The sequence below is a fragment of the Malania oleifera genome, chromosome 2 (assembly GCF_029873635.1).
Source record: "Malania oleifera isolate guangnan ecotype guangnan chromosome 2, ASM2987363v1, whole genome shotgun sequence".
Taxonomy (NCBI): domain Eukaryota; kingdom Viridiplantae; phylum Streptophyta; class Magnoliopsida; order Santalales; family Ximeniaceae; genus Malania; species Malania oleifera.
In genome coordinates this window covers 109,862,172-110,006,350 of record NC_080418.1, presented here as the reverse complement: position 1 = coordinate 110,006,350, position 144,179 = coordinate 109,862,172, and the positions used below count along the sequence as shown (strand labels likewise).

Below are 144,179 nucleotides of genomic sequence, written 5' to 3'. Positions count from 1 at the left end.
GAGGCTTAAGCAGAGGAGTTCCTGAATCTGACTCAGGGACACCTGACTATGCAACAATACGTGGCCAAATTCATGGAGCTATCCCTCTAACACGTATTGAGATTCATAAGAAAAGAGGCAAGATTGGCTTAGCACACAGAAAAGATATTCATTGTGACTTTTTGGTCTGATGAGCCTATAATCAAAATGCCAAGTTTATATCATTGAATACCCTTAAGTCACTTGGCCAAGAAATTTATAGCATATGATGGCATAAAATGAGTAGAGTACATAATTGAGGGGGAGCATATATCTTTCATGTCTATATAAATTTGAATGCTCTCATATTCTTATATTGTTTATGCTTTTATGCCCATATGTGTATAGCATTGCAACACACTATCCATGATTTGATTAATGGCTAAATTTTTTTTTTAATGGATAGTTTATATCTTTTCTTAGCACGAACTACTATTGAGCTATACTGTATATCTTGAGTTTATTATACTACTAGATTGCATGATTGTATTGAATGTCTCTTGCATAGCAGATGCAATTGATGTGTATTGCATGCTGGTAGTGGTTTTAGGTTCTCGTGTACCTTGAACTGAATTATAAATTGTTGTATTGAACCTATTAGGTACAAGTTTTATGGGAAAAAGTCCGATTTACAGTCGACATGCTGCTGAAATTTCGGTAGATTTTTCCCAAAGTAAAACCTTGTATAAAGATGATTATGTTAAAATATAAGATAAAATATTTTTGAAAGGATGAGTGAAAACTAATTGAATATTAAATTTCATCCTAACATAATCATCGAATAGTTAGAGAAGCTCAGCTCCATCCTAGAGAAAGAGCATAAAGAACTCATATGCATCATGCTTTACTTTTTGAATATTAAGGCTCTTCTAAGAATCCTGAACATTATATCATGTTCTTAAAGTTGTGTATTTATATATGGATTGTTCTTGAATGTGAACACAAAATCATGCCTTAATATATCTTTTCTAATGCATGTGTAATCTATAGAGATAATTATACTAATCAAATAGTAAAATGAATATATCTTAATCTAGTATATTCATTTTAAAAGTCTTAAAACTGAAGGCTTATACTGATTGGCATGTTAAATGAATTTAATCTTTATTTAGTATAAGCAGTTCGCTATATCTAAGCATGAATTCAAATCGATAGGGGGATCATGCAAAATTAAATCCTACCCTGTTATGCTCACAATTGTTTACTTAGATCAGTTCTTGAATTCATTGTGGTTTATGTGTTGAAATGATATTTTTATTGAAAATCATAATTAGATACATATTGCTTAGCCACAATAGTTCTTGTTTGCCATATGATCTTGCATATGATTGTTAGATTTTTTAGATCTATATGGTTGTCCTATTCTGGTTGTTTTATAAAGTGTGCTTAAATGTTTAACCAGAATAATGTTGCTTGCTTGTTTTAAATTAAAGTTTCCTTTTTCAACAAGCACCTCCAGAACTTTTTGCATATATCAAAAGGGGGTATATATTTATATATATGTTTTTAAATTTGCATAAATGGTTCGATAACTACTCATGAAAATGCATGTGAACTAGTTAGACTGTTTTTATGCTCAAACCTTCTATTTGTTTTCATATGTCGTATGCTTTGAACTAAAATCTTTCACGGGTCTTGTGAAATGTTTGAACTGAAATGGTTTGTAGATAATTCTGGTCTGACTATGTTTTTCATGTCATTTAAAGCTTTCAATGACCAGTTATACTGTTTTATGTGCTCAAATTGCTATACTTTTCAAAAATAGTTGTATGTTTTTTACTTGGCCCTTTTTGTTGTTGTCAAAAGGGGGGAGAACTTAGGCAAAATTGGGTATCTTGGGAATATGGTTAAACTTTTAAAATCTTTAAATTTCCCTTATGCATAGTTTCAGGGGGTGTAACACCCCGGCCTGCCACATGGACCTGGAGTGCTAGAAAACATAATATAAAACAAGATAGTCTTTGATACCATAAATAATAGGGTCTGACCCTAAAGGGTTCACGGTTGCCCTATCTATAAATAACATACAATAAAGCAGGGAAAAAGTTTGAATCTCCGAAATACCATACCAGAGTGCTAAGCCAATACTATTACAAAAATGCTTCCAAAGTATCTATTACAACCCTAAAAAGATAATCTGATCATAGTCCAGTACATACACGAGTACTTACAAAAAAGAAATCCCAAAACACTACGCTCCAAAACCCACTAGAATGCTAAGTCTGGTTTCCTACAGGACCTAAAACAAGATTTGTATATTAGGGTGAGACACTTTTCAGTAAGGTGGATCATATTACATCAGTGTGTGACTACATGAGTTTATTCTAACAGAAAAATAGCAATGAGTTTAACTGAAATAAATTACGTAGTTAAAACATCCTTAACTTGTAATATGGAAGATATATATATATTTCCTGCAAAAGATAGTGTAGCTCATTACAAGCGAGAGTTCCCGAGGTTGAGCTAGGATACATGCCTATACACTGTAAAATCCCTCAACTCAGTATTCAAAACTGTAACTCCGCCCATTTTATTTTTAAATCATGTATATGCATATCGAACTCCTCCCTACCTAGGAACACCACATAAAGACCATTTACTTCCCCCATGGTACGGGTTGTGCGGTCCATAGACCCGATCTAACCCTAGAGGCCCACCAGTATAATAACTTCAATGTTACAAGTCTGCCTTGGTCATATCCCACCTTGAATCAAACACCAGAGCTAGTGACCAATCAACTTTTCAGATACCCACCCTTACCAATAAGGTGTGGTTGCACTATATCACCCACTAGCAATAGTAACGTGCTTCCATAGTAACCAGTTCCTCAAGTGGTTCATATATCATATATACAATTTATAATGAAAGCACAGTAATCTATTTCCATTCCCTAAAGCATTTAAGCAATTCCAGTATTTTTCACGAATTCATTCATTCATCAGCATTAACAGGCATACACAACCCTTGGTCTTAAATCGGTATCTAATTTTCCACAATTCCCTGAAAACAATTTCGAACTCTAGTTCCCATATTTCATACCAAATATTCCACAAGTTCAATGCAATCACAGTTACCATCTCATGTCACACCCATTTGATTAAATATACTATAATATAATAAATGGTTCGTAAAACTACAATCTACATAAAACAGGGTTTCAAGCATCTCCAACTTTTAATATAATAAGATTATATCAGTTTAACGAAAAATGGAGACCATACCCTAAAACCTTAATTTTCTCGAAATCATAAAATATAGTTTAACCAGTTCAGATTTCAAAAATAACTTATGTAAGACAAATCCTCTTACTTGACTTACAAGAAAGCCCCTTGAAAAGCCCAAACTCCACGCCCTACGACGTTTGCAGTTCAAAATCTTGAAACCACAATTTTCCCAAATAAATCCATACAAATTCTAGATTTGTAACCATTAATCATTTCCTAAGCCTTCCTATAGTTCACAACAACCATAAAGCCTTAAAAACCTACTTACCCTAATTTTGGAGTAATGCTCAAAATGCTCAAATCAAAGATCTGCTCAGCTAGACTTGTAGAGAATCTCCCCTAGATCCTCGTAGTAACTTTCGTTCATCGATTCTGTCAACGAGCGGCGAGAAATCATAGAGAGAGAGAGAGCATGGGCATGGGTTAGAGAGAGAGTGAGAGAAATTATGTTTCTTAATGAAGAAGCAAACAAAATTTCTATTCATAGAGCCCTTGACCTAGTCAAATTCGTCAACGAATGGTGCCCTCGTTGATGAGCTACTAAAGGTCGTTCGTCAACGAAAGAAGGACCTCGTCAACAAACCCTAAGCCTGATATTTTTCTGAACGTTCTAGATCTCTTCATCAACGATGCTCTAAATTTCGGCAACGAACCACTTTGGGACTTCGTCGACAAGAACATGGACCTCGTCGACGAAACCTGCTGAAACCCCTTTTTATTTTCCCTTTCCTTCTTTCTCATTTATTTCTTTATTTTCCGTATTTGGGTCTTTACAATCTCCCCTCCTTATAAAAATTTTTTCATTGAAATTTGTTAACTAATGCCAACCACCTCTTTATCTCACAATCCATACTGAAGAGTCAGTAGCCACCCACATAGCGGCCCCATCCCAAATTTATTACTTACCCTCACTTATGGGGGAGGAATATCGTGGTTACATACACTATCTTGGGAGATTACAATATCCATACAAAACTCTACCGAAGACCAAACATACACCAAGCTATAAACAAACCTACTCTAAACACTATACATATAAACTGACACTTACTTACTGCATTACTTATTTGTTTAGCTCTGAGCATCTTTGAAGAGATGAGGATACTTTTGACATATATCTGACTCTAGTTCCCATGAAGCTTCCTCCACTGTGTGATTACACCACAGTACCTTTACTAACGGAATTCTCTTCGTATGTAGCTTTTGCTCCCTATGATCTAGGATCTGTCCTGGTATTTCCTCATATGCCAACGTGCCTCTGACCTTCAAAGACTCGTAACTGATCACATGTGAAGGATCCAGAACATACCTCCTAAGCATGGACACGTGGAACACATCATGGATCCTGGACAATGCTGGAGGTAATGCTATTCGGTACGCCACCGAACCAAATCTTTCTAGGATTTCGAACGGTCCGACATACCTAAGGCTCAACTTGCCCTTCTTACAAAATCTTATCACTCCTTTCATCAAAGCAATCCTCAAAAATACGGTATACCTATCTCAAACTCCAGCTCCCGTCATTGAGTATCCGCATAACTCTTCTGCCGACGCTGAGCTGTCTTTATTCCCTCTCTGATAACCTGGACCTCCTCAACGGCCTGCTGAACAAACTCTAGTCCTAAAATCTGCCGCTCGCCGACCTCATCCCAATACAATGGAGATCGGCATCTCCGACCATACAGTATCTCATACGGTGCTATCCTGATTCTAGCTTAATAAATGTTGTTGTAGGTAAACTCAACTAATGATAGATATCTGATCCAACTGCCACCAAAATCTAGCACACATGCCCATAACATATCCTCTAAGATCTGGATGGTCCTCTTCGACTGACCATATGTCTATGGGTGAAACGTTGTACTGAATGTGAGTTGAGATCCTAACGCTTCCTAAAGACTCTTCCAGAATTGGGAAGTAAACCATGGATCCCTATTTGAAACAATAGACACCAGTACCTCATGCAATCTGACAATCACCTGAACATAAAGCTCTACTAGCCTATCCATGGAATAATTAACTTCAACCGGGATGAAATGGGGTGTCTTTGTCAATCTATCAACCACAACCCAAATCGCATTCTACCCGTGAAGTGCTGATGTCAATCCCGTGACAAAGTCCATAGAAATATGTTCCCACTTCCATTTAGGAATAAGAAGTGGTTGCAGAGGTCCAGCTGGCCTCTGGTGCTCGGCCTTCACCTGATGGCATGTCAGGCACTACTCTACGAAATGGACAATCTCTTTTTTCATGTTAGACCACCAGAAAGGCAGATCCCTGTATATCTTCGTATTTCCTAAATGTACTGTATAGATTGAACGATGTGCCTCCTCTAGAATGAACCGCTTGATCTCAGCGTCATTCGGTACACAAATCTTGGAGTGGAATCTCAATTCCCTATCATCTGAGATATTGAAATCTGATTTCAACCCATCTCGTACTCCCTCCATAACCTCTACTAGTTCTGCATCTTCCTTCTGAGTTGTTTTGATCCTCTCCCGCAAGGTCGGATGTACCACCAAGCTAGCAATGAAAGCCTGATGATTTCCTTCCACTAACTCCACGCCTAACCTTTCTAAGTACATACTGATATGATGCTGAACCCTAACTACAAAAACTGCTGCATGCTCTGACTTACGACTCAAAGCATCAGCTACCACATTAGCTTTTCTTGGGTGGTAACTAATGGTACAATCGTAGTCCTTTATCAACTCCAACCATCTCCTCTGCCTCATGTTCAGCTCCTTATGGGTGAAGAAGTACTTAAGAATTTTATGATCGGTAAAAATATCGCACCTTTCACTGTACACATAGTGCCTCCAGATCTTCAATGCATACACTATCGCTGCTAATTCCATATCGTGTGTCGGGTAGTTCTTCTCATAGTCCTTGAATTGACAAGAAACATAAGTAATTACCTTTCCTTGTTGGATCAGAATGCACCCGAGACCTTTCTTTGAGGCATCACTATAAATAACATCCACCATCCCCTAACGGAATGGTCAGAACTAGAGTAGTAACTAGTCGCTGCTTCAGTTCTTAGAAACTCTACTCGCACTCTTCTGTCCATTCAAACTTAACGTTCTTCCTCATGAGTCGCATTAATGGACCTGATAGTCTGGAGAACCCTTCTACGAACTGTCGGTAGTATCCTGCAAGACCTAGAAAACTCTTGACCTCCTGAACATTCTTCGGTCTCGTCTAGTCCACTACCGCTTTTGTCTTACTCAGGTCCACTAATACCCCTTCCTTGGACACTACATGCCCCAGGAATGCCACTTGCTCTAACCAGAACTCGCATTTCTTAAATTTCGCAAACATCTTCTTCTCTTTAAGCTTTTGAAGTACTAATATCAAGTGAACTACATGTTCCTCGGGACTCCTTGAACAAACCAGGATGTTGTCAATGAAAATGACCACAAATTGGTTCAGATACTCGTGGAACACCCTGTTCATCAAGTCCATAAATGTTGCAGGAGCATTAGTTAAGCCGAAAGGCATAACTAAAAATTCATAGTGGCTATACCTAGTTTGGAATGCAGTCTTCGGTACGTCTTATGTTTTCACCTTCAGCTGATGATACCCGGATCGTAGATCGATTTTAGAGAAGACTTGTATGCCCTGTAGCTGGTCAAATAGATCATGAATTCAGGGTAACGGGTATCTGTTCTTCACTGTCACCTTGTTAATTTCTTGGTAGTCTGTTCACATCCTCATCGACCCATCCTCCTTCTTCAAAAATAATACCGGTGCTCCCCAGAGTGAAACACTCGGTCGAATGTAACCCTTATCTAGTAGCTCCTGTAGCTGCTCCTTCAATTCCCTTAGTTCTGCTGGAGCCATTCGATACAGAGCTTTCGAAATCGGTGTCGTTCCTAGAGTCAACTTTATAGCGAACTCCTCCTCACGATCAGGAGGCAATCCCGGCAAGTCCTCTGGAAACACATATGGAAACTAACTTACTACGGGAATATCCTCCAATTTACTTTCCTCCCTCAGTGCCTCTTTTATGAATGCTAAACAACCTTGGAATCCTTCTAGAAGTAATCTCCTCGTCTGCATGGCCGACAAGATCCGTGGTGCAGAGCGCACACATAACCCAAAAAATATAAACTCTAGCTCCTCAGGAGGTCGTAACACTACCTCCTTCATATGGCAGTCAATACTCGTATAACTGGCCATTAATCAATCCATACCCAGAATAAGATCAAAGTCATGCATATCAAATATAACCAAACTAGCAGGTATCATTCTTCCTTGAATCTCTATCGGACAATCTCGGATTACTTTATTACACACCATCCCTGCTCTTGTCGGCATGAGCACCTCTAACTTAACATCTAACGACTATGGTTCTACCCCAGCACAACTTAATGAATTCTCAAGAAATGAAGGAATGTGTTGTACCTAAATCAAATAATACAGTAGCACTATTCAACAAAATGGAAATAGTAACTATCACCACGTCATTAGAGTTCTTAGCATCGCCAGGAGTTAAGGAATATACTCTTGCCTAAGTCATACCCCTCTAGTAGTTTCCACGTGGTGCCTAGCTACCGCCTTGATACTGCTGCTAAGGAGGTGGGATATTTGAAGGCGCGCGACACTCTCGCATCTTATGTTTGGGCTGACCACATTAGTAGCAATCACTTGGTCCGACCCTGCATTCTCCTGAATGTCACTTGCCACATCTAGGGAAAACAAAGTGTGATAAGGTACCTTGAAATGCCCTAGCCCCTGTATCCTGATGCTGACCTCTGTCGTGCCCATACTTCCTCCAAGAACCCTGCCTCGCACCTGAATACGAACTGGAAGGTGTTGGCCTCTTCTTTGGAATTTGAGCCTCGGTATCCTCCTGTAGGCTCTCCTTTTCCATGGTGGCCTTATCCACCAACGTAGCAAAGTCCTAAATCTATAGTATCGTCATCTGCTTCCAGATCTCCTTCTTCAGTCCCCTCTGAAACTTCCAAGCTTTTATTGTCTCGTCTGGTACCATAAACGGAGTAAAGCGAGATAGCTCCATGAATCTGGCGGCATATTGTTGTACTGTTAGCCTTGGTGCAATCCCACGAGGGGGGTGAATTGGAGATTTAAAAATTTATCCTTAGGTTTATCTAATCCAACAATCAGTATTACACAACCTATGGGCAGTCTAAGCAATTTCAAGCCCAAACAAATATTTAACTAATAAGCATAAACATATAAGTGCAGAAAATAAAGTGCAAAAAATGAACTGACACCAGATATGTTATTAGGGTTTAGCCAATACTGCCTACGACCCCGCCTTGGCTAACTAGCACAAGGATTCCACTACAACTCACTTAACAGGTGGAGCAGCACCGGTTACAACCAGGTCAATTAGTGGGGCTGACCTCAACCTACACCTTACCAAGATGTTGTACCTAACTTTCCTAACCGGTTCTAAGCCAATCTGGGACTATTCCACATGGCTAATCTCCCTCTTTAGGCTCACGCCTGGAATACAAAAAATGTATATAAAATTTTGCGTACATGAAAATATGCTTCTTCAACAAGTAGATATGTACCACACTATAACTCAAATAATAACGTAAGCACAAATGATAGTAAATATGCTTAGTGCTTAATGATGTTTGCTAAACAGTCAATCTAGTGTAGATAAGCAATCAAGATCTAGAGTGTATTTCTAAGAAAACTTTGAACCAAAGTATGAAATATCACAATATCATTTTAGGGTTTCAAAAGATGCTAGCAAGATGATTCAAACAACCTCAATAATATGTTCTCAATATACTAAGCACAAGAGATATTTGAATGCAAGTTTAAGAAAATATTTTGCACACAAAAATAAGGGCTAAGGTATCTTGCAATATCAATGCAAGCACCCACAAGCCACTAATTTTTCCCACACAAGATTTATTAGATAGAATCAGTGGGAGAACTTAAGCTTAACTCTCAATATCAAAATCAATCAATAAACCACACAAATGAGAGTATTAAGCAATATGGAATAAAGCACAAGTACTCTTAGCAAACTCACAACACTTGGATAATCAAAGAAGTTGAAGCTTTTGAGTGTATGGTAGTAGTATAAGCAAAAATAAGATTTAGAAATTTGAGAGAATTTGGCCTTAATGATTTTGCTAATCGTTCCTAATTTATGCAAATGAACTTGTATATATAGGCAAGGGTAATTTTATGACCGTTGGGGACTTAATGGACATTATTAAAAAGATTTTAAACAAGTTTCATATTTTAACCCGATTTAACCCATTTTATCTTAGTTAAAAATAAAAGCAACCCGAGCTTTTCGGGTGCCCGAGCATAAGTTTAGCAGACCGAATAGACACGGCAAGAAAAGGTAATTTCATGGTTCGGATGCTTGAATAATATTTCGGTTTGCCGAATGAAGTGATTCCTCAAAAAGACCGTGTTTCGGTCGCCTGGTCTAAAGTTTAGTTTTCCAAACTCAGAAGTTCAGTCGCTCGAGGGTAAAATGAATGTGATGTTCAGACACCCAAGTTGGTGGGAAAAATACTGACACAAGTTCAATCACCCATGGAAGATATATTCATTTTGGTTCGGTTTTCCGAACTCAAGTCAACTTTTTAACCTGTCCACGGTTCGGGCGCCCGAGGTGTTTTGAACACCAAGGGTTCAGTCGCCCAACCACTCACAAAATTTTCCCTTTCAGTCCAATTATACCAAGTTAATTCCCCTTATAAATTATGTGATATTGGGGACTTAGTGCACTATGTGTAGGAACCTAAAGTCCAACTAATGTTTGAGCATATCTACCTACCATGCATGATGCGGATTATTACAAGCCATATTGAGGTACAATCCATAATTAAATTACAGCATAGAATGAAGAATATAAAAATAATTACAAATACAACACAATTTTCTTCATTCTTCTGCATGATCACTATACGCAATCATAATGTAGTTTTCTGTTCAAATACATGCGTAACGTGAACCTGCATGTAAGCTTATGACAAATGTTAGTACCAAATGTATTTGTCATTATCAAAACCGGGATATGACCAACTAGGTTAACATGTACCGTCAGCTGCCCCTGAGTCAAAACCATAAATTACTCCATCCTCGCATTCTTGACCGTGGCTGGAAAGTATTGCTCAAGGAACATCTCTTTGAAATGGTCCCATGTCATCGCCACTAGCTCTAATCTTTATGCCTCAAGAAGCTTCACCGATTCCCACTATCTCTCGGCCTCCCCAGTTATTTTGAACATTGTATAGAGCACCTTCTGCTCTTCTGTGCAACATAGAACCGCTAATATCTTCTCGATCTCCCGAATATAATTCTCTGCTCAGATCGGGTCTGGACTCTCTGCGAAGGCTGGAGGCTTTAGTTGGGTAAACTGATTAATAGAACCTCTGTAACGACCTTACTATTTTACCATAAAACTTTTTTTTTCTTTTAATATAATAATCTTGTTACCTTGTTCAGCTGATAAAACATAATCAACCTGGACCCATGGATACCAAGGATATACCTCAAATACAAATTTAATACCTAAGCAGCGGAAAACATAAAATCATATACATATCAAATCATCCAACCAACACAATACTAGAGTTCTACCAAACCTGTCATATACATATATGTAACATCCCTCAATTTCTTAACATAAAATATCACATAATAAATAAAATGGTCAACCCGAACTCGTGGGTAGCGGGGACACCTGTCAAACACAGCGGAAAACGTAGCAGCAATAAACATAAAATCTCAAACATCAAATCATAAAACATAATACCAGAGCTTTCTATAACATCAAAATACTGTTATGATATACAACCTCCAAAAGTAAAAATAACACTAGGATTAAATAACAAAAACTCCCGATCCTAGTTCAATGCTTACCCTTCTAGTAAGGAAGCTCCAATCACTTAATGGCGGCTCTAGCCCGTCGGTCTCACTGGATTTCCTGAAAATCATTTAATGTTCGGGGGTGAGACACTTCTTAGTAAGGGAAAATAAATTAAATACAGCTATGTGGCAATATGAATATTTAATGCATTTATACGTATATAGTACATTTCATAATTCTATAAACATCATCATATCGTACTGGGTAAACATATATTTTCACATCTATTAATAAATCATAACATACATAAAATCATCTGTTATAACTGTAGTACTGAAAACAAACCCAGGATGAATAGTTAGCTGGTGTAATGTATTACCCCCCATGACGGGTTGCGCAGCCCGAAGGCGGGACCCAACAATGGCTGGCCGACCACTGCCAAATCAAATATGTCTGTAAGTACGATGAGCCCGCCACACCCTGGTCCGGACTGTCAGGTGGACGTCCACACTCTACTAAAAGCCACATCGACTATCCATCTTCCATCCCCTTGTGGGATGGTTAGCACTAATCTGTCGTAGATATCTGATCTACACATATAGCTATGGTACCGAGCCCCTGAACTGAACTAAACTAACATCCTGGTGGAGATAACATATAATACATGATCATATATATAACATCATTACAGCCTCGTGCTGAAAACATAAATACGTGGCCTCGCGCCAATAACATAAATATGGCCTCATGCCGATAACATAAATATGGCCTCGTGCCGATAACAGAAATACATGGCCTCGCGCCAATAACATAAATACGGCCTCATGCCAATAACATAAATATATGGCCTCGTTCCAAAATTGTTTCAGGTATATATATTCTAAAAATACTTCATTTATCACATAATCGTCAAAACCATCACAACATAACTCATATTTTCATAATACCTGAAATCATGCTTGGTTCGTAAAATCTTTCACATCATAATACATTTCATATAAAATAATATTCATGCCACACATATGCTATTAAAAGTCATACTTCATATTCTAAAATCGTGAATTCCTTACATCTCATACATACATATACATTTTAATCATCATAGTAGTATTCTGCCAATCGTACATTTCATTCGTAATACACAATATAACATATACTTTTCTGAAAATAAATTTACTCATAATCAATAATAATTTGCATGGAAAATTTACTGCTTTAGTTTATTCCCTTACTTGGGTATTGAGAAATTCCTTAGGACCCAAAATTTTACGCCCTTGGTGCCCGAAATTTAACTCCTGCAATTTACATTTTCTCTAGATTAATTAATCTATTTCTCCAAAAAAATACTCATCTAGCCTTCTCTAAGCTCCATATACCTCAAATTAATATTTAAACTATTATTTAATATCCCCACTTAATTTTCTGAATTTTGCCTATGGGTCCTAAAATTACACCCGCGACGCTCACCCGGGCCCTAAATTTCAGAAATCCTACTTCAGTTCCAAATGCTTAATATTTTAGCATTTCTAAATTAATGCAAACTAATTAAAAATAAGCCCCTTAAAAACCACTGCATCCCAAATTTGGGGTTTTGGTCCGACACCCCCACAAGAATTTTGTCCCACTTAGACTTGTAGAGAATCATCTCTAGATTCTCGTGGTGGTGTCCGTTCGTCAATTGGGCTTATATTTTGCAAGAAATTAAAGAAAAAGGAGAAAATGGCTTACTCCAGGGAATACGCCTATGCCGCTCCTACCACTGATCCGCTCCGGTAGAAATGACGGCAGCGGCGAATGGAGTCCAGTGGTATGTTTAGATTTTCGATCGGGCGAAAATCCGTCACGAAATCGAGGAGAGAGGGAGAGAAAAGGCCACACAGGAAAAGTGAAAGAAAAGAAAAGAAAAGAAAAGAAGATAAAGAAGAAGAAAGCTGGAAGGGGGGGCTGAAAGCACCTAAAGCTTCATGAAGCTTCAGGTGAGTGTGTGTATATATATATATATATATATATAAAATAATAATAATAATAATAATAATAATACTTAATTAATATTAATAATAATATATTTTATTAATAAAAATAAATAAATTTTAATTAATTAATAATTTTTTTTCTTTTTCTTTTAAATCCGATTAATTAATTAGTTAATTAATTAATTAATTAATTTTATTTATTTTATTTTTTTTTTGAAAATCAATCTACTAATCTTTTATATCTCTTTTTGGGGTTTTTACAATATACACATCCCAAAAAGACCAAAAAGTATCCTAGGGTCATAACCCAAAAATCCACTAGACCCTAGCATAATGACTTACCCTTCTGACAAAGTAGGACAGTCGACCTCTAACGCTGCGGATCTCTATCCGCTCTTCTATCTAGGGCTCCTGAAATGTTTATATAGCTAGGGTGAGACACCTCTCAATAAGGGAAATAAACTAATATCAGTGTGCGGCAACATGAGTATTTTCGTGTTATACATGTAACAGTTCATAAATCATATTTGGTAAAACTGACTGTATCATATCTGGGTAAAACATAATTTATCACAACATGGTATAACATACTGAGTTTCTATACATGAAATCATCTTATATAACTATACATAAAATAACACCTGGATGGATAACCGGTTGGTGTCATGTCTTACCCCCACATGACTAGGTTGTGTGGCCCAAAGGCAAGATCTAGCAATGGCTGGCCGACCACGCTAGATCAACATAAGTCTGTAAGTACGATGGGTCTGCCCCTCTTGGTCTGGACTACCAGAGGGACACCTGCACTACCATAAAACCACATCGACTGTCATTCTCCCACGGTCCCTTACGACGTGTGGTAGTACTAACATATACATGATCGTGAACATATAGCTACGGTACCGTGCTTCGTGAAAGCCTAAGCCAAGCCATCCGGGTTCTGATAACATATAGTAAGTTTCATATAATGATACATGGATGTTTCATAATAATATTCATTATGATAATATTTTCATAAATTTTTGCATAACAAATCTTGTAAATCTCGGCCCTTACGCCGACATACTATAACATGCAAAACCTCGACCCTTACGCCGGCATAGTAATATCATGTAAAACCACGGCCCTTACGTCGGCATAGTATAACATGTGAAAACACGGCCTTTACACCAGCATATTTTAACATACATAGTTTTGAAAACCCTATACTGTTTCAATACCATACTTTAACATAATTCCTGTACTATTCCCATGGTTTTCCTGAAAACTAAGAAAGACATGCTTGTTCTGAGAAAATCACAGTATTCTGATATAATACAATTTTATGAAAATTATACTCATGTCATGCCAATATGAATAATGTTTTTAAGCATAAAACTTGATCTGAAATCATATTTCTTGATAAAAAACATTAAATCCATTTTCCTGCTCAACTGCAATATTCCCAAACACTGTGCTAATACATACACAATTTCAAAAAATAAATTTTGTAATATGGTAAAGAACTTCATGAAAAATATTGACTTAATTTATCCCCTTACCTGACTTACTGAGCTCACAATTTAGTCCAAAATTACACCCGCGGTGTTCCCAGCACAACACCTTGAAATTAATGTTTTACCCTAATAAAACTTCAGTATAAACCCATCTAATACCTTTCCTCAGTCCAAAAATACCAAATACCCTAATAAATATTAAAATAACTAACTTACCCAAATTTTGGGATGGTTCCCAAGTAGGCCTAACTAACGATTTACTCTAACAGGTATGGAGAGAATCTTCCCAGGAGTAGCGTGGCAACTTCAAATCATCGAACCGGCCCAAAAAACTAGAGAGAAGGTGGGGATAACGAAGTTAGAGAGAGAAGAGAGGTTTGCATGCCATTTTCTCGCTGAAAATATGAGTTAGAGCTATTTATACACCTACCTTCATCAATGAGACACGTCACTTCGTTGACGAGGCCAAGTAGAGAATTTGTCAATGAACACTTATTCATCATCAACAAATTTCAAGCCCTGCAAACAATTCTCTCGGTAATTTCTCATCGACGAGACACGTGTCCCCATCGATGATCCCAATAAGCCGCTTCATCAACGAACGCTCCTGTTGTGACCCCCTTTAAAATTTCCTTTTCTCCCTCTTTCATTATCTAAATACTACAATTCTTCGGGTCTCTACAACCTCCCAGCTCAGCCGCGAGACGGTTCTGCCTCCTTGCATTCCACGTAACCTTCACCATAAACTATTGGGCGAAGTCCCGGAACACTACAATAGAGTCACTGCCACCCTCATGGGCAACTCCCTCACTGCTACTGCCCCCAGCATTGGCAGTATCATCCCTAGACTCCATTTTGAAGAGACAATTAAGAAAAAAATATTTAGAATCTTAGTGCCTTACATATTTGCTACAACTACAATGCTATAAGACTTACTTTAATAACTTATTGCCTCTAATGACTGCATACTTTGCAAGCGTAATACTCTCATTCTAACTTAAGTTTCGCCCCTTCACTCAAAAACAAAATCGTCAATGGACTGCTGTGATTTTCTGAACCCGTCAACTGATCCACAAAAACACAGAAGTCCGCCAATGGATTTTTGTGTCCAAGCTTACGAAGCAAAACTAAACATTCCTATTTTACCCGTTCCTATCTTCCTATACTCTGGTATGACCTCCTAACCTCATTTAACCAAGTCTACAAGACCTAACAACCCGGTTAGCTCTAATACCAACTGTAACGCCCCAATCCGCCACATGGGTTCGGAGTGCTAGAAAACATAACATAAAACAAGATACTCTCTAATACAATAAATAAGGGGTCCGACCCCGAAGGGTTCACGGTTGCCCATATCCATAAATAACATACAATAAAGCAGCGGAAAAGTTTGAATCTCTGATATGTCATACCAGAGTGTTAAGTCACTACAACCCCAAAGTATCTATGACAACCCCAAAAAGATAACCTGACCATAGTCTAGTACTTACACGAGTACTTACAAAAAAGAACTCCCAAAATAGTACGCTCTAGAACCCACTAGAATACTAGGTCCGATTTCCTATAGAACCTAAAACAATATTTGTATATTGGGGTGAGACACTTCTCAGTAAGGTGAATCATATTAAATCAGTGTGTGACTACATGAGTTTATTCCAACAGAAAAATAGTAGTGAGTTTAACTAAAATGAATTATGTAGTTAAAGCATCCTCAACCTGTAATATAGAAGATATATATATTCCTGCAAAAGATAGTGTAGCACATTACAAGCGAGAGTTCCCCTGCAAAAGATAGTGTAGCTCATTACAAGCGAAAGTTCCCGAGGTTGGGGTAGGACACATGCCCATGCATTGTAAAATCCCTCGGCTCGGTACTCAAAACTGTAACTCCGCCCATTTTATTTTTAAATCATGTATATGCATATCAAACCCCTCCCTGCTTAGGAACACAACATAAACACCATTTACTTCCCCCATGATATGGGTTGTGCGGTCCGTAGACCCGATCTAGCTATGGCGGCCCACCAGTCTAATCACTTCAATGTTACAAGTCTGCCTTGGTCATATCCCACCCTGGATCAAACACTAGAGCTAGTGACCAATCGACTTTTCAGATACCCACCCTTACCGATAAGGCATGGTTGCATTGCATCACCCACTAGCAACAGTACCGTGTTTCCATAGTGACCAGTTCCTCAGGTGGTTCATACATCATATATACAATTTATAATGAAAGCATAGTAACTTGTTTTCATTCCATAAATCATTTAAGCAATTCCAGTATTTTTCACAAACTCATTCATTCATCAATATTAACAGGCATACACCCTCGGTCCTAAACTGGTATCTGATTTTCTACAATTCCTTGAAAACAATTTGGAACTCCAGTTCCCATATTTTATACCAAATATTCCACAAGTTCAGTTCATTCACAATTACCATCTCATGTCACACCCATTTGATTAAATATACTATAATATAATAAATGGTTCGTAAAACAACATATTACATAAAATAAGGTTTCAAGCATCTCTAACTTTTAATATAATAAGATTATATAATTTTAACGAAAAATGGAGACCATACCCCAAAATCCTAATTTTCCCGAAATCATAAAATACAATTTAACCAGTTCAGATTTCAAAAATAACTAATGTAAGACAAGTCCCCTTACCTGGCTTACAAGAAAGCCCCCCTGAAAATTCCAAACTCCACGCCTTATGGCGTTTGCAGTTCAAAATCCTGAAACCACAATTTTCCCAAATAAATCCACACAAATTCTAGATCTGCAACCATTAATCATTTCCTAAGCCTTCCTATAGTTCACAACAACCATAAAGCCTTAAAAACCTACTTACCCTGATTTTGGAGTAGTGCCCAAAATGCTCAAATCAAATATCCACTCCACTAGACTTGTAGAGAATCTCCCCTAGATCCTCAAAGTAACTTCAGTTCATCGATTCTGTCAACGAGCGGCAAGAAATCGTAGAGAGAGAGAGATAGAGCGTGGGCATGGGTTAAAGAGATAGAGTGAGAGAAATTATGTTTCTTAATGAAAAAGCAAACAAACTTTCTATTTATAGAGCCCTTGACCGATCAAATTTGTCGATGAATTGCGCCCTCGTCGACGAGCTACTGAAGGTTGTTCGACGACGAAAGAAGGATCTCGTTGACGAAAGCTTGATATTTTTCCAAACATTCTGGATCTCTTCTTCGACCATGCTATGAATTTTGGCGATGAACCACTTTGGGACTTTGTCGATGAGAACATGGACCTCGTCGACGAAACCTACTGAAACCCCTTTTTATTTTCCCTTTCCTTCTTTCTCATTTATTTCTTTGTTTTCTAGATTCGGGTTTTATAGGGGGAGCCTTTCCTGGTTGTACCCACTTTTACATAAGGTATTTGTCATCTTCCAAAAGGGGGAGATTGTTGACCTTATAGGTCATACCCTATTTTGATTATGACAAATACTCTGATATTTAATGTCTATCAAGTTTGTGTGTAAGTTCATATTAGCAAGATCATATAATGACATAAGTTGACTTGAAAAATAAAGACCCAGAATAGTCATTTACTGTAATTTATATTATGTTTAATTCGGGTCTATAATAGTAAAGTATGAATGGTCTGTAATAATTGATGTGCATAATGCATGTAGGAACTTATAAGCTCAAGAACATAGATGGACCTTAGGGGTCACCCTTTGGTCGACTGACACCGGATTTTTGGGTCTAGGTAAAAAGACCATAGAAAGACCCTAGGTCCTTACACTTACACTTAGGTGAATCCCCATTATCACACATACTATCAGGGGAAACTATTGAATTGAAATTGGACTTTAAGGTATAAAAATTAAAGGACTTCGGGTGACCAAACCTTGGTGTTCATTACTATTGAGTGTTGATTACACATATATAGCACTGAGCTTATAATTCTTACATTATTAGTGTACATTGATTATACTGTGCTGAAAATCTACTTGTGTTAGAAGCATTTTTCATTGTACAAAAAAGTTTATTTGATTGTATTCTAGACGTGGCTTAAGGGGGCATTGGTCCAACCCGTAAGGATCGGTAGGGCCTTCTCCACCCCATAAGGAGAGTGTGTAAAGGTTGAGGTTAGCCCTGAAAATTTGACCTAGTTGTAACTGGTGCCGCTCCACTCGTTAAGTAAGCAATAGTGGCAATCTTCAGGATTGCGAGCTAGAGGCGGGGACGTAGGTAGTATTGGCTGAACCCCAATAACACATCGTGTGTCTACTTTAATTTCCAGCACTTTACATTCCTGCACATGCAAGTTATATTTAATATATTGTGAATGTTGTGCATGACTTAATTTCCGCATTTTATATTTATCTGCGCATTTGGGATTGCATAAAAAAACCCTAGGTTGGGAAATACTATTGTGAATCTGAAATCAACTTAGGAAGTTTTAAATACCCAACTCACCCCACTCTTAGGATTTCACCAAAGTCAACACAACCGTTTAAAAAGGAGTATTTGGGCTTAGGGTTAGGTTATGGGTTATTATCTTCAAAACTAGCAGGTTAAACTTGAATACGAGACCATAGGACTAAAGTAGTGAGTTTTATGAACGTGTTGATTGGGTTAGAATATTAGTTTGGATTATCTTATAGATTATGTAAAGGATCAAAGTAAGTTGGGTTGACCAGCTCAGTTTTGTAAAGTACAGTTTAAATCCTTAAATTGCATGGCATGAGATTGACTTTTATTAATGAAATGGATATTATGGTTATGGTGCATTTGCCTGCTTGGTTGATTTGATATGCATATTACTAAGAAATGAGTGGCTGTGATTTGTAGCTGTGGGACCATTTTGTGATATATCTGTGGGACTCTATTGTAACATTAGGACTCTATCACAATGTACGTACTAAGAACGATGGGCAGGGATGCTCAGTACGCTAGGCATCATGCAATGAAAAGTAACTTGGGCACCATGTGTTGAAAAGTAATCGAGCACCTTGCGTTGAAAAAGAATCTGGGAACCATATGAAATGAAGTGTTTGTGCATTATCACATGTATATGTATGTAGATGCTGAGGTTTGCTTTATAGTAAATATGTGCGTACCGTCTGCTTGTACCTGTTCAGTTGTTATTGTTTATCATACGATTATATTTTGGATATATTCATTAAAACTCACATGGCACACACTGTTATACTTTATTCACCCTTACTGAGAAGTGTCTCATCCCAACGATATATTAACTTTTCAGGTCCTTCTGGTGATTGAGCTTAGCAAGCTCCGGGGCAGGGTTTAGTTTTGTGGTTGTAAGTTTATGTAAGATACTGGAATATATAGGCTTATGTTTTAAATACTGGTATGTAATATGGACAGATGGAAGTACCTTTTTGGTTGTGTAATATGAATTATAGAATACTTCTTTTTGGGATGATATATGGTATTCTGGTATTATTGTTGAGGATGTATTTCCGCTATGTGTATGAATAATATGGTATCAGAGATGGATTTTTGGAAACCTAACACCTCGATCCCCGCTTGGCGGGTTTGGGTCATTACATATACTCCCGGGGCTAGGACGTCTAACACTTTCCACTACCAAGTCAAAAAAAAAAAGAAGTATAGACTACTAGGTTCGGGTATTGTTAAGAATTCCATTGTGAGTTTGTCCCACATTAGAAAATTTGAGTAGATGATGGATGCTTATATACATGGTTGGGCCTAAGACCCAATAGGTTTAAACTTTTGGGTCAAGTTGGTTGTAACATCCCAGAAAATATCCGCTAATATGATAATAATATTCATAATAATACACCATCGTGACATCTCTGATACCATACTTTTACATTCCCATTTTTTTTCTTTCATTTTAATCACAACACACACACACACACACACACACACACATATATATATATATATATATATATTTGTATATATGATAATATAAATATTACATCTGCCCATTCACTGCCTGTGGAAGCAAAAATAGACCTATCCATAATTGTACATACCAGAGTACTACCTCTCAACCATTACTATACCATCTCCTCGGATAGAACTATAATCCGAAACTCCAAACATTTATATATACAGATCTAGACTAACTCTTACCCTATCTGTAATATCTACACCCCTTCCCTGAGCTCCTAGGTTTGGATACCTAGTGATCCTGAAATGTTGAAATATGAACGGGGTGAGACACCTCTCAGTAATACTGAATAAATTAGTGTCAGTGTGTGGCAATGAGTTTATATATATATATATATATACACGTACAATTCATCTCTTAATTGACTTAAATGAAATAACAATTTAGACTATACTCATACCTATACAATTTCATAGCACATATTCTTTCTTTTTTTTTTTCAGATCATAACTAGGCTCAAAAGCCCTATACATATAAATTACAACTTACATGATCTATACACATCTAAATCATTTTCTGAGATTAAGGAGTTTCGTACCGTTGTCCCCCAATCTAGCCATTCATAATCAGTTCACAATTCTGCTTAAAAGCCTTATACATATAAAACCACAAGTTATATGAAATGCACACATATAATTCATTCGCTGAGTTTGAGACGTTTCATACCTCCGTCCTCTAGTACGGCCATTATCAATTCATAATTCGACTCAAAAACCCTATGCATAAATCCGCAAGTTACATAATCTACACACATATTAACATTTACTGCATGATTGAGGCGTTTCGTATTGTCGTCCCTCAACCCATTATTCAAACATTCATTTACCATGATTGAGGTGTTTCGTACCGCCGTCCCTCAATAAACTATTCATACTACACCCTCGCTAAGTTTGAGGTGTTTCGTACCACTGTCCCCTAACCAAACATTCATACCATCACTCTAACAAACACTAGTATGTTTCGGTGAACGTTTTCGTTGTGTGGTTTTATTTGCAAGTTTTGATTATCCTAAGTGCAATTTGTGTGTTATCGTTATTATTAAATATATGTTTCATGGTTTAAGATTATATGTTTCATGTTTTATAATTTGTCTGATTTATGTTATACAATTTGCGTATAAGGTGAGGGTTTCAAAATGTATTCGTAAGTGATAATGGTACAATCTCCAATCATTCACGTGAATATAACATATTATCATACTCTAGCTCTGTATAAACTATTGTCATTCCATAGTTCTGTATAGAACAATATCATGTTGTAACTTTGCCATACAACTACTTTGTATTAAACACTATCAAATCATTATTCTACCTCCAACACTGTCATATCATTATGCCGTATTAAACATTGTCAAATCATTATTTTATATTAAACATTATCATTTTATAACTCTGTATAAAAATAAAATAAAAACACGATCATATCATTATTCTGCACTAAACACTGTCATATGATATCAAGCTACCATATCTACTATACTCCCTACGTTCCCTGAGTTCGATATAAAACATACTTTGCCCTATATCATCATAAAATGACCTAATAGGCTTACTTATGCAGTAATTGTTGACTTTGGTGTGATCCCAAGAGCGGAGGGTGAATTGGAGATTTAAAATTCTTCCTAAGTTAAATCCTAATCACAAATAGTATTTCACAACCTAGGGTTTATCTATGCAAATACCAATCACCCAACAATTTAACATTGAGCAGAAGATATAACAGTTTTAGTAAACTCAGTATTTCCCAAGTAGATATGTGTGCAGAAATTCAAACCAAATAAATCATTCACAATAATTTAAGTGCAAGCATAAATATACTGAAAGTAAAGAGATAAGGGAAAGAGAAAGCAACACACGATATGTTATCGAGGTTCGGCCAATACTGCCTATGTCCCTGCCTCTAGCTCACAAACCCAAGGATTTCACTAATGCTCACTTGCGAGTGGAGCGACATCGATTTCAACACCTTACAAGATGGTGCACCTAGTTCTCCTAACTGGGTTTGAACCAGTCTGGTGCTCTCCTAACCGAGTTATAGCAATTTGGGACTCTTCACAGGGTGAGTCTCCCTCTTCCGACCACACGTCGGGAGTACAACAGATAATCAATATTTGTGTACAAATGTAATGCTTCTAATACAAGCAGATAATGTAAAACAATATACTCAATACACTCACGTATGATAAGTATTTATGCTCAAAGTGAGACTTGTCAAGTTATATATATCAACTCTCAAAGATGTGTATATGAGTATTTGAGAGTGGTGCCTTTGTTTCAAGATATTATAATCAATAGAGCAATAATCAAAGGAGCTTCAAAAATCCTAATCAAATATCTCAACAAATATTTTTCAAGCTTTTAAATCTGGCAACAAGGATGCCAAGACTCATAAGCAAATAAGAGTTCTTCCCAAATGATATTTATCAATAAAATACAACGGGAATAACTTAACTTACTCTCAAAAATCGATAGCAATCAATGCAAATAAGTGAGAGTAGTAAGCTTTAAAAATGATGTATATAAATGCACACAATAACAAGATTCAAACTCCCTTCAACTTGCAATTGATTTGCAAATGAGGAGTGTATGAAATTAGAACTCTCTATTTTAAAATGATTTTCTTAAGTAAGAATAAGAGAGAGTATTAAAAATATGCTTGAGAGTATGAAGTATAAGCAATGGGAGTTCAAAGATTTTCAGAGAAAATTTTGCTAATTGAAGTGCTAAGCTCTTACTAATTAAGCCAAATGAAAGAGTATATATAGATTTTTCATAAAAACTAATAGTTGAGGACACGGAGGTCCTTTTGGAAAAAAATTAATTGTGTTTAATTAATTTTAACCTCATTTATTTGCAGTAAAAATATTGACCAACTCGAGAGATTCAGTCGACCAAGGACAAGGTTCGGTCGACCACTTTTATTAGTTTGGTCGATCGAGGCAAATTTGAACTACATGTTTGGTTAACCATATCAGGGTGTTTCTGAACCCTTTGTGGGTTTGGTCGACCAAGGCAAGAGTTGGTTGACCATTCATATAGATTCGACTAAGGCCAATTTGAACTATAAGGTTTGGTAGACCATGAAAGGACCCGAACCCAAGTGGGTTCTTAAATATAAATTTTTTAGTGGAAGCAAATAAGTCTAAATTATTTTCATTACTAGAGCACTAATTGGTTTTATTACAAATATATATCTCAACTATTAAAATTAATATTCTTAAAATTCTAAAATACACAAACATATTCTAAAATTGTATTATTCTGAATTTTTATTCCAACCCATGCACTTACTACGCCAACTTTCTAGTACTCTCTTCAAAATTATCTGAAATGTAAAATAATGATTGGGACGAAACGACGCTCAGTAAGTAAATAAGATTATTATTAGTGTGTGGTCAAAATGATTTTTCATAATATTATAATTTTGTAAAATAATATTTAATACTATAACTCCAAAATTATTTTTAAAATAAATGTAAATTTAAAATTTCTGTATAAAACTTTTACTATCATTTATAGTAGTAAAATTTTATAATTATATACTATAATTGTTAAAACTTCCCTAAAATCCCCTTTCTTTTTCTCGAAAAGAAATTCATTCCCAAACAACAAACAATCCACTAAAAGACACAAGCAATTAATTTAACCAAAAAGACCACAACAAGGCAATCCATGATTCAATCAAAAACACATTAATATATCGCCACTAGCCTATATGACCGAGTGGTAAGGGAGAGCCTTAGAACATACTGGTAACCCAAGTGGTTTGGGTTCGACTGCTGTCGCTTGCATAGCATATCCGTGAAAATCTAATGCCACCAATATGTTCAGAAGGTCGAAAAACCTTAAGAACCAATTTTGGGTTGCAAAGAACCGGTCCGAAAACCACTAAACCGGCTATAAGAAGTTCTGGTAGTTTAAAACTGGGCCGATTTAAATTAATGGCCATTTAAACGGCGTTAGTGCTTACCGTTAGGCCACGTGGCAACATCTACGCCTGCCGCATGTCGGCGACAGGGACGTAGGTCGGAAGCGGGTCAAGTCTCAAGTACAGATCTGGGTTGCGAGTCTCCGAGCCAGGTTGCAGGTTGCTGGCCGGATTGGATCTCGCCAAACAGGAGAGGAAGACGCGTGCGAGCGCGTGAGGGGCGTGCCACCGGCTACCGGAGTCAACAAAAAAAAAAAACACATCAATAAATCATTTTTATAAATTTCAAAAAAGAAAAAAAAAGCTCACAAGAAAACCCAATAAAGGAATCTTGTTAATGCAAGTATTCAGACTTACATTGCTGCTAAATGATAGTCTTAAATAGTTGAATATATAGATATGATTTCATGTCAAATGATCAATACGATAGTTTCTTTTTAAAACATCAAAATTATTAGAAAAAAATAAAGAAAATTAAAGAAATAGATACAATTTCATAATATGTTTATTTTAAATGTTGAACCAAACAATCAAGTAATTTTTCAATCATGAAATAAGATTTTTTTTAAAAAAATAAAATAAAGAGAAACAAAGAACGATCAAACTTGAAATTGTGAATTCTTCCAATCCAATAGTGAGGCAACTCAAATTACTATCTTCATATATATAAAAAATAAATAAATAAATAAAAGAAACACGATCTTTATGTCCTTATCTGTTACACCTATAAGATCCTTTATTAATTTTTGGCATATATTTGCTTGTAGTTCAAACGATAAATTTAAAATATTTAATATTTGAAAAAATTAGACCTCAAACCCCAAATTCTCAAGAACAAACTCATCAAAATAGGAGGAAATTGAAGCACTAATCATGGAAAATATGTAATGAAAGAAAGTAGGGGTGAGCATAATTCGTGGAAATCCGAATTAACCGACCGAAATTGGTCAGTTCGGTTCGGTCATGGTTTTATAAAGTTTGGTTAATCGGTTAATCGGTTCGGTTAAGAGGAATGTTAATTCGGTTAACTGAAATAACCGATTTAATAATTAATTAAATTTTAAATATAAATTAGTATATATTAATTTGTTAATATGTTAATTAGTATATGTTAATTTATTAATATGTTAATTAGTATTTGATAAAAAATATATAATTATATTATATTTTTATTAATTAATTTCTTATTAATTTGGTTGAATTTGGTTAACCAAATTATCCAAAAAGGTAATTCAGTCAGGTTTGGTTCGATGAAGCTCCTCTATTCGGTTAGTTCGGTTAATAGTTCTTATTAATCGAAAATTGGGGTTGATTCGGTTAATTAACCGAATTTAGTCGAATCGACTGTTTGCTCATCCCTAAAAGAAAGTAAGCCCACAATTGGGAATCAACCAACAAATTTAGGAGGTTGTTTAAAAAAGCAAAGAAACCAAAAACCAAAAATCAAAACTTGAAGCCAAAGACGATGATGAAGAAGGTTGTGGTTAAAGGCATAAAGAAGCAATTTTTAAAGTCGCGAGTGCATGGAGGAGAAACGATTATTGTTGAGGAAAGATGAAAAATACTAGGAGAGAGAGATTATTGAGTATTTTTATTTTTTTTAATAGAAATTTTTAGTAAGTAGTCAATAGGCTTTAAAAGAGAGATTTTTGGGAGGGATAGAGATTTTTAACTTTATGGGAGGGACACATAAGGGATTTATAACCTTGGTTTGTTATTAATTTTTTAAAATGAACTTTAAAATTAATTGAATAATGAAATCAAAGACAACCATGAATAATTAGTAGTTTTAAATTTAGAAAATTAGAAAAATTGAAAATTAAGGATTGACATTTTGGAGACTCCTCATATTGTATTATATATTGTAAACATAAAAAATTTTGCAATGCAAATTTTTAATAAAAAACATAGTTTAATTAGTCAAATTAAAATACATAAATATTTGACTAATTATACTAATGGACTCAAATTAATTAAAAAATAAAACTATATTGGATCGCATGAAAGGTGGGCCTAACAAAGGGATATGGGTTTAACCAATTAAAATATGGTCTAGCCCATTAGCCCAAACTCTATATATAATGACACTTTCTTTTCTTTTCTTTTAATTAAAAGAAGGCGGCACATCTATTTATTTATTAATATACTCTCATTTTTTGCGGACGAATACCGTGGTTATAAGATAAGCAAAAGGCAAAGATTACAAAAAAAATAAAATAAAACCCTCCCAAAAACAACACCAGCAACCAACCAAATCAGAACAACAAAACTAAACATAACTAACAAAAAAGATAAAAACATAAACACAATCAAAAACAAATCAAAATTCACCAAACAAAACTCTTGAGTTGAACTAACGACGAACGGAAGCGAGATCCCATCTATCCATCCGAAAAATACCATTCAGATAACGTGGTAGAAGGTGTTGTTCTTCGTAAATTACATTGTTTCCCATTTTTCCTTCTTTAGTAAGAAAATCAGTCGCACTATTGTCTTCCCTATATTGATGCATCACCATGACATTCACTCATTCTAACTCCACCATGAGCTCCTCCCATAAATCTCAAAGATACCACAAAATACATCTACATTTCCGAAGTCAATCAACTACAATTCGCGAGTCACTTTCAATAATCACATTAAAATAATACAAACGTTTGCACAAACGAATTCCTTCCCTGATTGCTTTTAATTCCACACTATTATTTGTACCATTGCCAAAATAACTTGAAAAAGCAGCTTTTACCATGCCATGGCAATCCCGAATAATTCCCCCACCTCCTGAAATACCCGGATTGCCCCTACAACTCCCATCACAATTTAGTTTTATCCACCCTGGTGGAGGTTTAACCCACGAAATAATTTTTTCAAGTCTGTCGCAAACTCCCTATTGCTTAATTTGAAACTCATTCAAAATCGTAATGTCCGACTTCTTCAATTTTTGAAAAGAATTGGTGCTCTTAACTATAAAACTAACTCAGAATCGAACACTTCTCTACATCTAATCTACACTTTGATAAACTCCTTCCATTCACTCTTTACATCTTTGATTCCAGAGGCGCCACGGAATCAAACATGGAATCAGCCCAATTAAAATACTTTTAATAGACGATTTTTTAGTATAGTGGAACCAATTTGCCATTCTGTTTTTCCAGGAAAGTGACCATTGGAAAGGAATCCTCAACACCACACTAGCCCAATGTCAAACCTTTGAAGCCACTTCTCCTAAAGAAAGAATATGATCAATTTTTTTCAAACTTCTCTGAACGCAGCAATCACAAGCGAGAGCCATCAATATTCCTTTGGCCTAAATTCTATCATCTACAGCCAAGCATCTAAACCAGTCTCTCCATAAACACATTGAGATTCTTCTAGACAATAAAGAATGTCAAAACCAGTCATTCCACACAAAATTATCACTTCTACTCCTCATTGCCTCCCAAACCGTTTTTGCAGAAAAATCACCATCAGGGGCAGACTTCCAGACAAAAATATCCTGCCCACTTTTACCAACCGGCACCTAATGCAAAATTTCCATTGTTTTATAGGCACCAACCAATTCCAGTAATAAATCAGAGTTCCAATTATTATTCAGCTAGCAATCTTTAATACACAATTTCTTGTTCAAATTATCCTCAGTGCTCACAGATAACGGGCCTGATGATAGCCACCTGTTGAACCAAAAAGAAGAGTTCCCACCTCTCACCAAAATTTTAACATTATCCATAACTTCCGAAATGGTGGTCATAATTGATATCCAGAATCGAGAGTCATTTGGTCTCCCCTTCCTTATTAATAAATGATCATTTCTGCAATATTTAGCCCTAAAAAAACCTGCCCATAGATTGTTAGAGGTGAGCAATCTGAAGGCAAATTTCATGAGAAGAGATTTCTGAACTTCCTTAAGATCTCTCAGACCCATACCCTCTTCCGAGGTAGGTTTACAAATTTTCCCCCAAGAGCGCCAATGAATCTTCCTTTTACCTTTCACCTCTCCCCATAAAAAATTAGAAAGAAGATAGTTAATGCGAGAATATGTGACTTGCGAAACCTTAATAATAGACATCAAATGAATAGACATACTAGAAAACACATGTCTTAATAAAATCAATATTCCACCTTGTGAGAGCAACTTAGATTTCCACCCTACAATTTTCTTTCCAATTTTCTCCACAAGAGGCTCCAATGCCCTGGAAGACAATTTTTCAGAAACCAAAGGTGCACCAAAATATGTAACTTGAAATTTACCTTCCATGAAACCCGTGATTTTCAATAAACCACGTTTCCGAGCAGGAGTGATGTATTTCGAAAGGAATAACACTGACTTTGTCTTACTGATTTTTTGACCTGACCACTTCTCATACATTTCCAAAGCGTAAAATAAATTTCTAATAGACATCTTCCCACCATTGTCAAAAATAAGAATATTATCTGCATATAGCAAATGCGAAACCAATGGAGCCCCAATCGGATGATTAAATTAACCAATCTGACCTGTCTCATAGTTTTTCCTAAGCAACCTTGTCAAAACCTCCTTCATTATGATGAATAAATAAGGAGAGAGTGGTCCCCATGCCACAAGCTTCTCGTAGATTAAAAAAACCCTTTAAAGGTTTCGTTCATCATAATAGAAAATCGAGGGGGCTCCACACAATTTTTTATGAGCTTGGAAAGAGTAGTGCCCCGAAAAAAATCCTTTTCCGCATTCAAGACATCTTTTTTTACAATGTCCCAACAAGATTTATAAAATTCAAAACCAAATTCATCTGGTCCTGGACTGCTTTCTTTGGGAATAGAGAACACCGCTCTTTTAACTTCTTCATCCGTCGGTTTGGCGTAGAGGAAATTATTATCAACATCTGAAATTTGTCTTTAAATTAATTCGGAGAGATCGCATGGTTCAACCGCTGAAGATTTTGAAAGAAAATTCTAGAAAAAAATAGCTGCTTCATTATGAATTGTTTCTGCATCCTCCAATATCCTCCCGTTGTTCAGAACCATACGATCTATATGAATCTTATTCCGCCTCTGATTGATAACTGAATAGAAGAATTTAGAATTTTGATCCCCCCTCAATCAACCATTTTTTTTTCGCAATTTGTCCTAGGCGAGATGCTTCCCTATTCTCTCACACCTGAATCTCTAACTTAGTAGTCAAGTAATCAGCTTCAACGTCCTCAGAAAAAACTTCTTGTGGTTGATTTTCTAGATATTTCATCCTTTCCTCGAGAGCTTCTAAGTTTTCTCCCACTCACCTAAAGACATTTTTATTCCATGCACGTAATGCAACTTTAGTTCTCTGAAGGCGAATAACAAGTTTCAAAAGACCCGAGGCCGAGTCATTCTTAATCCAAGCATCTTTAACGCACGAAAAAAACATATCATGCGAGCTCCACGTATTCAGGAACCGAAATAGGGTAGGGCCATACTGAGAGAATGACGTATTTGTATACACCACCATAGGACTATGATCTAAGGATTTTTGACTCGGATATTTGAATTGAGTCGAACCATATAGGTTGGAAAAAACATTATTAATAAGAACGCGGTCAATCTTAGCCCAACTACGAGCCACCCCTTCATGGCCAAGCACCACGACATACGTGAGCCTGTGTTTGATAAATCAAAGAGAGCACAATGATGTAAGATGTCATTAAACTCCATCATACGTAATAGTGGTCTTGGATTTCTACTAATTCTTTCGGTATCTGTTCGAATAACATTAAAATCTCCCAGGACCAACCAAGGAAAATCTGATTGGCACTCTTCCAGCTGCCGCCACAACTCTCTTCTTTCAACATAAGAACATTTGGCATAGACAAAACTCACCAAAATTCTTTGTCTGTCCTTAAAAAATTACCCAAAAATCTTCTAAGTTGTGATTGAAATCACCTCAAAGGCATTAATATCCTTCCAAAATAGCCACAATTTACTGCCCTGATTTTCATTAGATATAAAATTGTGATAATTCAAAAAATTACCCAGCATTACCATCCGCTCCTCAGCCGCGAAAGGTTTTGAAATAACAAACAAGTCAATATTAAACTTTTTAATTAGCTTCTTTAACCTGCCTCTAGACCTGCCCAACCCCTTAATATTCCGAAAAAGAATTGTATCAATCATAAATTTAATTTATGCGGTTGAATGAGAACCCTCTTAGATTTCCTCACAAAATTTTTTACGGAAATCCATCCCTACCCTCTATCAGACTCATACATTTTTTCTTTCCCCTTTAAAACTGATATTTCACCTTCCTCCCTCTCGGACGAATAACCCCAAGCCAATTCCTTCTGATGCCTTCAGTCAGCTTAATACTATCCGCATGATCCACTTCCTCTTGAGATATAAGTTCATCATTTGAAACTCGAGGATCATCATCACACCCGACTTCCTCACACTCCCCTTCATTACTCTCTATTGAACCTTCATTCCCATTATTTTGCAATCCTCTCTGCAGTACATCAGATTTTTGCCTTGCATAATCCCCTTTTTTAGGGCCTCTATCATTGATTTGCTTCGTCATATGCACATTATTGGGTCCTGCTTCTTACACCACCTTCTTTGCCCCTTCATCCACGTTGATATCGGTTTCTATTACATTGTCATTAGTCTTTGGTTTCTATATCTTTTTTTCTTTATATTTTCCATCCTCCCTTCACTTCTCTCCCACCCTACAAACAATCAAGGTATGTCCTTGCCGGCTCCATTGTTAGGCAAGATATGTGAGCTATACACATGGCAAGACATGTGAGCTAGCTTTTAGGATTTAACTTAACCCTAGTCTTGGCCTATAAAAGCCTTAGTTAGCTTCTCAAAAGGGGATTCCCCCCCAAAAAAAAAGGAGGGAGACTTGACTTGGAGAAAGGAAGAGCAAATACAAAATCAAGGATCAAGTTTTCATTTTTTCAGTAATTGAAAAAATACTCAAATTCTAATCAATATTGGCTCATCGATTCTTCTTCCAAGCATTCACTGCTCGCAATCAAGTCTGTGCTCACGGAAATTGGTTACAAATTCATTTTCAACAAATCATCAACTTTGTCATCTGGGAGAACTATCTTTGCCTTAATTAAGAATGCGCTCTTTTGAGCCCTTAAATTGGAAGATCTCATCAAATTGATCGAAAATTGAACAAATCTAGCTTCTGTAAATCATCAAATTGATCATTCAAAAGATCCACACCATTCCCTCAATGGACAAACCCGTTAAAGATCGAAAAAATCAAATAAACTCACCTTCCATGGATCATCAAATCGATTGTCCAGAATGTCCCCCCTCGAATCATTCAGGAATAACCTCAAGCCCTTATATCAATGAATCTATTTTTAAAGAGATTGATTCAGAAGACATTTTACTTCATTGTAAAATATACAGTGATTGTACCCATTATTTTATTCAGTACGAATCAAATTTAGTACCAATTTTCTTGTCCTAATTTTCAAGCATGAATTTTGTCATTACAAATTTTTGACACACCTAGTGGGATAACTCCTCCTTTCATCTCTTCCTCCCTTCATCTATTCCTCCTTTTAATTCTGCATCATCACATCTAATGGTTCCTGGAAAAAACTAGGCTAGTAAAAATGTCACCGTACCCTTCATGGTCTCCGGATTTACTAGTGATGACATCAATATCAATTTTGCAGGTCCACTCACTCACGTTAGTCAAAATCCTTGCCTTATAGGGTTCTCAACAAGCCAAGGAGATTAAGCTAAAACACACAATAACGCTTGATCTTCTTGTCAAAAATATGTCGAACTTAGAGGTTTCTATGCTCTCCGAGCAATCCAAGGGTGGGAGCAGTATACCGATCCATATATCAAAAGAATACTCCTCTGCAAACTTACGGCCTATATCATATCTCGGAAGTCCAATGGAAAAGATCTACCCTACACAACTTAATATCCCCTCATCTACTGTACATTATGTCTATTATGATGACTGCCACTATAGAGGAAAAGAACATAAAAATGGAGAGAGATCTCATTCCTCACCGTAATAGTTGAAAGACAAAGATCTTCAAATTGCTTTGCTTATAAATAAAAAAGAGCCTTGTATTATGATCATGAGGTCTTATCTTTTAAAATGCTCAAAACCCCTCCTAACACATACCCATCCTTGCGCTCTCAACTTCATCATCTTCGGGTTCATGGATTGGCAATTGGGGATGGTCAATCCTTACCCAGTCTATGTCCTCAGCACATGCAACTCTTTTAACCGGCTTCAATTTTTCTTTCTTGCCTACTGTTGGATGGCTAGCTTCGTATCATTTCCCTCTTCTTTGGGTGAATGAAATTAGAACACAGAGACAAAAAAAATACATGCGCTATAGTTGGTATAATAATATAAATTGTTTGGCAATGATCATTGCCCTTTGCTCTACTAATCTTCTAAATAATTGGAATGAGTTGTTGTAAGTCACTTCATTGTCTGTCTAAATAAAAATATTGCCAACATCATTTTTTTTTCAAATCCTTTTTTCTTTTACTTTTTAATTTTTGTCATATTTGTGCATTAGGTTTGACAGAGAACTAGGGAAGAGAGGTTGGGAAAAGAAAATAGGATTTTTGCTTAGGACCATCATTATATTATTAGTTCAACTTCATGAAAAAAAAACCCTTCCAAAATAGAATTTCGTCAAAACTAAGCATTCTCGGTTAGAATTTCATTTATTTAAATTTAAAAATATTAAAGAAAAAAACTGAATCTATCAAAAGAAATGGTCCATGATCGCAGAAATTGGCGAAAAAGGATTCATATAACTGACCCCACTCAGTGGGACTAAGGTTTGGTTTTGTTGTTGTTGTTGTAGTAAAGAAAAAGACAAAGAAAAAACTAGTTAGAAACGCAAATAGTTAGTACTCCATCTCCATTAACCATCGAGGCCTGAGAATATTACATCCATCATAATTGATTTTTGTTTGTAAAAATATTGAAATAGTTTCTCTATGAGTTATTATATGTGTTTTAAAAAAAAATACTTGATATACCCCAAATATATCACCTACCATAAGTTCAAAGGAGACTAAAGCCCAACATTGATGAGGGCAGTTGCCACCCAAGTTAATTGTTTGGCTAGAGCAATTGACGCTAGAATCATGATGACCATAGTAATCTACGCCAACGTTGTAATAACCGGAGCAATTCATGCTCACACCATAATTCGCCAATAAATGGCATATCACCCTTGGGTCAAACTTCATCGCTATAAATGGGGATTCAAAGAAGAGGCTAAGGTATCTCATTCTAAACTCTACTTTACTATTGCATAAAAAACCTCTCAAGCAAATTCCTAACTTAGGCATTGGAGAGATCCCCCGGAGTACACCTCGGGTCCTACAAGCCTTACTTATTTATCCTTTTTCAAGTGGTCATGATCAGGGATTGTGAAGGTCGTTCAATTTTTGGCTGCAAGAGTTGGCGTCGTCTATGGAAACTTCTTGAGAGGTTTTCTTTTTTAATCCTTGATCATGACTACATCAAATAATTAAAGGTCAATGCATTGGCTCGATTGAGATCGTCTGAAATGCTGCCGTCCGACACCTAGATGTACTCGATGCTGTCTGATTCATCGCTGAGCGGGACCCTACCTAGCGCAAACTCTTAATTTGTGACCTTGGATAGGACACTACCATTAAGAACCTCCACAATCTCTTCTTCACCTATGGTGACCTTGAAGAATCCGTCGCGATCCTTGCTAAGGTCACCAGGAAAAGTAAAGGATGCAAGTTTATTATGTTTAAGCACGTCAATGGCGCTTAGCTTACGTGGAAGAAGCTAAGTAAGAAAATTGACAGACAAATAATCGGGACCCAGCTTACGATATTGGGAAATTCTAGATCTATTGCAAATCCGACTACAATTAAAGTTTCTATGCGCAATATTTATGTAGCCAACGTGCCTATTTTCAAGATATGATTTTTCTCCATTATACAATAATAATTCTATAAAAAAAACAAATAGATGCCACAGTTTCAACACTTGAAGAGCTTCGCCTTAATGGCTAATAATAATTAATAGGATGTTCAAGTTATTTTATTGATTGAACAATAACCTATACACCAAATGCATAGTAGGGTCATGACAGCTGCACTACCAACCAAATAAACAAAGCCAAGCTTTGAAATTCCAATGAGTTGGTCGAATGCACCATGGGGTCGGCAATAATGACTTTTGCACATTCATGTGCTCTAAACATTGCTCTAAACAGTGAATTTGAAATTGTAATTGGAAATTTGAGTTGAAATTGCAACACACACTGAAATTGCACAATTATAGCAATTGGCAAAACCCCAAACAGCAAAACCGAGCTCCTTAGTGACATTCTGTCAAGCACCTAGAGCCCAATTAGCTAAACAATCCACACCATAATCAAAACAAATAGTAACAAAATCACCATCATCAATGGTATACATCTCGTAGATCTCAATCTCTAACTTCAATCTGCCACTACACTCACAACCCCATGTCCAAAAAATCCAACATGGGACTCACGGATCAACTGGGATACAATTGAATAATTTGAGTTTATAGACCCCAAAGATGATACAAACGACACGAAAATAGTCTGCGAAATCTATAACACTGCACGCTCACCTACAGTTCCCTTTGCTGCAAATGATCAAACACTTGGTGCATACACGTCCAAACCCTTTGAAACAAATCCATCCCGAACCGATTTCGAATCCTAACTGATATTGAAAATACTAGAACTCACATCTTTAACCCTAATGAAATCAAAACAGCAAGAACTTGTTGAATTGAACAACCATCCCGGCATCATAAATTACCAAAATATTGTTGAAGATATAGCTCAAAAAATGACCACAACTTATTAGGTAAGGAAGAATCGGCCCAACTGACGAGTAACGATCATGAGACCAAAAGACTACCCAAAAAATGAGCACATCTTATTAGGTAAAGAAGAATTGGCCCAACTGACGAGCAATGCTCGTGAGGCCAGAAGACTACCCAAAAAATGAGCATAGCTCATTAGGTAAGGAAGAATCGGCCCAGCTATTGAGCAACACTCGTGAGGCTAGAAGACTACCTAAAAAATGAGCATAGCTCATTAGGCAAAGAAAAATCAGCCTAACTGACGAGCAACGCTCGTGAGGCCAGAAGACTGCTCAAAAAATGAGTACAGCTCATTAGGCAAGGAAGAATCGGCCCAATTGACGAGTAAAGCTCGTGAGGGCAGAAGCCTACCCAAAAAAATAGCACAGCTCATTAGGCAAAGAAGAATCGGTCCAACTGACGAGCAACGCTCATGAGGCCAGAAGACTGCCCAAAAAATGAGTACAACTTATTAGGTAAGGAAGAATGGGCCTAACTGATAAGCAACGCTCGTGAGGCTAGAAGACTGCCCAAAAAATGAACACAACTCATTAGGCGAGATCGGTCCGACTGATGAGCAAAGCTCATGAGATCAGAAAGCTGCCCAACAAATGACCACAACTCATTAGGTAAGGAAGAATCAACCCAATTGACGAACAACGCTCATGAGGCCAGAAGATTGTCCAAAAAATAAGCATAGCTCATTAGGCAAAGAAGAATCGGCCCAACTTACGAGCAACGCTCGTGAGGTTAGAAGACTGCCCAAAAAAATGAGCACAACTCATTAGGCAAGGAAAAATCGGCCCAACTGACAACTAATGCTCATGAGGCTAGAAAATTGTCCAAAAAATAAACATAACTCATTAGGCAAAGAAGAATCAGCCCAACTAACGAGCAACACTCGTGAGGCTAGAAGACTGCCTAAAAAAAGAGCACAGCTCATTAGGCAAGGAAGAATCGGCCCAACTGACGAGCAATGCTCCTGAGGCCAGAAGACTACCCAAAAAATGAGCACAACTCATTAGGCAAAAAAGAATCGGCTCAATTGATGAGCAACGCTCGCGAAGTCAGAAAACTGCCCAAAAAATGAGCACAACTCATTAGGCAAAGAAGAATCGGCCCAACTGACGAGCAACGCTCGTGAGGCCCATAAATGACCCAAAATATGAGCACAACTCATTAGGCCAGAAACAGTAAAAAAAAAAAAAAAAGCATGACTCATTAAGTCACAAGTAGCCCAAAATGCCTCGAGAAGAGCTACTCGACAAAAAAAAAACAACAACAACTTTCGAACTTTGGAAACAAGCTTCAAAAATTCGAAACTGAAGAGGGGACAACTGATGTTTCCCAAATATATCACCTACCATGAGTTCAAAGGATACTAAAGCCCAACATTGATGAGGGCAGTTGTCACCCAAGTCAACTACTTGGCCAAAGCAATTAACGCCAACGTCATGATGACCAGGGTAATCTACGCCAACGTTGTAATAACCGGAGCGATTCACACTCTCACCATAATTCGCCAATAAATAGCATATCACCTTTGGGTCAAACTTCATCACTATAAATGGAGATTTAGAGAAAAGGCTAAGGTATCTCATTCTAAACTTTATTTTACTGTTACATAAAAAACCTCTCAAGCAGATCCCTGACCTAGGCATAAGAGAGATCCCCCGGAGTACACCCCGAGTCCTCCGAGCCTTACTTATTTATCCTTTTTCAAGTAGTTGTGATCAGGGATCGTGCAGGTCGTTCAATTTTTGGCTGCAACAATATAATTTCAATTGTGTAGTGTTAAATTTGGGTGAGAATGGAGTAAAATTTAAAAATTGAATATTACAAGGACCAAATCAATTTCTAAAATTTGAGGGCATCAATGATGTTTCCCAAAATAGGTGTTTTTTTCTTTTTTTAAAATTTTAATGGTTGAAATTTTTTATTCTTAGACTCTATTGGTTTTTTATTATGACAATTATTTTTGATTATTTATTTAAATTTCAAAAAAAAATTTATGAAGGTCTTTGTTAGCATAGAAATGTAAAGAGAAAAAAATGAAAATTAAATTGATATTGAATTTGTATGTTTGATTTTTTATTTAATTTGAGTGAGAAAATAAAGGCTTGGTAATTTGATTTAATATGTATTTTTTAATTGTTAAGATTGCAATTATTAATAGAGACTCATGCATGCACAAATTTAAAAAATTTGTATATTAACATTAAAATGTAATTATGCAATATTTTAAGTATAAAATTGAATATACTTTTTTACAATTGAATACTTAAATGTATAGTTTTGGGGGTGTAAGTATATTTTTTCCTATATTATATTAATAAAATTTATTCAAATAATTAATATATCTATTTACTATTGCATAATTTAGTAATTATTATTCACTACAAAATTTATTAATTAATTGATTTATTTGATTTGATAGTGATAACAAAAAAAAAAAATTACCTCAAATATTATAATCAGTTAAAAAATTGAGTTACAAAATTATAAGGAGGTTTTAATAGTAATCAATAAATTTATATCATAATATTTTTTATTTCGTAACGTAAATTGATTATTATTAGTAGTTATAAAAAAATATCAATTCAATAAATGTTTGTGAAAATAAAAATTAAATTGAAAATTAATATGTAAGTTTCAAAATACTAATCAATTTATTTATGGGGATTTTTCAAAACATTAATCATTTTATTTATTGTTTGATAAGTTAATTCATTTGTGAAAAATGGTTATAAGAATTATTAAACTCGACCATTAATAAATTATTAATTCATTATTAATAAAGATTATAAAACTTATAAATTTAATTACTATATTACTAGTTTGAAAAACAAATTACAAAATTATAAGAAATTTTTATGCAATGATTTTGTTAGAAAAATATAGAGGAGGATCATTAAATTAAACATAAACCATGAGAATTATTTGATTGTAACATATGAGAATTTGCATTTTGGTATTAATTGTCAAATGAACTGCATGAAATTTTTCACTTTATATCCCTATAATATAGTCAAATTTATTAAATACTTAAAATATAAAAAAAGTTATATGAATTCTTTGTAATTTGTACTTATGTTTAGTTTTGTCTATTTTGAATGTTAATACTATTTTTGAATTATGCAATTGTTAGAATTTGTGTGATCCCAAGAGAGGGGTGAATTGGGTTTTAAAAATATTTTGGTTGAATTAAATATTTACGCCGATTCACCACATATCATATCCCATTTTAATTATAATCGTGTATGTAAAACTGAATAAACAATATGTGCAAACAAACACATATATCTCATTTAAAGTAAATGTGTGCATGCAATTATTTATAACCATAAATGAACAAGCATACACATGCTGAATTTAAAGCTCAAAAATTAAATGAGATAAAGAGAGAGAGACACACGATATTTGTTATCGAAATTCAGTCAAACCAGCCTACGTCCCCGCCTTTGGCATATCCCCCAAGGATTCCACTAACCCTACTTACCTAAACGGGCGGACTAGAAGCCGTTACAACCTCTCCTTACGAGGTGAGGTAAACCCTAACTCAATTACCAGGTTGAGGCTAACTGGTCTCCCTTACGGGGGCGAAGACACCCTAATTTAATTATGAGCTAAACCCAACCGGTCTCCCTTACGGGGCAGAGACTCCTCAATTCAATTAATAGGATGAACCCAATCGGTACATTAAAAATCATTTTTGTACATAATACAATGTTTCTAACTACAAACAGAAATGTACACCTTAAAACTCAAATACGTACACTCTAATATGATATGAGTTATACTTAGTAGAGAAAGGGTGTTTTTCAAAACAAATATTTCAATCTTTGAAGAAATATATATCTGATAAAATACTTCAAAGATTTGAGCCCTAATAAAATATTTTCCCAAAAATATTTTTCAAAGACAAACCGAACAACTTAGGGCTTTTGGTCTTAATACTACTTTTGCAAAAATGAAAATGTGTGATCTTTGATGTTAAGAGAAATATACAATACACGCTTCAAATATCAAAATAAAATAAGTATTTCTCCAACATAGATTAGCAATAAAAAGTATTTGAAGAAATTAGGATTTATGCACAAAAGTTGTCTTTGCAATAAATACAATCAAAATAAATGTCAAAACAAAATACTCTCTTAAAAATGTTTCAAGGAAAGAATCAAAGAGGGTTTGGAGAGTATAAAAATTTATCTCAAAAATGATTTTGCAATAAAAATATAAGTGGGGGAAGTTTGATTAAGAAAATAATTTGAGAGGTTTTTGAAAATAATGAAAGTTACTAATCTTGTGAAGGGGTATATATAGACTTCTTTCAAAATATAATAGTTGAGGACATATTGGGAATTTTAGAAAAGTTTAATTAAATTTGAACCTCAATCACTGCGGTTAAACTTGCTAAACCGGAGAGGTTCGGTTGACCAAGGGTAAGGGTCGGTCGACCAACCTGTGTAACTTTTAATTTTCAGGCTTAGCTCGGTTGACCAATTGAACAGGATGGTAGACCAAAAGAAAGGCGATTCTGAACCTTTCGTGGGTTCGGTTGACCATGGCAAAAGGTCGATTAACCATTCAAGAGGTTTGGCCGACCATGGAGATATTGAACTGATTGGCCAGTCGACTAAGGGAAATAGAAAGTCAAAACTTCATGCAACGGTCGACTTAGGAATCTCAGTTCAAACTCGGTTGGTTGACCGAGCCGGTCAAAAGTTTGACTCCGGGCACAGTGCTTCGATCGACTAAGCTGATTAAAGCATGAAATGGTTGGTCGACTGAGGGCATTAAACAATTAATATTTTGCCCAAAAATCCAACGTCGGTCAACCGTACCCTAAGGTCATTTGGTTCCTTATGATCAAGCTATTGTCCTGTCTGAGCGTATAACCATATCATGCAGTATATACATTATTACAGACCAAATAATAAAAATTAAATGCATATACAATATAAATTAAGTGTCTTCTTCTTTTGCTCTTTTGGTGTCATGGAATGCACCTAAGTGTGTGGTCTTTACGTCCCTTTTGACTTTCATGTCATTTACCTCACGTGTGTGTTGAATCATTAACCTGTTAAAAGATGCTAAATGCATATATAAGATACAAGTGTTTTGTCATCATCAAAACATGGATTGGATTCAAAAAGTCAATAGCAATTATTGTCAATTAGATGTTAACAAAATATTAATTCAATTATTATTTAGTGTTAAAAATGTATACTATAAACTAATGGAAGGTTCCAAAATACTATTATTTTATTTATAAGTAGTTTCAAAATACTAATCATTATTTTTATTGTCTCATAAATTATTAGCAACAAGTATTAAAATTATTAGTTCATCATTAATATCAGTTAAGAAATTAAAATTAAAATTTAATTTAATTTTTAATGATTTTAAATTTTTGAATCAAGTTATCAATAGAGATATACTCATAAGCACTCTTGTCACTAAATATCTGCATCTAAATGTGAAAACCCTGGAAAATAAAAAATTATAAGTTTTTTGGAGGTTTCAAATCAAATATTAATCATTTTATTTATGGGGACTTTCAAAGTATTAGTTGTTACTATTTCTTAAATTAATTAATTTAATGAACAATGATTATAGAATTAACTCAATTATCTTTCATCAGTTTAATTATTAATAGCAGATAAAACTAAAATTTTAATTTTGAATTATAAAAAATTTAATTTAATTATTAGTGATTACTAAAATTTTTATTCAATTATAAATAAAATGTACTTTAGTACTTATAAAATCATGGGCACTCTTGGCAATCAATATAATCGCCTAAACAGGAAATTCTAAAGAAATCAAAAAATAGTATGAATAATATTTAATGACATTTAATAGTATCATTGAATAAAAAGCAAATTAAAAAATTCAATTATTATTAATAGCTACAAAAAATATAAATTTAATTGTTATTAAAAGTTGTAAAAAATTAAATTATAAATTAATATAAAATTTTTAAAACATCATCCATTTTATTTATGAGGGTTTTAAAAATATTGATTATTTAATTTATTTTTCATAACTTAATTCATTTATTAACAACATTTATGAAAATTATTACTTCAATTTTCTTTCATTAATTTAATTAATAATAGTGATTAAAAATTAAATCACAAATTAATATTACAAAACATTCAATTCAACTATTGTTGGCACCGACGCTATTAATTCAATTATTAATATAGAATGTTTTTATGTGTAAACTCATAAGTACTCTTAGCATTGCATATCACCCCTAAACATGAGAAAATCAATAAATAATAATAATATCTAATGACATCTATAGCTCCAACAGGTAATAATAAATCAATATATTCAATTAATGTTAGCATTTAATTTAATTATTGCAAGATATTACAAAAATTAAATTATAAATTTATAAAAAAATTTATAATACTAATTATTTGATTAACATTTGAATATGTTTCATCTTTAATCATATGTGTTGATTGGAAATATGAATATTGGTATTAAATTAGAGATAAAACATATATTAGTATTTGATTAAATTTTATCAAACTTGAAATGTTTTACATAGATTACTGATGTTGTAATGATCCCTATATATATATATATAATGATAATTGATACAAGGTTAATATGGATCCCATTGGTTGTGGATGGGTGACACATGTCCTCTCATTAATGTGTCTTATCCTCTTATTAATGTGTCTTATCCCCTTACTAATATACGTTATCCCCGCACTAATGTGTTTCATCCTCTCATTAATGTGTCTTAACACATTTATATAAAAGGGGGAGGGGTGTTATACGTAAAACACTAATGTGTCTTATCTACTCACTAAAATGTCTTGTCCCCTCATTAATGTGTCATAGCATTTTATATAAAGGGGGGAGGGGTGCTATATGTAGAAATTGCAAGAGGGATAGAAGGAGAAGGAGAAAGAGGAAGAGGAGGAGAAAGAGAAAAAAAATAAAAGAGTCCAAAATTTTGAGGATTAGGATTTTGAGTTCCGAGAAATTGTAGCGTGAATGGCTAAATCAAGGTATATTTCTAAATTAAATTTTGGTGGCATACTTTGATTTTTATTATGGTGCAAGCATTGTCTTAGTTGTTCAATTTCAGAATTTTGGAAGTATCCTAGCATGGTAATTAGAATTTTCAAAATTTATATTTTGAACCTTACCGGAATATTGAATGTCTAAAAAATGAGGAGTTCTCTGGAGTCGAGGTTATGCCCAAAATTTTTGAAATTTGGTGGGTTGCTAGTTAATATATCAATATTCTTGAGGATTAAATTTCGGAAATTTCTAAAGTCATTTGTTATAGTTTTTGATTTTTCGAAACTATAATTGGTATGTTGTTAGAGCTACAACTAGACTTAGGTTTCAAATTTATTTTATAAATTTTATTTTGAATTTGACCATGAAATTTGGTAGGCTCATATATAACATATATAAGAACATATGGATTTGATTGATGATTTTTGAAACTTAAGAATATGACTTTTTGATTTTTCACAATAAGTGCTTAATTATGGGATACCAGTTCAATTAGTAGAACTGAAAGTCAATTTCAAAAATCAAGTTTAGTAACCAAACGATGTTGTATTGATACAAAATTTGTCTCTAAATTCTAAGCATAAAAAGAAGAGCATTTCGAGATAAGGCTCGTATTTTTCTGAATAACAGTTTATTAAATACAATCAAATTTAGAATTGGACCTTTGAGGGAGTTCAAAGCGAAATTATAATTCATTTTCTAAATCATGAATTTGTGGTTATCTTATGATAGGTTAAGGATTACTATAAAGTTTTCAATTCTAGAGGAAGTTAAGGTAAGTGGGTTTGATTATGTCAATTTTTTATAAAATATACCCGAGTTTAGTTTTTAAAAAATATTTTAATTCTCTCGGATAATTTATAGCATTATGATGTTTTATTGAGAATCAATGTTTTCAACACGAAAACCATGTGACATGAGCTTATTTTTATAAAATTATCTTGCACTTTTTTATGAAACAATGAGCAATGATGATATTTTTATGATACTATTTATGTAACATGATTTATATATTAGTATGTTTTAAAACTGTTATGGCTCAGAGATTATAGAGTTATATATGTTTGGTACCGTAGTTTACATTTTACAGTTACAGAGAGTGCACCTACACTGTTCTATAAAGTAGTTTTAGAGCAGTGGATTCTTCCAAGTGCACACTTGGTTCTGGACCAGGACTTAATAGGAAAAATCTCACTTATAGTTATAGTTTGACTTAGTTTGGTTGGCCGCCGGCTAAGTCCAGCTTTTGAACTGTGCAACCCTATTGCAAGGGTAAACATGACCCACAGTTTACAGGCCCAAGAGATGCTTTACAGAACAAGCATAAGAGAAAATATATAAATACTTATATATATATATATATATATATATATATATATATATATATAAGTATTACAGTTACAATTTACTGTTTTAAAAAGCAGATACAATTTACAGCTAATAGTCACAGTATACAGTTACAAAAGTTACTCCTATAGTTTGATGGAAATAATTTTATGCAAAAATTTATACATGTTTTACAGTTTTATAAATGTTGTTTTGAAATTACAATATTAAATGTTAACTATTACACAATTATGGTACAGTAAAGCTCATCATAGTTACATACTGATATAATCTTTCTTACTTATTGAGTGTCGTTTCACCCATTTATTCTCCTACCTTACAGAAAACTTTGAGTAGCGTATTGAGAATCAGGTATAGCAGACACGTGGGCGGGATTAGAGAGAGTAGTTTAGAATAAATATTAGTTCAGTACTAGCTAGAAACACTTTTATGTTTTAAAATTTTTAAGAATGTTAATTTTGATGTTGGAGATACTCCTGTAATGCAGTTATTTAGCACTTTGGTATAAAAAGTTTATGAGGTTTTATTTATTTTCGCTATTTCTATCTCTTTCGCCACCGTGTAATTATTATAGGAAGTCACGCTTTAGACCTTACAGGTTTGGGGCGTGACATATTTACTTACAATTGAATTATTACATTATAAATAGATGTGGACGGTCAAACAATCTTCACTAGAATATACTTTTTTGCTTACATGAATTTTGAAATATTTGATAATTTGACTCATAATTAAAATTTAGTTGTTAAATTTTGAAAATTATTAAATTAACTTCGTGCATAACATGGAGTCTCTTTACAAACATTTTTTATTTAATTTTTGTTGTGGGATAAAATCGGCGGTGACCAGTGGGACTGCTCTCCGACTTCCGTTGACCTGAAAAGGGGAAAAGGAAAATGGCTTGGAGAACCTGAGGTGTACTCTGGGGGATCACTTTGATGCCTAAGTAAGGGAAATGCTTTAGACAGACTAAATGTAATAGTAAGAATTGGTGCTGAATGACTTACCTTGGCCTCTTTCCCGTATCCCTTCTTATAGTGGCTATAGTTGACCCGAAGGGGTATGACCATTTATTGGCTAGATATGGCGTGAGCGTGAATTGTTTTGGCCTTTTAGGAGCTGATGTTAATGGCATGGGCGTGGATCGCTCTAGTGTGCATGGAGTTGACTCCTTAAGAATAGCTGCCCTTGGGCAATAATGGCCTTGATCGTGGCTGCTCCTTAATACTCCATTATGGTAGATGGCTTGTTTTAGGGCTCGTATATTTGGGGCATATTAGTTGTCCCCTCCTTAGTTTCAAATTATTAGAAGGAATTTTGAAAGTTGTCGTGTCTTCTTCTCATATATATTAGTTGTCCTCCATTTATTATTATTATTATTATTATTATTATTATTATTATTATTATTATTATTATTTTATTGAGTATCTGTTGCTTGGCTGGCTGACCTCAACCCGGTTCGGCTAATCCGAGCTGATGGTGGTGCTCAAACGGCTTGTCGAGCCGAGGGGGGAGTGGTACAGCTTTTTCGAGCCTATCTGAGGGAGGTCAACTGATCCAAGCCAACAATAGGGCTTGAACGGCTTGTCGAGCCGGTTCCGATGAGGTTCGGTTGATCCAAGCCACAATGACGCGCCGCTTATGCTGAGTTGATTGTTTCCGAACCACCATTCTCGAGGACTTATGCCAAGCAATCATTTCCAACCAACTCCGTTCGCCCGTTTATGCCGAGCGGATCCTTTCGACTAGATTTTGCCAAGCAACCTCATAGGGAAATTTTGTTCCCCTTGACCCTTACCGAGCAGCTTCTCGAGGCTTTGCTCTGAGCAAATTCTACTGAGCAACTTTCTATTCTTTTGGAGCATTTTCTGTCTTGCTATTTTTCAAAGCCTTTTGGGGCACTCTTTGCCGAGTTGTCTATGGCAGGCTGCTCTCCCTAGCATTTGTTGGCGAGCTGGTGGTGCCAAGCTGCTCTTCGAGGCTTTTTTTTTTTGCCGAGCTGCCCTTCAAGGTACTTTTTGCTGAGCTGTTTTGGCCAAACTGCTCTTCGAGGTACTTTTTTCCAAGCTACTGCTTCGAGGCATTTCTTACTGAGCTGGCTATGCCGAGCTGTTCTTCGAGGCATTTCTTGCCGAGCTGGCAATGTCGAGCTTCCCTTCGAGGCACTTTTTGCCGAGCTATTTTTGCCAAGTTGCTATTTGAGGCATTTTTTTCTGTGTTGATTTTTTCCGAGTTGCTCTTAATGGCTTTTCTTGCTGAGCTAGTTTTTACCAAGCCACTCTTAATGGATTTCCTTGTCAAGCTGGCTGTGTTAAGCTGCTCTTCGAGGCACTTTTTGCCGAGCTAGATTGTCGAGATGCTCTTCGAGGCATTTTTGCCGAGTTACGCTCTTTGTTTGTTCGTGAACTTTGTTCAGCTAATGAGTTGTGCTCATTTGTTGGGCTGTTGCGCGGCCTCACGAGCTATGCTCGTCAACTGGGTCTTATTTGCCTAATGAGCTGTGCTCATTTGTTGGGCTATTGCATAGCTTTACGAGCTGTGCTTGTCAATTGGGCCTTATTTTCCTAATGAGTCGTGCTCATTTGTTGGGTTGTGCGGCCTTATGAGCTATGCTCATTAATTGGGCCTTATTTGCCTAATGAGCTATGCTCATTTGTTGGGCTGTTGCGTGGCCTCACGAGCTGTGCTTGTCAATTGGGCCTTATTTGCCTAATGGGCTGTCAGTCCGACCACTTCAAAATGACATTAAAGTCTTTTCCCGATGTCCACCACCCTGTTAAAGTTTAATAAGTACTTGTCAAATCGGTCGTAACTCGGTAAGTTAGGAATTTTAGCACCACGTTAGTGTATGTACGGGGATTTGATATCCTTTCACTCGAGACACATACCCTGTTGATGCGTTCCCACCTTCTTGAGATGCTAATTTTCTCGGGGATCCGTGTAGGCTTTCTATATAAAGGTCGTGAGCTCCCTAATTTGCTCCTCATCTCACCCAAAGGGTCCCTTCTATCTGCTAGGTACGCTCTCCTTCTGCCCTTTCCTTGGTTGCTTTTCTCTGCTTTTGCATGGCATTGTATGTTTGTTTTTTTCTTCATGTTCTTCGTTGTTCTTATGAGACGTTTGCTTTTTTTATCTTTTTTTTACATAGTGTCTATCGTGTTTTTATGCAAAATCTACCCGTTTGATCTTGTTTTGCACAGTATCTTCTGTGTTTTTGTGGGAAGTTCACCTGTTTGATCTATTTGTATGCTTACATAAATTGTTTGTTACATATTTTGATTTTGTCATGGAGTCTTCGGTGCCCCCGGCAAGGGCTCCCGTCACGATAAGGAGTGCTCTGTGTGATATGTCCTCCTCAGATATACAAAATGTTTGCTACTTCTTTGCTATTCCTGCAAACATTAGTATTAGGTTGCTTACTAGCTCGGAGTCGGCTCCTGATCCTGACCCCAGTGAACTCTGTTTGTATATCGACTATTTGGACTTTGGGCTTAAACTTCCTTTTCTCCTTTTCATTTATGAGGTGTTACATTTTTATCGCATAGCCCCCTCGCAGCTTGTTCCAAACTCGTACCTTTCTCTGGTGTGTTTTGCTGTCCTCCTGCTCAAAAAAGGTCATCAGCCCATAGTGCCTTTCTTTCGAAGCTACTTCCAAATGAGGACGCACTCTATGGAGAAGGAACTGTACTACTTCAACTCTTTGTCAGACTATAAACTCTTTACTCCGCGCAGCTCTTCCATTCACAATTAGAAAACCTAGTACTTCTTTACATCCGAGGAGTTGAATTATACTGAGCCTCGTGTTTCGTCTGCTCCTTTTAATGGTGATGCTTTCTTCACTTTATTTACTTACTACGTATATAGGAGCTATCTGTGGGTACATGTTGCTTACCTGCTTCTTCCTTTTCTTTTAGTTCGGGTGCGTCATATACCTCTGACGTTATCTCCCGCTGAGTAGGTCACCCTAAAAGAGCTACGAGCCCTTGGTTGGTAGGGGATATTCCCTCACGAGGAGCTACTCAAGGAGTGAGTCCTTGTGCAGTGGGGGATCAGCCCCGTTTCTCGAAGTCTTATCTTACCTTTGATCTCATGATGTATATATCTAGATGTCCCTGTGGTTTTCTGTACTCTTACCTCCTCTTCTTCCTTTGCAGATATGGAGTTTAACAAGTACGAATCTCTTATAGGCGAAGCTAAGAAACAAAAGGCGAGTAGGAGTAAGAAGAAGATGAAGGAGCTCGAGGGGGAGTCATTTTAGAGGGAAGCGACCACTGTAGGCAAGAGTGAGCCTCCTACTGTAGAGAATGTTGTAGCAACGCATCCTCCTGGCCTGGCCATGTTTAATGAAGCTATCTTTCATGAGCCGACTCGTTCCGTTCATGTGCTACATAGGGTGGTTCACTTGGAGGATTTTGTGCAAGCTCAATATTCTCTTCCAAATGTCCTTTCTGCAAAGATTAGACATAGCACATACCAGGTACCTTTGAAAAGCATGTTTTTTGACTGTGCATGTCCGTCTCCCCCCTTTCTCCTTAGAATTTTTAACCTGTTCTTCCCTTTTGTTTGTTCTCAACTAGCGACCGTGGCCTTGGCCCAAAAAGAAAAAGTTACCGAGATGTACCGACAGTCCTTGGATGCCAGAGAAAAGTACGTTATTGTCCAGAATAATCTCCGTGAGGCCGAGCTCCGCGAGCGGGCCCTTTAGGAATAAATTGAAAGGATCCGAAGGGAGGAGGTTTATGCTACTGCTACGGCTGCTGCTGCTGCTGCTGATGCTGCTAGAGCTGCGATGAGGGAGTATAAGGATTCATCATGGTTTGTCATGGACACCATCAAGACTTATCATGTAGGTTTCAGGAGGTGTCGGGAGTAGGTCAGGACCATGCACCCTGACCTTCCTTTGGATGGTGTGTGTTCACATGGGTACGACCGTGAGAGTCCCAAGTTCGTAGATAAGATGGACAAGGAGGATGAGGCGGAGGAAGAGGAGGTTGTAGAGGGAAGCAAAGCCAACTAATCTACTGAATAGTCCATCTTCGTAGTTTTATTCAATATGATGTAATGCACTTTTGAGTTTTTTGGTGGTACAACTTTTGTATTTGAGACTTACTATTCCATTGTACAACATTTAGTGAAATGAAAAATTCAAAAGCAATATTTTTTCAACATATCAGAGTTCTATGTATTTTTTATCTCCTTTCCCTCTACGTCCTCCAATTTGTATGTCTTCGACTTTATTTCTGCTGTAACTTGGTATAGTCCCTCCCAGTTCAACTTTAGCTTGTTCGGCCCTGATTCTGCTGGGCTAGTTCGCGCCTTCCCTAGGACCAGATCTTTGGGGTGGAACGTTTGTACTTTTATGTGATTATTGTAGTACTTTGCCACCTTTTACTGGTATGCTGCGATTCTCACATGCGCCTGCTCCTACCTCTCCTCTAGGAGGTCTATCTTCGCCCTGAGCTCTTCATTGTTGTCTTGCTAGCCAAAGTATTGCCTTCGCCAAGAGGGGATCCCCATTTCAGTAGGGATAATGACTTCTACTCCAAATGCGAGCACAAATGGGGTTTCCCCTGTCGCTGCTCGTTAGGTGGTGTGGTACACCTAGATTATAGAGGGGAGCTCTTCCACCCACCTACCTTGCGCAGACTCAAGTCATGTCCTTAAATTGTGCAGTATCGTTCGGTTCATGTTTTCCACCTGACCATTACTTTGGGGATGTGCTACTGATGTGAACAAGAGTTTAATGGACAGGTCAAAGCAGAATTTCTTGAAGCGCTCATTATTGAACTGTCTCCCATGGTCTGTGGCCAGGCCTGGCAAAATGGGCGGGCGGGCCGGGTTTGGGTGGGTCACTAACGGGCCGGGTCATAAACGGGCCGGGTCATTAACGAGTCGATATTAAATGGATCACACACATGCCAACCCTAATCCGCCCATTTAATAAACGGGCGGGTAACGGGTCACCTGTTTAAAAAATATGATTTTTTTATTTTAAAATTTTTAAAAATTTCATATAAAATAACATTTTATTTTTAAAAAAACTGCATTTTATTTATTAATTTCTAAATAAAAAGAACATAAAATGTAAAAAAAAATACATCCTGAATACAATTTTTAAAAAATGTAAAATTAAAAAAAACACACACGCACCATGGCTCCACCTCTGGTCGGCTGATGGCTGGTCCTCTGTGCGCATCTGTGGATCGTTCGAAGGAGACGATGAGTCGATGACTGGTAGCCTGGCAGATCCGGCACGTAGCAGCGCACCAGTCACCAGAGGAGAGGAAAAACTGCCGGAGGGAGAGGAGAATCTGAGAGACAGAGAGAGTGAGAGCTGAGAGTTGAGAGCCGAGAGCCTCTCTTAGAGACCATCCAGACGGCCATACGAGGAGGCTGGAGACTAGAGTGGACTGTGGTCCGTGGAGAGGCGCGGTGCGGGTTAGGGTTAGGGGTTTCTTTTTTTCAAGTGTGTGTGATCGTGTTTGTGATGATCGAAGAGTGATTCAGTGAACCGTGACTCACTGACTCCGTGCGGCACTGTGCCACTGAGGCGTGAGTCGCGCGAAGGGAAGGCATAGCGAATTAGCGGGTGACCCGCCGGGTGACCCGCCCAGACCCACTTAACCCGTTTATAAACGGGTTGATTCGTGACCCGCCCAATTATTAAATGGGTTAACATTCTTAAACCCGAACCCGTTTTAAATGGGCGGATCCGGGTGACCCGACGGGTTGTGACCCGTTTTGCCAGGCCTATCTGTGATTATGGCTCATGGGATTTCGAACCAGCAAACCACCGATGTCCACATGAATCGTGTGATGTTTCGCTCGGTTATGTGGGCTAGGGCTTCGACCTCTACCCACTTTGTGAAGTAATCAATTGCCACTGATAGAAATTTCCTTTGCCCGGTCGCTTGAGGTAGTGGCCCCAAGATATCTAATCCCCACTTAGCAAAGGGGCAAGGACTGGTTAGAGGGGAGAGGAGATTGGATGGCACGTGTGGTATTCCTACGCACCGTTGGCACCTGTCACACCGTTTGACGAACTCGACCACGCCTTTCTCATCGTAGGCCAGTAGAATCCTTACCCTAAGGCCTTGTGAGCTAGAGCTCTGATGGCTAGATGATTTCCACATACCCCTTTCATGGATCTCCCTTAGTATGTATTCTCCTTCTTCATCACTCAGGCACAGCAGGTATGACAGCATTAAGGACCGCATATACAACTCTTTGTCTATGAGTGTGTACCTTGCCGCGTTCCCCCTCTCATTTAGAGATTCCTTCTTGTCCTCTGGTAGGGATTGGTCATTGAGGTATCGCATAAGAGGTGTTCTCCAATCCCCCTCGTTGACTTCGAATGTCAACAAGTTAACACTGCCCTCCTCGTATGAGGGTTTTTCGACTCACTCCAGGTAAATAGCATCCCTCCATTTTGGGTTCGTGGCTGAGGCTAATCTTGCTAATGCATCAACCTTTGTGTTCTCAGCCCTTGACACGTGCTCTATATCAAAATGAGTGAATATTTTAGCGTATTATTGGGCATTGGCTAGATACTTCTTCATTTTTTGATCCCTAGCCTCAAATTCTCCTTTAACTTGGTCCACTACTAAGTGCGAATCACTCGATACCTTAATTTGTGCTACCCCCATTGCCTCCGCCAAGGGTAGCCTTGCTAGCAGAGCTTCATACTCAGCATCATTGTTTGTTGTTAAGAACTCCAACTTTAGTGCATATAGGGTCTCCGTACCGTCCGATGCCGTGAGGATAAACCCCACTCCTCCTCCGGCTGCATTAGATGACCCGTTGATGTGTAGCGTCCATACCTCTGATTTTTTTGCTGCCTCGAGGGATCGTTCGACTGTGAAGTCAACTAGTACCTGGGCTTTGATGACAGTCCTTGGTAGGTACTGTATGTCAAACTCGCCCTACTCAATTGACCACTTCATAATCTTTCCCGAACTCTCTGGACGCTGGAGGATCTACCTCGATGGTAGGTTTGTCAACACAATTACCTTATGCGACTGAAAGTAGGGCCTCAACTTTTGTGCGGCACAAATGATGGAGAAGGCCGCCTTTTTTGATGTACTATAATTCTTTTTAGCTCCGCTCAACACCTTTCTGGTGTAGTATATAGGTTTGTGTTGTCTACCTTCTTCTCAAACTAGGACCGAACTAACCACATTTGGAGTCGAAGCTATGTATAGGTAGAGGTATTCTCCTGCCTTCTCCTTTGTTTGTAGCGGGGGGAAGCCGAGATACTGTTTAAGCTGTTCAAAGGCTTTATTCTGCTCCTCCCCCCCATTCAAATCCTCCTTTCATCCTTTGTGCCTTGAAGAAGGGTAGACCCTTGTCCCCCGAGCAAGAGACAAATCTACTGAGGGAGGCTATCCTTCCTATCAATATTTGGATCTCCTTCTTCGTTCGAGGGGCCTCCATTTCTAGCAGCACCCTTATTTTGTCCGGGTTGGCTTCTATCCCTCTATACATCATAATGAACCCAAGAAACTTCCCTGCAGAGACACCAAACATGCACTTTGAAGGGTTTAGTTTCATTTGGTACCTACACAATAGTTCAAATGTCTCCCTCGGATCTTTGTGGTGCTCCTTCGCTTTTAAGCTCTTCACTAGCATGTCGTCTACGTATGCCTCCATCGTTTTCCTAAGCTAATCTTTAAATATCCCGTTCACCAACCTCTAGTACGTTGCTCTTGCATTCTTTAATCTGAAGGGCATTACTCGGTAGCAATATAGCCTTCTCTCAGTGATAAAGGATATTTTCTCCTCATCAACTCGATGCTTTGGGATTTGATTATATCCCGAGTAGGCATCCATAAAGCTGAGAAGCTCATGTCTAGAGGTTGAATCCACCAGTTGATCAATTTGGGGGAGAGGGAAGCTGTCCTTCGTACATGCCTTATTCAAGTCTGTGAAATCTATGCAGGTGCGCCACTTCCCATTCGGCTTCCTTACTAGAACCATGTTTCTCAACCACTCTGGATAGTTGACCTCCCTGACGAATTTGGCTTGCACCAGCTTCGTCACTTCTTCATCAATCATCTTGATTCGTTCCATCGCAAAACTCCATTTCTTCTGCTTTACAGACTTATGGTTGGGGTTTACTTGCAACATGTGCTCCATGATCGCAGGGTCAATACCTGGCATATCTTCGGTCGACCAAGTGAACGCATCTGCAGACTCGCTCAATAGCCCGCTTAGTTCTACTCTCAAAGTGTCGGGTAAGTGACTCTCGATCTGCACGCACCACTCCTAATTGCCATTTAGGGGTACGCGTGTGATGTCTTCATCAAACGTGCTAATTTGAGAGTACTCTCCCTCACCTTTAGGTTTTCTACAGTCAAAATCTCCTTTGCTTCCATCTTCCCTTTTAAGGTCATTACATAGCAATTTCGAAGTGCTGCCTGATCTCCCTTGACCACCCCTGTCCCGTGCGAAGTAGGGAATTTCATCTTGAGGTGATACGTAGATATTATGACTTGGACCGCATTAAGCAAGGGGCAGCCTAGTATGATGTTGTATACTGATTGCCGGTCGACCACCAAGAATTTTGTCAGGGAAGTGACTTGTTGTGGGGTCGTCCCCATTTTTGACGGGAGTGTGATTGTTCCCATGGGATGAACTACATCCCATTCGAACCCGACTAGGGGGGTTGAGATTGGTTTGAGTCGTTCTCTGCCAATCTTCATTCTCTTAAGCACCGACTAGAACATAATGTTGGCCGAGCTCCCATTATCTATCGACACATGTCTCACTTTATAATTTGCCACTAGCAGGGAGACTACTAGTGGGTCATCGTGTAGTTGTTGCACTCCTTCTTCGTCTTCACTGTCAAAGATGATAGCATCATCTTGTTTTTTCCTTTTTCCGCTTGGTTCTCCTCTTTTCGTTGAGAGTACCCGCTTAGCATATCTTTTACGAGCACCTCCGCTGTCTCCGCCACTAGCGAATCCTCCAAAGATCACCGCAATTTCTCCTATGATCTGTTCTTCCTTCTCGTCCCTGTTTGGTCTCTTCTGCTCACGAGGTTCCCTTTGCTGATCTCCCTTCTTTATGAATCTCGACAAGTATCCCTTTTTGATCAAGGCTTCAATCTCATTCTTTAGCTGAATATATTCTTATGTATCGTGCCCGTAATCCCTATGGAATTAACAAAACTTGGACATGTTCCATTTGTATGAAGGGGTTCACATAGGTTTGGGCCACAAGACATTTCCTTCTTCCTTATATGAATCAACACATCAGCCCGCGGCGTGTTTAGTGGTGTATAGGTGGAGAACTTACTGGATTGCCCTCTCGTCTTAGAGCTGGCATGCAATGTACTAGTCTCTTGTCTCTTCGCGGGTCTGGAAGGTTCTCCCATCTCCTGGCTACTATCCTTCCTTTTAAACTCAATTCGATTTCCCCTAGTGTCCATCATTTCTTCTAGGTTGATGTACTTCTACGCTTAGGCCATCAGTTCTCCCATATTAGCCAACAGCTTTTTCCTCAAAGAATACAGGAAGCTTCAGGGTTGAAGGGTCGTGGTTAGACCTGCCAAAGCCACCTCCATATCTAGGTTGTGGATCTCTAGGGTTGTGGTACTGAAACGATGTATGAACTTTTTTTTAGTGTCTCCCTTTCTCTTTAAACCATGCTCATTAGATGAGCTGATGTTCTGACGATTCTCCGACTACTGAGGAAGTGGCCGGTGAACAGCTGCTCCATCTCCGAGAAGGAACCGATCCAGTCGTAGGGTCCAGTACCAATCCCTGGCACTACCTTTGAGGGTTGCTGCAAAAGCTCGACACATGATGGCGTCGGGAGCGCCTTGCAACTGCATCAACACCTTGAAGGTGTCCAGGTGATCGATTGGGTCGGACAGTCCCTCATACCTTTCAAAGGTCGGCATTTTGAATTTCCTGGGCAGTGGAACCTCCATCACTTCTCTGGTGAATGGCGGCTCCGAAGATCTTAGAGAAGCTTCCCCGTAAAAGGGGTTGGTCTTGCCTTCTTTCATCATCTTCTCTATTTGATCTACTTTCATAATCCTTTCTTCCAACTTAGTGGATCTCTGCTCGTTGACACCCACGCTATTCACATCTTCTATCTTCTTAGTGAGGTGAGTTTTTTCCTCACTCTCCTTTGACTTATCTACTTTCTTGGTTGGATCGGGACTCACCTGTTGTTGGCGGGGGACATGCCCTTCCTAACTCTTTTGTTGTAAGAGCATGTTGAACATATCCTCCATTTTCTTTTGGAAGGTAAGGAATTCTTTCCTGGTAAGTCCTGAAGGTTGTGCGGGTGTGGAGTGAATGGACTGGGGCGACTCTTTTCTGGCGACAGGACTGGAGCTAGAGCTGCGTGTGGTTGACATTTTTTGAACGTTGAAGGTCGAGAGCAAGTTGAGTATCTCTTCGAAGCAAGTTCCCACAGACGATGCCAATTGTTACGGGATAAAATCGGCGGTGACCAACGGGACTGCTCTCCGACTTCCGTTGACCTGAAAAGGGGAAAAGGATAAAGGCTTGGAGGACCCGGGGTGTAGTCCGGGGGATCACTCCGATGTTTAAGTAAGAGAAATGCTTTAAAGAAGCTAAATGTAATAGTAAGAATTGGTGCTGAATGACATACCTTGGCCTCTTTCTCGTGTCCTTTCTTATAGTGGTTGGAGTTGATCCGAGGGGGTATGATCATTTATTGACTAGTTATGACGTGGGCATGAATCGCTCTGGCCTTTAAGGAGCTGATAATAGCTGTTAATGGCACGGACGTGGATCGCTCTGGTGTGCATGGAATTGACTCCTCAAGAACAGCTGCCCTTGGGCAATAATGGTCTTGATTGTGACTACTCCTTAATACTCCATTATGGTAGATGGATTGTTTTAGGGTTAGTATATTTGGGGCATATCAATTTTGAACTACTTATACTTACGTAATTTCATATGGTATGAGGTGTCTCTATGCTATACATATGAAGAGTTTTGGTAGGATTGTTTAGAAATCACTTGATTTTGAAGATGTTTTCGTTAATTGTACAAAGATTTGGAGCCAAATTAGTTTTGATAGAAGTAAAAATGGAAAATCACTTGATCAAATTATTTTTGATGGCAGAAGCAGTTGCACATTTGTAATTAGCTTCAAACGTTCCCGCACTCGCTCGAATTTTGAAATTCCCCGATCCCATTTCCGTAAAAAACTCCTATTTTTCGTCCTTATATTCCGAAAATACCCTTACGAAAGCTGAAAATCCCTCCAGTCCTGAAAGGGCCGGGCCGCACGGATTTATTCACCTTCCCCAATCCGTCTTCTCCTTCTCCTTCTCCACCACATTGGTGGCCTCACACTCAAAAAGCCGTCTAATCAACTCCTTCCCCACCCCCACTTCTCTACACGCAAAATTCTAGGGTTTCTCAGATCGAACTAAAAAACCCTAGTTTCTTTCTGTCTATGCTCGAACTTGAGGCCTCTTCTCTGTCACTCCGCCGAAGCGTCGAAGGCTCGAGGCCTTCTCTCTCTCGGAGGCTCTTCTTTGCTCAACGTGAGTCCCTCCCTCCCTCCTCCTTTCCGCTCTCTTCCCCATCTTTTTGCCTCTTTTTTCCTGGTTCTCAGGATATGATTGATCTATTTGAAGCGCCCCAAACACAGCATTGATGTTTCCGTGTTTGAAAGGTTAAATACAAAATTAATGTTAATTAGATTTGTAGTTGGACTTATATTTTTGTATCTTGTTTGGAAGCCTTGGACCATTTTTGATTGTTGATGGATAATGAATGTTTCTTAAGTCTTAAAAATGAGTGTTGTTAATGATTATGCAATTCATAATTGAGCATGAACAATGCCTATTACCTAAAATTTTTTAATTATATATATTATATGAATTAACTTGCGTATTCCAGATGTGTCGTATCCTTGTTTTTACAAGATTGCCATTTTGCCATGTTGGTATCATGTTGTATCCCTATCTCGTGTCAATATTGTGCTTCCTAGCTTCCTACTTCTACCACTTTCATCCTATTTCCATGCTAGTAGGGCCAGGGCTTTTGCAAGATGAAAACTTTGAGATGAAGAATGACTATCGTTCTACCACCCTCTACAATTTATAAAAAACCTTGGCTCCCTGGTTGAGCTTGTGTATTTTTTGTGACAACCTTGGATAAGGATTGCCTGAACATTGAGACAAACACATTAATTGTTTGAAGAGTATCCAAGATTGGGAGCTGCACGAGTCTAAATGAAGAAAATTCAGCATTTAACACAAAATGATCACACCTGTACAATCCGCACATTGACGTATCAAGATATTTTTGAACCAGTGTTTTAAAAGGATTTTTCAATTAGGCGCGCCTTAGGGCATTTGGGGCCAAAACGTATCAAGTTGGTTTTCAAAAGGTGCAAGTCCTGAAAGGCGCATGCTTTCTTCTCTTTAGTGCATGCATGAGAAAAAGGCGCACCTTTGATTGCTTGCCAAATGGGGAGCACAAATTTATTGGAAATATGAAAACAAAAGAATGAATTAGGTTTTGAAGGGATTTCAGGTGTTTGTTCCATAGCAAAAATGGAAGAAACGTACTCCTAGCTTCTCCAATCTCTTTTGCATTTGACCCAAGTTCATTTGTACCCACCCTATTCACTCTTCAAATGATAGTTGTGTGCCTGCAGCTTCTTTGATGACCTCTCTCAACCTCCCTCTTCCTTTGGCAAGATTTTCTAGTTGATGACTACCCTCAACTGCTTCCGTTCTTGAAAAGTTGATTCTCTCCACAATGAGATGCTTGAGAACTGCTAAAGAGAGTTAAGAGAGGAGGGCCAACCTGCTGAAATTTGGATCATGAAAATTTTTGTTTGACCTTTTAGACTTCTTAAGCAATGCGTTTTATTCTTATGGGCACCCATTAATAATTTTGTTTCCTTGGAAAGGCAGGTGGCTGTGGATTTTGCTTTGCCCTCTTCCTTTGGTGAGCTTTTCTGGTCAATGACTGCCCTTTCTCAATTGCATCTGTTCTTGAAAATTTGATTCTCTCCAAGATGATGTGCATGAGAACCACAAAAGAGTGTCGATAGAGGAGGGCTAAACTGCTGAAATTTGGATCATAAACAATTTTGTTGGACCTTTAAGATTTCTTCAACAACATGCTTTGTTCTTAGTGGCACTATAGTAGTTAGAGGCGCAAGGCGAACCGAGGCGCAAAGGGCATTTGAAGCTGAGGCGCGAGGTGAAGGCGCGCTCCTCATGAAGGTGAGGCGCACAACTATTAAAATGGTGTAAAATGCCTATTTGGGGTAATTGATATATGAACATATGAATATCTAGTAATATTAGAATTTAACATGCCAAAACATTCAATACGAAAATTGGAAATTTAATGAAATTGCCAGGACGAAGGCCAAAAGAATCAACATAGTTCAACATCAAAAGAAAAGAGTACAATAAAAGATTTCAAAGTCTAAAATCTAAAAATCCTCCTCAATCATCACTCATCACTCATCACTCATCATCAACTAAGTCTGCCAAGATATCATCATCTTCCTCTTCATCATCAGAATATTTTTCTCCAACATATTTTTCCTCTTCTGTCTCCTCTGCACCATCCACTTGGATCTCATCCTCATCTACAAGTTCCAACGTTGCGATTCGGCCCCTAGCACTGCTAGATGAAGCTCTTCCTTTAGATGATGATGACATATTTGCACTTTCTCTTGATCTAGTGTGATGCAGGGGGTTATTTAGTTCGACAACTTTAGCAACAGAATCCCAAATCAAAATATTATCTTCAAACACAAGTTCATCATCCTCATCGGAATCGCCATCCATCCTACCAATCAACCACTCATTACTATCATCAATGCCCTTTAGGAGGATGGGATGAATGGTGTCATGCTTGTTGTATCGACGCCTCAGAGTTCGATTGTATTTCACAAATACCAAATCATTCAAGCGTTGCTGGGATAGCCTATTTCTCCTTTTTCTATGAAATTGTAAAAGGTTTAAAGTAATATGGTAAATAATGATTCTAAAAAGCAGTAGACTGATAGTTCATGTTCTTTAATCTACGATATACTAATGATTTACATGTTGGAATATGCTCCAATTTCTTTCACAGCGGCTAGCACTACATGTGAGACTAAGGATTTTCACACAGCAAAATTCTGCAAGTTTGGAGTTGATGATCCAAATGACACCCACCATTGTGTTGTTATAAAATAAATTTTAAATGAATTCCTACTAGCTAAATAGCAAAAATAATTTTAGAAGGAAAGAGGTAGTAAAAATGCCACTTTACCCAGTGATTTTATCTTCTTTTGTCTCACTACCAAATTAATTCCAAAGACGCCACTAGCGCTATTGTAATTTTCCTACTCATGTAAAACTTTATCTTGCATTTCCGGGGTTGGCACTAACCTTGCAATACATTTTTTACAAACCCGCCATAATTTCTTCATCTTGCAAAATGTTGGGGCTCGAATAGAAAAATTCCGGGTTCAAGTAGTGTGCAAATGCATGCAAAGGTTGATGGAATTGGCATCCCCACCTCGTATCAATAATTTCAAATGCCTTCTTGAATTTATCTTCTTATCTCATCGAAAGCCTTAGCTATGACTTCCTTAGCCTTATCCATTGCTTCATAAATGTATCCCATTGCAAGTTTCTTTTCCCTATCAACCAAACGGAGTACACGGACAAATGAATCTATCAACTTAAAAGCATGGACGATGGTGCTCCAAAAAGTAGGCATCAAAACAATACTAGCTGCTCTTTTGCCAGCTGCCTCCTTTGCCCATTTAGTAGTATTCCAATCTTCAGAAGTAAACATCTTCCACAAATTGTTCTTTTGAAGGTGGATTGAACGAAGAGTGATGAAGGCAGTTGCAAATCTTGTAACTGCATGCCTTAGTAATTCCTTTCCTCCACTGAACTGTCTCATCAAGTTCATCACACCAACACGGTTATAAATATAACCATTCAAAAACATTGCCCTTTTCAAAGTTATATGAATTGTAGGCATCTTCCCAATATCCTCCAATATTAAATCGAGGCAATGGGCAGCACACGGTCTCCAATATAAATGTGGCCTCTTTGTTTCCAACAATCTCCTTGCTGCAACATAGTTTGAAGCATTATCAGTTACTACTTGAATCACATTTGTACATTTTATCTGCATTCTTAACAAGATTAGAAGCATTAATAGACTTGATGAACACTGATCCCCTTGGAGAGTTCACTAAGAAGTTTATTATGTCCGAATTAGCAACCGAATCTCTCCAACCATCAGACATAATCAAACATCCATATTTTGCCCATTCCTCCTTATGGGCCTTCATCAACTTTTTCATTCGACTAACTTCCTGCTTTAGGAAAGGAACTTTCACTTTATGATAGCTAAGCGGCTTTATTCTTTGACCATATTGCCCAATCGATTCAAGTGCCATTGCAAAGCTATCCAAATGTACAACATTAAATGGTATTCCAGCATCATACATCTACCTAGCAAAATCCGCAATTGCCTTTTTTCTTAATTCTTTCTTGTACGTTCCATTTATTGATGTTTGCTTCATCTTCCCTTCTTTCCTAGCTTGAACCGCTTTCTTTGGATCAGGAGTAAAAAACAAGTCTATAGGCCCCTTTTGTTTTGGTTTCTTCAAGGTGGATTGGTATGAACTTTGACTTTGACTTCTACTTCCATCAGTAAGCACACTCTTGCCACGAGTGTCAATTTCCTGAACTTCATCCTCTTCATCTTCACCATAATGATCTATGTTTTCAAAGTCAGGAAATAACTCATTTTCCTCCTACTCTATATATTTCTTCAACATATGCTCCCTAATCTCCACACGTACATGAGCAGGGCACTTAGAGCATTCTTTTACGTTTTGAAATCCTCCGACAATATGTTGTTTTGCCCGAAATATTCCTCCCCTTGTGACTTTGCCACAAAAATTGCAAGTCAAATTATTTTTATTTTTTTTATCATCCAAATGTGCATACTTTCATGTAGGATCTTTCTTTGTAGAGGCAGAGTTTCCACTTCCAGAATCCATTTAAGATTTAAGACTTGGTATCCTTATTTCAAAAGCAATGTATCATATATTTCAGAAAAAATGTATAGTTTTTATATTCAATTTCCAAACAAATTACAAAATAGTAGCTAAATTCAGTAAAAAAAAAAGTATTATATATTAGTTATAAACTTGCATTAAACTAAATAATTAATTACATATAATATTATAAGAAGAAGCAGCAGGCTGTAGGCAGCAGAAGAATTGAAAAAGAACTCACGAAGGCTCGAAGGCAAGCTCGCTCTTGGTGGTTCAAAGGTTGGAAGAGGAGCTCGCGACGAGCTCGCAAAGGGCTCCTGGTGGTTCGAAGGCTCGAAGACAAGCTCGCGAAGGGCTCTTGCTAATTCAAAAGCGAGCTCGCTCTTGGTGGTTCGAAGGTTAGAAGACGAGCTCGCGAAGGGCTCTTGGTGGTTCGAAGGCTCGAAGACGAGCTCGCGAAGGGCTCCTGTTGGTTTGAATGCTCGAAGACAAACTCACGAAGCTCCTGTTGGTTTGAAGGCTCGAAGATGAATTCGCGAAGGGCTTTGCTGGTGTCGTGCTACTTCGAAGGGTCGAAGAAGAAGGGTTCCGGCTGGCTTTGTGTTGGTTCGAGTCGAATGAGGGCTAGGGTTCTTTATTAATAGCCTAACAGCTTCAAAACTTAAGGTGCAACTCATGGCGCCTGGCGCATCAGTGCACCCCCCTGCGCCTCTTGAAGGTCGCCTCACCTTTGTAGTGATGAGACACTAGTCTTGTCACCTCTTTGCTCGTTGCGCCTAGAGGCATGCTTTTTGACTGCTATGATTGGCACCCATAAATAATTTTGTTTCCTTGGAAAGGCCTATGATTGTGGCTTTGGCTTTGCCATTATGTGCAAAGACAGCTGGAGTATGTGAAATTGAAGTCTTAGAACTTTTATATAAATACTCTCATCATTTATTTAATATTTTTTGTTATTTATAAATTATAGTGTATATTTTATTTTTACATATTTTAAATTAAAACTAAATTCCCAAAAGGCTTTCGCCTCAATGTAGCTTATCCAATGTAAAATGCTTGCCTCATCTGAGGTAAAATGCCTTGCCTCGTCTAGGGTAAAACTCTTCCCTGTAGGCCTTTTCCTTTTAAAACATTGTTTTGAACAAACCTTGATAGTGCCACATTTTGGGGATGTAACCAAGGATAGATGGCATTGCATTGGTTGATCACATTTGCCTTGTTTCGAAACCGAGAGTCACCCCTTGCTAACTCAATGAGCCTTCCAAGTAGCCTTTCCTTTTTGTAACCCTAAGTTCTAATATTACTTATTTGGGCCTTGACCATTATCGAAGAAAATTCTTTTAGCTTTAGGTTTGGAGGTCCTTAGGGAAGAGAATATTGTCCCTTTTTATTTAGGAAAGGTGATTTTACATATTAGTACATGGATTCCAACCCTACTTTTATAAGGAAGCTTAGGAGAGGAGGAGGTGGAGAGCTTCAACGTGTTGAGGAGGGGGGAAAGTTTTAAAAAAAATCTTTAGAAACAATTAGGGAATTTTGGAGAGATGAACCTTAGGAGGAGGAGTTTATGGCCACAAATGGGTAGGGCTCTACTCCCCTTCCTTATGTATGCATCCTTATTAACCTTCTCATCATAGTTCACCAACACCATCATCACAAGGCACTCATGCCCACATACATGAACCACACTCCCACTTGCAGCCCTGGGCAATCAGTCAATCACTAACCTCCATTGTCAAAGGCACATCATGTGTGCTGTGCTTGTCTCCCTTTCTCCATCTTCTTCTTCTTTTGCATGAGGAGAGAGAGGGGGGGGGGGGGGGGAAGGGATTGAGTAACGTGGTCACCATAGCAACTCCTGGAAGAAGAAATGCTCAAGGATAGTGATGGCTAGAGTTGAGGCGTCGAGTGATGATGTCAACAAGTGTCTTGGCTCCTCTAATGACTAGGTAGCCAACCTGCAAACAATGACAACCCTACTCACCACTACTGATGTTTAAAGCTTTACATAAGTGCTACTATTGCTCGAGAAGTTGAGAGAAAGAGAGAGAGATCTTGCATAGATCTCACCGTAGCATTGTAGATCCTTATTCTTGACAATTGTTGGAGGCTAGACGAGGACCAACATATGCATGGGTGGCGATGCTCCAAGGACGAGGTGCAAAGCCTATGCTCAAACTCTAATGCATGCATCACATGAGGAAGAAGATACATGCAGGGGGTGGGGGGTGTTCTTTGGTTAACCCACCCCTCCTGTTAACTTGGTCTATAACACACTTTGTCTAATACATTTTCTTTTACTATTGTCATTCTTGTTTTCTTTTAGTTGGTGTTTATTTCTTCAAAAATAAAAATAAAATATAAAAATGGAAAAATAGAAAAAAACGTTTATGGGTGTGTTTTAGGATTAATTAAAACATTGATATATTTTTTTCATTTATTAAAAATCCAAAAAATTTGAAATTTTTCCAAAGAATTTAAAAAATTAATTTCTTGATTCTAATTTTGTTATTTTTATGTGAATAATTTTTTTAGTTTCATCTTTAAAAATTCTAAAAATCTTTAAAATGCAACCCTAAAATATTTCTTGTAACGTAGTTGTGTGGGTTTTCTTGCATTTTAGTGATTATGTTTGTATTTATTTGTTTAAATCTATAATTACTAAAATGAAAAAAAATTAAAGTGAGAAAATGAGAAAATATTTTTTGTTTCATATATAAGAATGCTGTCTTTTTGGAAAGTTTTGATCTTGCAAATATACTTTATTTTTTCTAAAATTTTCTTATTTATAGCTTACAAAGCTTGAGAACTTCTAATATAAGGAAAGCTTTACAAATTTCAAAATCTTAAAAGGTTGTATGTGTTTGAATAATTTTCTTGCCTAAGATGCATTTTGGGGTTTTGACTTTTGAGTGTAGGTATGGTTTCATATTATTTCTATTTTGGTGCTTGTTTGCTCTATTGGTCCTTGATTCATTTTATTGAATAACATTGTTCAAGATAGGTCGTTAGTGTGCATTGCACTAGAGACCATGGTTTTAGATAACGGCTGCGATCGTTTTGTAACGGAGTAACGGTTTTTGGAGTTACCAATACCGTTACACACCGCGAAATCGGTGGGAAGAAAAATCACGGTTGTAGCAGCCATTATGGACCGCGACCGTTTGTAAAGGCCGCTACGGTCATTACGTAACCGCTACAGAACTGTCAAGCCAAAAAATATATTTTATTTTTTACTTTTTCTTAACACTTTTTCCCTCTAATAAATCATTCTCATTATACCATGTGGCGAGAAGGGGAAAAGATTATAATGAGGATAACAATGATACAAAATTTACTATTTCTTTAAATACTCACAAGAGATGCATTAATTAACAATTTGAAAGTACTAACTTGTTAGGAAAATATTTTATTTTGATCATATTTGTAATTTGATATTTATGTTCTATATTTTTCAACTTCAACCTTCTTCTTTTTTAGTTATTTTATATTTGTATTATTCATATGTCTTCTGTGTCTAATAGATTAATGGAGTGTGTAATGTATTTTGTTTTATTAATTAATTTAGCACACATAATAATTTATCACAGATAAGAATAATGAGAAATATAAATACGCATACACATTTTTTTTATCAATGGTGGTTTAAAACGAATGTAGACTTAACGCCCTTACCAAATAACTTAGTTAGTCGAACTAAAGGATCCAAAATATACTAAAACTATTTCTAAGAAGGGTTAAAAGCTTAAAACATGTAAGTACGCTAATATGCACAAGGTTGTGTGTGCTTGAAAAAAATTCACAGCCGTTACACCTGCTTCCCGTTGTGTAACATCCACTACTATTGCTTCCTGTTACACCCGTTACCGTTACGTTACGCTACTCGTTACCTCGATTTAAAACCATGCTAGAGACAATCGCCAATTGGCCTACAAAAGGGTTTGGCACACTTATAGGCGTTACTCAAACTATGAGGAAAACCCTAGGTGAATTTTTTTGAAAGAGCAAGTTTCAGTCTCGAAATTGATATGTTGACTGTGATTTCTTCCTATTAAATTTCTTTCTTTCGGCAATAAATAATTCTTTGAATCAATGACAAGCAACTTAAAGGGTGCAGTGGTGCTTTGTTAGGATTTTTTTTTAGGTGAGAGGATTTTTGTATACACGAACCAAGCTACCATGAGGGATGCAAAAGGCCTCAATATTAGAGGAAGGTATTTCAATGTTTAAAATAGAGGTTGATTAAAAGTAATGAGCAATTAAAGGTGATTGTTGGTAAAATTTAAGATAATTTTGGGTTGTTTAGGTATAGTTCGTTGCATAGGTGTATAGGAGGTGCTAGTACCTTCTCCTCACATAAATGTAATCTTGAATCCAGGTTGGTTATGCAGACAAACACTACTTATCTTGTGACCTTGGTTTGACTTAGGATTTCATAAATTGATAGTTAATTAGGTGACCTAACCACACTTAGGTTAAATAAAGCTTATTGTTGATTCCATTGAATTTAAAGGGATAGGAAACCTTTATATCTAAATCATTTGTCTTGCTGTTAAGCATTAGATTTGCGGATTCGTGCATTTTGATGAGAAGGTTTAGACAATGTGAATTGGGGCTTTTTGGACATGGTGTTGGGGTTGAAGAGCTTTGGGGAATATGTTTTTTTTTTAATTCTACTGGATAGAATTATATTCATGGCATACTTTTAGAGCCTTCAATTGCATAAAAAAATCGGATTAAAAATTAAATTTGAAGGCATGTAGTATCTAGTCCTTGCTCCGATCTATAGTGGTTAGGTGCAAGGCGCATTGATAGCTGGAACCTAAGTTTGAGGTGAAGCTGCGCACTTGCTGAAGATGAGGGAAACACTTGCTATAATTATGTGTAAAATGTCCTGTATAATGGGTTCTATTTGTAAACGCATTCCCACTAATATTTGAATTTAAAAATGAATAGAAAATGTTGACTACCAAGCATAGTTCAATGTAAGTACGCACAAGTACAAAGAAATAGGAAAGTGGAAACGGCCACAGGGTAAAAAAAAGTAGTTAGATGCTTCACTGTGATAAAAAAAAAAAGCAGCAGAAAAGGGAAAAAAGGGCAGCAAAAAAGAGTTTTGTTTTGCTTTTTTTTTGGGGGGGGGAGGGGAGGTGTACATAATGTTTATGCTAGAATTTCCAAAAAATAATAGCAGCAGAAATTGCAGAAAAATCTGTAAAATTTGTGGAAAAAAAAAAGAACGTCAAAGGTGGGTGGTGGTCACTGCAGCTTTGACCAAGAGCAGAAAACTAGGCTGGAAGAAGAAGAAGAAGAAGAAGAAGAAGGGAGAAAGAAGCTTGGGTTCTGCTGGTCAATCAAGAAGAATAAAATGCAGCAGAAATTCTAGGAATAAGTAGCAGAAATTCCAAAAGACAGCAAAAAAAAGGGGAAAAATTACATAAAAAGGGGTACCAAAGCAGTTTTGATCAAAAGCAGCAGAGCAGGCTGGAAAGGAGAAAAAAATAACTGAAAGGAAAGAAATGATTCATCAAAGTTTAATTTTTTCAATGACCAGAATAAGGAGGAAGAAGAGGAGGAGGAGGAGGAGGAAGAATAAAGAGTGTAGATACATGATGGATGAAGAAGAAGAAGAGGAAAAAGAGAAGAAAAAAGAAAATGCTGTTTCTCACAAGGTGATGCTTCAGGGGAGAATGGGTGTGTGGGGTAACAGCTTGTTCACCTTTCTGATTCAGTCTGTGGGCACATGAAGATTTTGCAAATGTTTGCTTTGCTGTGTGAATCTCTCTCTCTTTCCACATTCACACAAACATAGAGCCACTGAAAGAAGGTTGGAAGACCCATCACTTATTCTTGGAGCGTCTTTGTGAGGCAAAGAAGATCAGCAAAATTTGTGGGGTGAGACAGAGATCTCCAGATGATATTGCTGATCGAATTTTTGGGAAGGGTTTGAAAATAAATCCTGTGTGTGGGAGAGCAGCAGTCGTGGTGAAGAAGAGCAAGTACTGAGCTCAGTGAGGAAGAGAAGAACACGTACTGAGACAAGTGAGATAGACAAATACCTTCTTGGGAGGGAGATATGGAGGAGGCAAGGAAAGGCTTTAGGTCATTCTCCGTTGAATTGCAACAACAAACAATAACAAAGAACCAAGCCTTAAGTCCCACTAGGTGAGGCTACATGAATCCTTTACAGTCAAGTTATGCGGTCTCTCCCTTTGTTGAACTATACTAAAAAAAAGAAAAATACTTTGCTGAAGCCTGCAGCTTATGTCATGTGGGTTGGGTCATCTTTCCTGTGATGGATCTGTGAGAAAATCCCCGTGAACTCAGAAGAAAGAGGAGAGAGTGTGTAAGATCTGGTTGATCAAGAAAAAGAAGAAGATGAACAAGAAGAAGAAAGGAACTAACCTGATCTTAATTTGATGCTTGAACTTGATTTGCCTGTTTGGTTGATCACTCATGAAAAACTAGGGTTGGTTGTCTTGGTGATGGCTTTCAAATGGTTGTGAGAATCCTTGGGAGTGGAGATATGTTGCCTTGCTGGATAGTAAAATATATGATTTATTGCTTCTCAACTTTTCTTAAAAATAATGATAAGGACACATTACACAAAGTGGATGGCTCAAGCTACAAGATGAAGAAAATCAAGTGATGAGTAAATGATGCACCTTGAAGAGCCCCTTGTACCTCATTGTATCTATTGAATGTTGCTTCGCATAAGGCTGTATGAGGTGTATAAGTCATTCCCTCTGTGCACCTCAAGCCTAGGCATGCCTTGGCAACTATTCTCCAATATTGCTTTGATTGATTGTATATGACTAGGAAGCATGAATATCAACCCAAGACACAGATACAATACGTTACAGACATAGAGGTGTGAAAATTTTGAGAAAATGAGGATACAACATGACTTGGTTGTGTTAATTAATTAATTTATATGTGTGTGTATGTATATATGCTTTTTCTTTTAGATGATAAATATTGAAGCAATTTTAATTTAAAATGAAATATGGGTATCATACATGCACAGTTATCAATTGTACATTATAAAAATTGCAGTATTTTTTCTGCTTAGCTTACAAATTACAGTCATACCATCATCAACTACATTCATATTAGAGAATATTGGTCCAACAACAAAAAAGCGACTCAAGGGCCTGGCTGATGCTCTGTGATGGGCATGGCTTATCAAGAGAAAAAAAAAACACAAATAGATGAACTGAGAGTGGCAAACTAGTGATGCCTTTAGAGAGGGGAAGAGGGAGGGAGAAGAAATAGGCTGGAATCCTGGAATAATGGACTTACTGAACGTGTTAGTTAGGCTCCAGGTTCGAATTGAAGGAAGGATGCCAATGGCCTTTCTCCGGTAAGTTGTGACTCGTGTTGTCTTTGCTGGTTGGTGCAGGTTAATTCTTGGGGCTGGCTGGGAGGTCTGGTAGTGTTCTACACGGCTGGTACAGTGGTGCTAGCCTCCAATGTCCATACACACTCCGATGTCGAGGAACCACTTGACTCAGTCTCTTGACTTATAATTTTTTATTCCTGGGCTTTATTAATAGAATTAAAGGAAGCAAAAAAAAAAAAAAAAATGCAGCGTTTTGCTGCAAGAAGTGTCCTGGACATGTGCTTACTGTGTTGTGACGTGTCGAGGAGTGTCTCAGACATGTTTGAAAATAAAAATAAATTACCTAATTTCTAACATGTTGAACACGTGTCAGGACATGATTTACGGGTGTAAGTCTTCGACATGTGATGGATACTGACACTTCAGTCTCTGAGAAGCATCAGTGTTTCCTAGGTTCACATTTATATGATTATATCATGAATTTTGAAATGTGAATATATTTTGGTGTTTATGTTTCATTATTTTTATGATCTCATAGTTTAGATTACATTTGTACTCAATAAAGTAGTGAAAAGGAACAAATAATAGGTTTTTCCTTCGGTTTAGTCACAATAAAATAGAATATAATAATGAACTTGTTTAGTATGTTTTATATGTAAATTGATTTAAAATTTGATGCAAATTATTTTAGACAGTGCTTGGAAGTCTGGAATCAAAACATGTGAATCTATAAGTGTTTATCCAGTTTGGTCGTGTGATAAATCAATCCCAAGTACACTAAATGTTATGAATTACACAACATTTGAAATGATTATGATGAGTGGTGTTACATGAACCAATGACATTTTTATGAAAAAAACTATGGTGGCAGCCTTGTGCAATTGGAGTGACATCTTTTTTTTCATGTATAAATACCAGTTAGTGTTTTTGAGTTTTTATAGTTGCATACCTTTATCATTGAGCAAAAAAAAGGTATTTTGAATATGATGTTTTGTGTTAAAAAATGAAATTAAAATTTTAGTAGGACGGGGGGATGTGGAGCATGGATAATATTTGTTACTCTTGGATGGAGGTGGATAAAGGTTTACAACAATGTGGCAACAGCTTGTAGATGGCCGGGGGATTTGTTAATTGGCAGGGCAGCTACAGGGTATTCGCACGTTTGACGTGCATAGGATGTGGTGCAGGCCTCTACATGCTTACAAGTGAGTGGCAAACCCTACAAACTTATGTTCAGATCATATTATTCAACTCCAAATAAAATCTCTAACAATCATATGTTTACTTAGGCCTAGCATGCTTGGGAATCAAGAAAATAGAACAGTGAACCTACTAAAACTTAGATACCCTTTTCTTAATTGGTAGGTTCCTAAAATCTACTTAGGAGTTTATAAAAATATTACTAGATAATATCATGAAAGCAGGGGAAAAAAGTTACAACCATATCTTAAAATGAGTAATTGACTTCAAGAGCCTTAATCTTTGCCCTTACATGATCATTGAGGTTCTCTATTAGGGTGTCATCATACCCTTAGCACATTCCAGCCAATGCCATAATCTTTCTCATGGTGACCTCTTAGCCTTCTCTATCAAGGCGGTATACCTTTGCCTGCATGCTTTGCCATTCCAGCCAATGGAGACATAATCACATCCCCTCTCTGCAAGAGGCAGGAATGCCTTCTCATGAATGGAACAAGACGATGCAGATCCCCGCATTGAGGGCATCCCTATGTTTAGAAGATTAAAAGAGTATAGGGGCAATGTTCAATTGTAAAAGATTTGGCGCCCTGCACCATGCATGGCAAACAAACATTTTTTTCTGGGTAGAAGAGGGAGACAAGTGCAAGAATTGTATGTTCTATCAATCAGTACTTGGATATTAGTATCCCCGAAAACCTTTTTTCAGACTTTGATGTTGGGCCCATCCTTGTTGGATAGCGTCAAATATCAAGGTAATTGTTTTATTGGAGAATGGAAAGTGCAATCCACTATCTCATTTTATTAAAAAATGAAATCCAAAAGTGAAATGATGCGTGTGCATAGTAGATACTACTCGTAGCAGATCTGCTATGAGTCTGCTTACAGATATTCTTCTCTCCTGTCCCATACCAGGTCTGCTATGTGCGCTTGTTATTTCTCATTTGTGTTATCTGATATTCCAAGCATCACTCTATTTTTCCTTCTGAAAGGAACTTCAATTTACTTCTCATGTGAGAAAAGCAGTAAAAGAAATCTTCCCTCCTGCATTGTTGACGACCTGGTCTGCTTTAAAACTGAAACTTGAATTGGTACAAAAGGTCTTCACAACTTTAACACCAACTTGATTCTTCCAAGAATGTTCATTTGAGAGTAAAACAGTTGTGATCATCGATCATCCCAACCTTTTGGGGTCTAAATGAAGTGCTGAAGTCATCAAAGATTTGGCCAATCATTAAACAAAGACACCTCCCCTGTACAGTGCAAAAAATTAGTCCATGCTGGCTTCCAAACCCTAAAATCACCATATGATTTGCATAAAAAAACTTGCTAGAACTATTAAGAGTTTTTTTATTTATTACTTTGGATTTTATTGTTTTGTTTACAAAAAAATATAAATATAATTTTTTCGATAATCTTATTTATGTATTTTTACCGTCTATGGTTGGCTTGGATTCTCAGACTGGCCAACCTGTGAAACTTGGCTGATTCACTATCCCTTGTAGTTTTGAAAATATTTATTGGGTAGTTGCAATGCTCCAATTAGCACTCTGCTTCAGAACACCCCCCCCCCCTTTTGAAAAAAAGAGAGAGAAAAAAAAACCTTCCTTTCTTGAGCTATTATTCTTACTTCAGTTTCCTCTTACTTTCATCTACCATGTCTAGATCATTACGTACTTCAGAATCCTAAATAATGTGGAAACAAACACCTTCATTCATGATGCTGGGGCTACAGTTTCTTCAAATCCCTAGCCTCAACTGATGTTCAGTAGGATTACAAATCAGAAATCCGAAGCTGGTCAATTCCAAGAATCGTACATTTGGGATATTATTGTTGCTGAAAATTCCTCTCTATCATTATTTATGTGGAGTTGTGGACTTCTTTTGATATTCTTATGAACCAACGTTTGGTTATTCTTCTTCAGTAAACATAACTTGGATATTTGCATGACTTTGTGGAAATACTCTAAAGAATTGAATTTGTATTGCTTCTCCTACATTGATTGATTTATCACTGTATCCACTTATTTATGATAAAAATGACGGTTTTATTTCATTGTTTTGGGACTGGATCCCCTATTTTGGCATGTCAATTTCTTTCTGCAGTTTCTTGTTTTTTTTGAAAGCAATTTCTTTTAAATTAATGTAACATTTTTCATATAGGAATGATTTTCTCTTTGGTGGTTGTTGGCATTCCAGGTTCAAAAGAAAAGGCATGAATGCATTCAAGGCTTTTAAAGCATGTGTTCCAATTGCTTGGAGCCCTAACCTCTATATAACCTTAGTGAGGGGCATTCCAGGAACCAGAAGACTTCATCGGCGCACTTTAGAGGCACTGCGCCTTCGCAAGTGCAATCGAACTGTGATGCGATGGAATACACCTACCGTCAGGGGAATGCTACAACAGGTTCCAGAATAACTTTGCTACAAATGTATCTTTATCTCTTATTTGATTTTAGTTGCTAATTTTTGTTTATTTGAACCTCACATAGGTAAAGAGATTAGTTGTGATTGAGACAGAAGAGATGTTCAAGGCCCGTAAGCAAAAGGAGTTGAACCATCAAGCTTTACGCCCCCCTTTGGTTATAAATCATGTTGTGGCCTCGACAAATGATTCTTCTTAGCTGCCTATTTGTTTCCTCAAGGTTTGTTCTCCATTTTTTTTTTTCATGTTACTCTAGTTGCAAAATTTTCTTTTCTTATATATCACTAGTACAGTTAGCTAAAAGCATAGAGTTTTGTTTAAATTTGTTTAGTCCCAACTGATTGAACTATTAGTTGATTTACTTGATTAGTCCGGCCAGAGTATTGAGTTACATAATCCTAGCAGTGTGAATAGGGAAAAATCAGAAAAACTAATAGCTTGCTTAGTTGTGGAAAATAGTTTTTCCTTTTTCAATTTATTTAAATTGAAAGGGAAGTTTTATAAGATGGCTATAAGGCCCGTTATGCTCTATGGTTCAAAATGTTGGGCAACTAAGAAACAACATGTATAAAAAGTAAAAGTTTTTGAAATGCGAATGTTAAGGTGGATGAGTGGTGTAACATTGAAAGATAAACTAAGGAAAAAACATATATGCAATAATTTAGGCATAGCATCGATTGAAGACAAGATAAGAGAGGGGCGGCTTAGGTGGTTTGGACATTTGAAACATAGACCTAGTATAACACTTGTGAGGAAGAGAGAGTGAGTTATTGTTTCTAGCATGAAAAGGGATAAGGATAGACCTAAAATAACTTGGAATGAGATAGTGAGGAAGAATTTAATAACCCTTTATCTAGTAGAGGAAAATGTTCTTGATCGGATGAATTGGCGGAAAAGGATTCATGTAGTTGACTCCACTAGTGGGACTTAAGACTTGTTTATTTTTCAATTTAGTTTTCCAAGAATTGCAAAAATGTTAGCTAATTTTTAAATTTTACAACATTTCTATTAAAAAAAAAATGAACAACAAAAGGTTTAGACACTATTTTCCTGTGAAAACAGTTTTATTTTTCATTTCTCTTTTTTCAAATAATTACAAAATTGCCACTATCTTTGTCTTTTTATTAATTTTCTAGTTTTCTCTACATTTGGAAGCATGAAATTTGGATCTTGGATTTTGATTTGTGTGAATTATGACAAAATATATTATAAAATTATATCGAGTTTCTTCCAAACCCACACAAATCCATATCCAAGGCCCAAAATCCATTATCGTAGATACTACCTTATATAATTTTTGGAAAATTTTAAAAATTAATTATTATTTTTTTTGTAGTTGTATTGAAATCTAGAACTAAAAAATGAAAAATTATTTTGCACAACTAAACAAACTCTTTATTTTCTACTTTTTAAAATATGAATCTTGGAAAACTAAAAAATAAGGTGAAATTTCATAATTTTTTAAGCAACTTAAAATGGAAAATGAAAAATATTTACCATAACTAAATGGGCCCTAATTTTTCACATGTGTTGCCAAATGTGGCAAAATAAATTTTTTCCTTTGAGAACAAACCTCAGATTAGATATTCCCTCTTATTTGCTAGAAAATTCTAAATGTAATACATTGAGCCATTTAGGATTATTGTGCTTTTCATAATTCTTCTGTGCGATAAAGGGTGATCAATGGTGCGTGGAGCTTTTTGTCCTTTTGAAATTTGGACAATAAAGAATGGTTGTGTGTTGTGTGGATGCTAGCCATATGTTAAGTGTACTTGTTTGCCTTGCCATGGATTTGTCTGTTCTCCAAATCCTTCTTTTTACAATTCTTATCTCCAAATATTAGGGCATTGCAAACCTGCTTTATGGAAAAATGCAACTTTCCTTTTGTGCACGTATGTTTTTTATGTCATTGGAACATACCATGTCAAACATGATTGCTCCCTTTATTTTGATATGTCTATGTAAACCAGGAAAAAATCGTTTAAAGTTCTAGCGGAACATTTCAGTTAATTAGGATTATTATGATGGTCTTAAATGTCCATGAAATTGTCAAACTTTCTGCTTTCTATCATCCTTGAAATCGAAATAGCAATCAATTCCGTCTTAAATAATTTCTGTCACAATCTCAATGAAACATCCAAAATTTATCAAATTCTCAAAATTTCAGCAAAACTTGTCCAAATTTTAACCATATAATGAAGTTCCCTTGGAATTCAAATGTCCGATTTAAACAAAGTGAAACTTCTCTCTTAATTTCTCTTATTTTCTTTTATTTTTTTGAAACAAAAGTTTATTACAAGGGTGTTTGAAATTATATTTAATTGATTTATGTCGACCGAATGTGTTTAATAGTAAATACACATCATATTAAAACTATTGCACCCCATAGACAACATAGATGTATTTAATTTGTTATATATTCCTAACACTCACACTATCATGTCTATTAACCATTTCGAGAATTTCATAAAATAATTCCATTCTTTACTACTAATTTCCATCATTTTTCCAAATTGAAACCAAAATTGACATCGAGATTGAAATTGGAATTTCCAGAGAAATTTTTGTACTTTTGGAGCTTTGAATTTTTAGTTGAGATCAAAATTTAAGACCTTGATTTTTTATTCTTCTTCTTCTTTTTTTTTTTTTAAGTCTTCCTTTTGTAGGCATGCATATGCAGCACATTCGATGGTCAACTGATATACAAGCTCATGTTATGTCATTTTCAAAGTTCCTCTTATTAGTTAAATTGCTTATGACAATTACTGCGGCCAAGATATATGATCAAGTTCCTCACATTCACTTTTTATGGTCGGTGCATTTTCCATTCCTTTGTGGTGGAGCGTTTTACCTTTCCATATCTTTGCAATACTCCTAGATGGGCGATAATGCATTGGAAAGCAGGTATAAGCATTTGAAAAATGCTGATTGACAGGTCATAACCCAAAAATAATTTTCACCCCACAAATTGTAGAAATCTTGCCACATAATGCAATCCTGCCTATTGTTCTAGTGATAGTTTAAAATTAGTTTGCTGTTTTTTATGAGTATTTCTGAGCCATTGCATCTCAATTAGTGACTGAGAAGTTATTTTAGGTATTCGAGGACATGTTAAATTGAGATTAGATTTCTTTTTAATTTATTTTTATTTATTTAAATATATAAATATATTAACTAGGCATTTGGTGTTGGGAATCACTTGCCTCGAATCCTATTCTTGGGAATAGGATGCCATTCCTTTGGAGTCCATATAAAATAGATGGGAATGTTTTGTAGGCATAATGAATTCCATGAAATCAAAGTGTTTTAAAGTATTTTCAACTCACATTTTCAGGAATTCTCAATGATTCCTTGAACAGAATGACTAGGAAAGGAAGAAAAAATTACAAAAAGAGGAGAATAAAGAAAATACAAAAACATTCTTGCTATATATACATGTAATCCCATCAATACAACCAATGGATGTATTCTCAGTCGTCTTTCCTCCCTTCTTTTCAGGATTTAGGGTATCTCTGGTCATTAATGGGTATGTAATTGGTAGAGCGAGGTGACATTTTATTGTACTTCAACGCAGTTGGTCTTATTCATTGTTACCTAATGTTTAGGATGCTAATTTTGGGCTTTTATTATATATGCATATGTGATCAAAGAAACCATTGTTTTTGGAAGAGCATCTTTCAAGCATTTCTGCTAGGATTCTGCATATAGATAATGTAGTAACCCGAAGAATAATATTATTTAAATAATTAAGAGGGAGAGAAATGGAAGCAGTAATAGAAGGAGGCAGCAGACTTCGTCGATGAACGCTTTGTGTTCGTTGACGACATTGCATTTTGGATATAATAACCCCAAAAATTTTCCAAGCACTCGTCAACGAACACAGGGATTTCGTCTACGAGGGTTCTTCAAGACCTCGTCAACAAAGACCCGTCTCTTCGACGAGAAGATACCGAGAAAGGATTATTGGGATGTCTGAAAAAATCGTCGACGAGGGGGCAGGTTCGTTGACGAACTTTTTATAGGACTTGTCGACGAGGTGACGTGACTCGTCGACGAATCCCGCAGTATAAATGGTCCTAAACTCAGTTAATCGCAAAAAAAACGATGGCAGACCTTCTCCTCTTTCTCTCCTACGGTCTCCCTTCCATTTCTCTTCTATTTCGGCCCCGTCAGTTGCTGGATCGACGATCTGAGGTCACCACGACGCTCATGACAGAGTTCTTTTCAAGTTTGCTGGGGCGGATCGTCGATGGGATTGAGTCGAGTTTCTCCCTAGAATCAGGTTAAGGTTTTTTATTCAGTTTTTGATCTTCTGACAGTTGTAGGAAATGATGTAGGTCAGGAAATATTGATATTTGGTTCTGACAAATGTGATTTTCAGGGTGTGGAATAGGAAATCTTGTGGGTGTAGAACCAGTATACGATAGGGGCTTTTCGACAGTGTGGTAAGGGAAACATGCTATGCTAGGAAAATCTAGTATGATTTCAGTATGAAGTTTATGTTTTACCAGATTATTATTCAGAGCGGAAATTCATGCAATTTATTATTGACGTTAAAATATTTTAAATTATGGTGTGGCATGAGAGTATGAAAACAATATAGAAACATGTTTTTACAACATTTTTAGGAATATGTTTTACAGAATATACAGATAGTGAAATGCGTTTACTGTATCTTTCAGAATACCATGATTTTACAGTTTTACAGTACCATAACAGGTAGATTTACAGTTTATCTCAGAGAAATACAGTTGATATAGTTACAGAATATTACAGTATCATGGTTTATACAGTTATTACAGAATCATGGTAAAACAGTTAGTGTATATAGAAATGTATTATATGGTATCAGACCTTGATGGATCAGACAGAAGAGCACGGTACCGTAGCTACAAATATACAGATATTCAGTTCAGAGTGCAACTACTTAACTCAGATAGTAAGTGGTATGAGGTCGATCGTGCCTAGTTGTGTACAGGCTCCCCATTAGATATAGGTTGAGGAAGGCCGATCTGACTGAGGAGTAGAGTGGTTTACCCTGGTCGGCCAGTCAGGATAGATCCAGCCTTTTGGCTGCACAACCCTGTCATGAGGGGTTAAATCATGAGATACAATCATCCAGGAAAATATTCTCAAATATTATGGTATTATCAGATTTTTTTTCGAAATAGTATTATTATTATGAAAAGTAATTTCATACAGTTTGACATGTTAAATTATGTAGTTAAAGGTTTTATAATATGTTACTTAGTATCAGCATTTTCAGTTTTAGTTATTTGTACTACTTTTAACTCGGATTAATTTTTACAGATCTACATCTCAGTAGCCACACACTAGTGATAGCGTGTTTCGTCTTACTGAGTTTTGCCTCATCCTAGTGTTGAATTATTTTTCAGGTGAGTCAGTTGGACGAGCGGAGCAGGCTCATAGATAGAGGAGCTATTAGTCTGCCCTTTTTGAGGGTGAGTGTTTTTGTGATTCAATTTTGTTAGTTTTGGTAGTAGTATAAGTAATTCTTAAGAGTACAGTGAAATATATAATAGTTGTGGAATATTTAGACACTCTGGTATTGTATAATTATATATGGTTATGTTTATTTGACTTCCGCTTCTCGCTGCTTAGGTTGATGGTTGGAAAAAAAAAAAAAAAAAACCCAGTTAAATAGCAGGTTGTTACAAATAATGTCTGCTTGGGGAAGTGAATTGCTTGGGATGATATGTACTCTATAAGTTCGAAAATAGAATCAACACTATACTGTAGTCTTAATTGACCAATAATGTCACATGTAAAATCACTACGCTGCAAGGGTGTATGCAACTTCTGATAAGCAAGTAAAATGGTTTCAAGAAACCTTGTATGCATTTCTTGAGAGAGAAATTACATTAAAAGTGTGCAAGCTAGGGTAACTCGTTTGCCTCAACAATCTCTTTTTTCTCCATTTCGAGGGTTGCTCTGCCATTCGTATTGTTGATCTCCTTCTCCCTGCTGTCGATGGGGCTGTTATGCACATTATACTGATGTCTCATAGAAAGTCCAAGAAAAACCAAGAAGTTTAACAACCCCAGCACTGCAAGCAACCAATAGAAATTTTCCAATTTCCCTTTATTCAAATTGTTCCTGAGCCACCTTCTACTTGTAACTTCATCCACAATGGAAACCAATAAACTGCTGACAAAGTACCCCATTGAAATTGTGCTTAGGAAGAATCCTGTGCTCATGGATTTCATCCTTTCGGGTGCCTCTCTGATAAAAAATTCGAGTTGCCCGACATAAGCGAAGGCTTCCCCAGCACCCACAAGGAAGAACTGTGGGACTAGCCAGAAAGCTCGAATCTGGGTGTTGTGTTCAATGGTCAGTTCCCTCCTCTGTTTCTCGACAATAGCAGCAGCTACCATAGCCATTATCGAAAGAGAGAGTCCAATCCCAATTCTCTGGAGGCTTGTGATTCCTTGGACAGTGTGGGTGAATTTCCGGGCGAGGGGGATGAAGATCCTTTCGTTTAGGGATGTGAAGAGGAGGATGGTGATGAAGAGAAACACAGAGAAGGAACCTGAAGGAACAGCAAAGGAACCTATCTTTCGGTTCATAAAGGTGGCTTGCTCTATGGTGAAGGTCGTCATCTGAGAATAGACGGTCCAGAAGAGGATACAGGTGGACCAGATAGGAATGAGCTTTAGTACCATTTTCACCTCTTCAACTTGGGTCACAGTAGAAACTATCCTAGGGTCATTTCTGTTTTCCTCCATTGCTGCATAGTCATCTACGATTGCTGCCTTGTCAAGACACCTAGCATAGCAATAACAATAATAGAGAAATTGGCATTCAGAAGACTTCTTAATTTCTTGAAGCTGGTCCGAAATATGTTTCAAACTATACTTACCTCAGCCGTTCTGTATGTGAAATCTGGGAGTTGTGGTAATGTTTCAGTAGACTGGGATGGGAAGGATGAGGGAAGCTCCTCTTCTTCCAAGCCAGAAACAAGACTCTCCATATGGCAGTCAAAGGGCTTCCGTGGGGCTGCTTGAATCTGTAAAAGGGTGTGCCACCAAGCAAAACAAGGATTGCAATCACCATCGTCCCTGCTGATACCCCATAACCCCACCCTCTTCCAACATTGTCTTGCATGTACACCAAAACTGTTACTGCGAACAGAGGACCAATGCTGATGCAGAAGTAGAACCTGTTGAAGAAGAATATCATGGCCCTCTCTTCCTTGGGGTCTGATTTATCGAACTGATCGGACCCAAAACCCGAGACATTGGATTTGATCCCTCCACCGCCGAGGGCTATGGTATAGAGAGCAGCATAGAGCAGCACGAGCTGCTGGTCGCTGGCCTCAATGCAATGGCGTTGTTGCCTGTAGTCAGTAGTGCAGGGAGGGGGTGTCATGCCGGGAAGGGTTGTGGCCAGGACTAACAGTGTCACGCCCTTGGTGCAAGGCAAGAGCATGTCAGATAGAGCTCAATAGAAGAACGTTGGCAATTTAGCAAATATTAATCCATTGTAGGTTAGTGGTGACAAGTCAGAGGCCTACCCTTGCTGACCATGGGGCTAAAAAATCCTGTTTGGCTTCACAACAAAAAGTTACGAAAAAAAAAAAGAAAAGAAATATTGGAGAGCCGTTGTAAAATTTGTATGTAAGTTTTGACCAATTTTATATTTGATGGGCTACTATAAGTTTCTGTACGAGTAATTTTCCCATAAGTATAAGTTATTATAATCTTATTTAATTTTTATTTTATTTTACACTATTCTTCAAAGGAGACATTTTGTAAACTGAACAAGTTTTTTTTTTTCTTTTTTGTTTAATAGCAAACAAAATTAACTTTATTTTTGTTTTTTGAGCTTCTTGTGAAAGATGGAACCTGAACCGCCAAACTTTCCGAATTATTTTACTGGGACTAGAAATTTAGGGCAGTTAAATTTTGTTTCCAAGGATCATAAATTTATATCCGCTAAATCCTACCTTTTATCATGACTTATAATGTAAATTATAAATAATAACTAGTTTTAAATTTAATTTATCCTGTAGAGAATCTATAATATTTTATTGGTTAAGTCTTCATTTTTAAAAACGTAGAGAATCTTAAATATTTTATTGATTAGTCTTCTTTTTTAAAAACTTCTTGCAAAATAATTAAAACAAAACAAAACAAAAGTGCAAGGTGAAAAATTTTTGATTCTTGAAGGGAACTTGAACCGGACACTTGAAATCCAATTCATACAAAGCATACAAAGTCCGCCGAAAAAAATCCCAACATGCTAACATCAAAGATTGAAATCAAAATAAGGATAAACAGATCTCGATTAGAAAATAATAAAAGTGAAATTCATAAAAACATGCTTGAAAAAATTTCCCACACGGCAACATCAAAGATTCAAAAATGAAATTATAAATAATATTTTGGGGTGAAAAACAGGCAAATTTTAGTTCAAGTTGAGCCCCTGAAAGGCAAGCCGGTTCTTAAAAAGATTGAACAAACCGAACCAATCTGAGTAGGTTTTCTCAAACCGCATCAAAGCCTACCTTTCAACTTCAGCCGGTTTGATCCAGCTAATAGTATACATGCTCAGCCCCACTTCTAGTTGTATCATGCATGGAGTGAAGGAAGTGGTAATCTACCTCTAAAGCTCAAACGAAATAATGAGATGAACTTTTAATATAAAGATACAAATTAGGTTAGGTAGGTTGAAGCATAATTACCAAAGCTGTTATGGAAGCAAAGAGTGTAACGGCCAGGTACCGGCCAAGCCTGGCATCTGCCAAGAAACCACCCACAAGCCCTAGCAGATTAAGAGTGCCCAAAAAGTTGGTCACGATGGTTGCCGATTTCGACGAAGGAATGTGCAAATCTCTGATCAAGTACGTTACTAAGTTCATGGATATCCCCGGCACGCACACCCTCTCCGACAGTTCTGCCCCTATATATACATATACATATAGATATTTATATATATATGCATCAAATTTTTATGGCTCCTCGATTGGCATAGACTCGATGTTTTGCATGTTAAAATTAAATTATGCCACGTAATGGGCAGTATGAGATACGATGCAGTGTTTATATCGAACTAAAGAGCCACCTAAGATGAGGCCTGCAGCAAGCCATCCCCCGGTCGTGGACTTATCGGCTGGGTTTCCCCGAAAGTCGACGCCTGTTCCATCATTTGCAGCACCATTCTGATTTCCAGCCAAAACCTGCTTAGATCAACCAGACAGAAATTGAAAATTAAGCTCATTAACAAACTGATAAAGCTTTTAAATGGAGCTGTTCGTCTAGCCAGCTGCTAGCTTACCATGTTACAGAGAGAGAGAGAGAGAGAGAGAGAGATAGAGGTGGTGTAGTAATAATCTCGTGGCGCCAAAGTGTATTATTATATGAAGAGGGGGAGAAGGAGGAAGGAGAAGAAGACAGTGAATGATTGGAGGGGTGAGTGCTTGTGGGGTGTGGCGGTAGGGTTGGGCATGCAGGAAGGAGTGTGCAGACTACTTGAATTTTCTTTTTTTTGTTTTTTGTGTCGTGGGAATGACAGGTTAAAAGAGTGAAGTGATGGGGATTGTGAAAGCTTTGTTTTATGTGAATACTATGCATGCAATTCTTTTTATGTTGGCAAATGCAATTTTAGCATCCTGTGGCCATGCAGAGTGCACGCACAGCCCTTCTCAGCTCTACCGATAATGAACCCTGCCAAAAGACAATTCTTCCTTCAAAGTTTGTACCTTCCAGAATTATAAGGTTTGTTGTTTTAGAAAGATAAGAAGACAGTCATCATATACGCAATCTTACTGTTATTTTTATGTATAAAGGTTGTTTTCTTAGACTTGAATGTGACCAACTAATCACACAAAGAAGAAACAAAAAGACCGTCTTGTCATTTAATATCAAGGCACTGTTTGGCACTTTTTGTACTCACATTTAGGCTGGCCAAATACTCACAACTTCTTCATCAAAACGCCTAACAAATCTGTCTGGTTTAGTCATGTAGCAGCAGCCACGCATACATCCAGCACCATTTCTTCCAATCTTATTTCCATGTGGAAAGTTGGCGACCAATTTGGCCCTCTCTCTCTCTCTCTCTCTCTCTCTCTCTCACACACACACATACACACACACACACACGGATAGATTGATGAGTTTAGGAACTTGAATATGGAGGTGTATAAAAGGACAAGGAGAGATGTATCAATCACTGTTTGTGAAGTGAAGGGATAAGGATCCAACGCCTAGATTGTGTATCATTGTGATTTGACATAAGGTAATTCTTACCCATGGTGGGAACAAAATATCTAAAAGAGTTTCTAATCTCATTAATTATCTATCACATAATTAGAGGTTTGACAGTAATTTCATCCCTTAGCAGCTTATTCAAAGATATTAACAGATGGAAGAATTTATTATAGGAAAATTTTAGTGGAATAGATTTTCTCTTATTTAGTCTGCTATTACAAATCGTTATGTATCATTCATGGATAGTTGATGTCATAAAATTATATATTCATTAAATAGAATTAGAAGGTATTTTCCAATTTAAGTTAATTAAAAATAGTTGCAATTGAGGTAAACAAGAGATTAGTGTCATTTGTTCCCGTTACCACATAAAATGAGGTTATGTAATAAGAGCAAAGTGTAATTAAGAAGAAAGAGGCCCTGTTCCCATTTCATGCGGAAATGAGATTTTTCCTTTTGCTTACATTTTGATTTTTGACTTTTACTCTGGAATCAAATGCTGCCTTCTGTAAACATAGTATTTATTATAATATAATAATTTATCTAATATAATATAATATAATATATATTACATAAATTTTAAAAATAATATTAATATTATGATACCATTATTAATATTTAAAATATTATTATAACATATAAAAATTAATAGAACAATATTAGATGTTAAAATATTACTAAATACTTATGGTATGATTATTGATTAATTATTTTATTATTTATAATCTTAAAAATAGAACAAAATATTTATCATTATCATCAATTATAAACATATAGTAATAAAATTTAATATTGATATAGATTAGAAAAAAAATATAATACTATTGTATGCTAAATATGCACAGGAAAATATATATTATAATGCAATATTATATAATACAATAAAATATATATTGCATAAATATAAAAATAATATGAATATAATACTAATATATAATATAATATATTTTATATAAATCTAAAAAACAATATTAATATTATGATATCATTAAATATAAACATGTAATAATATATTATATATTATATATGAAGTATTTTGATCACTATTATTATTTATATTATATAATAACATTACAGCACATAAAATGTGATAGAATAATATTAAATTATAAAATACTATGATGTAATTGTGGTATGATTATTTAATTAAAATGTAATTAGAATGTATTTAATTTGTATTATAAATATAGGGAGAGACCTATCTTCAAGTTAAGATCATTCATTTTAATCAAATCTTAACATGGTATCAAAGTGTGATCCTATCTAAACCTTATTTCCCTTGATCATCGTCGAAAAACACCATTCCTGCAGTTGTTCTTCCTAGATCCACTTCTATCCCATACTAAATCACAAAACTAACCATACACCTATAAGTAGATCCCCTTGACGACCCACCCCACAAAACCCCATTGCCAAAGGGCTCTCCACGCGACCCCACGCGCCGACCAAATGCTGGCAGAGTTGGCCCCATGCGTTGGTGCGTGAGTGAAGTTCAACCAATTTTTTCTTTTTTCTTCTGCCATGCTTTGATTCCTTCTTTAGACTATATTATCAAGTTGTTAGGCTAGTTTTTTCACTCAAAAATATAACCTTTTTTCAACCATGCACTTACGGTATTCAGTTAATTTCTATTCAGGGTTTGTGAAGGCTTCCTCGTGAGCTTTTTGGAGACGTGGCATCATTCGTATGTTCAGTTGTGAGGCTGTGGCAGTGCTATATCTATCTGTGAGTTGTTCACCTTGTTTGTGGTTGCATCGGTGCTTCACATGGTTTGTGTTATGATTATTGATTATTCTTCTTGTTTTTGTGTGATTGTTGATTTGTGAGTGATGTGATAGCGCTATATCCGTCAATGTGTTGTTCACCTCGTCTGTCGTTGTGTCAATGCTTTACATATATAGTTTGTAATTGTCTTGATTAATTTGGATTGTTATTCTTGTTTTTGGTGTGATTGTTGATTTGTGAGTGTTGGGATGGTATCTATGAATCTCAAATATTTGTTTCCTACATTATTGCCGTAAATAACGTCTCAAAAGTTGAATGGAAAGAACTATATTCAATGGTATAAAGCTGTTCGAATTTATTTAGCAGGATTAGGTAAATTTGATTACTTGCTTCAATTTGATTCTTCTGATGAGAAGAGAAGAAGACGTGCGGGTTTAGGAAGATGCCATGATTGTTTCTCTTTTATGGAATTCGATGGAGCCATAGATTGCATGAATGTGTATGCATCTAGATACGTGCAAGGAGATTTGAGATTATGTCAAACTTCTATACTCTAGTAACATTACACGTATATATGATTTATACTAAGAGTACTTTCAGTTACAACAAGGAGATAGGACAATTGCAGATTATTTTAGAGAGATGAAGTGTATTCATAAGGGGCGTAACGTTGTGAAACTTATAATTGTCGATGTTCATGAGATGTAGAAGCAGAGAGAGCAGATGATAATCTTCTTGTTTTTAGCAAGCTTGAGACTTGAGTTTGAGGCAGTACGGTCATAGATACTTAGAAGTGCCGAGTTGCCAACATTTGCTAATGTTTATTCTCGTGTCCTTCATGCTTCCTTTATCACACATTCTTATGTTCTTACATTTGTTTTTGAGAGGATAGCCTTTGCTACACAGAGTGATTCTAGTTCTCTACCAAACAACCGCAAAAGTTATCGTGGTGGTTTAAGTAGTCGTAGTGGTAGAAACAGACGATGCAGAGGTACTCCCCGCAAGCGCACTCATTGTGGATGGAATAATCATACTATTAAGCAATGTTGGGATCTTCACGACAAACCTTCACATGTTGCCAATGTAGCCACCATTGACTTCATACCTTTGGGCGCAGCCAATGCATCCACCACCGACTCCTTACCTTTGGGGTCAAGTGGGGGACAACATACTATTTCTATGTTAGAGGAAGATTATTCCAAGTTCTAGTAGTGTCAAGCATCACAACAAGCTTCTTTTCCAATTGCATCTTTTGCTTAAACAAGTAATTACACGGTATGCCTGTCATCTGTTATTTCTTGTCCTTTCCTTAGGTCATACACTCCACTGCCACTGATCATATCACAGGTATACCTAGCCTTTTCTCCACTCTTCAATATCTTGCAAATGTACGTTGTGTTACTCTTGTTGATGGATCCACTACTGCAGTCAAGGGAATTGAGATTGTAAATCCCACTTCTTCTATTTCTCTTCATTCAGTTTTGCATATTCTCAAATTTCCTTTCAATCTTGTGTCCCTAAGCAAAATTACTAAATTCATGAATTGTTCAGTGACATTCTTCCTTGATTTTGTAGTTATTCAAGAATTGAAAACGAGGAAGACAATTGGCGGAGGGCTTGAAGCTGGTGGACTCTATCACTTTGAGTCGCTATCTCCTTCTACTGTTTGCACTATTGCTGCCACACCTTTCCAAATTCATTATTATCTCAGCCATCTTTCATTTGAACAATTAAAATATCTTGTTCCTAATTTGAGTTCTGTGTCAAGTCTCGATTGTGAGTCTTGTTAGTTGGGGAAGCACCATCGTGTTTCTTTCATTTCTTGGCTCAATAAATGGGTTGCAAACCCTTTTATGTTAGTTCATTAAGCTGTGTAGGGTCCTATTAGGGTCGTGTCGAAGTTGGATTGGTACTTTGTAACCTTTGTGGATGATTATTCAAGAATAACTTGGTTATATTTAATAAAAGATCATTCGGAGTTATTTCATATATTTTTGCCTTTTGTTCTAAAATAAAGACTCAATTTAGTTTGTCAATTCAAATACTTCGAAATGATAACACTAAAAAGTTTTTCAGTGTGAACAATTCACTGCTTATATGACTTAGTTTAGTATTGTTCATTAATCATCCTACGCCCACACTCCTCAACAAAATGGGGTGTAGAGCGAAAAAATATATATCTTCTTAAATCACTTGTACTTTACTTTATCAAATGCATGTATTTGAAGTGTTTTGGAGTGATGCCATACTTATTGCTTGTTATCTGATTAGCAGAATGCCATCCTTTATTCTTAGTAGTAAAATTCCGTACTCCATTCTCTTTCCTAATTCACCTTTATGTTCTTTTCCTCCTCGTGTATTTGGGTGTGTCATTTGTTTATCAACTAACTCTTAGGGTGGATAAGTTGGATCCTCGTGCTATAAAATGTGTCTTTTGGGGCTACTTATATACATAAAAAGGGATATCGTTGTTATAGCCATATGCTGCATCACTTCTTTGTTGCTGTTGATGTTACCTTCTTTGAGTCTACACCTTATTACACCTAGTCAATGAGCACTTCTGAGCTTAATGAGTCTCTTCCTTTGCCTAATCTTCAAGATTTTACATTGTTGTCCTTGCCCAACCAACCATCTGAGTCTCCATGTAGTTCGAGTCCTTCTCATCATCTTGATCATCCTAATTTGTAGGTGTATTCACGATGGTGGCTCTAAGGAAGAGAGTCCCCTCCAGCTTCTTCCTTGTATGATGATCATGCTTTCCATGATGTTGATCCTCCTATTATTGTTTAGAAAGGTAAACACACATGTACTCAACACCCCATTTCCAATTATGTTTCTTATGACTCCTTATCACCCTCGGATTATTGTTTTGTTGCTACTTTATCATCTATTACCCTTCCTAATCTGTTTCAGAAGCCTTCGCCTATGTAGGGGGGAGGGATGCTATGGTTGAAGAGATGAATGCTATACATGACAATGGTACTTGAGACTTGGGACTTGGTACCTCTTCCTCCTAACAAGTCTATGGTTGGTTGTCACTAAGTTCACATTGTAAAAGTCAACTTTGATTGTTATGTGGCTCATCTAAAGGCCCGCCTTGTTGCTAAGGGATACACTTAGGTGTATGATTTGGATAAATCTAATACTTTTTCTTCGGTTGCCAAACTTACATTGATACGTTCGTTCATCTCCTTGGCTACTACTTGTCACTAGCCTTTGCATCAGTTAGATGTAAAAAATGTCTTCTTGCATAGTGACCTTGAGCAGGGGGTTTACATGGAGCAACCACTTGGGTTTATTGCTCAGGGGGAGTTAGGCTTAGTGTGTCGACTTAAGAAGGTTTTATATAGTTTAAAATGGTCTCCTAGAGCATGGTTTGGTTGTTTTAGTGCTATAGTACTTTAGTTTGGTTTTCGACGGTGTGTTGTGGGTCATTTTATGTTTTATTGTCATACTTTATTGAGTAAGATCTTTCTTGTTGTTTATGTGGATGATACTGTTATTGTAGGTGGTGATGATAAAGGTATTCAGAGTCTTACACTTTTTCTATAGACTAAGTTTTGAGACCAAATATTTGGGATTGTTGAAATATTTTTTGGGTATAGAAGTATCTAAATCTTGTATCGGAACTGTTCTGTCATAGAGGAAGTATGTTCTTGATACATCCATGGATCCTAATAACAAGTTAATGCCGGATATAGGTGATTTGCTACCTAATCTCGATCAATACCGAAGTCTTATTTGACAGTTGAATTATCTCACAGTTACTCGGTCAAATATATATTTTGCAATAAGCGTTGTGAGTCAATTTCTAGATTCTCCTAAGACAAGTCATTGGGATGTAATAATTTTCATCTTGATATATCTCAAAAGTGTACCTATGAGAGGTCTTTTATATCGTGATTAGGGTCACACTTATATCCATGGATATACAAATGTATATTGAGCTGGATCGCCTTCCGATCAGAGATCCACCACTGGGTACTTACTATATCTTGGTTGGTGGTAATTTGATTTTTTGGAAAAGTAAGAAACAAACTATGGTAGCAAAGCCGAGTGCTGATCTGAATATAGTGTTATGACTCACACTACTTGTGAATTTTTTGTGATTGAAGAACATGTTAGAAGAATTGGATTTTTCACATTCTCATCCTATGAAGTTGATGTGTGATAATGAAGCAGCTCTTCACATCGCCTCTAATATGATCTTCATGAGCGGACGAAGCACATTGAAGTTAATTACCACTTTGTTTGGGAGAAACTTGCCTAGAAGCTCATTACAATGGCTAATGTGGAGTTGGGCATCCAGCTTAAAAGGGAGTGTTAGAGGTTATATGTCTTTTAGTATTATTATTATTATTGAGTGTGTTAGTATGTTTATTAGTGAGAGTACTAGTATGGTATTATTATCATTAGAATATATTTAATTTGTATTATAAATTGAGAGAGGACCTATCGTGGTCATTCATTTTAACCAAATCTTAACGATTATCAAAATGATTTAATTGTAAAAATAATTATTATATAGCTTAATAAAATAATATTATATTATAATCATATATTTATAATATTATTATTTCATATTAAATTAATTAAATAATTTTTTTGATTGACACTTGTTTCTCGTATATCTATATATACGAAACAAGATAATATAATTTCAACTCCGACTCTGCTTCAAACCAAACCAAACATCATAGAGGAATTTGATATTCTGTTTCCGATTCCAGTGAATTCCAACTAAACCCTATTAAGTGTGGTTGCAATTTAATTCATCTGCTGATTGAAAAAGAAGTCATTTATTTGTTTCGAAATTCCTGCCATTGAACCTACATCAGGGATGCCGTAAAAAAGTGTTTAAAACAGTCGAGTTAATCTTCTTCACAATGAACTTCAACCGCTCGATGGCAATGGATGATAGCTAGTTCCGCTTAACTCGGGCAAACTCTTTGCTCTTTTACTCAATCATTCACTCTTCTGAAATAAGACATCACCGAAGACAAAGTTGAATGCATCATCATCTTCTACCTTGGAAGGCTTCATAATGTTCAAAACAGCAAGAATTGAAGCCTTCATGGTGGCTTCCTAGCTTCAACCCATATATAAAAGTTTCCCTACCACTGCTGTGTTTAGGTCCCACCTATATATAACTTTTCTCTGCCAATTCTGTGATGTGGCAATCCTCTTTGAACCAGTCATGGCAGAAGAATATGATTAATCAAAAATTTAAAATTTAAAACAATTCAATAATCATAAACAAGCTGTTCACATTTACACACTAATCATATAAACACAATATATATATAGCAATAATATAAAATTGGCTCCAACACCTTGCGTTGAGCCACCAAAAAAGGCACTAATTATATATGAAAAACAAATACCCATACTCCCTATAATATATTTTTTTTATTCTAGTAAGACGCAATCAGAGCTGAATCCTCATCCCCATTTGGCCGTCGGCTAGTCTCCGACTCCGCCAACCTCGCAAACACTCCCACCAACGGCGCGGTATTGTAGGTGCAGGCCTCCGTCTGCATATAATTCCCTCTCTGGTCCCAAAAATTGTCCCGGCAATCGGGTCCTCCGACCAGGGCCCCGACCAGAACATTCGGGTTGGGGTCGGAGCGGCTGTACCAGTTGTCGTACCCTTGGGTGCACCCGATGAACCCCTTGTTCTCTCTGTACGACACTATGGAGGCGCCCCTGTGGTGCACCCGGGTGGGGTACCTGGACCCGTAACCCACCAGGTAGCTCATGTTCATGGGGTTGGACCCCAGAATGTAGTCGATTTGGGAATGGGCAAGGCGGAGGAGTTGGTCGGGCGAGGCGGAGGCGGCGGGGCAGCGGAGGGGTTGGGCGGAGCGGCGGAGGAAGTCGGAGTAGAGGGTGAGGAGGAAGGCGGCGGTGGAGACGTACTGCATGTTGTTCCACTGGCGGACGAAGAGGAGGCCGGCGGGGGTGCGGTCGACGTTGGAAGCGGTGGCATTGTTGAGGCTGAGGCAGGCGCAGAGGTAGTGCTCTGCTTTGGAGCGGTACTGCTGCAGAATGTGGGCGTGCTGCTTGTGTTTCTCGTTCTCCAGCAACTACAAATTAGTTAAGCAGAAATAGATCAGGGGGTTTGGATAATCATATATAAAACCAAAATGTTAGTTTTTTGATCTATATATAAATGTATAGATTGTCCCCACAGGCTACATTGCCTCTCTGACTCTGACAAGTATATATTTGCCCAATCTACTTTATGTATGGTATGTTATCCCTTCGCCATTATTGCCTACGACTAGGGTTTCATCATTACAAAAAAGAATATACGAAAGTTATGGAATAGTTTTATCTCTTTAAAATAATAACAAAATTTTTTAAAATTAAAATTAAGCTAAAAATATGTTTTGTTCTTTTTAAATTTCTTTTATAAATTTTTAAAAACTGAAAAAACAAAACGTGTTATTTTTAATAATTATTTAAAAATCTTAAAATAAAAAGCACAAGTTCCCAACTGCAACCCTAATTGACAGACAGGATAAAATATTGGGGTATCATTTAGGAACACCAGCATTCTAATAAAGTATCTAAAAACAATTAATAGTCATGTGACCCTATGTTGTGAGCCACCATCCTACTTAAAATTTTGATATTCAAATCAATTACTTATTGTAATTTAATTTTATAAACAATTGAGTTTCTTTAAAAATAATTGGGCTTTAAGGTTGGTTGGTTTTTTTTTTTCCATAATCTGTTAATTACTAGACAAATGTGCCAAATATGTGTCAGCACATGTAACCGTTTTTGTTCATTTATGAATGCATGACTATAAAGCATGGGCATATACATATTTGGCAGTATAGCATACTCACAACTATCATCTTAGGTGTTAGAAGATAATGAAAATCAAGCACGCTTAGAAAATTTAGTATATTTCCTAAAATGAATAAATTCATTAGCCACATGATACTTATACGAAAATACTAATAAGAACATTAATGTGATACTTGCTTAGTGCCCAATATTTTCTCAATAAATACTTCAGAGTAAAATTGATTTTGTTCATGTGAAAAATTTTCACACCTAGTCTTATAATTTTATTTTTCAAAACCAAGACGTTCATATGATATATAGTTTATCAAGAAATTTTCAATAATTAATTTTAGATTTATTAGAAGCTCACACAGAGTCAAACTATTCTAGCTCATCTAATAACTCATGCCCCTTGGCCATCCTACAAAATTGACTCTAAATTTTCAAATATAAGATTTCACTACAATTTTTTTTTTTCCTCTCTAACACTTCTCTAGGACAGTAAAACGAGTCGAAACCTGATAGGTGATTTGTGATTCATCTGTTTAAATCAAATTTAGATTTAACATAAGATAATCTATTTATAAATGGATCAACTCAAATCTGACTTATTTAATAAACGGGTATATATATGTTATATTAAAAAATATTAATTAAAAAGTTATACTATTTTTTATATTTAATTTTTTGAAAGATATTAATAACTAAAATAAAAAGTATTATTTTTTTTAAAAAAATTATGACACTTTATATAAAATATTTTAAAAAAGTTAAAAATAAATAAATTATATTTTTAATTAAATGACGAGTTTGAATTTATATGTTAATAAAAGGATCAATTTAGTCCCAATCCATTTAATCCATGGAAGCTCGGCCCCACTAACCCATTTTGTCGAAATAATAAATGTCAAAATTATTGTGGGGAGGAGTGACGTATGGCCACTTAGATTGGGACAGATGGCTGCTTTTCGGACGAATGCAGCTGACTGCACTGCCACGCAAAGCATCAGCTGCACATGCACATGCTCATGCTCTTCTCCAGAATACATAGATTTTTACACTTAACCCCTCTCGACCCTTTTCGGCTTTTCTCACAAAAAGATAATAAACTGGAACCCTAATTCTCTTCAGCATGTGTAGGGGGATAGGGGTACCTTTGAAAAGAGCTTACTTCACCTCTGCCCCCTCTTTCAAAAAGTAGCACAAAATAATAATAGTAATTTAGACTTCATAAACACTTCATGTTTGAATCATGCAATAAAAGAGATTTGAAAAAGAAGACCACATTGAAAGAAAGAAATTTTATGGCTTTAAACAAACCCATCCACCACCTGCTTAATCATTCTCTTTAAAATCTTCTCATAGCCTTTTTGTTAAAACTAAAAATGGTAATTCTTTAAATTGACAATTATATGCCATGTGCACTATACTTCTATGGCAAGTTAGCATTAAAAGGTAAATGGAATTAAAGGGTTGGTCCATACATTAAATGGGTCATCAATTTTTGGGATATAAGGACGGACAATTTTTGGTGGAGGTGATTTGATTGGAATGTTATTATAAATAAAATGGAAATAGGAGTATTGTTTTTCAATGAAAAGAAAAATTGAATAAGAGCTTGACCTGTTGGTTGAAAACCATTCATAGGGCCAAAGACAAACTGTCTAATCAAACTTGACCCTCCCTCCTTTCAGAATTGGCGGGAAATGTCAGTCTTAACATTTGAACTAATAATTTCACATGGCAAAATTAATCTTATAATTTTTTGAGCATCTTTGGTATAATTTTAAATGAAAATATTATCATTTTTCACTATCACCATCCATATATATATAAAGCCTGTCTTGTCACTAAAGCACATAAATCTATCAAAGTAGCAATCAAAATATGCATTCAATACACAATAATAAGCAATTTTACCATACTAATGTTGCCTCCTAGTTTATTTTTTAAATTTTTGCAAAGCAAAATCAAAATTCAGAAGGGCCCAAAAGCAAAAAAATAAAATAAAAAACTTTCTATACCGATCACAAGTAAAGGAGCATAATGCAGAATTTACAATGTTTCAATTCTGTTGCAATGTCTTAATGGTATGGACTATGGAGGAGTAAAATTTGTGGATTATAAATTTTTACTTTTTCCAAAGTTGCCAAAGGGAGCCCCATTGGACCATTGGTTGGGTTTCTGCCATAATTAGAGCATTGTGTGTGTGGGAGAGAGAGAGAGAGAGAGAGAGAGATTTATTTACCTGGGCAACAAGGATTTGGAGGCCAGCGAACTTGACATCCCAGCTGAACTCGGTAATGGCCCAGCCAATCCCACCGAAGCAGTGAGCCCTGTTAATGACATAGCTGAAGAAGTCCTCCCTGTCGGTGGCCTTGTATAGCCACACTGCCCCCCACAGCAGCTCATCCATGTACCCACTCACCGACGCATAGTACCTCTTCACCACCTCCACCCTCTCATCATACTTTCCCCTGTACTTCTCCCCAAACTCAAACAACTGCCCCTCCAAACCAACACCCAGTTAGTAAATTATTCTCATATAATCGAATCCATCATTAATTTTTACAAGATTATTTAATTTAACTTACCCCACCAGATCTAACGCTGCGCTTTCTGCGAGTTTGTAATTTAGAGGTAAAAATGATTTGAGTGAGTGAGTTTGGTTTACCACTTTACCTGTTGGGCATGGTGCAACAGCAGGTGGGAATAATGTGGGTTTGTTTTCCTGAACACGATTGACGCCGCAGCCATGGCCGCCGCCGTCTCTCCTGCGAGATCCGACCCCGGATTGTTCTCGTCGATCTTGTAAGCCTGCCGCGACGTCGTCATGTCCTCCGGCCGCTGCCAGCAGTAGTGATCCGTGTCTCCATCGCCCACCTGCGGTGCTCCTAAATAATTATGTATACGCACACACCAATGATTTTAAGATGGAAGCACATACATCGAAATGTATGAGTACCTCTGCCCATAACACATTTGGGCTTGTGTGAGCCTTTATGAAGTAATCGGTTCCCCATTTAATGGCTTCCAGGGCGTGCTCCAGCTCGCCGGCGGCCGCGATCTGTTCCCGGAATTCAACGACTCCCCATGAGAGCATTGTCACTGTGAATGCCATCGGCAGCCCAAATTTCACATGGTCGCCGGCGTCGTAGTATCCTCCGACTAAGTCCACCTGCACGAAAGAAAAATTTTAAAAAATCTGAACATGCTACCGAACCTTAATGAATGGTTTTTGTTGCTACTGTTGTTTTTTTGGAGAAAAGGGTTGTGGGCACTATCGAATTTGGACTCACTCCTTGCTCTAGGCCGTCGGTGAGGCCAGAATGGTCGCGCCAGGGGACGCGCTGGTTGTAAGGCAGGCGGCCGGAGCGCTGGGCTTCGAAGTACAGCAGAGATTTCGCGAGAGCGTCGCGGTAATCGAAAGCTCGAGCGGCGGCGACAATGGCGAAGAGAGGGATTACTAATACGAAGAGCTGTGGAAATCTAAGAATTCCACATTGATGATTCGATTGGTTTTTCTTCTCCATTGTCCTTCCCTCCTAAAGCGAATTTCAGGAGTGATAGGAAGAGGGGAAAAACAGAGCACCCCCCTCCTCTGCTTCCTTCAAGTAGGGGCCTTATAGCATATACTCTACAGTTCAGTTAATGCACGTGCCCCTCACATGACAACCAGAACATTATATTGCCTTTATCTCTCTCTCGTATTTGTATTGCCATACATGGAAAATGGGGTGCCCCTGCATATGGGCAGTGCTTTCAGAGGAATTGCATGAGAAAGTAGAAACCGCTTCTGTAGGTTTCTTTGGACTTTGGGGTGGGTTTTATAGACCACCCCATGATCCAAAATTGAAGATCAGATGATGGTCAAATGTCCCATGATCCTGAGATTAAGTAAGTCGATCAGACTCTCAGAGTTTGAAATCGTGTAGAATTATGTTCTTCCGTGTATCTCAATTCTCAGGTGATGCCAATGCCATTGCCCCTGCCATCCAGCACACTTCCCTCATATGGAGTCTGCACTTGCAGAGTGGGAGACAAGAACAACGTTTTTCTTTTTCTTTTCTTTTCTTCCTTTAATTTTTATATTTATGGTGTTTTATTTTGCTTTTGCGATCTTGTTTTTGTTTTTGGTTTTTCTGTTTTCGGGATCAGCATTGATTTGAGCAAGGCTGGGTGTATATAAATTTTGTTAAGCCAAGCCTTCCATGTTAATTGTTTATACTTTATGCCTTATGCAGTTGCTGTCAAAGCAAGACTTTTGGGGCATATGGCTCGACATGCCTCGTTATGAGCAAAAACTGAAAAGGGAATTCTATTTGATTTTATTTTCTTACTAATTCAACTTACTACTTTCTAAAAATCCACATGAAGTAGAAATTACAGCGTGCAGCATTGCGGCCACAATTTAATTTGGATTTTGGAAGCAAGTACCTAACACTAATGGCCCTTAAATGGTTTCAATTTTAATGTAGATAAATTTGGCAGCCTTGCTGTTCACATTGGCGAGGCGATCGGGTTAAAGGTTAATCAAGAGCCCGCGAGAGCAAGGTTTAGAGGGCCAGAGGATGCCTTGTGGGCACAGTTGGGAAGAGCTGGCTAGACCTGACAAAGCGTATTAGGTTGGATAACTCGTGGCAGATTAGGTGGATTATCAGGAGGAGAAATCACAATCCATATTCAACTTGCTTAACTGGTGGATTAGGCGAATTTAGGTCGGATAATTCATGGCGGATGATGAATAATCCATCATTCTCAAATATAATTTTATTATAATTTTATTAATAATTTATTTTTTATTATAATAATTTAAGTTGTATACGACAACTTATGATTAGTTTGTGTACTAACTTTTCTAGTAATTACATCAATCATTCAATCGTTTCTACTAATTAACAACTCTCGCTGCAATTAAAACATAAATAATTTATATTAATCAATTAGGCTCTTATATCTTTTATAATATCCTAAAAAAACAAATAAAATTATATATATATATATATATATATATATATATTATGCAGGATTCTCTAATTACAATTGATTTTAGACAGCAAATGAAATTATTAGATTTTGGGTAGGTTTTATGAAATTGTGGGCTCAACCTGTCCAAATACCACTCTTAAAAAATAACTGGATTGTACCTCACCACTTCCTTTCCCCAAAACAGTACACAAGACAATTGAAAATGTAAGCATGTGAATCAAGTTTAAATATCAACATTGAGCAACATTTTCATCCATCACAAAACAAAACCACTCAGCACTCACCCACACACACCCACCAAATCAAAGTCACGCTGCACACTACACACTACACAACATGTAAGTGTATATCTATTATTAAAATTTAAATAATTTTATATAAATTTATTATTTAAGTAAGGAGGAGGGCAACCCCAACCCCATACGGGATACGACCATACTTGTTGGCTGCTTGCTACTTCGATGCTTCCATTGAAGTAGTCTAGCTTGGCCAAGTGACCGGGCGAGGGGCGAGGCCACGAGTGGCTGGCGAGGGCCAAGTCACGAGTGGCTAGTGAGTGATTGGGTAAGGGTCGAGAGCCGAGTGGTCTGCCAATCAAGCTGGCAAGCGACGGTAGTGGGAATTGTGGCTCATGGGAGGATTCTGGGAGTGGGAGTCTAGGTCCTCTGGGATGTGGTTGCGGCGCTGCGCAACTGGGACAAAAATGAAGCCTCCAAACCCTAAGCCTAATCTGTGCTGAGATTTGAGAATCTGGGATTGTTGAGAATTTCACTTGCGAATTTGTCCTACATTAGAAAAATTAAGTGGATGATGAGTGCTTATATACATGATTGGGCCCAAGACCTAATAAGTTTAAGCTTTTGGGTCAAGTTGGTGTTCACCCATGTGTATCAAGCTCACCCATGGGCTCCTCTGGTGCTAACAAGTGGTATCAGAGCTGATGGTTCATAACTCTAGGTGAGCGACATAGTAAAAGTCGAGATGTGAAGCTAATTCTCCTCACGTGGTAACAGTTGAAGGACCAAGTGTGTGACTGAGGCCAATAAGGATCATCTAGGTTGGGGATGGATCCGAATAGGGTCAAGATGTGAGAGGTAGGATTGATTTAAAGGAACATGGAATGCAATCCGACGCACGTAAGGTGCCAGTAGTAAGGCCCACTTGAGCAACTGTTGGGGAATTGGGCAGTTTTCGTTCAAGGGGGAGCAGTTGGAAGTCACAAGTGAGGGCGAGATTGTTGAGAATTTCACTTGTAAGTTTGTCCCACATTGAAAAAATTAAGTGGATGATGGGTGCTTATATACATCGTTGGGTCCAAGACCCAATAGGCTTAAGCTTTTAGGTCAAGTTGGTGTTCACCCGTGTGTATCAAGCTCACCCATGGGCTCCTCCGGTCCTAACAAGATTAGGCCGAACCATATAAATCTGGTGTTCTTATTTTGTTTGTTTGTTTTTCTTGTGTGTGTGATTATTCTTCCTAGACCCCTAACAATTGGTATTAGAGCCAGATTGGAGGTCTTAGGAGTTATATTGTGCCAATTACGTGTCTAAGGAAAATTTTGTCTACGAAAGTGGGACTTCAGCGGTCCATTGTGGTCCCCCACTTCCTTAGAAATTTACCTGGTGTAATTTAACACAATCATCACTGGGCCCCACTTCCACCTCATCAGTCAACCCACTCCAGCATGACGTCATCGTACCTCATCAGCAGAGCTGAGTCAGCATCCTCATCAGCGTTGTGTTAGCACTGTGTTAGAGCCACGTCAGCAGACATGTGTTAGACGCCACGTCATCCCTGGGCCCACTTTCCACGCCAGCATCCACGTTATCCTAGGGCTCCACCTACCACGTCAGCAGCCAAGTAACGACATTAGGTAACGACGTCAGTAACGACGTTAGGAATATTCCGTTAAGTGGGAGTATATTCCATTAAGTTTAATAGAAAGTTGACCGATTTTGATAAGAAAGTTTGACTAGGTTTTCGAAGTCATTTTAGGTTTATTTTTTGAACGACTTGAACCATTTCTAAAGTTTTTGGCCATTCCAGATCCAATCATGCTGTCCGTTTGAGCTGATTCCATATATAGATTGATGAATCGAGATATCAAACAAAAATAGCTTAAATATTGAGATGTTTAACACCACTAACTTCGGTTTCTGAAAGATGCAGATTGAGGACTACTTGTTTGGTAAAGAGTTGCACTTACTATTGAAGGGAAAGTCATATTCCATGACAAAGGATAAGTGGGAGTTGCTTGACTAAAAAGCTCTCAGAGCTATCAAAATGATGCTGACAAAGTCTATTACCTTTAATATCAAGCATATGAAAACCACCAAATCTTTTATGGATGCGCTCTCCAATATGTATAAGCAGCCATCAATCGCCAATAAGGTACACTTAATGAAGAAGTTATTTACCATGAACATGTCCGCAGGTGAAAGTTTTAGTAGACATCTGAATAATTTCAACGAGCTGTCGTGTAGAGACCCGGAGAATTATAGAAACTAAATAATAAAGGAAAAGAGAGAAAAATGATTTTTCCAAGGGATTCAATAGGATCTTGTTGATGAGCATAGGATACTAGTTGATGAGTGGCCTATTGGGAAGGTTGACGAGGACACGTGTCTCATTGATGAAGAGAAGTTGAGAGGGGTTATATCAGAGCCTGAAGTTCTTCGACGAAGGTTACGAGTTTATCGACGAACTCACCACTTGGACTCGTCGATGAGGTGACGTGTCTCGTCAATGAGGTCGCACTTTATAAATATGCCAAACTCAGGTTTCCAGCGAGAACTGAATGAAAAAACTCGTTCTCTCTCTCTAGAGTTTCGTCTCCTCTACCTTCTCTCTAGATTTCTGGCTTCATTCTTCACCGGTTCGAAGATCGGAAGCTGCCACGCTACTCCTGGGAAGATTCTCCATAAGTCTGCTGGAGTAGATTGTTGGTTAGGCTAACTTGGGCACCATACCAAAATTGGTAAGTTGGTTATTTTAAGTTTTATAAGGTATTTGGTATTTATGGTTGAGTAAAATGTATTAGGTGAGATAATACTGGAGTTTTGTGGGGAAATGTGAATTTCAGGGTGTTGAGTTGTGAACACACATAGTAGCAAGTTTGGTTAATTTTGTGGGCTTTTCAGTAAGTCATGTAAGGGGATAAATTAAGTCTGTATTTTTCATGAAATTATTTATTGTCATACAACATTTATTTTCAGAAAAATACGTAAGTTATAGAACTATGGTTGTGACGACTTGCTTAATTTCTATTTTTTTTATAATCAATATCACAATTCCCAACTCAGCAGATCATAGTACACCTGGACCCGTGGGTATTAGGGATAAATCAGAACATAACACGGAAGCCTAAGCAGCAGGAAACACATAATCACAATATTGTAAATATAAAACATCCATCACATTACTGCAAATACCAGAGTCACTATACTACTGTATTTCAGTATATACATCCCAAAAGAACAAAATCTAGGGACACTTCCCACAAAAATCTAACTGTCCTTAGTAAAACTTACCCTTCAAAAAGGACAGACAATAGCTCTAGCTTGGTGAGGCCTTTCTCGCTCTCCTATCTGGGGTTCCTGAAAAGTTTATAAAATTTAGGGGTGAGACACTTCTCAGTAAGGGAAATAAACTAATACCAGTGTGTGGCAACATGAGTAATTCGTGTTCTACATATATCATACATAATATACACAGTAACTATTTTGTCAAACTTGGGAAAACATATATATATATATATATATATATCAAATCATGGCAGAACATACTACATTTTCATAAACAAATTTCATCTCATATAATAATAATAACATAAAACATTCCTGGTAGGTTAGCTGGCCGTTGTCATGTATTACCCCCACACGACTGGGTTGTGTGGCCCGAAGGCGGGACCTGACAATGGTTGGTCAACCACCGCTAAGTCAACAGTACAGTCTGTAAGTCCGATGGGTCTACCTAACCTGGTTCGTACACCAGGGGCGATCACACACTTCTTAAAAACGACATCAACTATCCAATCTCACACCACTCCGTACAGTGGCGTAAACACAGATATCATGATCACGAAGACCATGGACACATAGCAACGGTACCGTGCAAGTGCTAACCTAGACCAAACTAACCAGGTTCTGATATCATATAACATATGTTGAAACTATGTTACATGGATATTTCATATCATTAATTTTCACATTAATCATATCATTTTGCATATATACATATATCATGAAAATCATTGGCCCGTACGCCGGTATTACACATTTTATCATAGCTCGGCCCGTATGCTGGCAAATCATAGCACAGCCCGTATGCTGAAAAATCACATCCATAGCTCGGCCCGTATACCGGCAAACATATCATAGCACAGTTCATACGCTGGCAAATCACATTCATAGCTCGGCCCGTACGCCAGCAAACATATTATTGCACAGCTCGTACGCTGGTAAATCACATCATAGCACAGCCCGTACGATGACAAATATATATATATATATATATATATAAATCTCGGCCCGTATGCTGGTTTTTCCAATTATAAAAATCCGTATCATAATCCCATTCCAGAAAACAGTATTTCACAACATTTTATACTCATGCCACATTGAACAGATTTTTCACGTATTCAACATATCATCATTTAAACAGTATTTTTCCAAATATAAATCATATATATATATATATATATATATATATAAACATATTTACTTTCCAAAAATCAAATACTATATATACTGTTGGAAAAGGTGTATTCCCAAGAGGGGGGGGGGTGAATTGGAAATTTTAATTTTTCTCCTAGGTTAAGTTAGAAGTCAATATGTTTTGGTAACCTAGGGTCCTTCTACACGGTTCCAAATGTGCTGATAAATAAAATAAGTGGAATTTAAATCATGCACATCATTCATACAATAACATATACGTGCGGTAAATATAAAGTGCTAAAATGTAAATAGACACACGATATGTTATCGGGGTTCGGCTAACTGTGCCTACGTCCCCGCCTCTAGCTCGCAAGCCAGAGGATTCCACTAATAGCTCACTTAAGGGTGGAGCGTCACCGTTTACAACCAGGTCAAATTATCACAGGGCTGACCTCAACCTACACGCCTTAACAAGACGACGCACCTAGCTTTCCTAACCGGGTCTAAGCCAATCCGGGACTATTCCAGGGCTAGTCTCCCTCTTCAGGCCTGTACCTGGAAATGCAACCAAAGTGTATTACAATCAAATGGTACAGTGATTGTGCTTTCGTGTAAAACAGATATGTACCCAGATGCGCGCAATAACATACACCACAATATGATTCAATATGTAAACTCAATGTGGTCTAGATGGTTCAACTCTCAAAGGTATTTTCTATCAGTGTAATGCGTACGTGAGAGTGACAAACAGTATGATCTTTGTATCACAAGATATTCAGGTAAGATGTTTACACAAAGATACTAGTTAAGCAATATATGTGTATATTTCAAAGAGCGGGTTTTCTCATTCGTATGATGCTCTTAAAGTGTATATGTTTGGTTTGCAAAAGGATATTCAATCTTTGTATTCAGTAAAGGATATATGAGTTAACGAATATTGCAACAAAGATTTTATCACATAAACAAATATCTCATCAAATATTTTCAAGATAAAAACACAGTAGATATTTGAAAATATTTTTGCAACCAAAATACAAATACAAACTTCTTAAGATATTGCAATGAATATGCAATACTCAGAAGTTTTATATAAGTCTTCTTAGGAGAGACTTATTAACAAAGTCCCCTAAGAATACTTTAAAGTTTAGCTCTCAAAAATAAGTCAAACAATCCAGAGATAGAAGAGCAAACCAATCAAGACAAACACTCAAAAACTAACTTACAAATGATGTAGGCAATATGGGAAGGTAAGATGGAGCTTGGAAATGAGTATTATAGGGTTTTGATTTTTCATAGGATTTTCCCTAATCAAGGTGGCTAATCACCCTTAATTTTCTCAAATGAACTCATATATATAGGCAAGGGAGAAAATATGACCGTTGGGGACGTATTGGGTATTATTAGAAAAGTTTATTGATGTTTAAAGCATTTTAACCCTGTTTAAAAATATTAATTGCGGTAAAAAATCAGGGCAACCCGAGAGGTCCGGTCGACCAGAAATGGTTCGGTTGACTAGGACTCAAATGGCTTGGTTGACTAGGGGACTTTTGAACTGAAAGGCTTGGTCGATTGGAGAGGGAGATTTCCCAAAATTCCGAGTTTCGGTCGACCAGGGCATTTTGAACTGCCTGGTTTGTTTGACCAGACCGCTGGGAATTCTCTCGAGGACCCTCCGATTGACCAGGTAGTTGGAGTACAAAAGTTCTCGGTCGACCAGATGGTCAACTGTTCACCCAGGAGGTTTTCGGTCGACCAGAGCCTTTTGAACTACAAGTTTCTGTTGACTGAGTGGTCAATCTTTGACCCAAAGGAGCTTCGGTCGACCAGGCCCTTTTGAACTACCTTTGCTGGTCGACCGGGTGGTCAAACTTTGACCCAGGATATCTTCGGTTGACTAGGCCAAAATGAACTGGCTTGGCTAGTCGACCGAAAGTGCATCGTGTGTGCATTTCAGTCCCGTTTTGAAACAAACAAGCCCTATTCAAGTGCCTAGAAAATATATGTGAAAGTGTGAGTGTTCTAAAGGCACTTGGGGTCCAATTTTGAAAACACCGAAAAAGTCCGGTGTCGGTCGACCGAAGGGTACACTCTAAGGTCTTTCTATGGTCATTTTCTCATTCATGATTTGTTTGAGCTTACATATTATCATGCATGTGATGTGTGTGAGCTTATTACAAACCAGAGCCCTAGTTACTATTACAGACCTTTCCTACTTAAATATTACAGACCCGAATATAAATTACAACAAATAAATTATATTTAAGGTCTTCAGGGTCTTCGTTTTCCTCCGGGTCTCTGAGTGCCATCATAGGATACTACCAAGATAAACCTGTACATCAACTCGGCAGTCATTAAATACCTGAGTATTTGTCATAATCAAAACAGAGTATGACCCATAGGGTCAACATATACATACATTTTCTCAAAAGGAACTAGCTTAGTTTATCCCCTTACCTGGTTACTGAGAAAGCCCCCAAAATACTCTAGTCTAACACCCGTAGGATTTCCTGACTAATACCCTGAAAATGAAAACCCCCAGTATTAAACTTTAATATTTTCATGCGTAGATCATTTCTTATAACTATTGTAAGACCAAATTTAGCTTAAAAAGCCTTACCTCAACTCTGAGATGATTCCCAACTTGCTTTCACCAACGATCCGCTCTGGCAGATTTGGAGAGAACTTCCCCAAGAGCATCGTGGTGGTTTCAAATCGTCGATCCGGTGTAAATTTGGCCCCAAATCGAAGAGAGAGAGAGAGAGAAAACTGAAGGGGGGGGGAGAGAGAGGATTTAACTTAATAAGGAAGTTAAAAATCAGATTTTTCATATTTATAGAACAGGGGAATTCGTCGACGAGTCACCTCATTCGTCGATGAATCCTTTAATAATTTCGTCGACGAAATTCAGTCGGCTCAAAACCTCTCTCGGTATTTCTTCGTCGACAAATCTTGTCTTCGTCGACGAATTTTCTTAAGCCTTCGTCAACGAATTCCCTGTATTCGTTGACGAAGCCCTGCTGCTGATTCCCCTAGGTTATTCTTCCAAAGTGCAATGTCATCGACAAACACGAACTTCCTCCTTCTGTTACTGTCTCCATTTCCCCTCCTCTTTATTATTTAAATCCCATTATTATTCGGGTCGTTACAATGTTTGAGAATACTGCTGTTGAACGAGAAAATGGTTTTAACACATTTTATAAGAAAATATGATTTCAGAACAAATTATGAGTTTAGAAGGCTACTTACATTTGTGTGGCAAGAGTATAATATTTCCATGAAAATTTTGTTATACTAAAATATTATGATGTTTCCAAGATAAACATGAGATAATAGTTTTTAGGAAAACCATAAAAATAGTATAGGATCTATGGTTTTAAGAATATTATGTTTAACAGTACAAGAATTTCATATTTAATATGTTATGATATGCTGATGCCGGTGCCATGATTTATATGTTATGATATGACGACGCAAATGCCGTAATTATGCATGTTATGTCAAGATTCAAGAAAATATTATCATGTCATGTTTTACTCTGAAATATGAAATTGTTATGTTTCAATATCATGAAATGTATTATATGTTATCAGAACCTGGATGACTTAGTTTAGTTTCACGAAGCACAGTATCGTAGCTATATGTTCACGATTATGTTTATGTTTGTGCTACCACACATCTCAAATAGAGCGTGGGAGATGGCAGTCGATGTGACTTTATAGGAGTGTTGTAGTTCCCATGGTAATCTGACACAGGTGGAACATGCCCATCATACTTACACACCTATGTTTGACTTAGCATAGTCGGCCAGCCATTGTTAGGTCCCATCTACGGGCCACACAATCCTGTCATGTGGGGGGGGGGGTAAGACATGACAACAACTAGCTATCTATCCTGGGTCATATTTTAGTATGGTATAGTTATATAAGATGATTTTCTTGTACAAAAATTTAGTATGTAAACTATGTTATGACCAATCATGTTTTATTCAGATATGTTACAAACTGTTTTTACTAGATATGAATTATGTACTGTTTATATACATAACGCGAAAATATTGATGTTGCCACACACTGATATTAGTTTATCTCCCTTACTGAGAGGTATCTCACCCCAGCATTACAATATTTCAGAAAATCCAGGTAGAAGGGCGGATAGTGTCTCGTAGTAGTAGAGGTTGACTGAGTTATCCTGTGAGAAGGGTAAGTTGTTGAGCTAGGGTCAGCTTGGTTTTTGGGTTAGGATCCTAGGACACCTTGATGGTCTTTTTGGGACATTTGTATATATATATAATAGATTAAGTAGAACTCTGGTATTGTATTTGATGTGGTATGACATGTATGTAATTTATGTTTTCTGCTGCTTAGGTATCAAAGATGTATGACAGGTATATTCCTGGTGCCCATGGGTTCAGGTTGATCATGACTATGATAGTTTAGCAGGTTGTCAGGGTTATTATGAATGCTGTTATGTGGGAAAAAAATAAATGGCAAAAATAGGCAGATTGTTACATGTCAGATCAACTCACCTTAGTTGAAATCAAGTTTGACATTGATATTCGTGCCTTACTGATTCTTAGTCACTTGTCTAAGAGTTGGAAGTTACTGCAATCAGTAGTTTCGCAGAAAATCAAAACTGAACTTTAATGAAGTCGTTAGTATGATTTTGATGGAAGAGATCAAGATGCAGTCAAACAGTGCTTCCACCTCAAGTTCAGCCTTGAATTTGGAAAGCCGAGGGAGAGATTCTTAGAAAGAAAGCGGGTATGGATGATCAAACAATCGTGGCAGATCTAGGACCAGGCAGTCCATCTAGAAATCCCAGAGGTTCCCAAGGCACAAAGAACATTGAGTGCTGGAACTGTGGAAAGTTCGATCATTTCAAAAACTAGTGCAAAGGTCAAAGAAAGGAATATGAGGCGAAGACAAAAGCAAATATTGCTGCAGAAGAAGGTGATATGTTGATATGCTCTTTGGAGAGCAAGAATGAGTCTTGGGTGTTAGACTTTGGAGCCTCATTTCCTGCCACTTGCAGTAAAGATTGCCTAGAGGAGTATATACCAAGTGACTTTGGTAAAGTATACCTTGGCAATGATCAACCTTACGACATAATCGACAAGGGAATTGTGAAACTCAAGATGAATGGGTTAGTATGGAAGCCGAAGGATGTCAGATATATTCCAGACCTGAGAAAGAACTTGATCTCAATTGGTCAATTGATAGATGAGGGATACACCACAACATTCATTGGCGATGAATGGAAGATATTAAAGGGTGCACTAACAATTTCACGAGGTAAGAAAACTGGAACACCTTATGTGACTTCTAATGCCTGTATGTCTATTTCAGTTGCTATAGGAAATGATGCTAGCAACATTTGGCATCAATGATTTGGTCACACGAGTGAGAAGGTGTAGAGACTCAGAAAATAGAAATAATAAGAAAAAAAATTAAAAAGAGGGAAATTGGTTTGGTACCGTCTATGGTTTGGTGGGAGCATAGAAAACCATTGACGATTTTGAGTTACTGCGACCATGTAAGGGTAAAATAGTGAAAATGGGTTTGGTTAAAAACTAAACTGTTGACGATTTCAGGAAAACCGTCGGCGGTTTTGCTCTGGGTCAGAGGCCTATATATAGCATACAAGTCATTTTTTTGAGATAAAGAAAATCCTCTCCCTCTCTCTCTCTAGGGTTGTAGTCTCTACTCTCTCTCTCTTCGATTTCTCACCCGATTTAAGCCCGGATTGAAGGAAAAACATTATTTCAGGATCCCAACATCGTTTCTACGCAGTTTAATAGAAGCATATTTGTTATTTGGGGATCCTAGGCACAATTCCAAGGTTGAGGTAAGGAAGATGAATTTGTCAGTTGTTTTTAGGAGTTTGATCGGATAATGGGAGTGTGTGGCCCTAGGAAGGTTAAAGTAGTTATTATCCCAAGATTGAGCTGATTAAATTAAAACAGATGATTACAGGGTTTTGAACTCTGATCGCCGCAGACATCGTTTTAGCATCCCTACATGCATATTCTAGTAGGTAAGGATAACAAATTATGTCAGACATTTTTATTAAGTTAACTGATTAAATTATAGTATGTGATTTCAGAAATGATATATGAGTTTTCTTGGGTATACAAACATATGAAAATGGAAATTTTGAAATGATATATATATATGTTTTGAGAAAGTTGGGTTATTGGGTTGAGTAAAACCCTAGAGGTAGTTATATTAATATTTGCAGCAGAAAAGTATAGTATAAAGTATCACTCAATCTGTGTGGCATGAGTTTGAGTGTATGTATAAGTAAATTTGTCAGTTTTTATGGAAAAGTATATATATACAGAGATAGATTTCATACAGTAATATAGTATGATTGTGCTTTAAGTAAAGTTACAGTGTGACAAAGCTTTATACAGTATTCTATACAGAGATACAACGTTCTATAAAAAACTACCATACAATTTTTATACAGAATTACAGTGTTCTATATAGAATAACATAACAGAGTTATTATAGAGTTATAACATTCTATATAGAACTACAGTACAATATTTGATACAAAATTACAGAATGACAGCATTTTATATAGAACTACAGTACAACATTTGATATAGAATTACAGAATGACAGCGTTTTATATATAACTACAGTATAGTATTTTTATACAGAGTTATAGTATTATAGTGATTTTATACAAATTTACAGTATGACAGTTTTATACAGAAATGTGTATATGAAATCATGTTATTTTATTGTTTTAGAAATCGTATTGTATGGTTTAAGAACCCGAATGGATAATAGCTAAGCATGGTACCATAGCTTCACAGTTACCAGTGCAGCCACACTTCTCAGATAGAGTGTTGGTGGCATAGTCGATTTTTCCATTGAAGTGTAGAGTTACCCCATGGAGTCTGGACCAGCTGGGTAGGCAAATCGTACTCATAGTTACAGATACATATATAGATACAGTTGACATAGTCTGGTTAGGCCAACCATGACTAGGTCCAGCCTACGGGCCGCATAACCTGGATCATGCGGGGTTAATTCATGACGTTGATTGTTTATCCATCCAGGGTAGTTCTTCTATGTATATATGCGTATTTACTTATACCAAGATGTTTACATGACAAAGTATGATATGAAAGGAAAGTATGTATTTTGAAATAAATATTTATATGTATGTATATAGTTTTACATGATTTCATAATCATAGAAAAAGGTCAGAAATGGATGTATATTTGAAACACTAAAACTCATATTGCGACATACTAACAATAATATATTCTTTCTTACTGAGAGGTGTCTCACTCCTATAATTTCTATCATTTCAGGAAACCCAGCTAGCTAGGCTTAGAGTTCTCCAGAGTAGGAATTGAGAGTGTTGTTTAGGCTAAGTAACAGTGAGACATTGTGTTGTACAGGAAATAATTTTGTGTGTATATTCAGGATGGATTATGGATGGTTTTGGGGATGTTTGCATAATAATGATGATGGTTAGAACTCTGGTATTGTTATTGGATGTATATGTATATAGATGCTTTTGTTGAGTATTATGATATGTTTGAGGACTGTTGTACCTGGTGCCACTTTGGGCATTACAGGTTACTATAGTATAGTTATTACAGAGATTATGTATAGGGTATTACACAGAGCATTACAGTTTGCTATTAGAGTTATCATGATGATGTTAATTATTATTATTATTGTATAAGAGCAAACTTATTTTATAGATATACATATATAGTAGTATAATTTTTGGGTCGTTACAGAAGGGACTCAAGGTGATGCACTCAAAGGGAAAGTTGAGTGATCTACGGTCAATAGAGATTAATATGTGCGAGGATTGTATACTTGGGAAACAGAAGAGGGTCAGTTTCTAGACATACACCAGTACCCCAAAGAAGGAGAGACTTGAACTAGTCCACTCAGATGTATGGGGATCGACGACTGTCTCATCCACAGATGGAAGGAATTACTTCATGACATTTATTGACGATCATTCTTCAAAGGTATGAGTTTACTTTCTGAAATAAAAATCTAATGTCTTTGATGCTTTCAAGATTTGGAAAGCATTAGTTGAAAATAAAACTGGTTTGAAAATCAAGAAGCTGAGAATTAATAACGATGGTGAGTATGAAGACATCGAGTTCAAGAAATTATGTTATGAGTATGGTATTAGGATGAAAAGAACTGTGCCCGGTACGCCTCAGCACAAAGGTTTAGCCAAGCGGATGAACTAATCATTGACTGAAAAAGCCAAAAGCATGCGTATGTAGTCAGGCATACCAAAGCAGTTCTGGGCAGAAGCAGTCAACACAGCAGCATACTTGATTAATAGGAGTCCATCAGTACCATTGGACCACAGTCTACCATAAGAGGTATGAAGCAAAAAAGAGGTGAGACTTTCACATTTGAAACTTTTTGGTTGTGTAGCATATGTGCATATTAGTGATCATGTCAGAAACAAGTTTGATCTAAAGTCCTTGGAAATGCACCTTTGTCGGTTACGGTGAGGATGAGTATGAGTATCACATTTAAGATGATGAAAATAAGAAGGTGATCAGAAGTAGAGATGTGATCTTTAATGAAAAAGTGATGTACAAAGACAGACACACAACAGAACCATCAAAATCCGCAGAACTAGTTCAGAATGAAACAACCTATGTAGACTTGGATAATGTAACGACCCGAAGAATAATGATATTTAAATGATAAAGAGGAAGGAAAATGGAAACAGTAACAAAAGGAGGCAGCCGAATTCATCAATGAATGCTTCGCATTCGTCGATGACGTTGCACTTTGGATGTAATAACCTAAGGAATTATCTCATGACCTCGTCGATGAACACAGGGGATTCGTCGACGAGGGTACAAGAGTGTCTCATTGACGAGATCATGTTTCGTCGACGAGAAGATACCGAGAGAATGTTTTGGGCGATTCTAATTTTCATCGACGAAGGGGAGAGTTCGTCGACGAATTGCCTATTAGACTCGTTGACGAGATGACATGACTCGTCGACGAAGGCTGCAGTATAAATAGTGTAAATCTCGAATTTTTATGCAGAAAATTCAGCAAAATCCTCTCTTCTCTCTCCTTTACGGTCCTTCCCTCTTCTCTCTTCGATTCCGGCCCCATTAGTCATTGGATCGATGATCTGAGGCCACCACGACGCTCCTGGTGAAGTTCTCTCCAAGTTTACCGGGATGGATCGACGGTGGGATCGAGTTGAATTTCTTCCCAGAATCAGGGTAAGGTCTTTTAGTCAGTTTTTGGCCTTCTGACAATTGTAGAAAATGATGGAGACAAAGAAATAATGATATTCTGTTCTGGCGAATGTTGTTTTCAGGGTGTTGAGAAGGAAATCCTGCGGGTGTTGGACCAATATACCATAGGGGCTTTCCAGTAGTTAGGTAAGGGCAATATGCTATGCTAGGAAACCCTTTTACGATTTCAGTACAAACTATATGTTTTTATCAAATTATTATTTAGATTATATATATTTACAGTTTCCAGAACTTGATAATATTAATATTTATTTGTGGCTTGAGTTGATAACAGAACAATACTATATTTATAGAATTTGTGAATACTATATATATAGTTATTAACAGAAGTACCAAGGTATTTGCATGTTTATAGAATGCCAAATTTTTTAGTGTACAGTATACTTAGAAATATGCATTTTCAGTAATTTCAGAATAACACGTTTATCAGTACCATAACGCCCCAATATACAGATATTCAGACAACAGTTTAGTTATACCGAAATCAGATTTTCAGTTAGTTTATTTAGAATTTCAGATAAATTCTACGGGGTTATGGTTATTTTAGAAACCATAGTAAAAACAATATATTTCAGATATCAATTACCTATATAGTATAAGACCCTGATGGATCAGACAGCAGAGCACAGGACCGTAGCTACAGATATTTAGTTCAGAGTGCAATCACTTTACTCAGACAGTAAGTGGTATGAGGTCGATCGTGCCCACGTTGGGACAGGCTCTCCATCAGATATGGATTGAGGGGGGCAATCAGACTGTTGGAGTTCAGTTGACTTACCTTGGTCGGCTAGTCAGGATAGGTCCCGCCTTTGGGCCGCACAACCCTGTCATGAGGGGTTAAATCATGTCATACAACCATCTAGGGAAATTTTCTCAAATATTACAAGTATATGTAGATTTCCAGAAATAGTAGTAGTATTATGATAAGTAAATTTATATAGTTTTAATGTATGTTATTTATACCAGCATTTACAATTTCAGATATCCATGATATTATTTTTAAATCAGATTATTTATATAGAAATATAACTCAGTAGCCACACACTAGTAATAACATGTTTCGTCTTACTGAGCGTTGGCTCATCCCAGTGTTGAATTGTTTTTTAGGTGAACCAGCTAGGTGAGCGGAGCAGGCTCACAGGGGGGCTGTTATACTGCCCTTTTTAAGAGTGAGTATTTTTGGGTGGCATGTTTTGTAAACCCTTGGTATCAGTAAGGGTAGTTTTGAGAGTACAGTGATGATTGTATATCATGGATTGATTTGACACTTTGGTATTGTATTATGTGTGGATTTATTTTATATGATTGGCCTTCCGCTGTTTAGGTTAATATTTGAGATTAAAATGAGGGAAAGATTTTATATTATTAGCAAGTTGTTACAGATGATGCCTTAGAAGGTGTCGGGACATAACACACCAAAAATTCTCAAGTAGAGGAGACACAACAGCAAAACACCGAGATTCCTCAGGCGGAGGAACCTATGGAGCAGATTATGACACCATCGCCTCCTACTCTAGCTCCAAAGCTTAGGAGATCTTCTCGACTGCATGTATTAAATAAGAGGTATATGAATTATTACTTCTTACAAATGGAGGAGAATTCGAATGCTATGATAAAGTATGTTAGGTGGGAGATTCGAGCACGCAGGAGCTTGCAATGAAGGACGAGATGAAGTTCCTCAACTCTAAAAAAAATGTGGGAACTAGCTAAGTTGCCTAAAGGTAAGAAGACCCTTCATAACAAGGGGGTGTATAGGATCAAAGAAGAGCATGATTGATCCAGGAGGTACCCAGCCTATGTCCTCGCCTTTGGCCAATACCACCGAAGGATTCCACTATATCATTCCTTTCTGAGTAGAATAAACCTTTTACAAGTGATACCCCACGCTTAAACATTCCTTAAATAGGCTAGAGCAACGCCTCTCCAAGTGATACCCCACACTCGGTCACTCCTTCAATAGGCTAGAGCAGTGCTTCTACAAGTGATACCCCACACTCGGTCAACGATCCAACAAACTGGAATCGTCAAGAAACAAGAAACAATAGTTGCGTACAATGACACTCTCATAAAGAGCATATTAGTACAAATTCAATCACTATGTAATTCAATAATTAAATATCAATATGAAATACAATGAAGCTCAAGAGAATTTATCACCGAGTTCCTTCTAGATGAAAATTAGCAACTCAGAACTCAGAGGTAGGATGGATCGGCAACTCATTAATTCAGCAATTCATATTTTGCAATGAGTCAGCAGTTCATATTTTGTAATGAGTGAAAAATCATGTATTTATAGGCTTAAAAAAGTAATTTCGTGATGCCCAAGATTACTTGGAGTGTCTTCCAAATTTTTTGAAAATTTGGGGCATAAGAAACCAATATTTGAAATTTAAAACATTTAAAATTTCTAACCGTTAACAGTGTTCAGACGACTGAACTATTGGGTTCAGTCTACTGATGTTTCTTAAAACACTGAAAATTATAGTTTGGACATAGGGTCAGATGACTGAACTACAGGTTCAGTCTTCTAAAGTCCTAGTTCAGACGACTGAATTGAGGGTTTAGTATTCTGAGAGTGTTCTTCCTATTCTGTGTTTCAACAAATAAATATTCAATTGACTAAACTAATTCTTCGGTCTTCTGAAGAAATTCTTCATTCTTCAATAGTTGCGTACAATGACACTCTCACAAAGAGTAGATTAGTGCAAATTCAATCACTGTGTACTTCAATAATTAAATATCAATATGAAATTCAATGAAGCTCAAGATAATTTATCACCAATATTCTTCTAGCTGAGAATTAGCAACTCAGAACTCAGAGGTAGGATGACTCAGCAACTCAGAAATTCAGCAATTCAGATTTTATAATGAGTGAGCAAGAGAAAGCTTTGTTTGCAAGATAGCTTCTAACATATTTTTCAGTTCTTTCTTTCTTGGTGTATAGTTTGATTTGAAAAACCATGTATTTATAGGCTTAGAAAAGTAATTTCGTGATGCCCAAGATTTCCTGGAGTGTCTTCCAAGTTTTAAGAAAATTTGGGACACAAGAAACCAATATTTGAAATTTAAAATATTTAAAATTTCTAACCGTTAATAGTATTCAGACGACTGAACTATCGGGTTCATTCTTTTGATGTTCCTTAAAGCATTGAAAATTATAGTCTTGACAGAGGGTCAGACGACTGAACTACAGGTTCAGTCTTCTGAAGTCCCAGCTCAGACGACTGAACTGAGAGTTCAGTCTTCTGAGGGTGTTTTTCCTGTTCTGTGTTTCAACAAATAAATATTCAGTTGACTGAACTAATTCTTCGGTCTTCTAAAGAAATTCTTCAGTCTTCAATTACTGCGTACAATGACACTCTCACAAAAAGCAGATTAGTACAAATTCGATCACTATGTACTTCAATAATTAAATATGAATATGAAATACAATGAAACTTAAGAGAATTTATCACCAAGTTTCTATTAGATGAGAATTAGCAACTCAGAACTCAGAGGTAGGATGGATCAGCAACTCAGAAATTCAGTAATTCAGATTTTGCAATGAGTGAGCAAGAGAGAACTTTGTTTGCAAGATAGCTTCCAACAAATTTTTCAATTCTTTTTTTCTTGGTGTATAATTTGATTTGCAAAATCATATATTTATAGGCTTAGAAAAGTAATTTTGTGATGCCCAATTTCTTGGAGTGTCTTCCAAGTTTTTAGAAAATTTGGGGCACAAGAAACCAATATTTGAAATTTAAAACATTTAAAATTTATAGCTATTAATAGTATTCAGACGACTGAACTATCGGGTTCAGTTTTTGATGTTCCTTAAAGCATTGAAAATTATAGTCTAGACACAGGGTCAGACGACTGAACTGCAAGTTCAGTCTTCTGAAGTCCCAACTCAGATGATTGATCTGAGGGTTCAGTCTTCTGAGGGTGTTCTGCTTGTTCTGTGTTTTAACAAATAATTTTTCAGTTGACTGAACTAATTCTTCGGTCATCTGAAGAAATTCTTCAGACGTCTGAAGTAAAATTTTAGTTGTTTAAGGTTGCATGTTCAGACTTCTGAGGGTACACCTCAGTTGTCTGGGCAGACAAACTTTAGAGTTTTCATTTTAGTTTCAAAAATCATTTGTGCTCTCTTGCTTTGATTTCTTATAAAACATTTTCCAAGTTTTGAAATAAGGTCTCTAAGTCCATAATTAATCCTAGAAGAGCTTTCAACATACTTCACAAAGATATTTAAATATGAAGTACTTACATAAAGACTTCTTATGACGTTTTGACATTCTAAATACTTAAGTCTTCATGCTTGTCTTTCTTTGAGTTCTCTTACTTTATCTTCAAGCTTTAATATTCTTTAAGATTTTTGGAAAGTTCCTTTTAATATCCATGCTCTCATGATTTTCAAGCTTTATTAGATCATCTTTAAATCCATGCTTTGACTCGTTAAGCTTCATTTGTTTATCTTTCTTTGAAGTATAAGCTTTGAATGACCCTTATGAGTATTTGACTTTGTATTCACATACTTGAGTCCTGAAATATCATCACTTAACAAAATATGTTAAGTTCATCTTATTTGTTATCATCAAAACAAGATTTTGAGTCTTGTAAGGCCAACAACTACTTCAAGAGGTATCAGTCTAATTATATCATCTTATTACTATATGTTGATGACATGTTAGTTGCAGGACCAGATATAGAAGAGATTAAGAAATTGAAGCAGTAAATGTTAGAGGAGTTTGACTTGAAGGACTTGAGTTCAACCAAGCAGTTGCTTGGGATGTGGATCTCCAGAGATAAGCAACAGGAAATGTTGCGATTATCTTAGTCAGAGTATATTAGCCGTGTTTTACAGAGATTTAACACGAGCAGCGCCAAACCAGTAAATACACCACTAGCCGGTTACTTTAGTCTTTCCAAGGATCAGGCTCCCCAAATAGATGAAGAGAAGGACTTCATGGCTAAGGTACCTTATGCCTTAGCCATTGGAAGTCTCATGTACGTCATGGTTGGTACCAGACTAGACATTGGTCAAGCAGTGGGAGTTATCAGCAGGTTTATGTCAAATCCAGGGAAGACTCACTAGGAAGTAGTGAAGTGGATATTGAGATATCTACGTGGCACTATTGATAAGTGCCTATGTTTCGGCAAAGGAGACTTGAAAATTCAAGGGTATGTTGATGCCGATTTTGCTGGTGAAATTAATCATTGCAAAAGTACCACCGGTTATGTGTTCACTATTGGCACAATAGCTGTTTGGATGTCACAGATACAGAAGATTGTTGTTCTATCTACTACAGAAGCTGAGTATATAACAGTGACAGAAGCTAGTAAATAGATGATTTGGCTTCAAGATTTGTTAACAGAGTTCGTAATAAAGCAGGAGAGAAATGTTTTGTACAACGACAGTTAGAGTGTCATACATCTGGTAAAGAACCAAACACATTGGATTACGTTATCATTTCGATAGATCTCTATTAGAGGATGGAGTGTTGACACTGGAAAAAAATCCAAGGTAGCAGGAATCTGGAAAATATGTTGACAAAGGTGGTGACTACAGAGAAGTTGAAGTTGTGCTCAACTTCAGTTGGTCTTCGTGCTGTAAGAAAGATTTGAGCACATCATTATCTATATACTGGTTGAAATAGTATCTCCTTTTCCAAGTGGGAGATTGTTAAGCTGAAATGGAAACGAAGAAAATAGAAACAGATTAAATGGAAACGAAAAATTAAACCGAACCATATAAATCTGGTGTTTCTTATTTTGTGTGCTTGTTTTGCTTGTGTGTGTGATTATTGTTCCTAGATCCCTAATAGGGACTAGGCTTGACCTAGGAGTGGGAGGGGGGGGGGGGTGTGGTCCGTGTGACTGTGGCCGTGTGGTGTGGGTTGTGCGGCGTCAGGTGTGTGGGTTGTGGGCACTTGGGCAGTGGGTGTTTGGGCCTTTATGGGTTAATTACTAATGGGCTTTTAAGTGGGTTGACTGATATATCCGCCGGATAAACCCTATCCAACTTGCTAAGGAGGTAGATATAAAATGAAAAATCATATTCGACTCATTTAATAAGCGGTTGATAATAAGTCAGTTAAAATAGGTCGGATGCGGTTCAGATTAACTAATTTTTATCCATTTTTCCAGATCTAGAGCTGGCCCAAGAGATTCACAGGGGCTTTGACGACTCGAACAACTCTTTAATAACCTAGGATGTCCCCTTCGGTGTTTGCGATTATAGGTTGTTTCAAGTTTTATTTTTAGTCGGAACTCATAATTAATATGAGTTAAGAAATTGGAAGTGGAAAGATTAGAGTGGGTGGGTATAGAAAAAAATAAAAAAGGTAGTGCATTTTTTGTCATATTTGTATAAAGATAAAAGTGGATGAAATGAAAGTTTGGGAGTATGGTTTTTTTCCTTTTTTTTTTTTATCTAATTAATTTTTGAGCTATATTAAGCAAAAAAAAAAAAAAAAAGAAGCATCTTCAACTCTTGAATTGAACCTTTTATTCTAAGAATTTGAATGAGCGCAAAGATTAGTAAAGACTTTGGAGGAGCATGAAGTTTTTCAAGAGATCTTATGAGTTGCCACTACTATAATTTTTCTCCTCAAAGTGTATGTGTATCACTGGCTTAATTTTTAGAAGATGAAAAATTAGTAATGGAAACTAGAAGAGTAGATGAACTTTTTTTATTCCCCTTTTCTATTCTATGCTTGATAGGAGCATTACAAAAATGGATTGAAAAAAGTGTTTCTTTCCTTATTTAAGCAGGTAGGAAAGTGAAATAAAAAATGGAAAATGTATGGTTTTATCAATATACCATTCATAAATCTTGTTAACTTTTAAAGCTATAGATTTTGTTGACACTATTAAGGAAAAGGTGGGAAACATTTCATTTTTAATCCACCCAAAGTTGACACTTTTTTAGGTAATTTTGGGGAGAATGTGATCGTATCTATTACTTTTGTTTGTCAATTTGTCTCTAGACGAGAGCATATGAATAGAATACACTTTAACTCTTATACTTTTCCTTCTCCCATTTTAAATTTTCTACTTTTCTTTCTCGTGTATAGTGTAAAAAAGGTAAATATTAAGTAATTTGGTCTATGCGTTTAGGAGCATTAATTCAAGTCTTGTACTTGACTTTGTGTGAATTTCAACAAAGCAATATAAAATTTTTATATTACATTTTACTTAAATTCACATTTTTTCACATTTATGGCTTAAAACTGTGCACTTGAAGTAGTGAAGTGCATTGAAGTGAAAGTGTATGAAGAGAATTACATCTCTTTTTCTTCTTACTTGAGAATTTTTTTGGGGTGTGAGTATTGTTGAGTGTATCCGCACTTGATCTTCATTGATTGTAGCAACACAAGGTTAGTCCAATTGTTTTTTTTTTTTTTGGTGTGTTTTCAAGGTTTACTTTATAATGAGCATGAATTTTTTTGTGTTATAATATAGGTTGTCTTTGCTTTTGCATGTTAAAATTGCTTTTTTTGTGATGAAAGATGCTATCGAGGTTAAGTTTGGAGTGAAATCATAGCCTAATTTGTGAAAAAAATTGCATAAGTTTACATTGAAATCACATTTTTCTTGTAGCGTGCATGCACACGATCGACCAACCTACAGGCACAGATGTCTGGCCCCTGGTATTAAAAAATAGCAATTTCGTACAAGTTAACAGTCGATCGGCCTCTATAGACGGTCGACTTACCTATCTAGAGGTCATATTTTTGGCCATTTTTTCTAGAATTTCTCTAACTTTTAATGTTATTTTTGAGTTTAAACACTCTTTTGGGTGTATGGTTGAGTTTGAATGTTGATATCTTAATTAATGTGGTTTTATGGTTTTTCACAAAACCAAGGTTTCATCTTAAATTTTTTTTTTTTTCAAAAGTTTCAAGGTAATGTTTGGTTCACAGTTGGAATCAGAATCGGAATTCACTAAAATTGGAAAGGGAATGTCAGATTCAATCTTCTCTCATGTTTGGTTAGGTAAGGAATCATAACCAAAATTATATTATAGTGTTTGGTATATATATAAACATATGAATCAGAAATGAGTTTAATTTATCAATTATGTCATTGTAGTATAAAAAATTTATTCAATTAATTTAATATGGAATGATAACATTATAAATATGTAATTATTACATACTATTATTTTATTAAGCTACAGAATAAATATTTTTTACAATAAAATCATTTTGGTAATTATTTACTTGATTATAATTTGCATATTATATTTCATTATATTTGTTATTTTTGTTTTTTTAATTATATTATCAATATTATATTTTATCGAAGATTTTATAAGTATTATTTTTTAATATGTAATTTATTAAATGTAAATAAAAATCTCATGTATTATAACACTATAACGTAATTTTTTATTTAATATAAAATAATAATATAATAAAACAACCACCATAACATTATATTATTATTACACAATTCTACTTTTATTAATGATATTAATAATTGATATTTTATTTTATTTTAATATTATAGATAATAATAACTATAATTATATCTTAGTATTCTATAATTTAATACTATTCTATTATTATATATTTATTATACATAAACACTTGTGAAAAAATTGTGAAGATGTGTAATCCTTGCATAGGAGCAGTGTTAGGATTTTTACATGAGGAAATGACTCTGGGAGGGTTCATGGAGAACCAAAAAAATTGTAATGTGATGTTAGTAAACCTTTGGAGATTTATGGAGAATTGACAATTTAAAAATTGATTTGGCCTTGAAACTAAAGCTAATTGTGCCTTTTAATGCAATTCCATTAGACTTCAAAGAACTCTTTCTATAGGTGTCGCACTAAGGGATCCGAAGGGCTTATTAGTGGCTAGAATTCCTATATAATCAAAAAAAGAACTCTTCCTATAGCATGGTTGCCTTAAGGTGATAAAGCTTCGAGCGAAGGTTGTCACACTTATATTCTCCCTTAATTTGGTTACTTTTCTTGTGGTAAAATAAAATATAAGAAAAAAAAATTAAAGCCTCACCAAGCAAACATTACAAGTATGTACCACTAGAAGATTACAAAGATAGGGTGAAGGAGAATTCATATATTTTATGAAATACCATAGTTAGCCTCCAATTTCGTCAAGTAATTTTTGTCCCTTTGAATTAAGAACTAAATGTAAAAAATGAGTATGCATGATGAGGGTGTAGGAGAGGGGCATTGGTTTCTGAATAATGTGAAGAGATTTTTGTGAATTCAGTTCTAGGATTATAATTTAAAACCTTTATTCCAAGTAAGTTTGAGACCACTCTAAATTCCCCAAAGTTTTATAGGTTTAAAAATAAACTTCAATTTTTTAGGTTTAAATCTTAAATTATTTAAAATAGGCTTTATAATTATAGTTATCTAATTTTGATTAGATATATTTTTTTAAAATACTAGTTTGTCTTACTTCTAAAAGATGAAATTATTTTCATTTACAAAATAATTTACATTATTCATACTATTATATATAATATAAATTACCAGGATCATCAAGCTAGAGCTACATAAAGTAAGGAGCCACCTCTAGGCCTTCCTATTCAGCAACAAATAAGAACTTCAATCTCCAACACTATAGTTGTCCAGTTTTAGAAAAATAATTAGTAGCCGTATAGTTTCATTATGATTATTGAATTCTGAGTGATTTTCGAAATTATTGTGCAATAATATGCGCGGAAATGATTGTGCAGTGCAACAATCACGATGAATAATACAAAAACACACACAAATACTGAAAGCAATAAACAACACTAGGATTTAGTGTGGTTCGGCAGAATGCCTACGTCCATGGGAGCAAGCGGTGGTTGAATATCACTATATATCAGAACCAAGGTTACAACACTAGGATTCTCTAATACTTTTGTTATCTGCTAAACATGATGCCATAGTCTGTAGTACTCCTCAAGTATCTGAAATCCACTTGACTACATCCAAATGCTATCGTCCCGGATTTGAATTAAACTTGCTCACCACACTGACAGCTTGTGCCAAGTCCGGTCTTGTATAAACCACAACATACATCAAGTACCCCAATACACTAGCATATGGAACCTTTGAAATGATTTGAACTTTATCATCCATCTTTGGCCATGGGTGGTAGACAACCTAAAATGATTCGCCAACAGTGTACTCATTGGTTTTGCATTATTCATTCTAAACCTCTCCAACACCCTCTCAACATAGCTACGCTGAGATAACCACAATCTCTTGGAAGCTCTGTACCTGCGAATCTCCATCACAAGAATCTTCTTGGCTGTAACCAAATTCTTCATGTCAAATTCTTTGCTCAACAAATTTTTCAACTTATTGACTTCACTTATACACTTCGCAATAATCAACATATCATCCATATAAAGTAATAGAAAAATAAGTGAACCATCATCAAGGCTCTTCACATAAACACAACAATTATACTCACATCTCCTGTAGCCAATCCGGATCATGTAGGAGTCAAATCGCTTGTACTACTACCTCAGAGACTGTTTTAGCCTATAAAGTGATTTCCTCAATTTACAGACCAAGTGTTCCTATCCAGGCTAATTGAACCCTTCTAGCTGTACTATGTAAATCAGCTCCTCCTAATCATTATGGAGAAATGCTGTCTTTACATCTATATGCTCCAAATGTTTATCAAAATGTGCTACTAATCCCAACACTGCCCTGATGGAAGTGTGTTTGACCATGGGGAAGAAGATCTCATCCTAGTTAACCCATTTCCTCTGTGAGTAACTATTTGCTACTAGACAAGCCTTGACGTTTTCTCCTTCTTTTTCTGATACTGTTTCTTTCTTCCTATACACCCATTTGCATCCTATTGCTTTTTTTCCCTTGGAAGCTCCACCAACTCTCATGTATGATTCTTATGTAGAGATTCCATCTCCTCCACCATAGCACTCATCCATATACTTTTCTCTTGGCTATGCACCACCTCTTGAAAAGTAATAAGATCCCCACTACTAGTAATGAGTGCATAAGAAACCAAATCATCAAAAGCATACCTGGGGGGTGGCCTAATAATGCATTTGGGTCTGTCTATAGCTATACTGTGATGCTATTGGTCTCCTGAGCTAGGACTCTCTGCATTATGAACATTGTCATCTCGATCTACCTCGAATCTCTAGCTCCACTCGCACCACATGCTCATTGCTGCTGCAATTTTCTGGCACTTGTTTCTTTTCTTCCTAAGTAGGTTGCAACATGAATTTCTCATTAAAAACCACATCTCTACTTATCACCACCTTGTTTGCCTTCGGATCCCATAGTTTGAAACCTTTCACCCCTTTTTGATACCCCAAAAAGATACATTGTCTAGACTTCGCATCAAGCTCAATCTCTCCTCACTAGAAACATGCATATAGGCCAGACATGCAAATACTCTCAAATCAAAGTAGTCTAGCGTGTTGTCTGTCCACACCTCCTCTATTACTTTCTCATCTAATGTTGCCTTTGGTCACATGTTAATCAAGAAACATGCCATATTCACTGCCTTTGCCCATAATTTCTTTGCAAGACCTACATTCAACCTGAGACACCGAGCTCTTTCAGCTATTGTTTTGTTCATCCTTTCCACCACACCATTCTGTTGTGGTGTCTTGCATACTATGAAGTGTCTCTTAATGCCATTCCGCTCGCACAACTCCATGAACTTTGAATATGTGTACTCAGTACCATTGTCGAACTTAAGGCATTTGATCTTCCTCTCGGTGTGGTTTTCCACTTCAGCTTTCCACAACTAGAACTTAGCAAACGTCTCTAACTTGTGCTGTATGAAATACACCTAGACTTTTTGTGAGTAATCATCGATAAAACTCATGAAGTACATATGTCTTTCAGTGATGCTACCCTTACTAACCCTCAAACATCTGTATGAACATAGTCTAGAATTCCCTCTTTCTTAGGTATGCCAGTCTTAAACTGCACCCTATTTTGTTTCCCAAGATCACAATACCTATAGAAATTCAACTTACATATTTTGACACCCTTCAATAGATTTCTTTTATGAAGCTCCATCATCCCACGCTTGCATATGCCAAAAGACTGTACTATCTGACTCAGACTCCACAGCTATAGCTCCACCTATAATTGTGGTTCCTAGCAATATATACATATTTTCTGCTAATTTTTGCCCCTTCACCATGGTTAAGACACCTTTACTCACCTTCATTGCTCCACTTGCAGACTTGTAATTAAACCCATTACAATCTAAAGTACCCACTGAAATCAGATTCTTCCTTAAGTTCAGTATATGCCTAACATCACACAACGTTATAACAATACCATCAAACATTTTAATTCCGATATTTGATATTCCAACAATTTTGCATGACACATCATTGCCCATCAGAACATAACCATAATTTACTAACCTATAGGTGTCAAACCAATCTTTATTCGGTGTCATATGATAGGAGCACGCTGAATTCAGGATCCAAGGATCCGTAAGACGATTTGAATCGGATGAAATAGAAAGCATATCCTCATCACCATTCTCTGGGTCTCCTTTTTAGATTTTGATGAACCCTATTTATTCTTTGCATTCCCTTTCTTTTTCTCTGAACAATCTTGTTTTATGTGCCCTTTTTCCTACACTTAAAACACCATATGCTCTTCCTCTTCTTGTAATTTGACCAAGATTTATTGTTACTTGGTTTGATTCGGAGCTTGCTTCTCCCACATTCCTAGTTACCCCTCACCACAAGCCCTTCACCTTGTAAACTCTCATTGCTGGATTTCTTCCTCTGATGAAAACCTAAAGGAGCACTTGTGATCTCCTTCAATTCGAGAGTCTCTTTTCCCCACATTAGAGTTGTAACCAAATTTTCATACGTGAGAGACGCACATAGGGAATTTAGCAACATCAACGCCTTGTCTTCATCTTCGAACTTCACATTGACTCGCTTCAAATCATTGATGATATGATTAAACATGTTGATGGGCTGGTTCATATCTGACCCCTTTAACATCTTAAGTCCATGCCGTTTTTTTTTTTTTTTTTAAAGATAAAGCTTGTTTGTCAATGATTTGGACATATACCGATTTTCCAATTTTAGTCAAATTGTCGCCGATGATTCCTCATCCATGATGTGATATATCACATCATCAGCTAGACAAAGCCTAACATTTGCTTCCAGTTCCTTCCTACTGATGTGGTCCATGCCTTCTGATTGCCTTATGTATAATGCCTTCACCATACCCTATTGCACTAACAGATCCTTGGGCCTCCTTTACCATAATCTAAAATTTCTGGATCCATCGAACTTGACCCTGTGAAATTTCAGAGAAGAAATCCGAGTCATTTCAACCAATAGCTCTAATACCAATTTGTTGTACAATAATACGCACAGAAATGATTGTGTAGTGCAAAAATCATGATGAATAATACGAAACACACATTAATAATGAAAGCAATAAACAATCCAATAATTTAACGTGGTTTGACAGAATGCCTATGTCCACAAGAGCAAGCTGCGGGTCAAGCTGCGGGTGAATTTCACTATCTATCAAAACCAGGATTACAACATTGTATTTATACTAACCCCTAAACATATAGAAGTATGATAGAATCCCTTAAATACCTCTGTATCAATCCGCGGAGGATTTGCCTCTGTATCCCCAACCTATTGATCTTCCTAGCTCAAATTTCAAAAACAATACCAAACAGAACCGTCGAAGATTTCATCAAACCGTCAATGTTTTCCCTTCACTGGAGGAAACTATCAATGTACCTACATCAAATCGTCGACGGTTTTCTTCTTAATTGGCTACTGAAAGAAACTGTTGATGTACTTTGTAAACCGTTGACGGTTTTCATTCAGTCCAACTTTCTTGTTTTCCTCGGCTTGCTTTTTCTGTACAAGTGTTCCACTCGATATGAGCCCTATACTTCGACAGAAATTATGAAAACTTATAAGTCTACTAACTCAAATGTGTGAAAATGCTAAAATGATCCTACATAATCAATCAAAATGGGAAATGATACATAGGCACTAGTTTTTTTTCTTTTCAAATTCTTATTTTGTGTTTAATAACAATGGAAGATATAGTAAAAAAAACTATGGTTCTTTACAAAAATTAAACAAAAAGAATAATATAATTCAAGGATATTTTTATCGCACAAAATAGCATATGCAAAAAATTGAGGAAGTAATAACTTTTCAAAAAATCCTAGAGGTCTGTTAGGATCAAGGATTTTATGTGGAAAAAGAAAAGGAAAGGAAAATAAGGAGGAAACTAATTTTTCCCTATATTTTTCTTCTCTATTAACTACTATAAAAAATAAAAATTTATTTTAATAGAACTAAAAATTAGAAAAAAAACTAAATATTAATGATGTGAAAGATCAAATTTTTGTTTGTAAATTTAGTACATTTTTTATTTTCTTTCTCATTTTCCTTGATAATAAAACATGAAAATGAGGATTTTATGATATATTCCTTTGCGTAATATTTTTTGAGTTTCAAACGGAGCCTAAGAGTTTATTAACGATCATCATTTGTGTCTAATACACTAGTTTCCATAAAAAAATTAATGAAATTATAACTTTTATATTTAATACTTATGATTAATAAAGTCATGAGGTGGTTTTTTTTAATCTATATATTTTGAAGCTCACCTAATGGCAAGTGGAAGTCAAACTGCCTTTCACTTTATATCCAAATCAATATCATCTCCAAGAAAATGGATGATTGCTACTACATAAAAACATAGTAATAATGGAGCAAAAATCATGAAGCAATCCAAGATAAGTGATATGGTACGTACCTCCCCATAATATCACAATCATCTTCTCGGTTATCAAGCCAAAGTTATGTTATTATGGCAAACCAAATCATAACTTGCCATATTTCACATTGTGCAATTACTCACGTCCCTAAAAAGAAGGATCTGCATTGTCTCCTTTATGGCAGAATAACTTTTTCATTTTCTTTAATTTGTTTAAGAGTGTTACCATCAAAATGTGAAGGCCCCCATAAAAAACTAGGTATGAGAAATAAGACAGATTTGGAAGGCTCAATGTGGATTTCGAAAGGTTGCTCTTTAATACTTAAATTTGAAGAGAGAAGTAATTCGAGATTGACAATAGTAAAAAATGAAGAGAATGTCCGTGTGTACCTAGTAAAACTGTCTCTTTATCCTTTTATAGTCAACATCTCTTTGAGATGAAATGTCCTTAATTAACTCGAGAGTCAGTTACATCTTTTACTACCATTTCTAGCTTTTCCACCTCCACCCCCCCCACCTTGGTTGCCTTTAATAAAGGATCGTAACTTTTAATTACTCACTTAACATTTTAGCTTCCTAACAAAGATGTATTTTCTATCCTCGTCAGACACCCTAATTTCTTAATTGTCAACATGTGCAGACTGGGGGTCTAACACCTCGATGGGGATGGTGATCCAAATATGTTTGTTAGTCTTTATCTTATTTATTTATTTATAGTGTTGTGAAATAATGTCTCTCAAACAATACACAGCGGAATAATAATATTGTATAAAGGATAAAAAATACACTTGCAACAATCTAAATGATGAATCCAGAATCATTCCACAACCATAGCAAAATATAGTAAAGCAAAATCTAAACAACGACACTAGGAATTACGCGGTTCGGCAAAGTCTGATCCACGAGATCAATTGACAAGAGATTCTACTATGAAAATCAAAGATACACACTTAATGATCTTCTCTCCTTCTTTCACCCCTCTCCCTTACTTTTACATATCAAAATATGCCCAAAAGAACATATATAACAACCCGTCGGAAGTTTCCCTCCGAACCCCCAACCATTATAACGTTCACATTCAAAATTTGAAATTTTTCTCGCAACCCAGTGAACACTCGTCGACGAGCACATGACACTTGTTGACGAGAGAGAGAATACAAATCGTCGACTAGTGAGCCCACTCGTCGACGAGTCTCAGGATTTTTGCAATTTCTTGGCTCTCAGTATCTACTCGTTGATGAGCACAGGGCACTCATCGACGAGTCATTGCTGCATTCTTCAAGAAGACTTCAACACATGTTTTCCTTCTTTTGTTTGTGATCTCCATCAAGTATAAGAGTTGCATACAAATACAACAATCTCTATCTTGGTGATTATACGCCCCTTAGGAGAACCCAAAAAACATCTTTGATTGCTCCACCTTGAACTTAGAACGTTCGGTTGGGACAGTCTCCCTTCTAGCACTTGAAGAAAATCACTAAGTCCAAGCAATGTTGCTTGAACTTACCGATGATAGCTTTAACTTCTACCATCAACCCCGATACAGTTGTAGAAGTAACACCCGAAGACTTCACCCTAGACCTCCAATAAAAATTTCCACAGCGGAAAACACAAACACTTTTGCGAGTCTTCTATCACCAAAGCCCCTTGTATAGTCTTCAACAAATCTAACAACTGACGGTCCACTATGTTGCCTGCTGAAACACCCCATTGCACAATCATGGAGGACCTTTGACATATCTCGGACATCATAGCCCATCCTTGGGTACCGAGCGATAGACATTCCATAATGATTCTTTATAGAACCCCCTTGAGACAACAAACAAAGTCTCCCTGCGGTTCCATCCATAAAGCCACCCTAAGACAATACCAATCTCCCTGTAGCCATATCAACAAAACCACCTTGAGTTAACTCTAATCTCCCTCCAGTTTTGTACATGGGAATCATAAATCGAAGACCCATCTTGGTCATACCCAACACATTCATGTCAAAAACTTTTAACAGAGTTCCCAACTGATTCCCAACTGATTAGTTTCAGTTAAGGCATTTTCAGCGAATAACATGTCATTCACACACAACAGATACGTCACTCCATTGTATCCTATCACCCTCTTCCATACTAGAAGCCTCACCAACTCACACACCTGGTACATATGCAATACCTCCATTTTCTCCACCATAGCACTCATCCACCTATTTTTCCCTTTGCCATGCATTGCAATTTGAAAAATAGTAGAAACCTTACTACTAGTAATAATAAATACATAAAACACCAGAATGTCAAATTTGTACCTGAGTGGTGGTTTGATAGTGCACATGGGTATATATATATATATATATATATATATATATATATATATATATATATATATATATATATATATATATATTTAAATCTCCCGAAGAGATAGTCCTCCTAAAGAGGCAATATATTTAAATATCCACTTTATTTTTTTAACCTCCCAAAGAGATGTTAAATTTGACCTCCCAAAGAGGTGAAACGTTTATCCTCTAAAAGAGATAGTATATTTAACCTCTAGAAGAGGTGGTAAATTATAACCCAATTTAATTTTATAAATTGGAATCATACTCCCGAAGAGTATAAATTGAGAAAAATAAAATAATATTCTTGAAGAAACATATTTGAGTACCCCAGAAGGGTGGAAATACTATTATATTATTGTCTTAGTTTTATTTCAGTTTTTACATTTTGTTTTCTAAATTGCCTTATTATTGTTAATTTATTCAGATGTCGAACCTAAGAAAAGTTGAATTTGTTCCCCTTGATATCAAAGACAATGATTATTTATCATGAATTCTTGATGTTGATATCCATCTAAATGCAATGAACTTGGGAAACACTATTTTAGATGGAAATACCGCATCCTTGCAGGATTGTGCAAATGCTATGATCTTCCTCCGTTATCATATAGATGAAGAATTAAAGACTGAATACCTTACTGTTAAAGACCCACTTATGCCATGGAAAAATTTAAAGGATATATTTGACCACCAAGGAAACTATGATTTTACCAAAAGCTCGATATAAATGGTTGCACCTGAGGTTACAAGACTTTAAAACAGTCGGTGAATATAACTTAGCTTTGCATAAGATTAGCTTAAAACTAAAATTATGTGGTGAAAATATCACTCATGAAGACATGCTAGAAAAAACTTTTATTACTTTTCATCACACTAATATGCTCCTACAATAGCAATATAGGGAAAGGAAATTTACTAAATTTTCTAAACTTATATCATGTCTTCATGTTGTTGAGTTAAATAACGAGCTTTTGATGAAAAATCACCAAACTCGTCTAACTGGTTCGATCCCATTCCCTAAAGTAAATATGAATATATCTTATGGTCGAGGATGAGACCACAGGCATGGTCATGAGCATGGTCGTGGCCATGGTCAAAATAATCACTGACATCGACGTAAGACTGCAATCCCTGAGAACAGGGATGGCCCCCAGAAGCGGGTTAATGATCAAAATCAGTGGCCCAGGTAGCATGAAACTGAATGTTACAAATGTGGAGGAAAATGTCATTGGTCACGTACCTATCGTACGCCCAGACACTTGGTAGATAGATACCAAACCTCTATAAAAGAAAAGGAAAAGAGTAAAGAAGTAGAAACAAATTTTGCTAATAATGTTGTTCCAATAGACCTTTATATAGGACCATCCAACTCTGTTTATCCTGATGTTGCTGATTTCATTGTAAATCCAAATGAAAATAATAATGTTATATTTTAAGATATATATATATATATATATATATATATAGAAAGCAATATTGTATTTTGATTTAAATAAATAATTTTTTGTATTTATTGTTGTTATGATCAATTATAATATTGTGTTTTTAAAATATGTGTTATAGTGTGAATTGTCTTAAAGCTTTGATCGATTCTAAGATGTCTTTGGAAGAAGTTTGTTTAGCTGACAGTACTACAACACACACAATTCTTCGAGATAGGAAATATTTCAATTACTTGAATATATCTTCAATAAATGTTAATACAATATCTAGTTCTACGAATTTGATTGAAGGTTTCGGAAGAGCTAATATAAAGTTATCCAATTGTACTTTATTAAAAATTGATGAGGTTTTATATTCCAGCAGATCTAGAAGAAATCTGTTAAGATTTAAAGATTTAAGATTCAATGGATATCACATTGAAACTACAAATGAATGCAGTAAAGATATCCTTTATATTACTTCTATTGTTTCTTGGAAGAAACAAATTTTAGAAAAACTGCCAACTTTATCTTCTAGATTGTATTACACAAAGATTAAAGCAGTTGAATCATATAATGTCTTGCACCAGAAGTGTAATAACCCAAAATTATTTACACTTTGGCATGATCGTCTTAGACATCCTAGAGATATAATGATGCGAAGAATCATTGAGATTTCACATGGTTATCTACTAAAGAACCAGAAGACTCTTTTATCAAATGATTTCATGTGTACTGCTTGCTCTCAAGGGAAATTAATTGTCAAACTATCTATTTCAAAAGTAAGTCTCGAATCACCCATTTCTAACAAAGAATTCATGGTGATATATACGTATCAATACATCTACCATCTGGACCATTTAAATATGTTATGGTCTTAATTGATGCATCTACTAGATGACCACATGTTTCTCTACTTTCTACTCGTAATATTGCATTTTCTAGACTTCTTTCTCAATTGATTATATTATGAGCTTATTTTTTCGATTATCCAATTAAATCAATTCGTTTGAATAATCCTGGTGAATTTACATCCTAAACTTTTGATAACTATTGCATTTCACTTGGAATAGATGTTGAACACCCCTTTGCTCATACCCATACACAAAATGATTTAGCTAAATCTTTTATTAAGAGACTTCAAATCATTACTAGACCTATGATTATAAGAACCAAATTACCTTTATCTGTTTGGCGATATGCTATTCTTTATGCTGCATGTTTAGTTTGTATAAGGCCAACTGCTTACAATAATCTTTCACCCATGCAATTAGTTTCTAGGCAACAACCTGATATTTTATATTTAAGAACTCTGGATTGTGCAATATATGTTCCTATTGCTCCTCCTCAAAGAACTAAAATGGGTCCTCAATGCAAGTTTGGTATCTATGTTGGTTTTGATTCTCCTTCTATTATTAGATATCTTGGACCTTTAACAGGTGATTTGTTTAAAGCACGATCTCAATATTGTCATTTTGATGAAACAATATTTTCTACATTAGGGGGAGCAAAATCAGTGCTTGAAGCACAACATGAAATCACATGGAATGTAATGAGTTTATCTCATTTAGATTCTCGCACAAATCAAAGTGAACTTGAGGTTCAGAAGATTATACATTTGCAAGGGGTTGCAAATCTATTTCCAAACTTTTGTAGATACCAATGCTATATTAAAATCTCATATATTTGCTGCAAGTATTCTAGCACATATTGATGTCCTTAAAGGATAACAACTGGTTAATGAACCTAAACTGCAAGTTAAGTGTGGAAGGCCTATTGGTGCAAAAGATAAAACTACCAGAAGGAGAAAATTGAAATCTATAACACTCTAGAAGAGGTTACAAAGGTGGATAATCATTTGACATTCACAAACCCCTGAAGAGGAACTTTTTGAAAAGGAATTTCCTGAAGAGAAAACTACTGAAGAGACATCCTTTGAAAAGGGACAGGTACTTGAAAATAATAATAAGATCTCAATTCATTACACTAGAGAAATATGTGATAGAAATAAAGTTGTTGCCAATAACACATTTGCATATGCAGCATTTACTAACATTAGTAGAAGTAATGAGGATCCTGAACCTAAATCAGTTAATGAATGTCGATATAGAAGTGATTGGCCAAAATGGAAAGAGGCTATTACATCAAAATTAAACTCTCTATCAAAAAGAGAAGATGTCCACCTTGTTGGATACAAATGGGTATTTGTACGCAAGTAAAATAAAAATAATTAAATTACTAAATATAAAGTAAGGCTGTGGCACAAGGTTTCTCGTAGAATCCCGAAATTGATTATGAGGAGACATATTCTCCCGTAAATGGATGGAATCACTTTCAAATTCTTAATTGCACTAGCAGTCGCTGAATGACTGAGCATGCGTCTTATGGACGTAGTAACAACATACCTATAGGGATTGTTGGATAATGAAATTTATATGAAAACCCTTGAAGAATTTAAATTTCCTGAAGCAAAACCCAGAAATTTATATTCAATTAAACTCCAACATTCTTTATATGAATTAAAGCAATCTAGACGCATGTGGTACAATCGATTAAGTGAGTATCTAGGGACCCAAATCTGAAAAATAAAAAAAATAAAAATAAAAAAGAAAGGAAATTAAAAAGGATCAAACAACAGAGCTCATCGACGAGGCTCCTTTCCTCATCGACAAAGTCTCTTCTATGGCTCAGTGACGAGATGCAGAGGCCTGTCAACGAGAAGATACCGAGGGATTTTCGGAAATTATGAAATCTTAGGCTTGTCAACAAGGTCACTCTTGTGGCAACGAATGCCTTTCTTTGGATCGTCGACAAGAAATCCAACTCGTCGACGAGGCTGGCCGGGTCAACCTAGTTATAAATAGAATATTCATTGCTTCATTGCTAAGTTATCTCAATTCTCTCTCTCTCTCTCTCTCTCTCTCTCTCTCTCTCTCTCTCTAAGATGTCGTGTTGTCTGTTGCCAAAATCAACGATCCAACGTCGCTACATGGATTAGGAGGAGAATCTCTACAATTATAGCGGATCAAATCTTCATTCTGAGCATTTTTTTTTGGGTTTTTCCCTAAAATCAAGGTAAGGATCTAATTTCATTTTTGGTTCAATAGATATGTAGTAGTTGGGATCATAGTGAAGTATTGTTCTTCGATTTTTAGGTTTTGAGGATCCCGTGTCGTTGTTTTGGATCGATTCCTTCATGTTTCAATTTTTGGGATTAAGGTAAGGGGATTTGTTTACATCAGTGTTTTTAGAAAACAAAATCACTAGATATGTAGCTTATGATTATATGAATGATATGACTGCTCATTTGCAAAATTTCACCAGCTAGATATGTCAATTCTGCAGCTCTATGATTTTGGAAGAAAAAAAAAAGAGGTTTTTGACATATGATCTCCAAATTTCTTAAAAATTACTTTATTTGCATTAAAACTAAAGTAGAAGATGCTTAAAACTCTTGATTACAGTAGAAATGATATTTTTCGAACCAGTTTATAGGAAATGTATATTTTGACCAAATAGGTGTGGCATATGATATGAAATGATACTGTAAGAGAATATACTGATTCAGTTAAGTATGTATATGAAATATGGGGATTGAGTCCCAAATGACTTTCAAGAATGCAGAAATGACATGTTGGTTAAATATCGTGCACTATGTATGTAAGGGTTAAACCGAGAGGGTATGTGCCGGTTTGTACCTCAGTATGAATGAAAGAAAGTATGTATGAAAGGATGAATGAATGAGTTGTGAAAATACTGGAACTGCTTAATTTCTTTTATTATAAATTGTATATATGATGTGGGAACCGCCATAAACAGCTCATTATTATTAGAGCCTTAAAGAAGCTCATTAATAGTAAGCGTGGTACAGTTGCTAAAATAGATAGGTATAGTGCAACCACACACATGTTTTTAGTGTGGGTATTTAGTGGTCGACTTGGTACAAAGGGCCACTAGTCAAAAGGTATCAAGGTGATGATGGCCAAGTCGAGCTACAATATGTTATGATGTTTGACAATGCCTGCATGAACAGGGCTCGATTAGTGCTTTATTATTGCACAACCCTTGCCACAGGGAGTTACTGGCATTGTTATGATGTTACGAGGTTGGGTTGAGTTCCATAGGCATATTTATGATTTAAAGACTAAAATAGGCAAAGTCACAGGTTTGACTATCGGGCGGAGGGATTGTACAGTGTATGAGCCTGTACCCTACCTTAGCCTTGAGAACTCTCACTTGTTATGATGCTAAATTGTCTATTGCAGGAACTATATTTATGTATCTCCTATATTACATGATTGAGAATGCTTAAAGTATATAACTGCTTTCTATTGGGTAAACACATGTTACACACTAATGTAATATCTTCCTCCTTACTAAGAAGTTTCTCACCCCAATCTTACAACCTTTGTTTCAGGAGTTATAGGAAATCGGTCCTAGTTTTCTAGAGAGAATGTGGAGTGTAGAGTATTGTTAGTTAACGTAAGTTTCTGTATGATTACTGGGTTGTTAGCCTGGTTGGCTTTTTGGGAATGTAATACAATTTATGTTTTACGTACGGATAAATGTATGTAAGGAATAGTTAGATACTCTGGTACGTCTATTAGAATCCATATAAATGTTTATGTTTTTCCGCAATATATGAAAGTACATATCAGTATGATATACCTGTATATCCCTGTTTAGGGCGGGTATTTGATGTATGTTGTTTGATTGTACAGGTTATGTATGTATAGTAGCACTCTAGGGCCGTATAAAGGGCCGAGGCATTATAGAGTACCTTGTGAAAAAAGGATTCATAAATGATCCAATTTGTCTGTGTTTTTATTAAAATATCAGAATTTGAATTTTCTGTAATTGTTGTTTATGTTGATGATTTGAATTTAGTTGGGACTCCCGAAGAGCTCACTAAAACTGCTAATTATTTAATGGCGGTATTTAAGATGAAAGATGTAGGAAAAGTAAAATATTGTTTTGGCCTATAAATTGAACATGTAAATGGTAGAATTCTTGTCCATCAATCTAAATATACCGAAAAGGTATCAAGGCAATTCTATATTGTAATGACCTGAAAATTCATACCATTTTTTTAAAACCACACACACACACACACACACACATATATATAACCTTTGATACTCTGCGTGTAAATATCTGTCATCATCATAACCCGAAGTAGGAGCCGTGGTAACCTGTACATATCCTGTATAATACCTATGCAATGGAAAACATAAACATTTAAACCATATTCCAAAGTACACTATACCAGAGTGCTACAAATCCACCTATATATGTATACACATACACATTATTACCCCAAAAGCCCCCAAAATGCTAAGGACTCTATAACTTAGCACAAGACTCACCCCAAATCTATGCCAACTCAGCCGCCTCCTTTACTTCTGAGCCGGCCCCGCACACCTTTCTGGATTACCTGAAATATTTATAATGTTGGAGTGAGACACCTCTCAGTATGAAGAAATATGTTATTACCAGTGTGTGACATATGAGTTAAAGCTCATAATAATATCTTTAACTAAACTGTACATGGAATATTATTTAAAAATGACTGTATAGTAAATCACATTTATGACATTTTTAAAAATACATGAGCTTGAGTTTTCTATTCAAAAATACTGCTAACTATAATATATAACTCTGAAAACTTCCCTAGATGGTTGTATGTCATGATTTAACCCCTCATAATAGGGTTGTGCGGCCCGTAGGCGGGGCTAAACATTGGTTGGCCCTCTAGTGTTAGCCTAACTGTATGCATATTTGGATGCCTATAGGCCCGCTCCACCTAGTTCGGACGCCAAGGAGCTCTCAACTCTACATGTGGGAACAATCGGTAATACCATAGTCTATCTGAGACATATGGGGGCACTATGTATAGCAACTGTACCGTGCTCTATATACTATTCTGTATACTGCTCTGTTCTATCAAGGTCTGATACTATATAATAATATCTCTATATAACATCTATATATTTAACCATGATTCTATATCAACTTTATTAACCATGATTCCGTAATTTTCTATATAGCCATGACGTTGTAATAACTATATATCTGCATATTCTGTAATTCTGTATGTCATGGTTCTATAAAATTCTGTATAATCATGGTTCTACATAATTATGTATAATCATGGTTATAAAAACACTATATAATCATGTTCTGTAATACACTGTGTAGTCATGATTATGTAACATAGTGTATAAACATGATTCTGTAAAATACTGTATTTCATAGTTTTGTATAACCATATAAACTGTAATTTGTTAAAACACTGTATAGCCGTAGCTTTGTAAATAAAACTGTATAAGTTATATATCATAATTCTGTAAAATCTATATAACCATGTTTCTGTAAATCTGTATAACATATTTCTATAGAAACTATATAAACATGATTTTGAAACTCTATGAATTTTCTATAATAATTCAGTATTTCTCATGCCACACAACTAAATAAAAACTTTATAAACATACTCTGTAAAATTGTAAAATTTTCAAGCTCTGATATGTTCAAAAATCATATTCTAATACTCATGATCAAATACTATACTTTACTGGTAATGTTTATAATAAATCTAGCATAACATGTATTCCCCTTATCTGACTATTTGAGCACTAGGTATTATTTTACAATCTTATATATGCGACATTCATAATTTCAACACCTTGGAATAACATACATAATCCCTCATCAATCAACTAAATTTACCAAAATAATTATTACATTCACATTTTCCCTAAATCCACATATCTATAATTTTCTGTTTATAAACTAATTGTCTTTTATCTAGGTTCTTGAAATAACACCCGCTGGAATCCTAACTTATGCATGCGGTGTTTGGAAACCCAAACCTTGAAATCACAAAACCTCAGTTTAATCATACCAAACACCAGTATATCAACATCTAATTCTAAATCTGGGTTCAGAAAAGCCTAATAACTATTAAAATCATAAAATATCATACTTACCCTGATTTTGGGATGATGCCTAAACTCCTCAAACTAAGATTCTGCTCCGATTAAGTTCTAGAGAATCTCCCCAGGATCATCGTGGTAGCTTCTGATAGTCAAACCGAGGAGAAACGAAGCCAAAATCTTAAAGAGAAGATGGGAGGGCCGTTTTCTAGAGAGAGAAATTGAAGAGGACAAAATTATTCGCTGAAAATGTGATTTTTGCATATTTATAGGTGGCTGGTCACATGTACTTGTCGACAAACAGAAGAAGGGAGTTTATTGATGAAGGTAAAGAGCTCGTTGATGAACTAATGGGTTTGAAGTACCCCCCCTCTCGATATCTCTTTGTCGACGAATGCTGAAACTCATCCACGAACTCCACATAGGAGTTCATTGAAGAAACTAGGGCATTCGTCGATCAACCCTACTTTGATCCCCTTTTAATTTCCTTTTCTCTCTATTATTTAATTATTATTATTTTCTGGGTCTCTACATTCTCCCCTCCTTATAAAATTTCGTCTTTAAAATTTTCTATTTGTGCAATACACCATCCTTTAAGAAAAATTGGCTATTTATTTTATTAATTACCCTCACTTATGGCGGAGGAATACCATGGTTACATTCAAGGTTCTGAGAAATTACAAGCATATACATAAAAGAAAATTCTCCCAAAACCCACTATGTCCTATAAACCAAAATACAACCATATATACATTATCCTGCTCTGCACATAAATAAAATTATACTATATTTACTTTACCTGAATCATTACCGTTTCTTTTCTGTCTAATGCTGGTCCCCATGAAACAAATGTGGATACTTCTGTTATATTTCTTCCTCAAGCTCCCATGATACTTCTTCTACCACATGATTTCTCCACAGAACTTTTACTAATGGTATTTTCTTGGTGTGAAAATCTTGTTCTATTCTATCTAGAATTTGCACTGGTGTTTCCTCGTATGCTAATGTATTTTGAGTTCTATTTTCTCGTAGCTGATCACATGGGAGGGATCTGGGACGTATTTCCTCAGCATGGAAATATGAATTACGTTATGTATTCTGGATAGAGTTGGTGGTAAAGCTAGCCTATAGGCAACTAGACCCACTCTCTTTAGTATTTCGAATGTGCCAATAAACCTAGGGCTTAGCTTACCATTCCTTCCAAATATCATAGGTCCTTTTAGCGGTGCTACTTTCAGAAATACTTGATCTCCCACATCAAACTCAAATTTTCGGCATCGGGTATCTGTATAACTTTTCTGCCGACTCTGGCCTACACTGATTTAGTCTTTAATGAGTCGGACTTTATCGTATGCTTGCTGCACCAATTTTGGTCCCAACACTTGCCTCTCACCTACTTCATCCTAGTTTAGTAGAGAATGACACCTCTTACCATATAACGCCTCGTATGGTGCCATGTCGATGTTGGCCTGATAGCTATTATTATATGCGAACTCAACTAGTGGCATATAATGAGTCCAACTACTCTCGAAATCTAGCACACAGGCTCATAGCATATCCTCAAGTATCTGGATCATCTTCTCTATCTTCCCATCAGTCTGAGGATAAAAATTTGTGCTGAATGATAACTGAGACCTCAAAGCCTCCTATAAACTCCTCCAAAATCGGGATGTGAAATGTGGGTCACGGTTTGAAACTATGGGTACTGGCATTCCATGGGGTCGAACTATCTTCTGAATGTATATCTCTGCTTATCTGTTCATAGGGTAGCTAACTTTAATAAGTACGAAATGGGCAGTCTTCGTTAGTCGGTCTATAATCACCCAAGTGGCGTTCTGTCCATGTAGCGCCGTAAACCTGTGACGAAATCCATAGATATATGGTCTCACTTCCACTCGGGAATGTGGAGTGGCTGCAACTGTCCTGCTGGTCTCTGGCGCTTAGCCTTTACATGTTGGCACGTCAAACACTATTCAACAAACTCAACTATCTTTCTCTTCATACCGCTCCACCAGAATGATTCTTGAAGATCTCGATACATCTTAGTGCTTCCTGGATGTATTATGTAAAGGGATCTATGAGCCTCCTCTAAAATAGCCCTCCTAAACTCAGCATCTACAGGAACGCATATTCTGGTACGGAACCTCAAGGCTCCATAATCTGAAATAGTAAACTCCTCTCCCTGTCTGTCTTGCACTTTATCCATCAATTCTACCAATTTTGCGTCATTTTTCTAAGTTGCTTTAATATTTTTTTAGCAAGGTAGGCTGAAGAATCAGGTTGGCAATAAATGCCTGATGCTCTCCCTCTACCAACTCTACACCGAACCTCACTAGATCCATTTGAATCGGATGCTGGACCTCCATTGCTGACAATGCTGTACTCATAGACTCTAGGCTCAGTGCATCAACCACTACGTTTGCTTTTCCGGGGTGGTAGCTGATAGTGCAATCATAATCTTTAATAAGTTCTAGCCATGACCTTTGCCTCATATTTAATTCTTTCTAGGTGAAGAAATATTTTAAACTCTTATGATCAGTGAAGATCTCACATCTTCCCCTGTAAAGATAGTGCCTCAAAATATTTAGAGCATACACTACTTTAGCTAACTCTAGATCGTGCACAAGGTAGTTCTTTTCATACTCTTTAAGCTGCTGAGATGCGTAGGCAATAACCCTCCTATGGTGCATCAACATGCACCCGAGTCCCTTTTAGGACGCGTCACTGTATATCACAAAACCATCTTCTCCTTATGGAATAGATAGTACTGGTGCAGTGATCAGCCGTTGCTTCAAGTCTTGGAAGCTCTGCTAATAATAATCGATCCATTCAAACTTTACATTTTTCCTCGTGAGCCGTGTTATTGGACCCGATAATCTAGAAAAGTCATCCACAAAACGTTGGTAGTACCCTGCCAAACCCAGAAAGCTTCTAACCTCTTGAACATTTCTTGATCTCATCCAATTCACCACCGCTTCTATTTTACTCAGATCTACTGATATGTCATCCCCGGAGATCACATGCCCAAGGAAAGCGACCTGCTTCAATTAGAATTCACATTTCTTGAATTTAGTGAATAATTTATTTTCCCTTAATATCTGCAAAACCAGCCTCAGTTGATTTCATGCTCCTCAAAACTCCTTGAGTAGACCAGTATATCATTAATAAATACCACAACAAACTGGTCTAAGTATTGATGGAATACCTAATTCATTAAATCCATAAATACTGCTGGTGCATTAGTCAATCCGTACGACATTACCAAAAACTCATAGTGCCCATATCTAGTTCGGAAAGCTGTTTTCGTAATGTCCTTTGCTCAAACTTTCACCTAGTGGTACCCTGACTGAAGATCTATCTTAGAATAGACCTAGGTCCCCTGGAGCTAGTCAAATAAATCGTCAATTCTGGGAAGCAGATATCTATTCTTGACTGTCACTTTATTTATTTCTCTATAATGGTGACATGCTAGGTCTGATAAACCCTTTGTCCAACAGATCTTGCAACTGATCTTTCAATTCTTTCAATTCAGATGATGCCGTTCGATAGGGTGCTTTGGATATCGGTTCTGTATCTGGAAGTAAATCTACCACAAATTCATTCTCACGATCGGGTGGTAGACTAGGTAATTCCTCTGGAAAGACATCGGGGAATTCCCTAACCACTGGAAAGTTTTTAAGTACCTTGCTACACCTTATTGTAAATTTGGTTGGTGTGGCTATAGATAACTCAACATCTAGCAACTGTGCTTCGACCCTAGATAATTTAGCATATCCAGATGATACAAAAGAATGGGTGACACTTGTATCAAACAAAACAACAACTTTATATGGTAAAGCAGTAAGGATACCTGTCACGACGTCTGCGGAGGTCTCAGCGTCTCTTAGTGTCAAAGCATAATCCCTCTCCGAGGCTGCATTCCTCTGCTGGCCGCCCTCCTTGAGTGCCTAATTATGTCTCTGGATCTATCTAGGGGTTGGTGCTTTGTTCAGTGGCCAATGACACTCCCGTGCTATACGTCCAGGTTTACCACAACTGTAACAAACATTATTCTCCAACCGGTATGCTCTTGTATATCTTCGACCACAAATAGGGCAAATAGGGTATGCCTGTTCGCCCTGTTGGCCTCGTCTCTGAGCTTTACCAAATCTATCTCCCCCCCAATGGCTTCGTCTAGAACTCACTTGAAATCCTAGAGGCGCAGGCCTCTTTTTCTAACTCAGGGTCCCCATATCCCCTTGGCTCGGTGCTCTTACATCTTTATGCTTGCTCTCCTCTGCCACTGTGGCCCTATCAACAAGTTCAGAGAAGTCTTGCAGCTTCAGAACTGCCACCTATTTATGAATTTCTCACCTCAAACCCCTTTCAAACATCCTTGTCTTCTTATTCTCATCTGGGACAACATAGGGGGCAAAGCGTGACAGTTCAATGAACTTTGCTGCGTGTTGCTGTACTGTGATATTTGCCTGAGTTAAATTCAGAAATTCCACCATTTTAGCCTATTTGACGATGGCAAGAAAGTATCTGTCAAAGAATACCTCCTTGAACTAGCTCTAGGTTATAGCCACCGGCACACGTCTCTGCTCCTTTAATAATTTAGTAGCCATCCACCACCTCTCAGCCTCACATGTCAACTTGTACATGACATAGAGGACTTTCTACTCGTTGGTACAGTGGAGTACCGTCAGTAATTTCTCCATCTCCCGCATCTAGTTTTTAGCCACTGCAGAATCGACCCCTCCTGAGAACGTCGGAGGATTCATCTTCGTGAACTTTTCAATAGTATAGCCCCGATCTGTCGATGGCCCTCCCTGCTCTCTGGGGCTACGTGTAATCTCAGCCATAACCCGTTGAGCCACACTACGCAGAACTGCGTCTGAATCTCCACCATCGCATCAGAGGGGCTTGTACCATCGTCTCCACTGGCGTGAGCACTACTACCCCCAGGGTCTATCCTGCAATAAGATAAACATAGTCTGAGGACCCTATCTACACAACATAACCAACCTATTTATCTAACTGAAATTTTATATCCTCAACTAATCTATTGTCCTTACTCTCAATTTAAGATTCAGTCTAGTAATTGAGAAACATAACCTGACCATCGTTTATTCTGACTTTCCTGAAATCGTCATCCCAGGAAAAACACAGAAACCATTACGAAAATCCTGCTTCCCGATCATGGAACAAAACCATAAACACTCATCTTAATCCCCCAACATTGACTCACTATATTCCTGGTCTATTCCTATACTCTAGTATTGTTTCCGCTGCACATTATAGTCTACAAAACCTAACAACCTCTGCTTTGATACCAAATTGTAACAACCTGAAAATTCATACCATTTTTTTTAAAAAAAACTACATATATATATAAAACCTCTGATACCCTGCGTGTAAATATCTGTCATCATCACGGCTCGGAGTGGGAGTTGTGGTAACCTGTACATATCCTGTATAATACCTATGTAGTGGAAAACATAAACATTCAAACCATATTTCAAAATACACAATACTAGAGTGCTACAAATCCACCTATATATATATACACACACAAAACACACACACGCACACACATACACATCATTACCCCAAAAGCCCCCAAAATATCGAGGACTATATAACTCAACACAAGACTCACCCCAATTCTACGTCGACTCAGCCATCTCCTCTACATCTGAGCTGGCCCCGCACGCATTTTTGGATTACCTGAAATGTTTATAATGCTGGGGTGACACACTTCTCAGTAAGGAGAAACATGTTATTACCAGTGTGTGGCATATGAGTTAAAGCTCATAATAATATCTTTAACTAAATTGTACATGGAATATTATTTAAAAATGACTGTATAGTAAATCACATTTATGACATTTTTAAAAATACATGAGCCTGACTTTTCTATTAAAAATACTACTAACTATAATATGTAATCTCTGTTTACTGTGTGTACTATACATATACATAACTCTGAAAACTTTCCTGGATAGTTGTATGTCATGATTTAAGCCCTCATGATAAGGTTGTGCGGCCCATAGGTGGGGCTAAACACTGGTTGGCCCTACAGTGCTAGCCTAACTGTATGCATATTTGGATGCCTATAACACGAAAGGCCCGCTCCACCTGGTTCGGATGCTAGGGAGCTCTCAACTTTACCTATGGGCACAATCGGCAATATCATACTCTATCTAAGACGTATGGGTGCACTCTGTATAGCAATGGTACCGTGCTCTATATACTGTTCTGTATACTACTTTGTTCCATTAGGGTCTGATACTATATAATAATTTCTCTATATAACATTTATCTGTTTAACCATGATTCTATATCAACTGTATTAACCATGATTCTGTAATTTTCTATATTGTCATGACGCTGTAATAACTGTATATTTGTATATTCTATAATTCTGTAATTTTGTATTTCATGGCTCTATGCTTTGTATATCATGGTTCTATGAAATTCTGTATAATCATGGTTATAAAAACATTGTATAATCATGTTCTGTAATACACTGTGTAGTCATGATTCTGTAACATACTTTATAAACATGATTCTTTAAAATACTGTATATCCCTACTCAACGATCCATTCACATAATAAAATAAACGATAACAAAATTAAATGCGGAATACAATCCTATATTAAGCATTAAAATAAGAAATAAAACCTACATTTGAAATTTTGGATAAAAACCTAAAGATGAAAATTTTATGAATGAACTTAAACATTCAACCACAAATTCATCAATTAACTACTAACTTAAATTTATACTTAACACAATCAAGAAACCAAAATTAATTCCAACAATGATATTGAAAACTGACTTAAAAAATAACCCAAACAGAATTGAAGCTTCAATAATGAAAAAGAGAATAATAAAAATTCCAACATAAACTTTAAACAAAACTAAAAGTATTAATTATCCCAACTTTAAATTGAAGAAAAACAAAATCTTGACAATGAAAATAAATCTAACATTAAACTAAGAAAAAAGAGAAGAAGAGAGAGAAAGAGAGGGAGAGAGAGAGAGAGAGAGAGAGAGAGAGAGAGAGAGAGAGAGAGAGATGAACAAGCCGTGGAGAAGCCCCCCTTGCTGCGTGTGGCGCTCCTCCCCCTCAAGCTAGAAAAAAAAAATTTCCCCCAAAATAAAAAGAAAAATATCCCCTAAAATAAACCTAGTCTCCTTTGTTAACTTTTCAAAAGCCATCAAAAGCCCCTTTTTTTCTTGTAATTTCGACTACCTCCAAGGAGCTCCTAGTGCCTCTCTTGCTGCGCATGGGCCTTGAGCCCCCCTCACATGGTCACGTCAACTTGATGGACATTTATTCATTTTTTTTTTCTTTTTGTTAACACATGGCCAGTTCTGCACTTTCAAGCCCAATTTTGACCTTCCTACAGCCCGTAACTCTCAAAACTCAAAACATGAAAATTGTATAGCGTTTTATTGGCTTTCCACTGCACTTTGAATCATCTTAATCGAAACTTGGATGAGAGAGTTATGATTAAAATACCGAAATATGTCCAAGCTATCTCCTAGAGAATTTCGGACTTGGATTGTGGCTCACTCATTTAATGTGTGTGCATGCGACTTCATTCACAAGTATTCTTGCATGGTCCAACTTCCATGTACTCGTATGCTTATGGTTGGCATGGATGAAACCCACGTTAAATGCATGCATGGCACCCGACTCATCTACACACGCACACGACTTCTAGTCCTCTCACGCACGCCCACTTCATTCTCATGCATGGCTCGTATGAATTTGCATGCAAGACTCAACCTTTTGAAAATTATCCTACGATATTAAAACACAAATATCCGTAAATTTACAAAAAGAGGATAATTATCTTAATATTATCGAATGAGCTCATTGATTAAAATAATGGACATAATTAGGAATTTAATTAAAATTATAATCTTTAATGTATGAATTTAAATGCACAATTACGCAACTTTGTGCGTAATCAGTCCCACATTGAAAAAATATAGTGGATGATGGGTGCTTATATACATGGTTGGACTTATGACTTAATAGACTTAAACTTTTAAGTCAAGTTGGTGTTCACTCATGTGTATTAAGCCTACCTATGGGCTCTTTCGATACTAATAGTTAAGCATTTGGACAAATATATATATATATATATATATATATATATATATATATATATATATATAGAGTTTCATGTGAAGAAAGATAAATCAATATAAGCTTATGAATCATAAATACAATTTTGACTCATGGAGATCAATACTCTATAGAGTTCGTTTTCTTCAAAATGTATGTATTTTGGTTGCCTTCTTTCTTCATAAGCTTATATTGATTTATCTTGTATAAATTTCCTCTAACTTGTATGATTTAAATACTTTACTACGTTTACATTCTCAACCCATTCCTTTGAGATTTTGGTCGACATTGGAAAACCTATGGAGTAAGAATTGGGTATTGAATTTGAGGCACATAAGGGGGAATGGCTTAGATAGGTTGTGCTTACGTCTTCTACTTTGATAAACCTTTTTAGTATTGAAGCTGGTACTGTCATCGCAATTTTTCTTCTTCTTACAAGACTTGACTTATGATATATATATATATATATATATATATATATATATATATATTATATGATTGTATAAGGAAGACTAAAATTCATGTCAGAGATAACAAACTTTCCCTGATTCCTCTCCAAAATCTTGCCCAATCCTCGTTAGTATTGTCGGAGGCATAATTGGATAAAATGGGTGTTGAAGGAGAAGGAATGGGATTTGGAGGGGCATATGAATTGGTTCCCTTATGTTGAACTAGTCCAAGAAGTGTAGTTTTTGGAAAGATGTATAGGAGGGATTGCCTCTATAAAAGATGGGGTTTAATAGAGAAGAAGTTCTTCGGATAGGTTGCATATTGTTATCATATCCATTAGAAATAACTAGGAGAAAATGGTAGAGTCATCATTCGCACCTAGACATAAATTGGTAAGAGGGTTTAAGGCAATCCCTTGAGGTCATGAATCAATGTGGATATGAGAATCATTTGACTAATATTAGCCACTGCTTGATTTAATATTCTAGTATTCTCTTTAAAACCACTTACTCGAAGTTTCTGTGCTGGAAGTTTCTTGAAGCATATAAATTGCTTTAAATAATGAGTCATCTCAAATTTTCTTATCCCAATAAAGCTCATGTTTGTGAGGTCTAATCACTATAATAAAAAAAAGGGTTCTTCCGAAACGCCACCTTTGGCTCCAAACCTGGTTAATGGTTGAAATTAAAATTTCCAAATCAGGATATTATGTATAGGGGTTGGTGAAAGTCAAAACTGAAAGGACATGGTAAGTGGGGCGGAGGCCAGCTCCCCCTGATTGAACGGGTAGTGTCGGTGACCATCTTTCCATCCATGTAAAAAATGTGACATCGTACGGCCATCCAGCTCCTTCCCCTTCATTTCCGGTGGCTGCCCCTCTGAAGCCCTGACCGGCTTTGCCGGTGAATCCGAGGCA

General features: G+C 36.6%; 3 protein-coding genes across 14 annotated transcripts; 1 reads left to right on the top strand and 2 right to left on the bottom strand.

Annotated features, from left to right (window-relative positions):
- The first annotated feature begins 55,878 nt into the window (after positions 1–55,878).
- LOC131148191 (uncharacterized) lies at positions 55,879–116,925 on the top strand. Of its 11 annotated transcripts, none has more exons than XR_009134988.1 (7): positions 55,905–56,140; positions 69,000–69,183; positions 71,375–71,582; positions 71,668–71,820; positions 74,253–75,882; positions 75,982–76,045; positions 76,997–77,201. XR_009134988.1 is itself a non-coding variant. In XM_058097923.1 (5 exons), the coding sequence occupies exons 2-4, from the start codon at positions 69,155–69,157 to the stop codon at positions 71,797–71,799; spliced, it is 369 nt and encodes a 122-aa protein (XP_057953906.1). In that variant the 5' UTR covers positions 55,879–56,140; positions 69,083–69,154; the 3' UTR covers positions 71,800–71,820; positions 76,997–77,201. The 11 variants fall into 11 exon arrangements, 5 of the variants coding, with proteins under 5 accessions (XP_057953906.1, XP_057953905.1, XP_057953908.1 ...); XR_009134990.1 differs by lacking the exons at positions 74,253–75,882; positions 75,982–76,045 and adding exons at positions 83,466–83,554; positions 116,862–116,925 and having other exon boundaries at positions 55,906–56,140; positions 76,997–77,062; XR_009134989.1 differs by lacking the exons at positions 74,253–75,882; positions 75,982–76,045 and adding exons at positions 83,466–83,554; positions 85,130–85,538 and having other exon boundaries at positions 55,906–56,140; positions 76,997–77,062.
- LOC131148306 (protein NRT1/ PTR FAMILY 6.4) lies at positions 77,345–83,300 on the bottom strand. The gene is made up of 5 exons (XM_058098022.1): positions 83,190–83,300; positions 80,685–80,799; positions 80,305–80,522; positions 78,481–79,028; positions 77,345–78,386 (listed from the first exon to the last, which is right to left on the bottom strand). Exons 1-5 carry the CDS (start codon positions 83,298–83,300, stop codon positions 77,498–77,500), a joined length of 1,881 nt encoding a protein of 626 aa, XP_057954005.1. The 3' UTR covers positions 77,345–77,497.
- On the bottom strand, positions 85,130–94,651 carry LOC131148189 (endoglucanase 11). 2 transcript variants are annotated; one of them, XM_058097920.1, is made up of 6 exons: positions 93,652–94,557; positions 93,318–93,530; positions 93,035–93,235; positions 92,601–92,855; positions 89,039–89,640; positions 85,130–85,187 (listed from the first exon to the last, which is right to left on the bottom strand). In XM_058097920.1, the coding sequence occupies exons 1-6, from the start codon at positions 93,883–93,885 to the stop codon at positions 85,130–85,132; spliced, it is 1,563 nt and encodes a 520-aa protein (XP_057953903.1). In that variant the 5' UTR covers positions 93,886–94,557. The 2 variants fall into 2 exon arrangements, with proteins under 2 accessions (XP_057953903.1, XP_057953902.1); XM_058097919.1 differs by lacking the exon at positions 85,130–85,187 and having other exon boundaries at positions 88,769–89,640; positions 93,652–94,651.
- Positions 116,926–144,179: the final 27,254 nt, after the last annotated feature.

What these genes read in the sequence shown, in the direction of transcription:
- LOC131148189 (XM_058097919.1), bottom strand. Translation starts at nt 93,885, where the DNA reads ATGGAGAAGAAAAACCAATCGAATCATCAATGTGGAATTCTTAGATTT. An exon ending in CCGACGGCCTAGAGCAAGGA is followed by an intron (nt 93,531 to 93,651) that starts GTGAGTCCAAAT and finishes TCTTTCGTGCAG; the next exon opens with GTGGACTTAGTCGGAGGATA. An exon ending in TCCAAATCCTTGTTGCCCAG is followed by an intron (nt 89,641 to 92,600) that starts GTAAATAAATCT and finishes ACTAATTTGTAG; the next exon opens with TTGCTGGAGAACGAGAAACA.
- LOC131148191 (XM_058097922.1), top strand. Translation starts at nt 69,155, where the DNA reads ATGTGGTGCAGGCCTCTACATGCTTACAA. An exon ending in AGGCCTCTACATGCTTACAA is followed by an intron (nt 69,184 to 71,374) that starts GTGAGTGGCAAA and finishes TTGGCATTCCAG; the next exon opens with GTTCAAAAGAAAAGGCATGA. An exon ending in TCAGGGGAATGCTACAACAG is followed by an intron (nt 71,583 to 71,667) that starts GTTCCAGAATAA and finishes AACCTCACATAG; the next exon opens with GTAAAGAGATTAGTTGTGAT.
- LOC131148306 (XM_058098022.1), bottom strand. Translation starts at nt 83,300, where the DNA reads ATGGGGCCAACTCTGCCAGCATTTGGTCGGCGCGTGGGGTCGCGTGGA. An exon ending in GATCTACTTATAGGTGTATG is followed by an intron (nt 80,800 to 83,189) that starts GTTAGTTTTGTG and finishes TGATCTAAGCAG; the next exon opens with GTTTTGGCTGGAAATCAGAA. An exon ending in TCACATACAGAACGGCTGAG is followed by an intron (nt 78,387 to 78,480) that starts GTAAGTATAGTT and finishes TTGCTATGCTAG; the next exon opens with GTGTCTTGACAAGGCAGCAA.